At 39.3% G+C, this 124,845-nt stretch overlaps 1 long non-coding RNA gene across 1 annotated transcript; it reads right to left on the bottom strand.

Annotated features, from left to right (window-relative positions):
• Positions 1–8,906: 8,906 nt before the first annotated feature.
• Positions 8,907–112,495, bottom strand: LOC144455213 (uncharacterized). Its single transcript, XR_013483929.1, has 5 exons — positions 112,399–112,495; positions 110,197–110,321; positions 97,108–97,169; positions 19,357–19,428; positions 8,907–8,932 (listed from the first exon to the last, which is right to left on the bottom strand). It is a non-coding gene; the product is annotated as an uncharacterized LOC144455213 (long non-coding RNA).
• Positions 112,496–124,845: the final 12,350 nt, after the last annotated feature.

Here is a 124,845-nt window from a genome sequence, read left to right as displayed (position 1 = left end):
TAGTTATACTAGGTAGCCCCCAAGCACTCTGCTGGCACTAATTTCGATGATGAAGCTTGACCCAACACCAATTATATTCAGAGTTAGATCACTGGCAGCAGAAAGGAGAACATTTACCAGGCTTTCTGAGTAAGCAATTTGCACTTTTTCCTGAATAGAGTCGTGTTAATAAGGTCACACATTAAACATGGCTGGGCCAGACGGAGCAAATGAACAAAACATTAATAGCGCCTGTTTGCCCATATGGTCACAGAGATCATTTCCAGGGTTTGCAGCAAAGCCTGGGACCTTTTCATGAAAGCCATGTGTTGTAGGGAACAGAGAGTTGGACCTGGTGGTAGGAGCTCTGGCTTGAGATCCTGGCTCCAACACTTGCTAGCTATGTGGCCTAAGCTCTCTGGAACCCAGCTGTAAAATGATGGTGGTTGTGAGTGAAAGAAGAGGCAGAAAGACACCATGGTGGCCACAGAGCCAGGAAGGACTGGGCTCAAGTCTTGATTCTGGTACACATAGTGGCTATTTGCCTTTGGGTGAGCCATTTAACTTCTCAGCTACTCTCTAAGACTAAATATGGAACAACATTTACCTGTCTATTCTGTAAGAAAGGGCTTCTTCAATGGGAGTTCTCAACACTAATAATGTCATGGTCTGGTTCCTCCCTTCTCCCATAGTTGAGAGGGTACCCTAGATGAACACTGTCTCTTTCAGGTCAAAAGTCTTGTGTTCTGTGTATTTGGGAAAGTATCCATGTAATCAGCAGGAAAAGGGATTCAACAGCATGAGGATGGTGTAGAAAGTGAAGTCAACTTGGGTTTGAAAGACCTGGCTTAAGACCCTGGCTCTGGATAACTTGTTCAATCTGAGTAGGCTTCCATTTCCTCATTTTTAAGACAGGGAGGATAACACAATATACCTTACAGGGTGATTGTGAAGAAAACCCATTGTAAACAGTTAAGTGCTATTATGTGAGATATTATTTCTAGTTGCCTGGTTGATTTGTATGAAGGCAATGTTCTATGATAATAATAATAATAACAACAACAACAACAACTAACATTTATATAGCACTTACTATGTGCCAGGCACTGTGCTAAATGCTTTACAATAATTATCTCATTTGATCCTCATAACAACCCATTGTTATCCCTATTTTACTGAAGAGGAAACTGAGGCAAACAGAGGTTAAGGGCCTTGCTCAGGGTCAGAGGGCTAGTGTTTCAGTCCTGGCTCAAGTGCTCTCTCTACCCAATGTACCACCTACCTGAATCTAAATGAAAACTGATGCTAACATTCCCTTCCAATGCTAACGTTTTGTTTTTTGTGTTCTTCAACATTCTGTGTGGGAAGGTCCCAGGCCCTGTTCACTTTCAGTGTTTTAAGTTCGTTTCAGCTCTAGCACTGTGTTCTAAGGTTCTCTCCAACTGTGATATTCTCTGTCCTCTGTTCTAAAGTCCCTTCTGATTCTGACATTCTACTTTATGATTATCTTTTCTGCTCTAATATACTGTGTTCTAAGACCTCTCCAGATTGAACATCCTATGTTCTCTGTTTTGTTTTTGTTTTTTGTTTTTGCTTTTTGGTGAGGCAATTGGGGTTAAGTGACTTGCCCAGGGTCACACAGCTAGTAAGTGTCATGTGTCTGAGACTGGATTTGAACTCAGGTCCTCCTGACTTCAAGGCTGGAGCTCTATCCATTGCACCATCTAGCTGCCCCATTCTCTGTTTTAAGGTCCCTTCTCATTCTAATGGTCTATGTTATAAGTATCCTATTTGTCCTAAAATGCTATATTCCAAGGGCCTGTCCAGCTCTAACATTATGTTCTAAGATACCTTCCAGTTCTAACGTTCTGTAATCTGTGTACTTGGGAGATCACCTGTGTCATTTGTCAGGGAAAGGGCACAATCTTGTCAGATTTCTTTTATAGCATTGTTCATTAATCCAAAGAAGACATTATGAAAAATGCAGACCCAGAGATAAAATTTCCTTTAACATCACCTGAACCAACAACAGCATCCTTTGGTACAACATCAGTACCCCAGAGACTTTTCTTTTAAAGGGGAAGTGAAAACTAATGGGTATAATTGAAAGTACAAGGAGAATTGGGCTATAGGCAGAATGTAATTATCTGTCCTGGCATGATGCCAGCAAGCTGGAGCTCACTGCTTCTGGTCCTCCAGGCAGTCACTGGCTCCAATCATGGCCATCAGGGATTATGGCTTGCTGGACATTTCACTTGAAAGATATGAGTGAGATCTACTGCTATGTGGAGACTCCCAGATTTATTTTCACTTGTAAAGATGTATTTGAACTTGGGTCCATGGAGAAGCAAGGTTTGTGCACTACCAAGTGGCCCCATTTAACATGTACTCCAAGTGATTCCATTTTATAGGGTCTAGATAGCTTGGCTAGTCCACAGTGCCACATTACTCTCTAAACTCACTTAGCATAACAATTCAAAAAAAAATTACCAATGGAGAGAGGAAAAAAAATCTCATTAGATTCAGCTGTTGCTTGAGTAGGGGGTAGAAGCAGGAGGTCATGAGGAGGGGTGATTTTTACAGAACTTCCTTATTGTATTAAGGCACAAAACCATTTAACAGAGCCCAAATGATTTAATCGCAATCCAGATGGGATTTCTAGATTGAATAATTTCCATTTTTGCCATCCTTTAGTATTTCAACCAAGCAAGGGTGGTATGATGTGGCAATTTTGGGATCTGGGGATTTTTAAGACATAATTTCATTTATGGAGACATGATTAGAAGAACATTAGACTCGCAAAGAGTTTATATGGTGACATCCAGAGGAGGGTTAGAATTTCAAATCTAGTCATAGCATTTTAAATCTTGCCTTCCCAACACTGGCACCTGATGTTCATAGAATCAAAAGCATCTCAGATGAGAAGGGTACTAGGAGGTTGTCTAGCCCTACCCCTCCCTAAACATAAGTTGTTTCAATTAATTTACATTTACATTCATTAAATGCCTACTAAGTGCAGAGTACTCTGCTAGGCACTGGGAATAAAATGATAAAAATTTTTAAAAATCATCACTGACCTCTAGAAACTTATATTCCTAAACTTACCTATGCAATATGTAAACTGATAAGTAAATATAATTTGAACAGGGAGGGAAGTATGAATAATTAGGGGGACACAGCAAAGTCTTTCCAGAGGAGATAATATCTGAGATGAGCCTTGAAGGAAGCAAAGATTTCTACTGTTCAAAGATGGGAAGGGAGTTTATTCCTGACATGGGGGATAATCTGGGCAAGGCACTTAACATAGAAAATTAGGTTGCCATGTTCTGTGAACAGCAAGTGGCCCATTTGGCTGGAATGTAGAGCTCAAGGAAGGACTGTGAAGTCACAAGACCTTCAGCAAGGGGCCATTCACCTTTTCTTGAAGACCCATTATGTCCAGAGGTGACCCATTCTACTTTGGGATAGCTCAAATCATTAGGAAATTTTCCCGTTGTTTGGTGTTGAAATCTATCGCTACCACTTCAACCTTTTGCTTTTAGATCTGCCCACTAGGGTCAATGTGGATTGCTGATCCACCCAGGATCTTACTCCAAGTTTCTGCCCCTATTCATAAGGTTCTAAGTACAAAGCCTATGACATTTCACTTAACCCACTCAACTGGAATTTAGCTATCCAACTCCCTGCCATCTCTCTTGAACTTTTTTTTTTTTTGTAGAGGAAGAGGAGGTAGGGAGAAAGGAAGGGCCTTCATTTCAGATGAGGAAAACAGAGCCCTGAAGGTCAGAAAAGTGCCCTACTCACAGTCATGGGACAAATTAATAGCAGAATTGAGACTTGATCTCAGATCTCCCAACTTCCAGGCCAGGGCTCTTTAGACTTCCCAGTTTTAATCTGGTAAAAACCCCACAGCTTGCTGGGATGGAGGGCAGAAGCCTGACTTAGACCTCCATGTATAGTCCCTGAAAATTGATAAAAAGAAAACTATCTCTCCCATTAGTAGTGGTTTTGGAGACTGCCTCAATCTGGTATCAGAGGGGTCCATCATGGTGAGGAAGTACAAGATGTTCTTCCCATTCTTTTGGCTGTAAAGAGCTTCCCATCATAGGCTTATGTGCTAAAAACTGCTTTGATTAGGTGGATAAAATATAATGAAGAACCAAATTAGTCAATGTATTTTAGTTCTATTTTCTAAAGCAGGTGCAAACAGGGACTATGGCAGTCTTGAAACTGGGAACTGCATCCTGAGAGGTAGGACAATGTATTTAGCCACCTCCAAAACTCCAGAGGTCTTGGGGCTAATGATTTCAGAATAGAGGAAGCCAGGAGGCAGCACCATGAGGTGGAGGGAGCAGAACAAGGTTCTAGTTCTACTTTTCTCCTAACCAGGTATCTGACCCTAAACCAGTCAGTTCAGTTCTCTGGGCCCCTTACTTTTTCAATCGATAAAGTAGGTCAGTCAACAAACATTTGTTAAGTGCCTATCAGGTGTCAGGCACTGTGCTAGGCTGTGGAGATAATGAGACTGGATTAGAAAATGAGAGGATTGGATTGGATAATCTCTGAATCAGTTAACAAACATTTATTAAGTACCTATCATGTTTCAGGCACTGTGCTAAGCAATAGGGATACCAAAGAAAGAGAAAGGTTTGGACTAGATGATCTCTGAGTCAGTTAATAAACATTTTTAAAACACTTGCTATGTGCCAGGCACTGCTCTATGCTGGGAAGATAAAGAAAAGTGAAGACATCATCCCTGACTTCTAGGAGCTCAAATTTGAATGAGGGGAGAGGACATGCAAATAATTCTGGATATACAGAATATATACAGTGTAAATGGAGGGTACTCTCAGAGGTTCCTTTCAACTCTAACCCACTACATCCTATCACCCTAAGACAGGGTCACTTCCAATGTCCAATTCAGTAACATTTATTAAGCATTGAAAAGCACTGTGTTAGCTACTAGGCGATTTAGGAAGTTAAGATAAGACATGGTCTTTTTTGTTGTTATTGTTGTTGAGTCCTGTCCGACTCTTCATGATCCCGTTTGGGGTCCCCTTGGCAAACATACTGGAGAGGTTTGCCATTTTCCTCTCCAGCTCATTTGCAGATTAGGAAACTATGGCAAACAGGGTTAAGTGACTTGCCCAGAGTCACACAGCTAGTAAGTATCTGAGGCTGGATTGGAACTGGGGTCTTTCTGATTCCCCTTAGGCTTATGAAATTTAGAGTCTGAGGTGGGGGGGAAGTAAGACAGATAGCTATAAAAATGATAATTGCAGTAGATGGGTGTGAAACAAAGTGTTATGTGAGGTCTGAGGAAGGAAAGTCTACTAATGGAGCATCTAAGGTTTCAGGAAGGAGGCAGCATTTGTGTTTAAGAATATAGAATGATAATATTCTATACTCTGTGTCCTAAGTCCACATTCAGCTCTAAAACTCTTTGTTTCACATTCTAATTTCCCTTTCAGCATCCAGATTCATAATTCATTATTCCTGAGTCTATGCTTGAGGTCCATGCATGTGCATATAGCATGATGCCTTCTTCCTCTTTACCACGTTAAGCCGAAATAGAGGTAGTATGTAATAATGGAAGGTATACTAGGCTAGGTGTCAAAAGTCTTTGGTTTTTACCTTTGAAGTCACCACTCATTGACTAGGCCGTTTAGCTTCAGTTATTTTGACTCCAGTTTCTTTATTTAGAAGATGAGAAGGTTGGTCTTGAAGATATCTAAGGTACTTTTTATCTTTAACATTCTAAAATTCTACCATCATGAAATCTGGGAGTGAATATTCCATGTAGACTCTTGTAGGCTTGCTCCCCACCTCCAAATGTCCAGAGGTGAACCAAACCTGATATTTCTGTGACCTTCAGAAAGTTCAGTAAAATGCACTGGAGACATTGCTGTTCTATGTATTGAAAAAGCAGTTTCTAGGGGGACATATTATCCATTTTCTACCTTTAGGCCCTGCCTGGGTCTTACTCAATCATGGTTTCCAACAATTTCTATCATACTTTCTGGCTCACAAAGAACTTTCTTCACCACCATCCTGTGTGATAGCTAGGGCAAGCATTGTTATTCTAATTTTATACATGGGGCAGCTGAGGCTAGGAGAAGAGAAACCATTGATAGAGGTCATAAACCTAGGAAATTGGGTTTGTAGTAACTGTACTACAGTTAGGTACTATAGTAACTGAGGGACAGTTACTACAGGTATAGTGTTCTATTTGCTGCATCACATTGCTTATCTCTAATTATTCCCATAGGGGAATGATTATTTTTTCTTACAAATGTCATTATTGGTGTGAATGGTTTAGCAGTTTAATTTCAATTGCTGTTGTTGGTAGAGTGAAACTGTGTCTTTGGAAGGCATTTACTGAAGATACAATGCAATTTCCTGGTCTGAGCTGCTAATTCAGGGGCTGCAGAACACCATCTGGTCCAGTAGGTGGCATTACATGTCCATACATCACCTACCTGCCATTTTTACATTTGTTCTTAAAACGATTAGTTTGGTTCGGTTAAAGGGGGAAAAATAATAGCTTTCCTTAACAGCAGCAACAATAAAAAAATAAAATGGTCCCAGATGAAATGAGAAGACTTTCTGTTGTTGTTGTTGCTGTTAATAAATCAATATGTACCTTTCTAGACTTTAAAAGGGACCATAAGGTTATAGAGGGCTATATAATGATAAAAAATGATTGGGTACAAGTTTTTCTAAATAGAAGCACCAATTTTGACTCTTCTTTCTTTATCCAAAAGATTGGAAACCCTGTTTTTTTAGTGTTGGAGAAAATTACATCCTGCGCTGGACTCTACAGGAAAAAAACCTTGTATCAAATTCTTTCTCAGTGAAAGCTGAAAATATGTCTCCTGTCTCTGGACACAGTCAGTGTCCTTTCACAGGCCTTTGGACTGGGTCACATCTGCATTTAGTCTGTGATGTTATGACTCTACACAACCATTTTGGAAGGGAGTATCAGTGTATACGGCTACAGCTGTTCAAGGAGTCCATTTTTTAATCTGTCTTTATCTCTACTTTACTTTCCAAACACATGATGTTGCAATGAAAATGTACTACATTTGGAGCCAGCAGACCAGGAATCTCATCTTGATTCTACCACTTATTAGCTACATAACTTTTGGCAAGCCACTTTAATTCTCTGAGCCTCAGTTTCCTCATCTGAAAAATGGAAATAATTACTATACAAACTTCCTCACAAGGTTGATGTGAGGCTCTATTGAAATAATATCCATAAAATACTTTGTAACTATAAAGTATCCCATAAATGCACATTTTTATTACTTCAATGCATCAAAAATACACACTTTTTTTGTAGTTGTGATAAGACTTTCTCCAGTGACCACAATCCCTCAGGTCCTTAGAAGACGGTCTTTGTGAGTTTCTATGGTTGAATAAATAAATTTGTCTTCTGGTGTCCAACTTTATAACGATGACACTTTCTGCACCTAGCTCCATTGGTTCTTGGACACAGCCCATTATAAGGCTCATATTTGAAATCTTTATTCTTTGCTACCACTTGTCAGAAGACCTTATCCTCCATTAGTATAGTGTTGTAGAATCCAGGGTCACCTCCATGCCACAATGAGGTGTCAGAGGAAGACTTTTGGGTAGGGACTATTATTATTAATAATAATTAATATAATTTATAATTTATTGTCCTACATATTTCAATATTATTGATTTATTATTAATAATAATAATTAATTATTACTAATTCCTCAACTACCCATTTCTATTCCCTTTAGAGGAGTTTTATAAATCAGAGTTTCCTTACTCACCATTAGTGAGTCATAGTTATAGCCCACATTATTACACCATCTTTAGTTCTAGATTGGTGACTCATTAGAAAAAATCTGATTGTGGAGGGCCTTCAGCAACATGTGAAAGAGTTTTTATTTTATACTGGAAATAAGAGGTAATGATATCAATAATTATAAGGATAATAAAAATAACCATTGCTAATATTATCATTTCCTTCTACCAGCTTTCTAAGAGTGACCCATCTGGCCCATCTTCTATTTGTGATTTTTCAAGGTAGACTTTTCTAGGAAATTCATTAATTCATTCCTTAAACACAGATTTACCCAGGATATACCAAGGGCATATCTTGTATTTGCTGATGGGGATATGAAGCAAATGTAAAACTCTGCCCCTGTCCTCTAAAAACTTAAGTAACAATATTCAGCATAAAATCATTGGTACATTAAGAAAAGCGGGAAAGGATTTCTGGGAAGAGGGAGATCACCGTGGAGTATTTGAAGGCCTCATGGAAGACATGGGAATCCCCCTGTTTCCACCCAGTTTCCATCCATCCAGTCCAGTTCCCTCCTTTTTTCTCCCATGAGATCAAATATAGGCATTGGTGGTTTTCATTAAAGCAGCTAGGTGGCATAGTGGATGGATTCAGGAAAATACTGAGTTCCAATTCTGCCTCAGATATTTACTAGCAGTATAATGCTGGGCAAGTCACTTAACCTCTGTCTGAGTCAGTTTCCTCATCTGTAAAATATAAATACGTATACAGGTGAGGACCAAGTAAATATATATATGTACAATTATAAATTATGTGTGTGTATATATATATATATATATATGTGTGTGTGTATAATACACACACACATATATATGCGTATTTATCTATATGTACACACATATCTACACACAGTACACATATATTGTACACGCATATATTGTGTATATATATATACATATATAAATACACACATACATATTATCTATCCATCAGTCTATCGAGAGTGCTTTGCAAATATTAAATCACTACATAAAGGTTAGCTATTATTATGAAAGGAAGAAAAGGAGGAGAAAGAAGAGGAAAATGAATGGAAGGAGCGCTTAAGAAAAAACATTGTATGTTAGATGAGAATTCGATTTCCCCTTACCTGCAGCAGAGACGTGGGGCCATGATCTATGGTGTAAAGGAGAACAGGTAAACATCCACTACATAGACTTTATGAACACATTGAATAAAATAAGTTTCATCCAGTTCAAGTCAGCAAGTGTTTTTCAGGCATCTAGCATGAGCTTAGCATGAGCAAAGCATCATACTAGATACTGGAGAGGAAATACATTCCCTTATAAAGTTTTAGCTCTAGAAGGGGGAGGAGAGAACACATATATAAATAAACATAAAACAAAATACAACATGACAAGTCTGTAAGAGTCCTATGAACAAAGTGTTGTCTTGTGGTATGGTAAAAAGGGCACTAGAGTGGGAGGAGGGCCAATTCCAGCTGGGAAGAGCTTTACCTGTCATCTAGTCTAACCCCTCATTTTACAGAGGAGGAAACTGAAGCCCAAAGAGGTCAAGTGACTTGACTAAGGTCCCAACAGCAGGCAAACATAAGATTTGGGATATAAAAACCCGGATAGGAATCCTGCCTTTGCCACTTATTAACTGTGTGATGTTAGAGAAGTCATTTCATTCTTTCAAGCCTCAGTTTCCTAAGAATAATGACACTTGTATGGAGGGAAAGCATGAAGCTGTGACTAGAGGTGCTGGTTGTTCTAGCGGAGATCATATTAAGTCACTAATTATAGCAAAAATTCCAAATTGCCTTAGAAAAGGATGTTTCTACATTGAGGGCTTCTGACACTGATGAAATGTCATGTGCAGACCAAAACAAGAACAATAATTACACTAACTACTTCACAAGGCTAACTGTTCATAGGTTCAGAAGTTTAGAAGTGGAAAGGAGCTTATGGTCATCCAGTTCAGTTCCCTCCCTTTTTTTTCCCCCTCATGAGATCAAATGGGATCATAGATCCGTATTACTTTGTAATTTTGAGCAACCATATAAAGAAATGAATTATTATTCTTAGCACTACCACCACCATTATCATCGATTTCGTTGATCATCATGGGCATTTAAATAGGATAAGCTTTGAGGCAATGGAAAGTTAGCTATCGTTCCTCTTCTGAGCTCGGACTTGTTTGTGCAATGATAATAATCCTGGGCACTTGCATTACACCTTCCTCTGAGGTGCTCTAAGTGCGTCACAAAGAGCAATTAATTAAGCATTACAGAGCACTTGGGGAGTAAATATTATTATGCATCTCGTGGCAATGGGAAGTCAGGCCCAGAGAAGTAAGAAGACTGAGATCTACTAGTTGGTTGGACCTGAGCCTTCAGCCCCAGCTCTTTCCAGTTTTTCTTGTTGGGTCCTAGATACTATTTCTTCTCCTTTAAATTTTTTTTTTAACTGATAAATTTTGTTTTTATTTTGCCTGTATTTCCTCACCTATGTGCCTCTCTCCAACCCCTGCCAGATCTCGGCACCATTTCTAAACAGAATTGATAAAGCAGAAACACTGTAAACAATTATTAGACCATTTCCAGATTGTTCTGGGAAGTTGTAGAAATTCATAGGTAATTGGTCAGTGAGGAATAACTGGAAACTTTCTTTTGATATTTTTAATGGGTGGCCGTTGGCTTAGTGAAGAGTAGCATGGATTGAGAATGAGGACACCTGCATTAGAGCTTCAGTTCTCTCACTAATTAGCTCTGTAATTGTTGGTTATTCAATTCAACCAACATTTATTAGTCATTTTCCTCACTTAAGTCTCAGCTTCCTCACCGATTAAAAATGGATTATTTTTGATCATGTCTCAAGGAATATCTACTAAATTATGAAAGATTTCTGATCTGCCTTGGTGGAAGGAATCGGCACACTGATGAAATCCTTGAAGTCATTTTAATAATAATCGTAACAACAACAATAATAGCTTTATTGAAGATTAAAAATAGATCCTAGATTTCTGCCTCAACAGCTAAAAGAGAAAGCTTTTTCTTCTTCTTCAGTAATTGGTGACAATGAGCTATTGCTGAGTTTAATCCATTTATACTAAATATACAGGGGGCAACATGTCTTATGTAGGATGCAAGCAAGCATGAGGTCAAAACTTTTGAGTGCTAAGCTAAATCTTTTACAAGTCCTGGACAACTGTGGTTTTTCAATGAGTGGACACATCCTGATATAAATTTTACTCTGGTGTGGGTTTCCACCCTGTGTGCCTGTTGGTGAGAGGCACGTATGCAGGAGCCCTTGAAGTGATGATGCTCATTCAGATGTCATCTCCTCTGGGATTCTAAACCCCAGGGTGCCCCACGCATCAGTGTGCACCAAATGAATTAGCAGAGGAAACAGCAGTAGCACTGGGAAAGAGCTTATTATTCCTATTGAGCCGTGCATTGAGAGCTTTAAAGAAGAAGAAAAGAGAAGAGGGGGAAAAGGAAAGACAGGATCAGCCGCCTGGAGCCTGGGGTAGAGGGAACATTGAAAGCAGTACTAGCCACGGCATTGCATTGTAAGAGAAAATGCTGGGCTGGAAGTCAGGAGACCCACATTCACTTCTTGCTCTGACACTAACTTACAGTGGGATATTGAGCAAGGCATATTGCCACCTTGAAACTCGGTTTCTTCATCTGAAAAATGAGGGAATTAGATTAGATGATTTTCTGAAGTGTCTTACAGAGCCAATATTGTGTGCTTTTATCCAGATCTAACAGTTTGGGTTCCAATGACCTACCCAGTGCTAACATGCTATGTTCTAAGGTTCCTTTTACCTATGTCCTTTGAGGTCACCTCCAGCTCAGGCATTCTGTGTTCCAAGGTCCCCTACAGCTCTGGCATTCTATATTCTAAGGTCCCCTGCTGCTCAGACATTCTATGTTCTAAGATCAACTCCACCTTGGACATTCTATGTTCCAAGGTCTCTCTGCCATCTCTGCCATTCTATGTTCTAAGGTCCCCTGCAGCTCTGATATTTTATGATTCAAGGTCCCCTGCAGCTCTGACATTCTATGTTTAAAGAGCCCTTCCAGTTCTGACACTCCATGTTACAAAGCCCTTTCTAGAGCTAATGTTTTAGGACCATTAAGAAGAGGAAAGTGTGACTAGGTGACTGCTTGAGTTTTGTCGCTGCCAACCCACGGGGAACTGAAAAGGCAATTTCTGCAGTGTGTTTATAGGATCGGCCATTTCACAGCCCTGAGCGAGTTATGAAAAATACATTGGCAAACTTCAGGGAAATTGTATTTATTGTGGTGGTGGTGGTGGTGGTTATTGTTTATTTTTTCTCTGTTGGTTAGAAGACATCGTGTATAGGGCTAAATTTCAAGGACGCATCGTGGTTCTGTTGTCATTAACAAATAACTGGACTCCATATGATTTGGCAGCACTGGATGGCATCACAGGTTAGTGGCCCGATTTCTCTTTGTTGAGCTTAGTGAGTCACATCTGAGTTGAAGTGAAATGAAGAGTGCTTCTTTTGCGTTCTCAGACTATGTGCAAATGTCAAGGCGCAGCAGATAATTTTGTGGAAGTTCAAATTGGGATCAACCTCCAGAGAACCATATTTGTTCAGCATATTGCCACCTCCCTCCATTTCCCTTCTCTGTCCACACCTTTGCACTAACTGTCCCCCCAGGCCTGGAATCTTCTCATTCCTCACCTCTGCCTCTTAAAACCCCTGGCTTCTTTGGAGACTCAGTTATGACCTTTGGCCAGAGGCCTTTTCTGGCCTCCCCTCCTGCCCCTCTGGTTGCTAGGGTTCTTTTCTTTACTTACTCTTTAGGGTTCCTTTCATCCACTCTGAATTTATCTTATATGCAGTTATTTATGTATTTATTGTTTCCTCTGTTAGAACATAAGCTCCTTGAAGTCAAGGACTGTTATTTACCTCTCTCTGTCTCCCTACTTGGATACAAAGTGCTCGACACATAGTAAGTGATTTAAAAGTGCTTGATAGCTATATCTTTATTTGCATAGGTATACATATATATTTACATGTGTGTACATAAATACATATTGTACAGTTTTTAAGCCTTTAAACAACTCTATAGATTGAAATCCATTTCCCTTTATAATGAACTGTATTCAAATGTCCTTTTCCTACCTCTGGCAAGCCAAAGATTCATAGTCTGCTTGAATCCTAGTTATTTGTGGGAATTTGCTATTGTGTTATTTTGGATCCCAAAGAGTTACGACTTGGGCCCTGTCTCTGAAGTAAATGGGAACTGGTGAGGTCAGCATCACCCTCAGAGTGATATAATTGCAATGGCTTTTGTGTCTCTTCTGGAGATGACTTCTACAGTGGAATGTCATACTGGGGCCTCATGGGAACTAATCAAGATGACTTTTCTCGATCCTGCCAAGAGTTAACTGATTCAATAACGTATCCAGTTTTTAAATCCTGCTCCTTCATATTATATATTTAAAAGAAAATAATTCCCCAGTAGGAGCACAGAATTTATTAGATTTTGGTTTGGTATTAAGGGAATTGAGGCAATTGAGTGAACCACACTGACGCCATCTTGTGACTCAATTCTGGATCTTGCTCAGTTCTCTTTCAATAGAAACAGACCCAATTCAATAGACTCAATTATGGGTCTAGCCCAATTTCTGTCTTATTCAATTATGGGAATTGTGAGATAGCTTTATTACATTGTTTAAATCTAATCCTGTGCATCTGGGAAATTGGGATTACCTCTCCCTGCTGCTTAAAGACCCTTAACCAAGGATCTAGGTTATGCTGACCAGAAACCCAGTCAGACCCAAAGACTGATGCAGATAGTTTTCTCAGTTCTAAAACTCAAGCAACCCATATACCTTATGTGAAAACTGGCCCCATTTTTGGTTACTCTAATCTTTCCTCCAACTGGAAATCAGATTATCTAATTTTGTTTCCTGGTTTTCTTTTAATTGGTCTTTTTTGACTAATTGTTTTTTAATAAGTAAAACTCTTTCTCCCCTTGTATTCCAGATCCAGTGCCAAGCTGAGGAGGCCTGTCCCAGTTTGTTGAGCAATTGGCATGCATTGCTTAGCAAATCGATATGCTCAGATGTTCTAACCTTTGTTTCCTCAGTCATTTCATCTTTCACCTATCACAGTATGGTATGCCTGCGATGGAAACTCCCTTCACTGATGCAGATTGGCAACTACTTCATAATTTATATTCTTAGAGGGTTTTCTGGGGCATTGGGAGGTCATTAGTTGCACAGTATCACACAGCGAACATATAGGCAGAGGCCAGACTTGAACCCAGGTTTTCCTGGCTCTACTCTGCTAGGACCAATTGGATACTAGTGGGTGTCCTAGGCTGCTTTAGGGCTGCTTTTGTCACTTAGGGAGATCATCAAATCAAAATCTCTGGTTTCATAAATGGGGAAACTGAGGCCCAGTGAAGGGAAATGATTTGTTCCAGGGCATGCAGTTAGTTACCATGCCCCCAGGACTTAAATGCAGGTCTTCTGACTTCAAACCAGTGTTTGTGTGTCTTTTGTGTTATAACATGTTTTATACTCAATTTTTTTTTTTTGGTTAGGCAATTGAGGTTATGTGACTTGCCCAGAGTCACACAGCATGTGAGTGTTATGTATCTTAGGCCAAATTTGAACTCAGTCCTCCTGACTTCAGGGCTGGTGCTCTATTTACAGCGCCATCTAGTTGCCCCTATGGCATGTTTTGAAGAGCACTTTTATTTCCAAGTAATGCCGCTGAGGCAGCTCTTTGAAATTTGGAGTCAGAAATTCCAAGTCCCAGTTCCACCATTTACTTTCTACGTTAAGTATGGGCCAATCTCTTCACCTTCTAAATCCCAGTTACCTCACTTGTCAAAAAAGACTAATAATATCCATACAATCTATTTCACTAAGCTTAACACTGAAGTGGCCTTGCTCTGGCTTCTGCACTGTATTTGGAGCCTTGATTTCTTTGTCTGTAAAATGAAGGGATTGTCCTAGATGACCGTGAGATACCTTCCAGATCTAAATCTATAAACCTACGAGCCTATACCTTTCACATCCATGGGTCTCAATTTTCTTCATCTATAAAATGAAATGGTTGGATGATTCCAAAAGCCCCTTCCAACTCTACAATCAATGAGCTCCCTTCCTGGGCTTTCTGGAAAGCCAGCTTTTACTCATGCTGAAGTGACTAATGTGGATAGTAAATTGACAGCAGAACAGACTATACACATAGATATTCTGAATAATCAAATGGTCTGTTCTTGCTATTTGTGTTCAAAGCTGATCCCCTTGTATTGTTGTTGTCATTTTTCACTCATATCTGACTCTTCATGGCCTTTTTTTTTGGGGGGGGGTTTGGGCAAAGACACTAGAATGGTTTGCCTTTTCCTTCTCCAGCTCATTTTACAGATGAGGAAACTGAGGCAAACTGGGTTAAGTGACTTGCCCAGGGTCACACAGCTGGTACATGTCTGAGGCCAGATTTGAATTCAGGAAGAGGAGTCTTCCTGCCTATCCACTGCAGCAAATGAAGTAACAGCCCCTAATGTATAGTTAATAGAAATTCCAGTTTGGTTCATACATATCCGGTAGTAATTTATACTCTCATTGCACCTTTTGTTATAAAATATGCAGTGACAGAGAGATGTCTGTGTTTATAGAATATATGTATATTTGTGTCCTACTTTATAAATGGTTTGTTATAGATTCCTGTAACATCATCTGTTACTCTTTTTTAATATCACCAGAGCATGCTATGATACATCCTCAAATAATTTGTTTTGGAATAAGCTGATTCTTCTAGTTTCCTTTTTTAATATAATTGGAAATATTGCTTCAGTATATGTTATTGTTTCAGCCATGCCCATTTAAAGGAAGTCTCTTGGTTTCTCTCTCTCTTACAATTCACTTTTTCTCGTGGAAGTTAGAGGCATTATTGAAAGATAATTAATGTTTACTTAAATTAGCCTGAAGACATCCATAATTTTTCAGAAGTGTAGTGGGTTCTTAAAGAACCTTTAGATAGTTGGCCACCACCTAGAAATAATTGCTTCACTTTTCCTGGGGAAAAAGCTTGAACAAACAGGTGATATTTGGCAAGCTGGTCAGTGGTATCTCTCAAAACCTGTAGAGAGAGATCTGTTTCTTGGAGGTGAATGTAGCTGACTCTGACTTGGTCTATGACTTGGCATATCCTGTACTTTCTTAGGATGAGATAGAGATTAGACATAAAAATAGTAATTACACACACACACACACACACACACACACACACACACACACAGAGTAATATAAGTATAGTAATGATGCTTGTGGGCAGCCAGATGTCTAGTGACAGGCCTGGAATTAGGAAGACTTATCTTCTTGAATTCAAATCTGGCCTTAGACAGTTACTAGCTACCCTGGGCAAGTCACTTAACCCTCTTTGCCTCAGTTTCTTGATTTGTAAAATGAGCTGGAGAAGGAAATGGCGAACCACTCCAGTATCTTTGACAAGAAAACCCCAAATGGGGTCACAGACAGTTGGATCCAACTGAAAAAAAAATGACTAAATGACAACAATAATGGTTACAATGTAATTGTAATATTTGCAATAACTACAAAACACTGAGATTTGCAAAGTGATTTCCCTCACATTGTGCCTTACTTCCCAATATAGAAAAAATTATTCAAATGAATTGAGACTAGATCTTTGTAACAGCCTTGTGAATTAGTTGATGTTATCATTCCCATTTTACAGGTGAGAAAATTGACCCTAAGGAAGGTTAAATGACTTGCTTAAGGTCATACAACCAGTAAAAGTCTGAGGCAGAATTCAGAAAGAGGTCTTCCTCACTCCAAATCTAATATTGTATCCACTGTGCCGGTAGGGTCAGGAAAAAGTAAGAGCCATATTCATCTGCAAACCAGTCACACTCTTTCTTCAAAATGGCTTTCATGAAACCAAAGTGTGGTGTATAGTGGATTCATTTTCAATGAATGTATTTGTATATATGAATCTATCTATATATATTTATGCACACATGCACACCTTCAATGAACTTAATACACATATATGATTATATATCTATACAAACAATAAAGTACTTATATATGTAATAGATTCACATATGCATCTATCTATGTATATCATATTTCCTTTTAAAGAGGTCTCATGGAATAATAGAATCTCAGAATTGGAAGGAGAAGCAGAGAGCGCAGTCTACCTTGGCAAGAATAATTTTTACAACATACCCAAGTGGTTTGAAGGCATCTACTTGGGGGAAACCTTGTAGCTTCTAAGGCAACTCATTCTACTTTTGGACAGCCCTAATTATTGAGAAGTTTCTTCATTTCTTTTAAAAATCAAACCTAAATCTACTTCTTTGTCACTTCTACCCATTTTTCCTCATTCTGCCCTCTAGGGACATCTTGTTTTAGAGGGGCACCCTATATTTAGGCTGATGGGAGTCCTGTACATTGGTAGAATAATTCTGTTCTCCAGGATTGTAAGGGGAAAAAAATCCAGTTGCCAACATTGGAAGCCCCACAGAAATTTAGTTTAGTAGGTTATATCTTCCTTCTCCTTGACAGCAAAAAGGTATCAAGCAGAGACATAAAATGAAAATTTAAACCTCTAAGAAGATAAGGAGAGGTTAGGTCACTTGGTCAGTATCACAAAGAGACTAAATAGCAGAGACTTTGGCAAAATGCCTCTACTTAAAACAACAAAAGAGATGGGATTTGCACCCAGGTCCTTTGTCTCAAAGTTCAGCTCTCTTTCCATTATACCACTGTCAAAAAAGAAACACAAGAGCTAATTTCCTTCCTTATTAGGGAACCGATGCTCATCAGTACAGGAGCTGTTTTTAAAAGGCCAAAATGCAGTTGAAAGCATTCAATTGGTTCTCTGGTCTGCCTGCTCAGGCCTGCTAACTCTAATCCCAATTTTGAGTTTCTCACCCTAACTCCATCAGATTCTTAACCCCTAATCTTAACTTTAACTCCACAACACATATAAAGGGACCGTATGGAGGGCTGATTCACTCGAGTGATCTAATCATGTTGCTTTCTTTCTGCCTCTGTGAAAAAAAGACACGTCCAACATCTATCTTGTCTCAATTCAACACATATTTTTAAGGACCTACCAAATGCAAGGCATTGTGCTACCCATTTGGGACATGAAGATGAAAACTGACAGTCACTGCTCTCAAGGGGCTTAAAATCCAATGAGGGCAATAATATATGTTCATAAGAGAGTATGATACAAGATAAAATGTGATAAATACAAAGAGGGCAGTCCAGACAAAGTACTATAAAAAAAATCTGAAGAGAGACAGAGTGAGACAGAGACAGAAAGACAGAAATGGAGAGAGACAAAGGGAGAAAGACACATAGAGAAAAAGAGAAACACATACAAAGAGGGACAGAGACTGATAGAAACAGAGTCAGAAAGAGATAGAGACAGAGAAACACATAGACAGAGGCAGACACAGAATATTCAGCTACAGGCATGAAAAAGGCTTTATGAAGGCGTCATCCTTGAAAGAAGAAAAGAATTTCAATAGGTGGAGACTCAAAAAGAATCCATTGCAAACATGGGGCTGGCCTATGCAAAAGTACAGGGGAAGGAAATTTAAAAGACCATTTGGGCAAGAAATAGACCAGTTTGGTTGGAATATAAAGGGGACAAAAGGAAGTAACAAGAAATAACGGTGGGGAGGTTGGAACCAATTTCTGGAGAATATTAAATATTGGACTAAAGAGTTTCTATTTGTATCCCTTAGGCAAAAGAGAGCCACCAAAAGTGCTTGAGGGCAGGAGTGACATGATCCTGTTTCTATAGCAGTATGATGATTTTGATGGTTGTATGGGTGCACTGGAGAAGTGTTAGAGACAAAGAGAACAGACAGGCTCTGAGTTAGGGGGTCACAGTGTGAGGAGAAAAGATGGGATAGAGGCAAGAGATATTGTGGAAATGGAATAAGAAAGACCAGGGAATTGGTTGTGGATGGGGCAATGAAAGAGAAGAAAGAATAAAAGATGATAGAGGTTTCTTGTCTGGGAGACTAATAAAGTAATAATATAATGATATTATATACAATAATATTTATAAATAATACATAAATAATATAATAAAGTAAAACAATAAAGATTAATAAGCCACAACACAAATTAGGAGATGGGAAGGTTTTGGTTTTTTTTTTTTGGTGGGGGGAGATGATTTCAGTTTTGAACATGTGGAATTTGAAGTACAAATAGGACATCTGGGTGGAGCTGTCCAGCATAAGGTTTGAAATATGGCGCAGGGACTTATGGGGGAGAGATAATTATACAGGTGGATAGTTACATAGATTTTAGAGTAATCTGCATAGAGGTAATTAAAACTGTCAGAATGGGTGAGCTCATTCATGGAGGGAATGTACAGAAAGAAGAGAAATGTGTTGAGGATAACATCTTGGAGACAGAGGGGTAGCAATAAAGAAGAATAAGGAAAGAATATCCAGAAGGAACAGTTAGGCACGAATACAGTGCAGTATAGAGTGTGTGCCTCAGAAGTTAGATTTTCAGTCCTATGTTTAAAAATGAAAAAAGTATTCTGACCTATTTGGGGATAGACCAAGGTTCTGGCTTTTCAAAACGGTTGATCCATCTTTTGTGGTTCTTCTGTTGCCTCTGGGATGAAAGAAATGGGTTGCAGTCAGAAAATAGCAGTAAGCTGAAATAAATTCATTAAATGCATTCATTCATATTGCCAAGTTAGATATAAGTATTTGACTTCTTACAGACCCACCAGAATTTCTTTAAGCATTTGCATTGTGGTTAAAAATTTAGGATTTACAAATCATTTAATTATTTCTTAAATTTAAGAAAAATTAAAAAACTGTAGAAAACACACTTTTACATGCTTATATTTCCATAGATCTATGAACCCATCAATGTGGGTATTCCCTCCATTTGTTTAAGATCTAGACCCATCCATTCCTCTTCTTTGTATGATTTTTTTTCAATGTTCACTTACAGATCTCTCCACAGAGAACCCCGCCCCCCCCAATGTGCTAGATGCCTTCTTCATTTGATTTCTCAGCATTTAAAACTGGTTCTTTAGACATTGTGGTGTTCCAAGATTTGCTTGCCTGTAGTACTCCAAGACACAGCTTGTATAGGAAGGAATTTGTGCTAAAAAATCTTTGCTTTTTTTTTTTTTGCACTAAGGAGCAACTTGGAATCATCATTGAAAAATGCATTTGCAAGCTTTCTCACTTTCTTGGTGCCCAATATATTCATATGCAATGGTGGTTCTAGATACATGTACATATTACACCAATTCAATAGGAGGGCCATCCAATTCCAAATAATAGTTGGGACAACAGATATTTTTCACCTATTTAGTTTTTCCTATACAAATTGTTCTATTGTTCTCTTGTGAATAGTTATGAATCTCATTGAAGAGGCCCTGCCATATTCTGAGTCTTAATGCAATTAGCTCAATATATCCATGTGGATGGTTCAGGTTTGAGACTTTAAAGACGCATAAGGGCTGTCAATTACTTAGAAATCTCACAATAATAGCTAGCATTTTAAAATTAGCAAGGTGCTGTATAGACTATCTTATTTGAGCTTTACAACAACCCTATGAGGTTGGCGCTATTATCTTCCCCATTTAATAGATGAGAAAACTGAGGCCAGGAGAAGTTAAGTTACTTGCTCAGAGTTATATAGCTAGTGTCTGAGGCAGGATTTGAACTCAGGTCTTCCTGACCCAAGCAAGTTTCATGTTCTTACCTACTGTACAACCCAGTTTCCTCTTCCTATATAACATGAATAACTTTTTCCACGGGAGAGCAAGAAGATTGGATATGGTCAGTACCAAACAATATTGTGACAAATTAAAATGACAATATCTAAAAGACTGGATGCAACTGAGTACTGATAAGGGAGACATTTGTGAATCAGCTGTGTGCAACTGGATCATCCAGGTAGAGTAAAGGGCCAAAGCAATATCAAATTAGAAGAAATGTTAAGGATAAGATGACACTGTGACCAATTGCCACAGTTTAAACCTGACCTATTTAAATATGCTGCTAATACATAGTGGAAAAATGAATAACGGAAAAATGGAAAATACTTTCATATAAGGAGTTAGAAAAGATTAAGCAGAAAAAGTTGCTGAAAATGAACCTAACTTACAAACATTGTGTAGATGTGTTGTTATGATTACATTTATCACTAATACTGTCCTATAAACCTCTTCTTTGAGGGACTTCAGTTACACGTCTTTAGAGTACTATTTCTGTTTGACAAGGCTTGGCTGTTGATAAAATAAGCTCAAATATCTGGAAGAGAGGTAACAGTCACTTACCCAGATCCAATGTCATTTTATGAGTGTGGATAAATTTGGACATTTGATTGGATGTAGCGAGAAATGCTACATCTATTGGCAGATGTTTAAAATCAAATAAACAAACCTGAGGCTTTTCAAGCCCTCCCATCCTGCCAATGCAGGACAGCCTTGCCTCTGTTTTCCAATTAAAACCTCTCCCTTAAACCTGAGCCCACATAGATGACAGCCTTGATTTCCTGTGACAAGAATGTATTAATTATGATATATTTTCATATTCTTTGTTTTTATACCTGTAAACACTCACATATTGATACCAGTGATAAAGCCCCTTATTCATGATTCGTCTGTAACTGGTTATTTGATTAACTGGGGCTCTTAACTGAGGCACCCACAGGAGAGAATTGTCAACTCTTTCAAGGACTAAGCTGTCAGCGGATGAATGAAACATACTCTGTCAATGCCCTTTTCCAGATGTTGCTTGGTAAAGCGTAGCTTGATTGCCAATTTAATCCAATCCAATCCAATTCAATTGAAGAAGCATTTATTGAGTACTCACAATCTGTCAAGTACAGTGCCTAGTATGTGCCAGGTACCCCTGGCATATAATAATAATATAGTCTATAACATGCACATACACATATGAAAATAGCATCTTCAGGTTTACAAAGCAATTTACATTATCTCATTTGACCCTCACAGCAACCCTATGAGGTGGGTACTATTATTATCCCAGTTTTACAGATGAGGCAATAGAGGTTGAGAAAAGTTAAGTGACTTGCTCAGGCTGGCACAGATTGTAAGTGTCTATGGCAAGATTTGAATTAAAGTCTTCCTGCTTCCAAGCTGAACATCTCATCCAATGAACTGCCAAAAATAAAATCATTCTTTCCTTTCCCTCCATGGAGTTGATATTTCATTGGAGAGAAACAACACACACACAGATAATTATATCAAAATATGTACAGAGTAAATACAAACTATTTTGGAGATATGGGAGAGCACTAATGACTGGGAGTGGATCAGGAAAGACCTCCTAGAGGAGTTGATATTCATTCATTAATGACTGTATTTTTTGGCCTGGTCAATCATTCTGTCATCTAACTCAAATTTCTCCATTTTCCCATAAGAATAGGATAATGGACTTCATCAAATGGTTTGCTAAAATTGAGTTGAAATATTTCTACAATGAGAGAGGCCATCGGGCATAGTGGATAGAGAACTGGCCTCAGAGTCAGAAAGACCTGGGTTCAAGTTCTGCCTTGCCCCATATACTGGCTGTGTGACTCTGGTCAAGACCTTTTATCTCTCAGTGTTTTGCTCATCTCTCCCAAGCTACAAGTTGCAAAAAAAAGTTTCTGCCAAGCATTGGTAAAGGTAGCTACCTCACACAGGAGATCCCCATAACAATAAAATCACATGGCCGGTTCTTATGACATTACTAGTCTAGTTGTTTGATTGCTTCGATTGTATCTGACTCCTCATGACCCCATTTGGGATTTTCTTGGCAAAAATACTGGAGTAGTTTGCCATTTCCTTCTCCAGCTCATTTTACAGTTGAAGAAACTGAGGCAAACAGGATTAAGTGAATTGCCCAGGGTCATACAGCTAGTAAGTGTCTGGGGACTTGAACTGAGGAAGATGAGTCTTCCTGCTTCCCAGCCCACTGCTCTATGCATTGTTCCACGTAGCTACCCTTTCCTGGTATAGTAACCTTGTTTAATAAAAAAGGAAATCAGATTTTCTATTCTTTATGTTACTGGTAGAATAATAGGCTTCTTGGATTCAAATCCCACCTTAGATACTTAACGGATGTGTTACCTGGGTAAATAATTAAATCTCTATGAACCTCACTTTCCTCATCTGTAAAATGGAGATAATAATAGTTGTAGCACTTACCTCCCAGGATTGTGAAAATCAAATGACATCAGCTACAAAAATTCTTTGGAAACCTTAAAAGGAATAGCTATTTAAAGGTCAGATATTATTATGAAGCCATAGCCATATTGGCTCTATGTGACTGCTGCTTCCCTTTTCTAGATTTACATTCACCAACCCTTAAGTGAATGAATGAATTAAACATGGATTTAAGTGGGGATGATTGATGCACAGTGGCAGGACAGATGGCCAGATGGCCAGGGTAGATAGTTGGATTAGATATGAAACATGGTCTGGTATGGGGCTCACTAGATATAGTTATACAGTTGAGGTTGCCCTCACTCATTAAACAGTTAAGACAGCTCAGTCCCAGGGAAGGAGTTCCAAAGCTGTCTCATTGAACTCTCTTAGGAATTTGGGGCATGTTTCCTGGAGGTCCCACCTGGAAGATGCTGTTAGAGGTAAAGAGAAGTAAGATGGCCCCAGGGCAGCTGGCAAGATGACCTGGATTGGCATCTGGATTTAAAAATGTATTGGTCAGACCTTTGCTTGAGGAAATGACATGGAAAGTAAATAATTATTATATTTATGCATAAATCAAGGATCTCATGTTTATGTTTTAGTCAACGCATAAATATACATGTGTTCATAATATGTTTATATATATATTTACATTTGTGCTATATATAAGACATATTTATGTAGTAATGTTTCCTATCATCAAAATACATTTTTACAAACATGTAAAAATGTATTATAGAGCGACATGTGCTGCCTGTAATCCCTGTTCCCTACACAAAACATTCTATCCCCCATCTTTGGGCCTTTGCACTGGCTGTCCCCCATCACTGGAATGCACTCCTTCCTTATCTCTGCCTCCTGGAATCCCCTCTCTTCCTTCAAGATGCAACACACGCAATACTTCTATATGAGACCCAAACTGACCCCCTCAACTGATAGTGCCTAACCGCTGCCCCTCCCCCAATCTACCTTGAATTTAATGACTTTGTATTTATTTTGAATGTACTTTTACAGGGGTCTTATTAGAAGGTAAAAATCTTGAAATTAGAAATTATTTCATTCTTTTCATTTGTATCCTCAGTGCCTAGAACAGTGCCTGGCACATTGATTTATTACAGAAAAAATTCCTGCCCAAGGTAGAAGATTGGGTTAAATGGACCATCTGATCACTTCCATCTCAGAGATTCTGGTTCTATGACTTGCCCAAAGATGCAGAAAATCCTAATTTGTGACAAAGTCTTGGTGTCCACTCTCTTTCTATTAGGCACTACTACTTGTTATGCATATGGCTGCTGGTGGAGCCACTTAATTGTGATTCCTAGCTGCTCAGGGTCTAAGCTCTATTAGATGAAACTAATGAAGGCACCATAGTCCCCTGGGATAGCTCTTCATCTCCATGACTTCATTATTATTTAATGAAAGCCTTAATGGAGGTAGTTAAATAAATAGCTTGGTACCTGAATAGTGGTTAAAACTTTTTTAAAGTATATACAGAACATTAGAAGGTTTAGAAATGACCAAGCATATTCTATGTTATTGCGATTTATTGAAGTATGGTACTGCCCATTTCCTCCTCTGACAATATCCTTCTTCTGAATCATTTCAGTTCAGAAGGGCCATGAGCATCACAGACATCATTTATAATCATTATACCTTTTTGTACAAGGCTAGGTCAGAGGCTAAGTCTATCACAGTCAGAAGATGTAATTTTAAAAATTAACATATTAATCAGGAGTATGAGTTTTAGGGGAAAAACTGTCTACAATTTCAAGATCATAGAAGATTCAGAAATGGAAAGGACCTTAGATGATATATGGCTCAATCCCATCATTTTACATATGAAGAAACTGAGGCTCTTAGAGTATTCTGATGGTTTCACAGAGCTAGTAAGTAACATCATTGGATTTGAATCCAACTCCATACCACCCCTCTAGACACAAGTAAATCATGGAATCAATGGAATGTAAAAACGGAATGTGACTTAATGGAATCAAGACAGAAAAGACCTTAGAGGTCTGCTAGCATACTATCCTAGGCTAAGAATAAATCCCTTCTTTGTGATCTTTAATAAGAGGTTCTCTGGTCTCTTCTTGAAGACCTTCTGCAACTGTGAATTCATTCAGTTGAATTCAACACGCAGTTATTAAGCACCTGCTACATACCAGGCACTAGGCTAGGTGTTGGTTATACAAAGGCAAAAACAGAAACACTCTTGTCTTCCAGGAGCCCTCACACAGCATGTAAACAGAGTAGTAAATAGAAAGCATATATGAAGTAATGAATGTACATTAATTTCAAGATGAAGAGAATGTTAACAACTGGGGTAATTAATAGCAGTCTCATAATTACTCCCTTTATAAGAAAGCCCCTTCTGTGATTGGACAGCTCTTATTGTCAGATTGCTGAGTCAAAATATGCCTCTCTGCACCACTCATCTACGTGCCCTCTCTCTGCCCTCTGGGACCAAGCAGAACACAACCTTTCCAATATTTTAAGACAGCTAAAATGTCCTTAATTTCTCCCTCTCTTTGTCTCTCTCTCTGTCTTTCTCTCCTCCTCCTCCTCCTCCTCCTCCTCCTCCTTCTTCTTCCACTTCTTCATAGAGTTGGTCCATCAGTACATATGTTTTGTGTAGATAATACAGATAGAACAAAGAATTTCGCCCAGAATTGAATAGGAAGAAGAGAATATACCAGATGTCATTTGGGAAATTGTGCCATGTTTTCAGTACTCTCTCTCTCTCTCTCCTACCAGCTTCACCCTGAAACAAAATCTAATCTTTTCAATACTAATATCCTTCTGATGATGCTCTTTGACTGTAAATCATGGAACACTAAAATCTCAAAGAATAGAATTTCATGTGACCCAACGACAATGGAGAGATATTATGAATGACAACTTTTGAAAAAAGTATCAGTGTCAAAAACATTTTTAAAGAGGTTTACAACTAGGAATGGAGGTGGACAATCATATAGTAAGAGCAAGATGAAGCCTATGGGCAACCCAATTATTGTGCTGTTATTTAGGCAATACATAGAGGCCTATAGGAAGGTCTTTTGGATATTGGGTGAATACTAAGGGGTGGACTGAATGGAAGATACAGAAAAATGTTGCATAGGACAAGAAGGCATGGATAGACTATATTATGCACTATATATTGCTAAAAGGGATACCAACATTGGTGAAATCACAGATCTTTCCAAGGTTTGCATTAAAACAACAATTTCCAGAATTTATTTTTTGACCTGGCATATTTTCTCATTGCCTTTTTTTAGGCAATTGGGGTCAAGTGACTTGCCCAGGGTCACACAACTAGTAAGTGTCAAGTGCTTGGTCTGAGGCCAGATTTGAACTCAGGTCCTCCTGACTTCAGGGCCGGTGCTCTGTCCACTGCACCATCTAGCTGCCCTTCTCATTGCTTTTTTGTCTTTCCTCTCCTACCTTTCCTAGGAGTGTAATAGTAAATGTAGTCTATTTTTCAATGGCAGGACTTTTAAATTCACTTTGGTTTGAGGTTTTGGGGAGATTTCTATGACATCTCCTTATACTTCAGGATCACTTAATCTAAGTCTGTAATTTCAAAAATGAAGAAGCTAATGCCAAAGATCACATAATGAGTGAAGGGTAGTGTTAAGATTCAAACCCAGGCCTTTTGATTCCATAAGCACACTGCTCCTGGTTATGTAGGTAAATCATCTTGAGTGTCCCCTTTGGCCTTGCATTTTCTTCCAGCATTCAAAGGTAAGAAATTTCTTTGCAAATGAGCAATTACTACATATTCATCATTAAATATTATGTAGAACTGATTTCTCAGTTTTCATGGAAAATGATCCCCCAAACCCTAATTGCTAGGAAAAGCAAACCTTCAAGCACAGCATTTCAAATGAAGCAATTGTACATGTTTTGATTATTTTATAACTTTGTCAGCTTTAAATGATTTAAATTTTGTGTCATCTCTAATTAGCATATGAGCTCAAAAGGTTTAAGATGCTAAGTTTTTAGAAGGATTTCAGTCTATAGCTGCTATTTATAGACAAGTTGATTTTTTTCAAAGAATGTACAGAAGAACTTAATAGACTTGATAGTTTGAATCAATTTAATTCAATTTATTCCATTCTATTCGATTAAATTCACATCAACTTAATTAAATTCAACAGACTTTTTTAAAAAAACTATGTTTAGGCCAGCTTGGTGGCTCCATGGATAAAATACCGAATGTAGGGTCAGGAAGACCTGAGCTCAAACCTAGCCTCAGACACTTACTAGCTAAGTGACCTCGGGCAAGTTACTTATACTGTTTTCCCCAGTTTCCACAATTGGTAAATGGGAATAATAATAACACCTGCCTTCCAAGGTTGTTGTGAGGATCAAATGAAATAGTATTTGTAAAGCACTTAGCACAGTGCCTGGCACATAGGAGGCACTATGTAAATGCTGGTCATGATGATGACGATGTTCAGGAGCACCGTGCTAGATACTTGGAGTGATAGAAGGTTTAGAGAAGACATCAGTCTCTGTCCTAAAGGTTCTTATGATCAAATAGGGAGATATGGCACACACAAAGACAAACTATAACACCACCATAGTGATAAACTCATAAAGAAAGTACAAAACAAAATGTTACATGAATGGGAGGGGGAGGAAGGAAAGACAATCACCTTTAATCTTCAGTGGGTCCCCATTGTGTATAGGATAAAATGCAAACTCCTTGCAAAAATAGTCCATGTCTACACATTCATTTTTAAACTTTGATTTGGGAATCGATTTCTCAATTTTCTTGGAAAAATGTCCCTGAAACCCTAATTGCTAAATAAGAATGAATCTTCAAGTATAGCATTTCAAAGAAAGCAGTCAAGACTGTACTATCTAGCTCCTGCCTTCCTGTCTGGCCTTTTTTTCATATTCTGAACCTTTCTGGCCCAACTGTTTGTTAAGCTCCTATCAGCACATCACCCATCAGCACAAGTGGTCTCTCATGTCTAGCATGGCTCCATCTCTGCCTCTCAAATCCTTTTTCTTCTTTTAGGTTTCAATTCAACACTCACTTTCTCCAGTAAGCCTTTGATGATACCTTGCTCTTCCCCAAATGAGTGATATTTCCCTCCTTCATTTTTATTGCCTGACACATTTTTGTAAATGTTATATTCCTAACTTTGGGGGGATAAGGAAGAATTCTCAGGGGGGAAGGTGGCATTTAATCTAGGCCTAGGTGTTTGAAGTCAAAAATTCAAAGGGTCAGTATTTTCTACATGAATTAGTTTTTTGACTTTTCCACTTTTAGCTCTTCTATCTGTTAGACTAGAAGTAATAGTATCATTTACTATATATAGCCTTATAAATAAATACAAAACATTTTATGAGGCCACAAAAATGTGGAACCAGCTGTGTTCTCTGTGAATAAGCTAGCTCGTCCTATCCAGATAATAAAATAAATCACATTGGCTTTTTTTTTTAAACTACTACTCTGCCACAAGTTATTACTGGAGCTGGTTCCATGGAAAAGGAATATTTCACCAGGATGATTTATTATACTGAGACCCTAACATACATTGAGCCATAGATTTCATGGGTTTCTGGGGAAACTGAGGCAATCTCATAGGCTAGAGCATTTTAGGAACAAAGGCTTATTCTCGAGAAATGGCATAAGAGACATCACCAGAGACCAGAGGTGGACTGCCTGGATATGAAGGGAGTTTATGTGATAAGAAGTGGCTAGTCTGCATGTTGTGTTGTTATCCATGAAACAAGAGGAAGATCCCCAGCATGTTAGATGGTTATTTAGCCTCAACAAAATGATCAGGGTGGTTCAGTATAATAAATGAGCAAACATAGCTTCTGTGGGTTCAGCAAATGACATTTAATCATCAAGGAGCCAGCTTGAATCCTACTGTTAAATTTTCAGCGTGGGCATTTACACCTCAGAAATTGTCATAGACAAGCTGAGTGAATGAAATGGGAAGGTTGTAGAGAAGCTACCATTTCCACCAAAGGACCACCAACACCGATGAGATTATCTACTAACTCAAGTATTAAATAAGTTTCAACTTAATTAAAATTTAAATGTTAAGAGGGAATATGTCTAAATATCTATGCCCTATCCGATGCCCACAGCTTTGTGCCCATTTTGAAAGTCAAAAGCGGAGGAGACCAGAATAGGGGAAAGAAGCAAGATGACCTTTGGAATGGAGAAAATGTCATTCTTCGTCTGACCTGCCCTTGCCTGTACTCCATTATTCTAGTTGTGAAGAGCAAGTTGGAAGGAATGGTAAGTCTACTCAGCCAATGAGCAGCAAGACAGGAAGCAATTGAAGAGACAGTTATAGGTTGTGACAGAATTCTCAGTGGAATACAGGTGACATCAAGATCTGGCTATATTTTGCCAGCTTCTCTGCCACACCCCAGTTGAGAAATTGGTCCTATTGGAAAGAGTGAGCCAAAACATCAGTTGGGAGCCAGGAAGCTTTTCTTGTAATCTTTTGTGAGCTGGCAGGAAGAAAGTCCATGAGAAAGAGTAGCACTGGAACAACTGAACTGTCTTTCCTGAGTCTTTTGGGCTTGGGCTATGCCATTGTACTGTTGGCGTGACCCGGGTTTAAGAGAAACAAAAGGCTTGCAACTTGCAATAGAACATGCAGATACATACATTGAGTTGCATCGCATGCTCCATTATTAATTGTTAATTGCTTTTACAGATTCTATGGAGAAAGAGTATCCAAACACACCTATCAGTTCACATTATGCCAAAGTCATGTTGCTAGGGCTCGGTGGAATATGATCAATGTAGGAAGAAAATAGGGTTTCTGCTAGATGGGGGCTCAAGAGCAGGTTCTGACTGGATAAATTCACACCAACTACACACTTTAACACATTTTAGACTAAGGAGAGGAATGCAACCACTACAGGGTTTATCTATGGATATGTCATCCACTCTCCCTCTACTAGATTATCAACTCCATCTAGGCAGAGACCAATGTTTTATCTAAACTTTATTCTCTCCCTGTTGTAGGGAGGTAGAATTAGTTAAAAGGCTGTTCGCTTCCTAGTAAACACGCGACTCCCTGAGCATGCCTCCTCGCTGGGCTGGTGTTGGGTGAATATGGGACTTCATAGGTTTGGATACTTTCTGATAAATGGAATTGACTGGTGATTCAACAACTAGCGTTTGTTAAGTGACTACTATATACAGAGCATTGTGCTAAATGATAAGGTTGATGTAGAGTTTAGACAAAGTATAGCTCCTGTTCTCATGAAGCTTCTGGTGGTTTCCAACCTTTCAAAAAAGAATAACTAGCTGATTTAAGACTTGCAAAGCACTTTGAAAATATTATCTCATTTTGTTCTCATAACACCTCTGAAAGGTAAGTCCTATTATTGTCCCCATTTTACAGATGAGGAAACTGAAGTAAATGAGGCTAAGTGACTTGGTCAGAGTCACACAACTAGTAAATATCTTAGGCTGGATTTGAACTCAGGGTTTCCTGACTATAGGTCCAGTGCTCTAACCACTGAGCAAGCTAGCTACCTCTAAAGAATCCTCTTTTAACTATTAATAATTGGTGCAATCTTGTGTACTATTAGTGTCCTATTTATGGAGAAAAATGTCACTAAAAAGCTCCTATGAATTTATCATCACTTTTAAATTAATTGGCCTTTTATTCATCACAAGAGCGCTCATACTTGTGAAACATAGTCTGTGTGTGTGTCTGTGTGTGATACACAAGGGTGTACTGATAAATGTTTAACAACCTTGCCTCTGGGAAAAAAAATGTATGTATGACACACTTTTAATCTGTGTTATCAATACTTTCTTAAGTCTAGACAGCCAACAAAGCAACAAATTGAGACAATTTCTGAGGTGTAAATGCCCACTCTGAAAATTTAGCAGTAGGATTCAAGCTGGCTCCTTGATGATTAAATGTCATTTGCTGAACCCACAGAAGCGATATTTGCTCATTTATTATACTGAACCACCCTGATCTTTTTGTTGAGGCTAAATTAACATCCCCATGACAATGTTTGGTGTAGCTATGGATCCAAGGACCCCTTGTGAAAATTCCATACCTCTCAGGAGTCCTCAGCCCTTAGGTTGGGAATAATTCATCTAATGCGTAAGAGGCAGCCACCTTCTAGTGCATTTATGAATAATTCCTGACCAAAAATATAGGCGAATGACCCAGTATGACGGTGAAGTAAAAAGCCGTGATGCTTTTTGTCTGTATAGATAGGGTCAGATAGAGGTATATCCTTTTCTTTGGTTGTCGTCAACAGATTAGGATGGCAGTGTGACATAGACGAATGATCGCCTAAGCTGGCTGTGGGAGACCAGAGCACGGCTCTAGTACTGTGTGACCTTGAACGCATCATTCCTATTTGGATTTAATTTTTTCTTATCTGTAGAACATTGTTATTGGACTAGATTAACTAATATCCCTTTATGACATTATATATCCTATGTTGTGGGGCACCTAGGTGGCACAGTGGATAGAGTGCTGGGTCTGGAGTTAGGAAGACTCATCTTCCTCAGTTCAAATCTGGCCTCAGAGACTTACTAGCTATGTGACCATGGGCAAGTCACTTAACCTTGTTTGCCTCAGCTTCCTCATCTATAAAATGAATTGAGGAAGGAAATGTCAAACCACACCAGTATCTTTGCCAAGAAAATCACAACTAGAGTTATGGAGAGTTGGATTTGACTAAAAAAAAAGACTAAGCATATTCTATATTCTAAGGTCCCTTTCATCTGTAACATTCTATATTCTAAAGCTTTGTCTAGCTCTGGTATTCTATATGTTCTAATGTGTTTGCCGGTTCTGGCCTTCTACGTTCTATGTTCTAAGGTCTATTCTAGATCTAAGATTCTGTGTTCTAAGACCCTTTTAGATTCTGACATGCTATGCTTTAAGGTCCCTTCCAGTTGTAACATTCAATATTTTGTGTTATAAGGTCCTTTTGTGCTCTAGAATTCTCTTTTATGTTCTATTTTATGTATTGTAGATCTAACATTCTGCATTCTGAGGCTGTTTTTGGTTCATGCTATTTTCCAGTTGTAACATTTAAAGGTCTGTGTTCTAAGGTCCTTTCTGGCCCTGAAATCCTGTGTTTTATAATCTAGGGTGTATTCTAGATCTAATATCCTATCTTCTAAGACATTTCTGGTTTTTGTATTCTATGTGTTTTAGTCCAAAGCCCCATCCAGCTCTAAAATTCTGTGTTCTGTATTCTAAATTTTCATCACACTCAAATATTTTATGTTCTATGTTCTAGGATTGCTAGAATCACTCCAACTTTATGCCTAGGAATTCTTTTCTGAGAAAATACCTTTACTCAAGTGTCCGAGATTTGGGAGCTGGAATTGAGTAACATTTATTGACCACTCACAATATACACAGCATACCATTTGTCACTTTGGAGGGAAACAAAAGAAACTGTCCTGACCCTTGAGATGTTTACAGTCAAACTGGGGAGACAGAACACTAACAAGCAATCATATTTGGGAAAACATCAGTTATGAAAAAATAAAAGAAAGATACAGAGCAGTAGCAAACTGTAACAACTTTAAACTGGGAAAAGTGGAAGAAAAAACCCACTCCCTTTCAAGGTAAATATAGACACACACCCTTAGGGAACCAAAGCACAAATTATATGAAGTCCCTGACTAAGGTCAATTTCCTAAACCAGATTCTTGCCCTGTTCCTTTGGGATACAAAGACCTAAATAAATTCAAATTAAGTTCAAAATTTTATCATTGTTAGATGATATTTAATAAAAAATAATTACTTTCATATCTGGGAGCTAGAAGGGACCTTAGAGGCCATGCTGTCCAGCCTCTTCATTTTACAGATGAGATATTATGGTTATTAATTATGATACTAACAAAAATTTCATTTATGCTTCTTATTATGAAGAACTCTGAGTCAGTGATCATTAAGTTGTTTTGCCTGGGGTAAGGCGGTCACTACTGGCCCCCTTTTTCCTCTGGGGAGGAAGGAGATGGAAGAGGAGAAATAAAAGAGGAAGAAAAAGGAAAGGAGGAAGGGGAGAAAATAGGAAGAAAGGGAGAAAGAAAGGAAAAAGAAAGAAATGGCTAAAAAAAAGGCCATTGTTGGAGAGCTTAAGAAAAGAAAAATTTGCTGGCTTTGCAAGGTTACTAGCACCATTTTTATGCTGAGGACTGATAAGATTAGAGAAATTAAGGCTGGTTGTATCAAGGAAAGTACCACCCTAGTATGTGACAGGGCACCTTCTTCCCCATTCCCATGACAGGCTCGGTACTCAAACCTGACAATTAAGATACAGTAGGCACTTATATCTCTATACCATAGAGTGACCCTGATCTAGCTTTGCTCTAATGGTTCTAAGCCTCACTATCTTGCACTGGATGAAAGAGATAGAAACTACATTTGCAGAAAAGCCAGAGATGATAAGGCATGATTCAAACAGAACGTTACTCTTGGCAGGGATGGGAATACACTATATGGCCTAGACATTTTAATTCTATGTATAGTAAAGCCTGGAATAGTTGAACCAAGCAAAATGTCCCCCTCATACTTCAACCTCCAGTTTTACGAGAAATAGGCAAAATAAGAAGAAATGAAGTGTGAAACATTTCATGATCATAGAAACAGAACTTTGAGACGATGTTTTTTATTAACTATACATCAGCCCAATCTTATGCACCTTCTACATCTGCATTTATGGTCCTAAACAGCGGACGCTGATCAGAATCAGTCTTCCTCCTCATCAGTCATCTCCTATATAGCATTTTATGCTTTACAAAGCAATTTCTTCAAAACAACCTGGTGAGATAGGTAGTACGAGGTTTATTATTCCCATTTTACAGATGAAGAAGCTTTGGCTGAAAGAGGCAAGTGGTTTACCTAAGGGGACATAGCTAGTAAATATTGAATGCAGGATTTCAATCCAGGTCTCTCTTTACTTGCAGTCCAGCATAGGGTTGTGAAAAGAACATTGGTACCTGGTGTCAGAGGACACATGTTTGAATTTCAACTCTGATGCCTACTATATGTGTAAATAGTAGTCACTTAACTTCTAGTCTCCTCTAAGAAATCTTAAACTAGTCATTTAGTTTCTCAGGGCCTCAGTTTGTGAATCTCTATCGCCTTTGCCAATTCTAAATCTATAATCCTAGGCAGGTAGGTGCCATTGTGGATAGAATGTTGGGTTTGGAATCAGGAAGAAGTGAGTTCAAATCCTGCCTCACACACTTGCCAGCTATGTGACCCTGGGCAAGTCCACTTACCCTTTCCCAGACTCAATTTCCTCACTGATAAAATGAGCATAATAGCACCTACCTCACAAGGCTGTCATATGACATAGCATATGAAAAATACTTTGCAAACCTTAAAACACTTAAGGCTACCTATATTATCATGATCTTTTCAAGGCTTTCCTAAATTAAAGGGGAAAAAATCAATTAGTGACTAAGTTGCTGTTACTGAGGTAGGAAAGAGGATTCACAAATGTGAGAATGATTTTCCACAAACCAGTCTAGCTGGTTGGGCTGTAATCCCCTATGAGTGGAAGAAGTCTTGAGTTCTGTTTCTGGTCTGCCACTAATGATCTGTCTGACCTTGGGCAATTTACTCTTTCTGGGTTTCAGCTGCTTCATCATTAAAATGAAAGGGTTGAAATAAAGTCCCTTCCAGCAATGACATTCTGTGAGTCTACGAAAAGGATTTTCAGACCAACTCTCAATTCACTTGAAAATTAAATTGATCAGAACGCTAAACTCCCTGGGCATTCTGGTTAATCAAAGTTTCACCATAGTATCAAACTAACTTTTGTTCCACCCTCAGTTTTGAATAGATATGATCAAATCTTCTTGAGTCATTGGGGAAAGACAGTGAACAGATTGCACCTCTATTTCCGATCACCACTCCCCAACCCAACCCCAAAGGTCTTCTATGTTAAACCACCTTCTGCCATTTGAGGGAAGAATTGAGATCACCAGTAAATGTCATCAGGGGAAGGGCACAGAGCAGCTTTGACCTCTATTCCCTGTTTATCCCCCCATCCCCAACCTCAAACTTCCTTTATGTCAAACCACCTTCTGTCATGTGAGGGAAGAGTTGAAATCACCTATGTGTGATGGGGAAGGGCAGAGAGCAGGTTTGACCTTTATTCCCTGTTTGTCTTCCCCCACCCCTGCCCCCAACTCCAAACATCCACTTTGTCAAACCTCCTTCTGCCATGTGGAAGAAGAGTTGAAATCACCAATGTGTCACTGGGAGAAGGATAGAGAGCAGGTGTGATGCCTGTTTCCCATTCTTCCCATCAAGTGTTCCCAGATTCTATATCAGTCCCCTATGTGAGGTAAGAATTAAATTCACGAAGTGATTAAATTGAATAATCTTCCCCTCCCCCATTTAAATAACTGCTCCATTTTTCTTCTCAATCCCCTTGAGAAAACACAGAAGATAACCTGTTTTAGAAAACAAGAAAGTAGTCTGAATCTTTTATGGAGGTCCAAAACCCCACAAAACCTTTTCTTTAATCTCTCTCTCTCTCTCTCTCTCTCTCTCTCTTTCTCTTTCCAGAATAAATAAACGGACTGAGAAAAATAGAAACCTTATACATCATTCTTTCAAGTGCTTTCTCTTTTTCTTTATCTATCTTTACTGTCAGGGGATATAGGTTCTAATAGCCCATCAATATATGTAATAAACAAATAAAATAATAGCGATGAATTACCCTTTTTATAGTTTCATAGATTTCTTCATAACCAAATGTAATTTATGGAGGGTCATGCCTGAAAGAATCTGTGTGCTTAATGGAAAACAACGGGGAAAAAAATAAAGCAATATACTTAAAAAAAACCCCCAATAACAACCACCTTCAAATCTGGTAATCAAACACTCAATTAAAAAATTCAATCTGCCAAACAAGGCAGAATATATAAATGTGTGTGTGTGTGTGTGTGTGTGTGTATAACATGTATATATGTCTCTTCCCCTGGAAGTTAAAATAGAATGTTGCTGTAGAATGAAAGCCAGAACTTCTCAAGTAATTGAGTCTCCAAAAAGGAAGATCCCTTCTCCCTTCTGGGGGTGAAGAAGAAGACATGCTTTCCAGTTTAAGCCCCCCAAGTCCTTCAGGTCAAATCATTGAAAATGGATATATGAAGGTCCAACTGTTGCTCAAATGTACCTTTCCCTGTCCTTCCTTGGCTTAGTACTAGAGAAGCAGCCCCAGTGAAGTAAAAAAATGCAGAATTTAGAGTTAGAGGACTTGGGTTCAAATCCCAGCTCTGCCACTAATAAGCTGTGTGACTTTGGATGAGTCACTTTACTAGGCCTCAGTTTCTCTGTTTGTAAAATTGAGTTGGTTGAATTAGATTACTTCTAAAGTCCCTTCCAACTCTAAATCTATGATCCTATGACTGGCATGACCTTGGGCAAATCACTTCTCTGTTGGGACCATATTTGAAAGATTATAGTCACATTCAAGGAGGACCATTGATGAGCGGGAATACAACTGAATGAATAGATGTATTCCAAGGATACTGAGAGGACTCGAAACCCTGTTTTATGCAAAGATCATCTGAAGGAACTAGAGGTGTTTAGGCTAGAGAAGACTGGAGAGGAGCGTGAGCTCTGTATTTAAATACAGAGGGATAGAAGAGGCATGATGCTTATTTTACTTCATCTTAGAGAGAAGTAAGTCCAAGGGGTGGAAGCTGACTTCAGCTCTCTATAAGGATGCACTTTCTAATAGTGATGGTTGTTCAGGAATGGAGTAGACAGATAACCTTGGGAAGTAGTGAGCTCTCCATCCCTGGAGGTGTTCAAGCAGAGTCTTCATGGCCACTTTTCAGGGGATGTTAATAGAAAAGCTTCATGCTTCAGGTAGGAGTCAGACAAGATGACATCTGAGTTCTCTTCCAGCTCTAAAATTCTATCAATGCTTGTAATTTTCTCAGAGAAGCTTTGAGGCAAAGGGAAACTACCTAACCTTGTTATCTTGGCGGGGGTGTGTGTGTTAGATTTTCAAAGTGTACTAAACAAGGCATACAAATAAAAGAAAACTAAGGAATGTAGTAATGATAATAATAATACTAATAAACATTTCCTTTCATCTATGTTTCTAAGATCCTTTTTTCTGATACTATCATTTGTACTGAAAACATTCTTTCCATTTTGTTCGTATAATCTCACCTGATCCTATCTTACTCCTGTTTCTTGTTCTAGATCCTTTATGAAATATTGACTAAGTAGAATTTGGACTGAATTTTCTAGCCTGGGTAGCTGTGTACTCAAACTAAAAATGTTAAGCTGTGTTCCATATACAGTCTGCTTCCAGACACAGCCACATGATAACTAATTCTAAGTATAGCAATAATCGCCTATTGCACCCAGTCCAAAGTGGCTTGCAGACTAAAATGGTATTGCCAAACATTTTATTTTAAGTAGGGAACACTCAATTCTTTGGTGTGTAGGTTGTTTTTTTTTTCATATAACAGAAATTAAGGTAGGTTTGCTTAGAGTGACCCAGAAAAGCTCCATGTTGCTGTTGAATTGTTTTCAGTCATGTCCAACTCTTCATGATTCCATTTGGGGCTTTCTTGGCAAAATGGAGTGGTTTGTCTTTTCCTTCTCTAGTTTATTTTACAAATGAGGAAATTGAGGCAAACAGGGTTAACTGACTTGCTGAGGGTCACACAGCTAGTAAGCATCTGTGGCCAGATTTGAACTCATGTCTTCCTGACTGCAGGCCTGGCTTTCCATCCACTGTTCTATCTAGCCTCCCCAGAAAATTACATGGAGAGATACAGAGACTTTTGATAAAAAAATAGCGGTTTCAGAAAGCTAAATTCATGGTCAAGGGATTATAGATTTGGAGTTGGAAGAAACTATAGAGATCAACTCATCCAGGGATTTTTAGCCTTTTTATATGTGCCATGGACACCTCTAGTTATAGGGTGAAGCCTGCGGACTCCATTATAGAATCATGTTTTTAAATAGATAAAGTCAAATATGTCAGATTACAAAGTACATACAGCTAGTAAAAGTATTAAATAAATTTACTGATTCCTGGTTAAGAACCTTTGATTTAATTCAACCCTCCTCATTTCATAGATAAACTGAAACTGATTTAATGACTTGCCCAGAGTTACACAGGGAGAAAATGAGATTTGAAAATGAGTCTCTGAAATCCAAAATGTCCTTTTTTTTTTTTTGGTAAGGCAATTGGGGTTAAGCGCCCAGGATCACAGAGCTAGTAAGTGTTTAGTGTCTGAGCTGGATTTGAACTCAGGTCCTCATGCCCTCAAATCCAAAATTCAACTACAGCACACTCCTTACTTGTATATGGATGTGAGATCAATTCTACTTTGTTAAGGAATATTAGACATTCAATTCAATAAGACTCAATAATTCAATAAGTTACAAACTAATAATAATTCAATAAGTTATTAATCTCAAATAGCTAACATTTGAGTGAGGAAACTAGGCCTTATATCACAGTGATTTGTATCCATAAAACAATGAGACAGAGGAATAGGAGGGATTCCAACAAAGTGCCATGACAGACTTGAACATGGAACACGTAAAATGCCCACTTCTAGCTGGACATGGTGGGGAGAGGTTAGGAGGGATCGATGAAGGCTGATGTGAGAGATGGACCTTGAAAGAATCCTAGGATTTCAATAGGCTGAAGTTGGAGTAAAGATCAATATAGACATGGGAGTCAGGATGGGGGCAGAAGAGGGAAAGATGAGATTAAGGAATAGTAAGTAGTATAATTTGGCTAGAGGGCAGAATGCATGAAAGGGACTTGTGTGTGATGAACCTATAAAGGGATGTTGGATCTGATTACTTTGAATGGTAGGATAAGGAGTTTATAATTTATAGATAGGCAGTGTGGAGCCACTGGAAGGTTTTTGATCACGGAATATGTGGGAGACATTCCTAAGCAATGAGGTTGATATCACGGTAGACAGTTATGCCTTGATACATGACCCCTGGTACTCCCCTCAGAGACAGAATCCTGGCCTGGATGAATCAAAGGTATGATTCAGTGTTGGAATTCTTCTATTTTTAGATTCTTGCTTCATTTATTCATTTTGTACAATAAATAATTAGCCAGCAACTATTAGGTGCAAAGCCCCAAGTTAGATACTGTAATTTCTATAGAAAGGAATCATATACATTCTTGTACTCTCAAGGAGGTAGTTATCTATCCACTTACTAGCAGGGATAAGACATTGATTTATTCTTTCATTAAGAGGCATGTGAACAAGTTATTCCATTACAAGGCTGAATTTGAAAGTTTCTAAGAAGAATAGAATTGATGGTACATGTTCCATGCAGTGTCTGAACTCCCTGCCTCCCCGATCAAGGTCTGGGATCGTTTAAACTGTTTGTATATAATGGGAGTATAACTCAGTTACTTGTCTAGCTGGTTATCTGCAATTCAGAAACTGTCAGCCAAGTCAATTTTTAGTGTCTTATTGGTTAATTTTTTTTTAAAAGGTGTGAGTTGTGGAGTAGATATTTTTATTTTTAAGGCCTAAGGTTCTAGTAGAGGAAACCTTTGTGGGGATACTTGAAGTGAATGTGTCATTTAGGGAGCTTTCATGGTTGAGATACTACTCGAAAGCAGAAGTAGCATTGTCCCATCCCTCAATGGATTCCCATGAAAATCAATGAATAAACACTCATAATGGCATTATTTTTTATAAAAAGCTTGGCTATAGTGTTTTTTCTAACTAAGGCATGCCATTCACTAGGATAATTAAGCAGCTATATATGAAAGAAAATATTGGGAAGTTGGGGGCACAGTTTAAATGCTTCCTGCTCTATTAAGTCTGCCCTGATGCTGAAAGGCATCATGGTGAGACAGAAACTACAAGGATCTGAAGCCAGAACATCTGGTTTTAAGCCCTAACTCTGAACCTTGTTAACTGAGTGCACTGGGAGAAGTCACTTTATCTTTGTAAGCTTCTATTTCCTCATTTGTAAAATGAGAAGTGTAGACTGAACGATCTCTGAGTTCTATTACTATTCCTGTTTTATGGAAACTGTGCTCCAGCAACACGGATCTGCTCGCTGTTCCAAACATTGTTTCTGCACAAGCCGTCCCTGCTACCTGAAATGGACTCTCTCCTCACCTGTAAGTCTCATATTCTCAAAGAGCCTCAAGCCTGGTGTCACCTACTGTCTGAGGTCTTCACTCATCCCTCCAGTTGCTCATGCCTTATCCCTTCCTGAATTGACTTTCTGCATTTCCTTTGTGTGTATGGTGTATTGACTTATCTGTCTACGTGTTGCTTCCACACTGTACATCATACATACTCCTGGACAGTAGGAACATTTCATTTTTGTTTTTTATATGCCTAGTACTTAGCATAATTTCTGGAAAATAGCATCAATGACAAAAAGGCTACTGGATGAATGAATGATTATTTGATACAGAATGTTTATTGACTTAGGGGCAGCTAGGGAATAGAACGAGAGACCTGAAATCAGGAAGAGTGAGTTCAAATGCAGCCTCAGACACTCACTAGCTGTGTGACCCTGGGCAAGTCACTTAACCCTGTTTGCCTCAGTTTCCTCATCTGTAAAATGAGCTGGAGAAGGAAATGGCAAACCACTCCAGTATCTTTGGCAAGAAAACCCCAAATGGGGTCACAGAGAGTCAGACATGAACAAAAGGACTGAAGCACCACAAAAATGAAGTTTATTCACTTAAATTGCGTTGGGATAATAATGTTTGCTCATGAGAATTTAATTGATATTTGGTTCCATTACTCAGGTCAATGTTTCAAAGCTTAATGCTTTCACATTTTACAGCAATAATGGCACATTTCACTGTTCTGTTGTCTGTAACAGAGGCAAATTGCGGGGGAGGGAGTGGTGGAGAGAAATGGTTTTGTTCTAAGGAATTTATTTACGCTTTCAATTCAATTCAATAAATATTAAGCCAGCATGTACTGTACTGTTGTAGCTGTTGTGTTCATGCGTGCGCACGCACACACACACACACATACACACACACACACACACACACACACACACACACACACACACAGAGCTCGGTGGTGCAGTGGATAAAGTGCTGGGCCTGGGGTCAGGAAGACTCATCTTCGTGAGTTCAAATCCAGCCTCAAACACTTACTAGCCGTGTGACCCTGAAGAAATCACTTAATCCTGTTTGCCTCAGTTTCCTCTTCTGTAAAATGAGCTGCAGAAGGAAATGGTAAACCACTCAGGATCTTTGCCAAGAAAACCCCAAATGGGGTCACAAAGAATTGGACATGACTGAAAACAATTGAACAAAAGCATACACGATATAAAACATATATATATATATGTGTGTGTGTGTGTATATATACATATATACACACATACATTTCTGCATATGTATATATATATTTCCCCTCAGTAGAATATAAGCTCTCAAAAGGTCTGGAATATTGTATTTTGAGCTTTATATCCCCAACATATAGCACAGAGCCTTGTCCATAGTAGGTGCTTCATAAACACTCATCAAATGAATGAGTAAAAATACTGTGCTTGGTGCTAGGGATTCAGAGATGAAGCAAGACATGGTCATAGCCTTCAAGAAACTCACATTCTAATAAGGGGCTAAGACATGTATATGATAAACCACAATCTGAGACAGAAAAGAAAAAGAAAGATCTAGGCAAAGTGGTAAGAGGAATTTGAAGAGAAAAAGATTACTTTAAACCACAGACATCAGGGACTTAGCCCTTATGTTGGGTTTTAAAGGATTTCTTTTTTTTAATATTTTTTTTTTTGGTGAGGCAATTGGGGTTAAGTGACTTGCCTAAGGTCACACAGCTAGTAAGTGTTATGTGCCTGAAGCTGGATTTGAACTCAGGTCCTCTTGAATCCAGGGCTGGCACTCTATCCACTGTGCCACATAGCTGCCTCTAAAGGATTTCAAAAGGCATAGATGTGGGGAGGGTCCATTGCTATCCATTCTAATTGCTGTTTCAAACTGGGATATGCAGTGTATTGGGAGCAGCTCCATTCTGAATGATGATCTAGCTGGGAAGTTCATCTTTTAGGGCAATGGAGAGAAAATGAGAAGTGAGAGGTGTCAGGGAATAGGAAGATTTGGGAAATGATCAAGTTCATGTAATAATAACAATATTTATATAGGTTTGCAAATATTATCTCAAATTATCCTGACCGCAAACCCAAGGTAGGGGCTATTATTGTCTCCATTTTACAGTGAAAGAAACTGAGGCAGTCAATGTGTAAGTAACTTGCCTAGGTTCATATAGCTAGTAAGTATCCGAGGCTAGATTTGAACTTTAGTCCTCCTGATTCCAAGTCCAACACTCTACATACTGTGCCTACCTAGCAAGTCAGGCTCTTGGATAGTATTCAGACCCTAGAGGGAAGGAGGAAAATGTGGGGAGAGTGAGGATGAGACCAGGGCTATGGTAGTGAAGATGCTTTCTTAAAGCTTGCTCAAGGACTGATGAGTCTCCTGCTTTTAAGGCTACTTTCCCATGCATGACTGATGAGCTTTAGCTGTTACCGACAATTCTGGACAAGCGTAACTACATGAATAAGAGCACAATGACAGGTGAGCATTAAGTGAGAATAAGGGATGATGGCAAACAGCACATTTCAGATGGAATATAGAATGTGTAGACAGTGGTAATGTGCAAGAGCACCCTTTATCTTTAGGGTAATGTCATACCTGGAAATTGAGATGATATATATATGTACACACAATATACATATGTGTATATATACATACACACCACACATAGGCTCATATATGAACATACACTCACAACATAACATATGTACACGCAGGCACACGACACACACGTACACAATACAACATGCACATATGTATATGCATTCACAATATATACATGTACACATATGTACATATATACATACACATATATAGATACACATACATGTATCACTTTCTATATAGCCAAACACACATAAATATAAGTACATATTTATATATGTGTATATATATATATTTATATGTGTGTGTATATATATATATATATATATATATATATATATATATATATATATATATATATATATATATATATTAGGAGTAGGCATGGGCAGGAAAAGAAACGATAGCATTTTCTTTTCTTTATCATTTTCTCTGACAGGTTCAAGGAAGCTTGATTTATTTCCAAACATTGAGGTCTTTATGACTATATTTTTTAAAAAATGAAGGCACCCAAAAAGAGACAAATTTGAATATATGCATATATATTTAAAAATCTAACAAAGCTTTTATCTTGCCATTTTCCCTGAGCAAATGCATTAATTATTAATGAAAATCCAAATTTCACACTATTTCTATTGCTGTTAAGCCTGACAAGACCACTGCTTCAATCCTTTTATTCTATAGTTGAATGTTAATAATCTTTTTTTCCTAACCTACGAAATGTGAACTTCTTACCCTAGCCCATTTGCCCCTCTGCTCAGCCCTCTTACTGGTCTGATTATTGAATATCCCAGACATTTTGTTTATGCTGGAGGAAACACTTCAGTGAATGAGTCTGCCCCCACAAATCAAGGTGCATAAATCTGAAAAGACAATCCAGGTCCCAGGAATGCATCAGCTTTGATTTAAGTTTGGTATTCCTGTTTTTCTGTAAGTGACAAAACAGAGTCTATGGCATTGCCCTGGCAGTCTATCACCTCTGCTGAAACTTGAGACCCTGATCATCCACCCCACCCCCAAATCTGCTGCTGCCAGGAGGCACAGACTTGTGAGCCAAGTGCTATAATTTCTTTTAACAGCATCAAGATATCTCTGAAGGCATTCACAAGGGCCTTTTCACGCTAAATTAGAGCCAAGCATAGTAATCGCTTATTAGAAAGATAAAGCAGCCTCCAGCTTCAGGTACTTTGCTTTCATAAAACTCCCAGACACCCTGAGCAGTTGCCAACCAATGAGTAACACCCAATGAAATGGAGACAAAATGAATCTTTCTGATTCAGAGCCCTGTGCGTTTAGCTAATTCTAGGCCTTTCCAATACCTTTCTGGAAATGGGCTTCTTCAAAAGATCCTTGATTTCTTCCATGGGCATACTTCCTCCCCTGATGCACATTGCAGACCCATCACCCCTTAGGACATGATTTTTTCTTTTCTTTTCTTTTTAAAATTTATTTTATTTTCCATTCATGGAACAAAAAAAAGCATTTCCATAACAGTACAATAAAAAGGTGATTGTATACAAAACTGTAAATCTACCACGCACAACTTGCTATTCACTCTAAATATACAACAAAGTTATCATGTAAATTGCTTTTTTTCCTTTTTTTCTTCCCCCTTCCCTGCCCTAGAGATAGCTACTATTAGACACAAATAAGTATATCTATGTAAAATTATTCCATACTTCTATTTATCAGTTCTTTCTCTCAATGGAGATGGCATCTTTCTTCATATGTCTTTTATTTTTAGTTAGGACATAGTTTCACAAAATACTTTGACCAAAAAACTCAGCACCATGTAGCCAACTCAATGATGAATTTCTCCATACATAGTTACCTAGGCTGGTCCTCAAGCAATGAGCAGACAATCTGTCACTAGGAGGAAATGAAAGCTTGCATGACCTATGAGAGTGATAATGTAGAAAGAGGCACTGGTTTTGGTATCAGATGATCTAGATTCAAATCTTGTCTCTGATATTTGTGCTTAAGGGATCATGGGAAAGTTTCTTTTGCTTTTTGTCTTTTTTTTGCCTTTTTGGTGAGGCAATCGGGGTTAAGTGACTTGCCCAAGGTCACACAGCTAGTAAGTGTCAAATGTCTGAGACTGGATTTGAACTCAGGTCCTCCTGACTCCAAGGCTGGAGCTCTATTCACTGTGCCACCTAGCTGCCCCCATGGGCAAGTTTCTTAAGGCTACCTTAGTTTCCTCATCTATAAAATGGGAATATTTTTTACAGGCCCTGCCTCCCTCACAGAAATGTTGATAGGAAAGTGTTTTTTTTTTAACCTTGGACAAATCCTTAGACAAATCATTAAACCTCTCTGGGTTTCAGTTTCCTCATCTATAAAATGAGGGGGTTAAACTAGATTCTATGAACCTAGGGTCATCTTGACACCATGATGAGATGTCAGATTACTAATAAAACAATAATTGCTTATGTCCATATAAACAATGACACAAAACACTTTCCTTCCACTATTTCATTTGATTCCTCAAAACCCATCGTGTGCTTAGTATAGATATACCATTTTGTACATGTGGAAACCAGGGATAAGAGTAATGAGATGACTCGCTCACTATGCAGCTAGCAAGAGATAGAACTAGAATCCCAACCCAGGCTTTATAATTCCAAGCCTAATGCTGTTTCTATTAAACTGGGTAATGAATGGTATATACCATGAGGTTCTGCCTAGCTGCTTAGCCTGGGCCATCTCCATTTTTTTAAAGTAATGACTCCATGGATTGTAAACACAAAATTGTTAAAAGTAACCAAAGAACTTCTCAACAATTGTGGCCAATTCCAGGGGACAGGGGTTATACTTTCTAAACTGGTACCGTAATCTTTTCCAAAAGCAGACTCATGCTGCATTCTTAGAGCTCACTGATTCCTGTCTCTGCCCAGAATTGAATGGAGGAAGCGATTGAGTTGGATCAAATTTGGGAAATTACATAGTGCTTTCAGTGACTCCAAGATGCTCCTGGCTGCAAATGCTTTTTTTTTTAATATTAGTGATGCCATATAGCTGTGCCTCATAAAACCGCATGATCTCAGAATTAAACTTGCATGTGGTTAAAAGGACAAAGGAAAGCTGTATGGTAGGTGTAAGTAGATTATAGATTATCACTAAGGTTGACTTGCATGTGAGAAGTGATGTAAAAAACATCAAGAACTGATATAAGTGGAGACTAAAGTGAGCCAGTCAAATGCCAAGTGCTGCACTGGTACCCCTAGAGAACCATTAATATGTTGGAAAGACATGGAGAAGAAAGATAAGAAGAGCAGGGCATGGAGAGTTGCAATCTGCTTTGGTGGAGATGGTATTTCATTTCTATCATGGATACCATGGTATCCATGCAATCATGGACTCCATGAATTAATTGCTGAAGACATAGGATTTACACCCTCTCAGTTAACAGATGAGGAAACTGAAGGGATCATAAGTGTCACATAAGTGGCACAGCTGGAATTTGAAACCAGTTCTTCTTGGTCTCAATCCAAGCACATTCCCTACTGCAGCCCTTGCTTAGGATGTTAAGTATGTGCAAACATATCAGATCATTCTGTACCATACAGAGACAATTCACATTTCAGGCAGCTGGTAGGCTAGATACACTGTACGCCATCATCCATTTCTTAGATATTGTGGTGCTGATTTCAGATCTAGACCTCTTTCACTAATCCACATTGCAGATGAAAACAATTCAGCATTATTTACAAAAAAGGACCCACCCACTTACAGAGTGAGAGCCTACCCATTTTCTTTGACCTCTTCTATTGTTAAAGCTTCCCACCTGTATCCTGTTGTAAAATGACCAGGCATAGGTACAGCCAGGTAAGAAATAAACATTTCTTTTGGTCACTGAGCATTTCACAAATGATCATGGTAGCTCAGTGCTGAATTAACTTTTTTTTTTGTGATTAAGTTACTAGGAAAATTTGTCCAGTTAAATGGTCCTTGAAATCTCCAGCCTGTTTGAGTAAAGAAGGACTCTGACATTAAAGGGCTGGGCTATAAAATCAAGTGAAATGGGATCCACAATGGGTGCCTAGAGACCAGGAAAAATTCTCTTCAGTTGAGTATGTTGGGTGTCTGTATTTACTCAGGTCCTTAGAACTATAAGATTTTAGATTAAAAGGGACTTTAGAGATTCAATTCCATTCAATGAACATTTCTTTTTTGGGGATTCAGCTGAAAGGAAGGGACATTTAATTCAATCTGGTAAATGTTTATCAAGAGTGTACTGTGTGCAAGATACAAGATGTGCAAGATAAGGCAAGATATGTGCTAGGTATTGAAGCTACAAGAAAGTACATTTTTCTGCTCTCAGAAGTCCTACATTTCTTTGGGAGATGGAGAGCAGGGATGTTTCATCTACACAAATATGTTGAGGGAAATGGTAGGAGAGAGCATTGACAGTGGGGAAGAAGGATCGTAGGTAGAACTTACAAGGCCAGGCTAAAGAGTTCATAGCAGCTAGGTGTCATAGTGTATAGAATGCCCGGCCTGGAGTCAGGAAGACATCTCTTCCTGAATTCAAATCTGGACTCAGACACTCACTAGCTGTGTGACCCTGGGCAAGTCACTTAATTCTGTTTGCCTCAGTTTCCTCATATTTAAAATGAACTGGAGAAGGAAATGGTAAACCACTCCAGTATCTTTGTCAAGAAAACCCAAATGGGGTTGCAAAGAGTTGGACACAACTGAAATGATTAAATGGAAACAGCAAAAAAAGTGTTTACTCTTCATCCCATAGACAAACCTATGAAGACCTTTGAACAGGGGGTTGGCCATGGTCACCATGGCAGTTATAGATTGGAGAAGGGAAAGGCTGGAAGCAAGTATCCTGGCAACTGGGGTTGATATTATTCAAATACTAGGTCACTTGACTAGGGAGATACAAAAGGGAATTCAATGTGATCACTAGAATGTAAATTATTCGTGAGTAATCATTGGTTCAGTTGTTGTCTTTGATACAAAGACAGCAAGTGCCTAGTAGAGTGTCTGGCTCATAGTAGGTGCTTAATAAATATGTGTTGATTAATATAAATGAATGAATAAGTAAATAAATAAGAAAATTCCTGTTCTCAAGTTTCTTAGAGCCAGGTAGTGAGATATGGGAAGGAATAAGACACATACATAAGGAAATATACAAAACAGATAAAAGAAGTATATAAACAAAGTGTCATGAAGACTGACAAGGGGGGTGAATTCGTATGGTGGGAGTGGAAGGGGAGCAGAGAAGGATTGTAAAGTTATTTGATCCAGACATGGGCGAATGGGTAGGGTTTTCAGAGGAGAGATTTAGAGCGAGGCATTTCAGAGAGAAGGAATAGAGCTAGCAAAGGTTAGAGGTGGGAAAGTAGAGCATACCTGTAGGGAAGTAATGGGAACTAAGAATGAAAATGTTGGTTGGGGGTCATAGTATATGGATTCTTGAATACCTGGCCCAAGAGTCTGTTAGGAGAAGGGAAGTGGAAAAAGCCCTGGATTTAGAATTGTAGGCCTTGTAGAAGCCTTGAATTGTATCCCCAAATCTGGTGTCTACTCTTGGTGTGGCTTGGAGCAAATTACTCTCCCTATGGGGGCTTCAGTCTCCTCATCTATAAAATGATGGGTTATACTAGATGTCCTCAAAGGTTATCGCACTCTAAATGTATTATCCCATGATCCTGTGATCTCTGAGGTCCCTTCTAACTCTAACTCCTATAATTCTATAACTTCCTTTAGAAGACAAGGAGTAACTATTGATGCTTTTTCCAGCTAGGGGTGGTGTGATAAGGACTGCCCATTAGCAAAACTACTATGACAACATTCATGGGATGGATCATATGGGACACTGGTTATTTCAGACAAGAGGGAATAAGTGAGGGCCTGAGTTAGGGTCAAGATGGTCAACATGAAAAAAGGAAGTAGCAGACACAAGAAGCATTATGCACATTTCTTAAGCCAGTTTTCTGTGTGTGGTGCTGTGCTGGGGGGTAGGAAAGCCCAGATTATGGAGGAATCTAGATTAGTTGGAGTGTAGGCTTCATGAAAGAGAGTGGCATGAATAAGAAAGGAAAGATAGGATGGTGCCAGATTATGGAGGTCCTTCAATGCCAAGCAATGGAGTTTGAATTTTATTCTTTGGGCAGTAGTCAGTTGCTGAAGTTTTTCTGAGCAGATGAGTGACAGGGTGAGATCTGGGCATAAAGATTAGTCTGGCAGAGATTTGAAAGATAGATCAAAGGGGGAAGAGAATATCGCCAGGTAGGTCCATTAGTAGGTGATTCAGTAATCATCTAATGGGTAGTAATAAGGACAGTGAGAACAGGGAATAAGAGATGAATATGAGAGATGTCTCAGGGATCAAAAGAACAGGATTTAGTAACTGATTGTCTATGAGAGGTGAAGGAGAGGGCTGAAAACCTTCCTTATGGATATGGCTGTAGCCACAAAATACTGCACTTTTATTCCTAAAAATAGCTTTCAGGTTGTCATAATAACATCTCATAGCAAGTAAATGCATAATATGTAAATGACTACTTGCTGATCGACTGACAATTATGCTATGAAAGGGAAATAGCTTTGACTCTGGAGTTAGAGGACCTGGGTTCCAATATTCCCTCTGATGTTTACTACCTATGTAACCATTGACAAATCACAACCTCCCTGGGCCACCATTTCTTCAACTACAAAAAGAAAGAATTGGACTGGCTGGCCTTCCTGCTTTATATCTATGATGTTGTGCTCCTAAGGCAGGTAGTATAAGTATTATTATTTTCATTTTACAGCTGAGGAAACTGAGACCCAGAGAGTTGAAGTATCTTTCCCAGAGTCATACAGTAAGTAAGCTCACATCCAGGAACCTAACCAAAGTCTGTTCTGACTTCAAATCCAATATTCTTTCCAGCAAGTCACATTGCCTCTACAGTTCATTTTGAAAGAAGACAATCTAGCATTTATTAAGCACCTACTATATGTTAGGCACTGTGCTAAGTGATGGGGATACAAAGAAAAGCAAAAGGTAGCTTGCCCTCAAGGAGCTTATAGTCTCTTACTGATATGATATATAGATAAGAACAGGTTATCATTGTTTCACAGTTTCTTCAGTCATACCTTACTCTCTATGACCCGTATTGGGGTTTTCTTGGCAAAGATACTAGAGTGGTTTGCCACTTCCTTCTCCAGCTCATTTTACAGATGAGGAAACTGAGGCACACAGGGTTAAGTTTCTTGCTCATAGTCACATAGCTACTAAGTGTCTGAGGCTGGATTGGAACTCAGAAAAATGAGTCTTCCTGACTTGAGGCCCTGTCCACTATACCACCTAGCTGCCAGCTTATCATCAGCATAGATTTGAAAACAATCTGAAAACAAGCATAACAGTTGGCTTAGTGAATAAATATGGTCCCTGATTCAGAAAGAACCTTGGTTCAAATTCCACCCATGATATATACTACCTGTATGGCTTGTGACGAGTTTCTTAAGTATTTAATAAATGCTTTCCCTCTTTAATTCATTCATAAAATGACTGCTATAGCCCATTCTATTGGAACAAATTATCTGCCAGCACAGCTAGGGAGGCAGTTGGGCTATGGCGGCAGGAAGACAGCAACTACTGTTAATATCCTCTATCAGGGGAACACCCTCTCTCCCATTCTGAGGCTTCCTGCAAGCAGTAGACAAAAGCTGGGAGACCTAGAACATCTGGACTGATATCCCTAAACTGATTCTCAGAGTGAAGTTTCTGAGATGATTGTCTTGATAGGAGGCTGAAAAGGAGAGAGGTAGATGAAACCTCCATGGGTCAAAAAAGAGAAATTCTGGGAAATTTGGGAACTTGGGTCACTTTCCCTGTTTGTCTGTGTTTCCTTGGGCTGAAAGATGATAATTCTGTATCATAGAGCAAACATTTGCCAGCATACCACTGGACTAACACCTCTGCCTTTCACAACCCTTCTGATCTCTTCTCTAGTCTTTGAATCATGCCTGATTCTGAAGGTATGGGGATCTGGTAGTTAGAGGTAAGATCCTTAGATTATCAAGATAAAAACAGTTGAAATCAAACTGGATTCCCATGGCAACAGAATCAGTAGTCTTGATTTTAAAATTTGATTTTGATATTTAGATGTGTGAAGATGGGTGAGTCACTTCATTTGTTATAAGCCTTGGTTTCCTCATCTGTAAAACTGGAGAAAAGATATTAGTACTACCCATCTCACAAGGTTGCTATGATTTGATTATGTTACAGAAGTGTGTTATCACTGTGTTAGAAGGTAGGGGGTTCCATAGCAGGGAAGAAGTCGTCATTTGTCTAACCACATTAGTTGGTGAATGCTGTACAGGTATGAGTAAGATCAGATGCCCCCTGATGGGTCTTATGAGTCAGACCCTGTGATCTTAAGCGGGAAGGGAGAAAAGCAAACAAAGACAAAGATCCAGGTAAGCCAGGAATTTGAGAAAGGAAGGCTGTTCTAATGTTGGATATTTAATTAAGCTCTGCCAGGTAAATAAGTTAAGCCAATGGTGTCTCCCTGGGAAATAGAGCTATTTAGTGAGAAGGCTAGCTTCTATCTAGGGATACCAGCATCAGTTTAAAAGGACTTTATGTCCTGAGGGACCTCAATCTTTGTTCAGATGATCCTGAGTCCCTTCTTTCCTCAACCCTTTCCTTTCTCCTTTGCTTAATAAACTGCGTTGTACTATGAGCTGGTTTTAATGGGGCCTAAGCTCTTGTTTCAGCTGGAAAAAGTCTGACATAAGAGTTCCTATTCTCCCCACCCCCACCTTTCATGTTCAAAAAAGAATTAAGTACACACAGGTGCACAGCTCCGAGGCTACTGCCAACTTGGTGTGTCTTTAAATCAGCAATGGCTGCCTGCCCAGTAGGGTGGTCCTCAAACTGATGAAATTTCTCTCAATTAGAGATTCATTAGAGTTAACCAGCTACTCCTTAATAATACAAATGCCCAAGGGATCTCATCCTCTTAGATCAAGGGAATTTAATAGGCTTTCTTTTCTAGACCAGGTGAGCTATACTAGCCCAACCCAAGGGCATGGGCATTTGAGCTGAAATGAAGAACAGCTTAGAAATCTGAGTTCTTCAGAGGGTGGGAATGTAGGCCTGGCACTACAGGGGATAGCCAGAAGGAAGGTAGGGTAAGGAAAGACTAGGGTTGAATGTATAAAATGATGACGATAAGCATTTCTAGAGTTAGTTCTTGAAGGTTTTCAAAGCACTTTACAAATATCTCATTTGCTCAATCAATATCTCAAAGTCATCTTTCACCCATTTAACAACCCTGGGAATTGTGGGCTATTACTATTCCCATTTTACTGATAAGGGATATTCTACCTATGTTCACTTCCTACTTTAACTCATTTTGCAGTTTCTGTGCCTGGAGCAGGATGTCTCCAGCCATTGGTGGACCTAGATTCCATTCTGTTCAGTTCAACAAATATTAATAGAGTGCCTTCTATGGATAAGTTCCCCTGCACAGCATGTCAACAAAAATAACCTAATACCAGTCTCAGCACTGGAAGATTTTCAACTCCAGCCAGCCACTATTACCAGCAAATTAATTCCCCTTCTCTCCCCCAAGCTGACCTTCCTGCCAATCATGTGTAAGACAACTACCTTTGGAAAAAAACTAAGAAATAAGCCTAATGGGCAACCTGCATGTTTTTGCTGTTTGTCCCAGTTGTTGCTGTCAAAGGAAGGTTTTCAAGTCAGTAAAGGAGCTGATATGAATAGCAGATTGGACAGATGGAAGGAAAGGCATTTTATTTTTATTTCTTAAAGGAGGCTGGGTAAGAAGCAGATCAGCCAATTCAAGGAGGAAAGGAAGAATTCCAGAAATGCAAAAAAAAAAATGAAAACAAAAGAATGCAAGTAAATGGAGAACTAATAGAGGGATGATATTGGTTAATGAACTGAAAAAAAGAAAAAAAAAAGAAAGGAAGGGATAAGAAAATGAGAAAGACAGTAGTAACAGCTGCCATTTGCATAGTGCTTTAAGGTTTGCAAAGCTCTTTCTCCACAGTGGCACTGGGAGGTAAAACAGGAAGCTGTTATCAAGCCCATTTTGAAGGTGTAGAAAGTAAAAGTCAGTAAATTACCTTCCCATAGATATGCCATTAGTGAGTTGTGTAGGTAGGACTTTCTATTATGGGCTACCATTTATAAGAAGGACAATAAACATTTTTAAAGTACTTTACAAAGCCCTTTCACTGATTGAAATCTCATTGAAGATAACAAGAACTGTTCTGCTTGCCTGCTGGTCCTGGCTTTGGGCAAGTTACTTAACTCTCCAGGACTCGGTTTCTTCACTGGTAAAATCATTAGTTTTGAACAAAATTCAAGCCCATGTGTATATATGTATGCCTATATATGCATATATATACATTATATATAATATATATATATGTATGCCTATATATATATATATACACATATACATACATACATATATACATACACACACACACACACACACACACACACACATATATATATATATATATATCTCCAAGTCCAGTACTCTTTCCTCTATTGGACCTGATGATTGGTCCCTTTCAGGTCTTAGAATCTATAAAAGCAGGTATTCAGGAGACTTATTTTTGTGACAGGTCACTGGCCTAACTTACATCATCCCGCGGCAATCCATAGAATCTCGTGATGGGTAAGGTACAGGGGAAAGATCTTTCTTTCCTTATGCAGATCCCAAGTCAGCTGTGCCTTCTTCTCCTGTGTAATTCTTGTCTATTTCTTTTCATAAATCTTCCATGGGAGTTCTAGATCCACAAACATTCCTTTCGTTGCTGTTGTTGCTTAGGCATTTTCAGTTGTGTTGGACCCTTTGTGACCCCATTGGAGGTTTTCTTGGCAAAGATACTGGAGTGGTTTGCTATTTCCTTCTCCAGATCATTTTACAGATGAGGAAACTGAGGCAAACAGGGTTAGGTGACTTGCCCAGGGTCACACAGCTAGTGAGTGTTTGAGTCCAGATTTGAATTCAGGAAGATAAGTCTTCCTGACTCTAGGCCTGGCATTCTATCCACTATGCCACCTAGCTGCTCTGAACTCTTTAGCCTTGCTTTGTAAGTCCTCCCTAAGGTTGGAGGCCAGATTTGAACTCAAGAAGATGAGTCTTCCTGTTTCTAGGCCTAGCACTTATTCTTAAATCTCATAAAATACTTCAAGAATAACACTACATTCACATGTATAATTGATATCGTATTGGTTGCCTTCTCAGTAGGCGAGGGAAAGGTAGGAATGATGGAGAGAATTTTGAACTCAAAATTTAAAAAGAAAAACAGGTTTGAAATAACAAATTTTTAAAAAAGAAACTATTTTGGTAACTGTTTTAAAAAAAGAATAATATTGTATTGGACTTTGGGTTTCCAAATTTGAGGGAAAGATGGCACAATGGGTAGAACAATATCTTTCTTGGAGTTCCAAGACCATGGTGGTAGTCTCAATCCCTTCACTGACTGTATATAAGTCCCTTAACTCTGAGCTCCAGTTACTTCACCTTTAAATGGGCATAGTCATATTCATGCTGACTACCTCATAGGTTTATTGTAGGGCCTGAAGAGAAGATATAAGAACAGTCTTCATAAAGTTTTATATAAATGTTAGCTATTATTATTACAAATAATAGTTACAAATTACTAAACACTTCTTACAAAATAATATTATTAGAAATACTAAGTATTGGGTCCTAAGGGAGTTGCCACTTGGAAACAGAATAGAAGCATGGAATCCAATTGGAGGAAGAAACGGAAAAGAGAAAACACAACCAGTTACAATCAAAAGGGGAGATTTAAGGAAAAGGTGTCAAGATGCCAAGATTGCCCTCAATTTCTTCCCATTTTGATGTTTAAAGGCTCTGTCTAAAGAAAGAAGGAAATGATGCTTTCAATCATTTTAATTATTTTTTACATGTAACGGCCATATGGAGATATCCAAAGATGACACATGACTGGGTCAGGTACCTTCTTCGTTCATTAATAATGTGTACTTGTTTCATTGCTTTTTCGGAGGGAGATCTTGTCAAAGCAGAGTTGGACTGTAATGCTTTAGTGTTTATAAAATGCCTGAGGCCTTTTATATGAAAGACATTTTCCACCTTCAAAATATTATTATGGTTATTAGACAGCTGTGAGGTTAAACTACTGTAATTTATTCTACTCATAGTTACCAAGAAAGACCTGTCACCTCTCATTCTTTCCTCTCTTCCCCTACAAACACACAAAAACTTGTGCTGAGTAAAGTAACCACAAAAGGGTCCTCTGTGATTCAAATGTTGAGACAGAGATAGACAGAGTTGTCCCTTTGCAATCCTTGTCCCATAGATCCCTCTCCCCCCATGTCCCATCTCTCTTCCCAACTTCCCTGTTTCTGTGGAGGGAGCCACCATCCAGCCAGTCACCCGGTTTATCTTAGAAAATCCTTTTTGATTCTTCACCTCCCTCATTCCATAGAGCCAATCATTGACCAGTCTTGTCAAACACCTCTCTCATCCATTCCTTTCTTTCTACTCACACAGTCACTACTTTCACATAGAGCCCTCATCACCTGAGCTATTGCAAGAAGCTCCTAATTGATCTCCCTGCCTCAAGGTTCTTCCCTATTCAATCTATCCCCCATAAAGCCCATAGGTCTAATCATGCCACTCCCAGACTCAATAAACTCTGGAGTCTAACGACTGGATAAAATATGAACTCCTCTGTTTGGCATTTAATGCCCTTGTCTCTGATCTACCTGTCCAGGCTCATTAGTCCTTTTCATGTATTCTGTTATCCAGTCAAACCTGCTTTCTTGCTAATACTCACAGCTGACCTTTCACGTCGCAACTCCTCCATGCCTGGAATGCGCTCCCTCCTTACCCTCACCTTCTAGAATTCCTACTTTCTTTCAAAGCTCAGCTCATGTCACCTCCTACATGAAACTTTTTCTGATAACTCTAGTTGCTAGTGCCTTTTCTCCCCTGCCCTGCCACCCTAACCAAATCGCCTCGTATCTATTCTGTATGCGTTTAATGAGCATCTATCTACTCAAGAGAGTGTTTGGTAAGGGCAAGAACCAGTCTGTTTTGTTTGTTTCCTCACTGCTTAGCACAGTGGCCTGGAAAATAGTAAGGGTTTAATAAATGCTTTCTTTTTGTCTCCCTCTCTCCTTGCCTCCTCCTTCCCCCTCCCTCCGTCTCTGTCTTTTTCTCTCTCTTCCCTCTTCTGTTTCTGTCTCCCCTCTCTATTTCCCTCTCTCTCCTCTTTCTTTCTCCCTCCCTTCCTCCCCCCCCCTTCCTCCTCTCTCTCTCTGTCTCTCCATCTCTTTCCATCTATCCTATCAGTCAGTTATCTATCTAGCTAATAAATGATTTTTGATTGACTTGAGTCACCAAGATGTTGAGGTAGAGCATTGGCCTGAGAACTAGACCAATTAATGTCTGGATTTCAGATTTCCCCTCTTGAACATAATGCAATCTGACAAGCATATATTAAGTACCTACTATTTGCAAGATATTTTATCTCCCTTTTCTAATCCTTTGCATGGGCTATACCCCATGCCTGGCATGCTCTTCCTTCTAGCTTCCAACTCTTATAACTCTGGATCCCTTTAAGACTCATCTCAAGTCCAGGAGGCCTTGCCTGGTCCCTCCCAAGGTACAAGGTCAATCTCTAAAGTTATATTCCATCCATTTTGCATTCATCTTGGATGTACCTATTTATTTACATGGTATCTCTACCACTAGAATATAATGATGGAGGGACTATTTTTTCTTTTTCTTTGAATGTCCAGTGCCTAGAATAGGGCCTGGCACATAGTAAGCACTTAATAAATGCTTATTGATTGATTGATTGTCAAGCACTGGGGATAAAAGACAAAAAAGATCCATAGTCCCTCCTTTCTAGGAACTTACATTTTATTGGAGGAAACAGTAATAATCATAAATCATTGTCATAACACTTTAAGATTTGCAAAGTGCTTTACATATATTATCTCCTTCAACCTCTGCAACAACACTGGTACATAGGTGCTACTTTTATTATCCCCAGTTTTTCAAATAATAAAGTGGTTTAAGTGACTTGCCCAGGGTCACACATCTGGTAAATGTCTGAGGTCAAATCTGAACTCAGGTCTTTTAGAGCTCTCTCTACTATACCACTCAACTGCTTCAATATGGCAAAATATGCACATAATACTATGTAAGGTAATTTCAGAGGGGGAAGCCCTAGAGGCCGAGAGGATCAGAAAGAGTCTCATAGCAAATGTGGCCTTGGGGCTGAAACCTGGAGGAAACCAAGGAGTCCAAGAGGCTTTGGTGAAGAAGGAGGGAGTGCAACCCAGGCACAGGAATGGGGAATTTGTATACTGGGATGGAGACTAGAGAGGGAATGTTATTTTGAAGCAGCATCAAGATAGTTCAGTTTTCTATGTACTCTAGGGATAATATATGGTCCTGTGTGATTTCATTGCTCTGTGTACTATAGACCCTTTACAGATACATGGAAAAGATTTCTCTAGCCAGGGAGTCTGAGCATGGGAGTGGTATTCTACATGATGCTCTTGGTTAGGGAACAGCTTTGCAAATGTGAAACATAGGGGAAAAGCTGTTGTTCAATCGTGTCTGACTCTTTGTGACTCCATTTGGGGTTTTCTTGGCAAAGATACTGGAGTGGTTTGCTATTTCCTTCTTCAGCTCATTTTTACAGATGAGGAAACTGGGACAAACAGGCTGAAGAGACTTGCCCAGGGTCATACAGCTAGTAAGTGTCTGAGGCCAGTTTAAACTCTGGAAGGTGAGTCTTTCTGATTCCAGGCCTGGCCTAGAATCCACTCAATCCACTGAGCCAACTAGCTGCCCATGGAGGGCAGATAATTGTTTATGTGAAAAAATTCTGGGTATTTTAGTGGACTGCAAGATCAGTATAAGTCAATGGTGTAACACAGTAGCCAGAAAACTCAGTTTTCTACAGGAAATCCTTTTATTAAGGGGGTTTATTCTGTAAAGTCTGGGTTCAGTCAAAGGGCTGCACTTGAGGACCTAGAGGGCCACAAGGGGCCTCAAGGCTGCAGGTTCCCCACACCTGATAGACAGTCAAAGGCTTAGGGCATACTTTCCAAAATGACAGAGGAAATAGTCCCTCTGTATAATACTGTGGTCAGATCTCTTCAGCAGTATTGTGTTGTTAGGTACCACATTTTAGGAAGGAACAACTATGCTCACAGATCCAACCGCATCAGTCTTTTACTCAATCAACTCCATTGCCCTCTTATTGACTTTAAGATCAAATAAATTCAAAATCCTCTTTTTGGTGTTCAAAGAAATTCATAAGCTATCTCTGCTTCTCACCACCTGTTCTGTCTTCTTACACTTTATTTCTTACCATGCATCCTTCAATTCAGTTTAACTGGCCTCCTGGACGTCCCTTGAATAAGACACTCTATCTCCCAGTTCCAAGAATTTTTTCTGACTTTCCCTCATGCCTGGAATGTTCTCCTTCTTCATCTCCACCTATTTACTTCCCTAGCTTTCTTCAAGTCTCAGTTAAAATCTCATCTTCTACAGGAAGTCTTTCCAATCCCTCTTAGTTCTAGAGCCTTCTCTCTTTTAATTATTTCCTATTTTCCTGTATATAGCTTGTTTGTATTTATTTGCTTGTTTGTCATCCTTATTAGGTTGTGAACTATTTGAAGGCAGGGACCATATTTTGCCTTTTTTATATCTCTGACACTCAACACAGTTCCTGGCACATAGTGGGTACTTAATAAGTGTTTATTGTCTGACTGACATGAAAAAATAATGTCCAGAGGATGGAGCTGAAGATGGACTGGGGATTATGCCAGGTAATGATTAATTGTAGAAACTAGGTATATTTAGCCTAAGAAAGGAAGACTTAGGGGATGGGGAGAGCAACATTACACTCTTTAAGTATCTGAAGGGTTGCTGCGTGGAAGAGGTATTATACTTGTTCTGTTAGGTCCAAAGGGATTAATGGGTAGAAATTCCAAAGAGTCATATTTCAGTTCAATAAAGGGAAAAAAACCCCTGCCTTACAATTAGAGCTATCCAAAAATGGAAGAGGAAGTAGGGCTTTCCCCATTATTCTATGTCTTTGCATGAAGGCTATGTCCACCTGTTTAGGAGAAGGCTGAATAAATCACATCTGAGCTCCCTTCTAACTTTGAAATGCTGCAATTCTGTGATAGGGCAGTGCAAAGACCCAGTCAGACGTCTAGCCCTCAAGCTTCAAAATTCTAAGTTTCTAATGATTCTACACTTGACTACATCCCTCCAGGCCACATGTGGCCTTGAGGCTGCAGATTCAGTCAAAGGGCCACACTTGAGGACCTAGAGGGCTACATGTGGTTCTTGAAGCTGCAGGTTCCCCACCCCTGTGGCCTAGCCCTTAACACATGGGCAAAATGCAATCTCCCAGGCCTATAAACCAGTTCTCAAATATTTCTAGAATAGCCTGGGACACTGTGTTTTTCCAAAGGGTCAAACTTCCTTATAGTATCACAACTTGGAAATGATCCCATTTCTCTGAAGTTAAAAGAAAATTCTTTGAAGATGGTTCTGCAACTACTTTGGGGTTTTGATTTTTTTAACTGGATGTGGGATAGTGAGATGACAGTTGTTTCTGGGAAGCTCCCTGAATAGCAATTTTCCTTATATGGGACCCATTTTACTGAGTCCTGCAACTTATTGATTATTACAAACTCAAGTGAGTCCTTCATTGTCTCACTGAAATCCAGAGTTATCAGATTTAGAGCTAGAAGAATCCTTTATGATTGTCCCCTCATTTTACAGATGGGGAAACTGAGGCTAAGACATGTGCAGGGGAACTTACTCAAGCCCCGGAAACTAGATTCTAAACCACGCCCTCTGATAACTAAATGCAATATTTTTTTCCATTATATCAAACCACATCCAGTCCAGTAATTTTATCTAATTGTTTCAGAAGTATAAATTTTGCCTCAAGTAGATGCTAAGCTCCTCTGGTATAGGAGCTTGTCAATTCAGCACAGTGTTTGGCACAGAGTAAGGCTCAGTAAATATTTTTTTACAATCATAGGTCATAACTATTGTCTGCTCTGCAGTTTTTACAAAGTGCTTTGCTTATAACATCCTGTGAGGTAGTATTATTATTCCCATTTTACAGAAGAGGAAATTGAGGCCAAGTTGGGAAATAACTTGACAGAGGTAGAGTAGCTAGTGAGAAGTTAAAGCTAGAACCTGAGTGAAATATTCTTATTCTGAGATGAACCCTAGATTATACTCAAATACAGGCGTTAATCCAGAAGAGATTGCTATGCAGTGGAAAGACACCCATATTTTCTATTAGAAGACTTGGGTTCAAATTCTGTCTATGGTGCTTACTGGTTGTGTAACGTTTGCCAAGTTATTTTGCTTTTGCTTTAATTTTTGTTTTCTCATCCGTACAAGGGGGATAATAATACTTGTCCTAATCAATGCATCTAGGATAGCAAGGGAAGCTGTTAATTGATGCATCTTTCTCAATTATCTATGATAAGGGTCTGATATCCAAGATAAAGGAAGAGCCACTTCACAATGAATTAGTGGTCAAAGGATTTGAACAAAAATTTCTCACAAATTGCAAGCTATTAGCAAGTATATAAAAGATTGCTCCACATTACTAACAATAACAGGAATGCAATTCCAAACAGCTATGAGGTTTCAGTTCACTTCCAGCAAATTGTCAAAGATGACAAAAGATGGAAATAGTCAATGTTGGAGGCATTGTGGAAAGCACATTAACATGCTGGTGGAGTTATGAATTGGTCCAACCATTCTGGGAAACAATTTGGAGTTATTTTGATGATTTTCTTAGCATGTCCATACATTTTAACCTAGAGATCTTCACACTAAGTGTATACCCCAAGGAAGCCACGAAAAGAAAGTTACTGTTATTGTTCAGTTGTGACCTCATTTAAGGCTTTCTTGGCAAAGATCCTGGAGCAGTCTTCTCCAGCTTATTTTACAGATGAGGAAATGGAAGCAAATAGGGTTAGGTGACTTGCCCAGGATTCCACAGGTAGTAAATGTCTGAGGTCATATCTGAACTCAGATCTAGGCCTGGTACTCTATCCAGTGTGCCACCTAGCTGCCTGAGAGAAAGTAAGGTACACACAAAAAATACTGCTATGAGTATTTTAGAGAGAAAGTAAGGTACACTAAAATACTCATAGCAGTATTTTTGTCATAGCAAAGAATTGTAAATAAAGTAAATGCCCATTAACTGGTGAATTGCTAAATAAAGTATGGTACATGAATGTAGTGGAATATTATTACTGAATTATAAGAAATGATGAATATGAATAATATAGAGAAGCCTAGAACTTATGCTGAGAAAACAAGCAGAACTAGGAAAATAACCTACGTTAATATAATGTAAATGAAAAGAACCCCACCAAATGAACATGAATGCTGTATAATTATGATCAATCAATGAGCATTTATTAAGTACCTACTGCGCACCAGACTCTGTACCTAGATGCTGGAAGATTGTCCCTTGAGGGATAAGAGAAGATACACACACACACACACACACACACACACACACACACACATACATATATGTATCTATCTATCTATCTATCTATCTATCTATCTATCTATCTATCTATGTCCCCTCCTTTTTTAGAACACTGAATTTATTGTCAGACCTGGTTAATATGTTGGTTACTTTTGCTGAGTTGCTTTTTTTCCTCTTTCTTTCTAAATTCTTTGTTACAAGAGATAGGTTCTCTGGGTAGAAAAAAAGGGGCAGGGATATATTTGGAAATTAATACCATGTAAAGTCAAGAAATATGAATACAAATTAAAAACAAACTAAAACAAAAGACCTTCATTTTTTTTCTGAACTCCATTCTTGACTCTCCAGACTTCTTTGTCCATTATTGTCCAGCATTCTTTCTAGCATGGAAGATCCTCCTTTGTCCCTCTGATTGGTTCCTCCTGGAGCCGTCATTTTAAGAAAAGGGCCTAGATCAGCCATGTTCGCTCCTTCATTCCTCTCTGGGCTCCACTCATGACTCTCTGGACTTCTTTCTTCATCATGCTCCCATGCAGGTACCTTCTCTTCCCATATTCTTTTCAGCCTCCTTTTACATGTCTTCCTCTATTAGAATGTAAGCTCCTTGAGTTCTGGGACTCTTTTTTTGTTTGTTTGTTTGCATTTGTATTCTCAGCATCATTCACAGTGCTCAGCTCATAGTAAGTGCCTAATAAATGTTATTGATTTGTCTTGATTTTACTTCCCCAGGAGTATTTTGAAGATCAAATGAAAATAAAAATAGAGTTTTCTAGCCCACAAAGTACCATGTAGATTTCAATTGCCATCATTATGATCACTGAAGTCCTTTGATATAATTTTAGAGGAAAGCTGAATATGAACATTGCCTGTCCTGGTTAAGCCATGTATTAAATGACTATAATGTAGGAGATATGAGTTCAAATCTTGCCCTTGACTCCAACAACCTGTGTGCAAGTAATTTAACCTCCCTAAATCTTAGTTTCCTTAACTGTAAAATGTAGGCATTGAACTCAATGACTTATGAGTATGAGGTCCTTTCCAGCTCTAGCCCTATGAGCCTATAAATTATTAGCAAAGATAAGACAGAAACAGTCCATGCTGGAAAGCCAGTAGGGACACAGGCACACTAATGCACTATTGGTATAGCTATGAATTAGTCCAAATATTTGGATAACAATTTGGAATTATGAGGGAAAAGTCTACAAAACTGTTCATACAATTTGTTCCAGTTATCGTAACCTATGGAAAATATACTCCATAAATGTTGGTGAAAGGACATGTCCCCCAATATACTAAAATAAGTATGGAAACTTTCTTTTTCATAGCAACAAATGGAAAAAAACAGGTGCTCACTCATTGGGGCATAGCTGAACAAATTGGAGTTTATGAAAGTAATGGAAGATTATTGCTCAAAACAATAAATATTAGGAATTCAGAAACACCCAGCAAGACTTGTATAAAATAATGCAGGAGAAAGCAGAAACCAAGAGGACAATATACATAATTAATAGTTTAATACAGATTAAAAATAACACTAAAAGGCAGCTCAGATGAATATCAAAGAACAATATTGGTCTCAGAGAACAAAATAAAACAGATATCTCTTCTCTGGGTAGAGAGCTGGAAGACTATAGGTGTGGAATGCTACAAAACAGATCTTTGTTTTGCTCAACCATTTTTCTTTTGTTAGAAGGGAGTATTCATTTATGGGTGAGAGAGTATATTGGGAGATGGTGTGATATAAAAAACAAAGGACATTTATAATAGTTTTTTTAAGTCTAAAGTGCCAGCAAGTTTTGAGCCAGACTCTTTCTCTGTCTCCTTTCCTTTCTTCTTTCCTTCTTTTCTTCCTTTCTTCCTTCTTTTCCTTCTCTTTTCTCTCTCTTTTTTCCCTCCCTCCCTTCCTTCCTTCCATCCTTCCTTCCTCCCATCCTCCCTCCCCCCTCTCTTTCTTTCTTTCTTTCTTTCTTTCTTTCTTTCTTTTTCTTTCTTTCTTTCTTTCTTTCTTTCTTTCTTTCTTTCTTTCTTCCCTCCCTCCCTCCCTCCCTCCCTCCCTCCCTCCCTTCCTTCCTTCCTTCCTTCCTTCCTTCCTTCCTTCCTTCCTTCCTTCCTTCTCTCTCTCTTGCTCTCTCTCTCTCTTCCTCCATCCTTTCTTTCCTTTTTTCCCATGATTACTTCAGTGTATGGCACTCCCAAAGAAGAAAATTCCCTTAACCAATGCCTATCAGTAACTACTCGACTCAGTCCTAGAGAGTTGTCTGGGGTACTTGAAGACTAAACAACTTGTTTAGGTTCACACAGTCAGTATGTTCCAGAGGAGGCACCAAACTCAGGTCTTCCTAATTCCCCAAGATGGAGCTCTGTCTACTCTGCTATACTCCATCTTAATAATAATCCCATGATGAGGGGCAAAAACAAGAATATTTTTTAAAATGAGCATGAAGTTTAAGACACATCCATTTCTGTACAGGCAAACAGGGGACCTTTCCTTTTAAACTAGAGGCATTTTTGGATATAGTTATGTCTTTAACATGGCTGGGAAAGTTTGGAACATCATGGACTTGGAACCATCAACATTTTAAGAAGTATAGGCTCCTTGATCTATAGCTGGAAGGGACTCCAGAATCCATCTAGTTCATTCCTTTCATGTTCTAGATGGGGAACCAAGACCTAGAAGGTATGATTTGCCTAAGGTCATATAGTAAGTGGCAGAACTGAGATTTGGACCCAGGTCATCCCCCAACAGAACCAATGCTCTTTTCCACTATATCACACCAAAAGGGCCATGGAAAGATGCATGGTGAGGGTAAGAAGACTGCAGAATATGAACAACAATGAATCACATTCTGGAAGTCATCAAGGCATCAAGAACATATATGTCCAGAGTAGTCCTGTAGTGAAAGTAGAAATGACAGATAGGGGATGGACTCATGTTGATGGCTATTAAAAGGAGCAGAGGAAGGATGGCTCTTCTTGGGAAATAGCCTGGTACAATACAAAGAACATTCAATTTGGAATTGGAAGACTTGGTCCAAATACTAGCTCTGCTACTTATCATGTGACTGGGGCAAAGTCACTTGACCTGTGACAGATGAGGCCTCAATCCATCTATAATATGAAGATGCTTGACTACATGGCTTCTAAAGTCCCTTCCACAGGCCAGTCTATGAGCTGCCAATGACTAGGTAGCTATGAACTGTGGAAAGAAAGAGGAAAATGTACACAAGATGACAACACACGGTTAATTTACAATCTGCATCAATGGGGGACCATTCTCATTGATCAAATCACAGATCCAGGCACATAGGTTTTTTAATGTACTCTTTGTGGGAGGCAAAGATAATTTTTCAGCTCCCTCTCACTTCTACTTTGATTCCTGAAGATGGGTGTAGTTCGGTGATGAGACTCAACAAATAGTCATGAGTTACATGTGCTTGAGAAGCTAGGAAGTAGGCCTTATTAATTTAATATTAATAATATCAATAATTAAGGCTTTAATAATTTACATTATTATGCAAACAATATAACCCCAGGGGACACTGAGTGTGGACACTTGCTTAAAGTCCTTTGATTTGGGAAGCCTCCCACATGGCAGTCACTTTGGCAGTGATTCGAAGTGGAGGGTGGGGGGAGAAGGAGACAAAAAGATAGCCCTAACAGGCAGTGCTGAAAAAAGAGCTATAGCTTGCATAGAACTATATAATTGAGAGCTCAAAGGCACCTAAGTGATCATATGGTCCAACTCCTTTCTTTTATAGGTGAAGAAAACAAGATACAGAGTTGGGAAATGACCTACATGTACAACCAGCCAGTGTTTCCTCCAACCTCTCTCTCTCCACCCCCCTGACAAATAAGTAGTTAAATATTAGAATCCTCATAATGTAATGTGGAAAGTTGAGGCTACAAGAAGTTATTACTTGCTCAGGTCAAATAACTAGTGATGGAAATAAAACTCAGGTCTTCAGACTATCATTGGTCATGTGGTTGCTCATTCTAGCATGCTCAGTTTTTCAAATGAACTGCCGGGATTATGGTTATGTGAAACATGCTGACAAATTTTCAGTGAAAACTTTGTGAATCACTACTGTTCCTATGGAGTTAATCAACAAGCATTATTAGTCTGTTACTATGTGCCAGGAAATATGCTAAATGCCGGTGATACAAAGAAAGGTAAAAACACAGCATTTAAAAAAGACAGGCATTTAAAAACAAAGCAAAACTACCAGAAATCTATTGAGCTGAATTGACTGTATTTAGTTCATGAGCCTCCAGTGCTCTTCCTACCCCATTCCAGTTCTGTGGGTTAATAACACTGGCAGAGCACAAATTGACCACTTCCTCCTGTTGCACCCTCATCTTCCCTCGTGAGATACTTGTGAGATATCACAGGAATGACACATCTCAGGGTCAGTATATAATGCCTCCATTTCCCTCTTGTTTCCACTTTTTTTTTTTGGTCAAAGAAAACCCTTGGACACTATGATAAGGTCACATGTTGGAAAACTATATAGAATGTAAGAAGAGTCTGCATGCCCTCTGTCTGAATCACATTGATTGAAAGGGCCTCAGAGCTGCCCAGAAAATAAATGGACACTCATAAAACCTGAGCTGCTCTGTTGGCCTGCAGTGCCTCCTGGACAGAACACTTTAATTGTCTCCCTTTCTAAGTTTGTTAGACAGAAAGGCAGGGAGCTGGAAGCCATGTATGCCCAGTGGAAGGGATATTGCCTCTGTCCCTGACAAGAAGAGAAGGAAATAAGAAATGAGAAAAGTACATATGAAAGATCAGAATCATTGTGAGCTTGAAATTGTTCAGAACTTTGCCTTGGCTGTCAATACGATTATGATGACTGAAATTTTCTATGCCTTGGCTGGAAACTTGGGGTAAATCAGAAGGTCGTTGTGTAATTCCATCCATCCATCCATCCATCCATCCATCCATCCATCCATCCATCCATCCATCCATCCATCCATCATATTTTTCTTTGCCTTTCTTCCCTTTCCTTTTTCCTTCTCTCTTTCTGTTCCTTCCTATCTTTCATATAGCAAGAACAAAAGTTATAAACACATCCTTCTCCCTCCTAACACCTGAAGGCACACTGCCCCCTCTAACCTCTTGGTTCCATAGGGAGAGTAGGCTCAGACAACTCAGTTTCTACATAGCATCCACCCTACCAAGTTTACCTCCAAATGTGGCATTGCCGATGGATGGGTGATTCATGTCTCTGCTACTGCTGGCCTGGGCCAGGAAGATTGCTCAGGTTGTTATATGGTCCTAACCCTTTCATTCTATCTTTTTTCCCCACCATCTCTAAAGACCTTTTTAATACAACTTTGGTGTCTATTAAGTAAGCAAGTATTTGTTAAGTCCCTGTGAGGTGTCAGACACTAATGTAGGCACTGGGGATACAAAGACAAAAGTGAAAGACCCCTCCTCCCCACCCTACCCCCACCAAACAATTTAAATTGTAAAAGGGGAAAGCATATATACACATGTAGGTATATCCAGGATACATACAAAGTAGATGCAAGCTAACCTTGAAGAAGACGCCATAAGCAGCTGAGAGTCTAGGGAAGACTGCATGCAAAAAGAGATGCTTGAGGTGAGACTCACATCCCATCGAGGTAGTAATAGGGACTTTACGGTTAATTAAATGCTTGTACATTGATTGTTTTTAGAATTTAATTTTTTAGAGCTGAGTAGACTAGCTAGATTATTTAGTCAACTTCTCTCATTTATATCTGAGGAAACTGAGGGTCAGAAAAGGATAAAAAATTTCATTAATAAACACTAGAAAGTGGTTAGTAGCCCAGAGGGTCATTGCCTACAGAGCTTAACTGTCTACTAACCGCCTTTGAGAATGGCTTTAGGTGTAATCTCCAAACAGGTTGCATTGAAAGCTCAAATTGGCTACTTCCTCTAATTATACCCTTTTCTTCTGTTATGAGAGACCTCAAAAATGAGAGATCTCAAGGTCAAGAGGTAAGGCCTCCATCTCCCTCTCCTTCCTCCTTTGTTACTTTTTGAAAGGGCCATGAGGGTTGAAGGGAAGGAAACTATTAAGTACCTGCTATATGCCAGACATTGTGCTAAGTGCTTAACAAATATTATCTTATTTGATTCTCATAACAACCCTGAGAGGTAGGTGTTATTATTATCCCCATTTTACACTTGATGAAACTGAGGCATACAACAGTTAAGTGACTTGACCAGGATCCCACAGCTGGGAAGTATCTGAAGAAGGGATTTGAACTCAGGTCTTCTTGACTCTAGGCCTAGCACTTTATCACTGTATCATATAGCTGAGTTAGAGACAACCCTTGACCTGAGCTTAGGAAAAATGAGATTGGCTAGCTAGCCTGACTTGTTCCTTTCCCTTTTTATTTTCCAAATGTCTGCTCCCACAGCTCTGGGTGGTAAAGCAGATAGTACAAATATTATTTACCTCGACTTAGAGGAAATGAAACTAAGAATTGAAGAAAGTATTTGTCCAAGGTCACAGGGTACAGAATTGGGGCTCGAAATGAAGTCCAGTGTTCCTGCAACTACATCTTGATGTAGATAGTTTTGGTATATGAAGCATTGCAATGAAAATGACACAATTTTAGTATTTTTATGTGGTATGCACCTAATTAGTATATATGTATATATATATATATATATATATATTTATGTGTGTGTGTGTGTGTGTGTATACATATATATGCACTCTTGCAAGATGTTCCTTCATTTGTAATGACGTCATGTTTTCACAGAACCAATAAAGCTAGGCAGGATATGCTTGGCAGTATTAAATGAATGACCTCTATCTCAATGAAAGGACCCTTACCACCACCACCACCACCACCACCACCACACTATAATCTGAGAACAAGACTCTGTGTCTTACTCCTCTTTTTCTTTCTCTGTGCTCTGTACACAGTAGGTATTCAATAAATATTTCTGGAATTGAATGGGATTTTCCCCAAATGGTTTGCTTCTTTAAGTATTCTTGTCTGTTTCTTGGGTGATTGTATTTTATGACATGGATTTCTCTGTTCTTCAGAGAAGGGGATAATGTTTTCTTTGTCCTTTCTTCAGCTACTTTCAGCTAAAAGCCCAGAAAATAGCAAGGATTAATTAATGAGAAAAAGGTCAGAACCAACAACCAGATAACCTTTTAACCGTTTGAAGACAATAATGAGAATTTTTACATCTTCCTCCTTCTCTGAGAAGCAGGATGGTGTTGTGGAAGGATCCAGGGGCCAGTAGACAGGAGTCCTAGGCTAATCCCTTCTAATCCCTTCTCTGGGGCCTCGATTTTCTAATCTGTAAAATAACAGGGTTAGAGAGACAGTTTTCCCAGGTCCCCTGAAGATCTGCTATCCTGTTTTCAGGTACCTTTGTGCTGTGATATTCCACATTCTAAGGTCTTTTCTGGCTCTACCGGTCTATGACTTGTGGCTGTTGGTCTTATTTCTTTACTTTCCTTAAAAGAAGAAAATCAGGGGCAGCTAGGTGGCACAGTGGATAGAGCACTGGCCCTGGAGTAAGGAGGTCCTGAGTTCAAATCTGACCTCAGACACATAACACTCACTAGCTGTGTGAGTTAGGGCAAGTTGTGTAACCCCAATTGTCTCACCGAAAAAAAAAGTCACATAGTATGTAAAGTGGTCTTACATAATTTATAATATATTAAATAAAGACAGAAAATATTTACTGCATAGCTACTCTTCTGCCCAGTGGTGGAGAGGGTATAGAGGGGGAAAACAATGACAACAACAAACTAGATCTAAACTGAGAGGATCTGAGTTCGAATCTCATCTCTGTCAATTACTACTTGTATAATATTGGGCAATAATTAATAATAATAATGATACTCATTTATAGGGCATTGTAAGATTTGCAATTTTTTTTATCTGTTATATTATTTAATAACTTGGAAAATAACTTAACTTCCTGGGCCTCAGTTTCCTTATCTGTGAAATTAGGGTACTGGACTAGATTTTATCTAAGGTCTCTTCCAGCAATGTCTGATCCTATGATCCTTTACTTCAAGGAATTTGTAGCCTAGCTAGAGAGGTAAGAGTGACATGAATTAAATACCAAATGCATGATAATGTGTGGCAAATGTGTGCCCAAGGCAATTATCGATATGGGAGTGTAGAGTACAGGGGAGACTTGTGAAGACTCAATCAATCGACAAGCATTTATTAAGCACTTTCTATGTTCCTAACATTGACTTCCTATTTTTCTTAGGGGCACCACCATCCTCCCAGTCACCCAGATTCACAACCTAGATGTCATACTTGACTCTCACTCTCACCCCGTAAGTGCTTGTTACCAAGCCCTGTTGATTATACCTTTGTCATATCTCTTGTACACATACCCTTCTCTCCTCTGACATTGCCCCCATCTTGGTGCAGGCTCTCGATACCGCACATCTGGACTAATGTCATTGCTTACTGGTTGGTCTCTCTGTCTCAAGCCTTGCCTCACTCTTGTCCATTCTATTTAACTGATCTTTCTAAAATGTAGGTCAGAACATGTCACTCCCCTTCTCCCCATTCCATAGACTCCAGTGGTTCCCTCTTACTTCCAGGATCAAATATAAAACCGTCTGCTTGCTTTTTAAAGCCCTCCATAAGCTGACCCTTTCCTGCTTTTCTAGCTTTCTTATGTCCACATATTTTGCCTCCCAGTGACACTGATCCTCTTGCTGTTCTTCACACAAAACATTCCATCTCCAGACTCCATGCATTTTTAACGGCTGTCTCCGTGCCTGGAATACTCTCCCTCCTCACCTACACGTCTTAGCTTCCTTCAGGTTGCAGCTGAAACCCTGCCTTATACAGGTTTCCCCAACCCCCTTAACGTTAATGCCTTCCATCTGTGACTGTCTCCAATTCACCCTGCATATATTTTTCTCTTCATAGTTGTTTGCATGTTGTCTCTCCCATTAGAGTGTGAGTTTCTTCTTTTTTGGAGGCAATTGGATTAGATGACTTATCACACTGCTAGTGTCTGAGGCTAGATTTGAACTCAGGTCCTACTGACTCTAGGGCAGTGCTCCATCCGCTGTGCCACCTACCTGTCCCTGTGAGCTTCTTTAGAGTAGAGAATCTTTTGTTTGTTCCTCTTCTTTGCATCCCAAGCACTTGGCACATTGCCTGGCAAATAGTAGCTGCCTAAAATATTCTTCTTGACTGATTGATTGTGCTAAGTAAGTGAGTTAACTGTTACAGTTCACAAATGATGAGGAAAGGAATTATGTGTCTCTTCTAAATATTATACCATACCTCTAAAGCATTGGGTTCTTTCTACACACTAGAATCATTGTATTTTAGGCTAGAGGGTCACTAGAACTCGTTAAGCATAAACTCATAAATTTATAAAAGAGGTTCAATGATAAGGGACTTGTCCAAGGTGCTTAATGAAAATTTAATTGAAATATCAAAGAGACTTACTGCAGGTGAGAAGGTAGAAGAGACACTGTACCATAAAGACTCAAAAACATATACCTAGGAAGCTGCCTATCTAAAACTTTCAGCAGAAAGCAGAAATATATATATAAATATATTATAAATAATATATAAACAATATATAAATATGTAAAAAAATTATATATATATGTGTATATGTGTGTGTATATATATATATAGGCCATTTGGAACAATTGTACATTTGTTAATCAAGGGACATAAAGCAGATTTAGGGGAAGCCATTTTTGCCTCTAATACACCTGGAGAGTATCCTCCAATGTTTGTTATCTGGGGAATGAAGTGAGGGTTAATTAAGAGCTATGTTTATCCCATTTGCCTGTCATTTCCTAAGAACATCCTAAGATTTGTGTCTTCTTCTGCAGGCTTGATTTGAGGGGGAAAAAGATTCAGGTGAGATTCAACATCAATAAATGTGTTCTGCTGCAGAAAAATGCGGAGTCAGCTTGAGATTTGTATTTTTACCACTAATTACCATTAAGTCCTTTCCAATTGCCCTCCTGATTCTCAGCACCGCTTCTGAAGTCATATCTTTTAAAAATCCTACTTGAGGTTTTGAAAATATTCTTATTTCCCTCTGACTTCATAAGTTTTCTACTTTCTACCCATATAATTTTTTGGGGGGGAGGAGTATATTTGAGTTCTTTTCCTTGGCAGATTTAAGTAAGATCTGCTTAATTAAAGTCAGAGCCAACTTCAAACCATAGAATGTTAGAACTGGAAAGGACCTTGGAAGACAGAACATCAGCACTGAAGGGGAACATGGTGGTGATCTAAGACCCTTCATTTTACAGGCAAGAAAACTGGGCTGACGCAGAGGAAGAGACTTGCATAAGGTTCCATAGTAAGCCAGTGCTATTTTATTGAATCAATTTGCTTGTTTATTAAACTGAAGATTTGGAGGTAATAAGGTGCTTTATTTGTTTGTTTATTTATTCCAATAGCAAATACATTATTGCCAGAATTGTAATTAGTCATTTTGGCACCCTCTGTTTTCTATTGATAGTACTCTCATCTTTCCAGTCACCCAGGTTTGAAACTTTAAAGTGGTCCTGGAGTGCTCCCATCCCCCACCCCATCCAATCAATTGCCAATTCACATGGATTCTACCTCCCTAACATCTCTCATATCCATCCCTTCTTTTCCCTTAATGGCCAATGCCCCAGTTCAGGTTTTCATCATCTTTTACCTTTAATATTTAAATCCCCTCGTAATCAGCCTATTGGATAACAGCATCTACTTTAACCAGTTTATTCAGAGGTATTGAATCTACAACCCACCATGCAGCCAGAACCAGATTAAAACCTGATTGGGAAATGTTTAACAAAATAAGTAAAACAACAATACAGCATAGATAATGTTAATTTGGGGTTTTCTAAGTTAATATGCAGCCCACAGGGATTTGATTCTATTTGAATTTGATACTACTGATTTATATAACCATCAAAATAACATTACTAAAGTACAAATCTGATCATGTTACTCCCCTCCTCAAAAAACTTCAGTGGCTCCCTATAGCCTATAGGATTTTAAAAAAACAATCTCTTTAGTCTGCTCTTTAAAGCCTTTTACAATCTGGCTCCATTTTCAATTCTAACATCATTCTACCTTGTATTATACTTATTTCAACACTTCGACTCTCTTTTTAGAAGGTAAGTTCCTGAAGGATAGGGACCACGTTGTTTTTCACATTTACATCCCCAGATCCTTATACATGGCAGTTGATCAACAAATGTTTGTAGAACTGAATTACTTTATTTTAAGGCATTGTCTCCTAGAACGAACTAGTACATCGACCTTCTTCCTTCTCTCAAAGAGATTATAGTGTGGTGCTGGTGGTGGTAAGGGTTCTTTCATTGAGACAGAGTTAATTCTGCATTCCAGGGAAGCTTATAGTCTAACGGCAGAGACAGAAACAGGTAATTTCTGATTAGGAGGAGGGAAAATCACTCTAGAAGCAGAATGCCCAGGCACAAGAAAAAAAAAATGCCACAGTTGGGAGGGCAGATCAGCTTATGTCAATGGCGATACAAATGAAAATTATAGCTACATTAACATCAAGATTTCTTTCATGATACCTCATGGGAAGCAGAGAATACAAATGTTATTATCCCCATTTTTCTTTTCATCATGGGACTGAGATGTAAAGAGAGACAGCGTGGTAGAGCAGAAAGAGGAATGACTCTGGAGGTAGAGAACCTGAGTTCAGATCTTGTTTCTTCATACCTAGAACCTCTGTGACCTCTAGTGAGTCCCTTAACATCTATGGGGCTCAGTTTCTTCATCTGTAAAATGAGGGGTTGGGCTGGGGGGCCTCTGAGGTTCTTTTCAGCTCTGTGTCTATGATCCCACGACAAGTCAAGAGACTTATCTAAGGTCCAGTTGTTCAATCAGTCACAGAGCCCGACTCTAACACTGTTTTCTGATGTCAAGTTCAGTCCTTTCTTTCAACACAGAAAGAAGGGAAGGTCCTGGAGGGGGGGAGACAGGCACTGCGAGCAAGCTCCACCAACTGCCTGATTTGGGAGAGTCCCTGGTTGGGCACATTCATGTCATAAAGACAGAATTAAGGCACTTTTAGCAGCAGAGATTCCCAGCCCGCCTTGCTGAAAATGAAAGTCCAGGGCTTTTAGTTTTCCTCATATTTCAATAGTTATTTTTGCTTTAGAGGTCAGTAGATCTGGACTCGAGCTCCCTCCTCCCTACTCCCCACCCTACTACTGATTATGTGACTTTGGGCAAGTCACCTAACGTCTCTAAATTGCCATTGTCTTATCTGTTAAAGGCAAGTAATAGCAATCACAGCCTGGGGCTGTGAAGATCGAATATAAAGCAGAAGCTTTGTGACACAGTGGATAGAGTATCAGACTTGGAGTTAGGAATACCAGAGTTCAAATCCTGCTTCAGACACTTAAGGGTCGGGTGACCCTGGGTCAGTCACTTAAGCTTTTTCAGCCTCAGTTTCCCCATCTATAAAATGCGGAGGATCAAATGAGATAACATAATAACAAGCTCTTTGCAACTCGCAAAGTGCTATCTAAATGCTAACTCCTATTACGAATATAATTATTCATTATAAATGAACGCAGAGCTTAAAGCATTTCATTGACATGAGAAATTCTTCTTGAGACTATAGCACATTTTCTCATCCCTCATATGCTTTGATGAGTTCCATCGCCCCTGAAGATCCTCCCTTGTACAGAAGAAAAAACCATAAGCAGCAACCTGAGATCTACTTACAGCTGGGTGAAGCGAGAGAAAAAACAACCCACAGATGCTTCTTCCTAGCAGGGTTCTCTCGCTTGGGAGCCCAGGCTTTCAGCACTTCAAAGGCAGACCTCTGCCACAGCTGAGACAGAGTCTGTAGCCACAGAGGGGCCTATTTTGGCAGATGCTTGAAGTTCAGGGGCACCCAAGACTGTAAGTCTGTAAGGATATTTTTCTTTTTCATGTTATATTAAAATGAATCAAAACCAATAGTTTATGCCTCAGGAAGCCCCCAGCTATGGGAGAAGAGTGTTCCTTGCCCAACACTGTCTTGGGCATCTTGTTTATTTACAGGCAGAGGGAAGCCCATTTCATGGCCTCTGGAGTGTACCACAGGGGGGATGGAAATGATTTCTTTACCCTGGGTCTACACTGGAAGTCTCCTTGCATGGGAAGAAGGTGGTTGTCATAAGATTTAAAACTGCAACGGATCTTAGAGATTAGCCAGTCCAACCTTCTTTGTTCTACAGTAAAGTACTGAGGCCCTGAAGGGTGTGGTTAGAAAATAGCAGAGGCTGGATTCAGCTCCTGGTGCTTTTACTTCTATGTTGTGTCAAAGAAATTAGAAGTCAGAAGACTTGGGTTCAAATGTTGGCTTTGTCACTTACTAGCTGTATGATCTTAGAAGTAACGTAACATTCCCACTATGGGTCTCAGTTACCTTCTCTGTAAAATGTAAGCCTTGGATTAATTCACTTTTAAGGTGTTTATAACTCTAACATTCCATAATAGGGATAAGTGATAGGAATTGGAACTGTGATTTCATTGACACAGGTAAACTCCCAGGTGAGGATTGGAATAGGTAGTTCTCTTCTACCAATGCAGGCCACCATCTTCCCTACAACTTTTAATGTTAGAGAGTTGTCTAGAGCACAGAGAGGTAAAGATACTTGCCCAGAGTCACAGAATATGTGTCAGAGACAGGACTCGAACCCAGGTCTTTGTGGTTCAATTTTAGCTCCCTATTCACAACACCACTATCCTTCCTGATGTTATAGCAAGTCATAGCTTACCAATTTAAGGCAACCATCCAACATATCATCTCTATTCCCTTTAATCCTTCTCTTGATATTTCTGCACATACTATTTCTCGCTAGAAAACACTCAGTGTCAAATGTGTGACAACACAAATTAAAAAGAATAGAAGGAGCAGATGTTAGAATTAGCCTTCAAGAAGTGACAGGGGTGGCAGAAGGAGAGGAGACAATTAGGTTTATCTGTAAATTCAAATGCCTCACAATTTAAAGGGCATTTTCTGCCTAATAGAAATGAGGCATGTAGTACAAATACTGTTATTCCCATTTTATAGAAGAAGAAACTGGGACCATTATTTCAGGAAAGGTCCCAGGCATATTTTACTTTCCAGACTTCTGGTCCTTACCCTCCATCTACTTACCCTGTAGATGCCTCTGCCCTTTCTAGCTCCTCTCTTATGTACTATCTTTCCTCATTAGAATGGAAACTCATTGAGGGTAGGGACTATATTCACCTTGCATCTGCTGTTCTGCCTGGTTTCAACTCCAAAGACAAAATGCCCTTTCCAGTATAAGCTCATCACTTCTAAACTCACCACCATGTCGCTAACCCAAGCCTTGATTGACTCTACCTCTCTAAGCCTTCTCTCCCTTATGTTTGGAGGACTGGAGGGCAGAGTGCCAACTCCTTTCAGTGCCTTTCTTTACAGAAAGCAGAAACTGGACTCTCAGATCACTATATCTTTATCTGCTACCTTGTCTGATTTTAACTCAATGGAACGAGATGTTCCTATACCAAGCACCTCCTGGTATCCTAACTCCACTTCCTCTTGCTTTCTTATCTCTTTCTGTGTGTTGTCTCTCCCTTTAGATTATAAGCTCACTGAGGACAGGGACTGTCTTTCTTTTTATTGATTGTATAAGATTACCTGGTAGGTCATAGGTACTGAATAAATGTTTATTGGATTGGATTTATTAGATTGGATTGCTTGCCTGTATTTCTATCCCTAGTGCTTAGTAAATGCCTGGTATACAGTAAGATGCACATACATACATATATACATATATATGCCCATATATATGTATATATGTATGTGTATATAAAATGGTACAGCCAAGATTTGAACCTCATTCTCTTGAATTCAAGTTCCAGCAGTCTCTCTGCTTATACCACACTTCCTGAGTCCTGAGAACCGCCAGGGAACTCACAAAGTCTCACTAAGCAGAAAAGTCAAGACTCTTGGTGTTTTGAGGTGGAGTTTAGGGGTCAGCAAAGTTTCACACAGAATAAGGAAGGATGTCCTCCAGCCATGGGCAAGGGTCATTTGCAGGAAATAGGTAAGTCCATAGCCCAGGGTTTAGGGTATTATCTTTCAGATACCTGGACATGAACTCTCTACTATAATGAGTCTTATCTCCCCACCACATCCATTTTCATTGCTGTGCTTTGACTCAACATGAGTCAAACCTGTGATATCACAACCAGGAAATGCGAACATAAGCTTCCATTCTTCAGTTCCAGTTGTGTCAGATTCTTTGTGACCACAATTTTTGGATTTGCTTGGCAAGGATACTGGTATGGTTTGTCATATCCTTCTCCAGCTCATTTTACAGAAGGCAAATCTGAGGCAATGAGGATTAAGTGACTTGCCCAAGGTCATACAGCTAGTAAGTATCTGAGGCCAGATTTGAACTCAGGAAGACGAGTCTTCCTGATTCCAAGCCCAGTGCTCTATCCACTCTGACACCTAACTGCCCATAACACAAGCTTAGGCTGCCTTAACGAAAACAAAGCTAAGAGGGTGATAGTCCAGTTATACCCTACCCTGTCCAGACCACATCTGGAATCCTGTGTGCAGCTTTGGGGACCATCATTTAGGAAGGACATTAAAAACATGAACAAAGAAGGGTGGCCAGGATAGTGAAAGCTCTAGAAACATGTCAGGATGAACAAATTGAAGGTATTTAACCTGGAGAAATGTGATCTAGCCTAGGTGGAGTATGATTGCTGCCTTCAAATATGTGAAGATCAGTCAGGTGGGAAAAGGAGTACATTTGTTCTTTTTCACCCCAGGCGGAAGAACTAGAAGTAAACTAGGAATTCCAGAGAGGCAGATTTCTTCTTAATAAAGAACAATTCTAATAATTAGAGTTGTTCAAAAGTAGAATAGACTGTGTCTTGAGGTTTTGAGCTTTCTCATCATTGGAAGTGTCCATATAGACCACCCTGGTTGGGAATATTGCAAGTAGGATAAATATATTAGTTAGAAGGCTGGACTAGATGACTTTCTCAGATACATCCCTTCCAAGCTTGAGGTATGTGTGTATGGGTATGTATGTGTATAGATATAGTGATATATAATTATATATATAACATATATATATATATACAATTATATAAAGCAATATGCATATATCTATATATATCTTTGTATATGTATAATGTGTATATATATATATATATATGTATATATTGCAAGTAGGATAAATATATTAGTTAGAAGGCTGGACTAGATGACTTTCTTAGATACATCCCTTCCAAGCTTGAGGTATGTGTGTATGGGTATGTGTGTCTATAGATATAGTGATATATAATTATATATAACACACACACACACACACACACACACACATATATATATATATATATAATTATATAAAGCAATATGCATATATATATCTTTGTATATGTATATGTATGTGTATATATATGTGTTATATATATATATATATATATATATATGGTTATACATATGTATGTGTATATATAGTTATGTGTTGTTTCCATCCAACTACTTTATCCTCGCATCTGCCAGTCCCAAACCTATCCATCCTTTAGGGCCATGCTCAAATATTATCTCTTCCATAAAGCCTTCTTTGATTATCCAAGTCTTCATTGGTCTTATTCTTCTCTGAGATCCTATTCCAATGAAAATATCCCCAGCTGCTGTTTCTTAAATGAATTACCTCAGCCAAAATGGAAGCTCCTTGCCAGTTATGATGCATTCATATCCTCCTCTTATATTTCACTCTCTCTATTCCCTCCCTCTCCCTCTCACTGAGCTTAGCATAGCACTTGCCTTGCAGTGGTACCATAGAACATGAGTGTTGGAAGTCATTTAACTTCAAAGACTGCAACATGAATCCAATAATATGCCTGAGGAGTCTACAGCTTTAGCTACTACTTAAGCATCTTCTCTCTTCAAGCAACCCTGTCTACTATTAGGCAATTCTCACATTGAGCTGGAACCTGGCTCACTGTTACTTCTGTCCACTGATTCTAGTTCTTTCTATAGCTACATAGTGAATCTGATAGCTAAGGTTGGAAGGGGACAGCATACAACTACACACACATACACACATATAACTATATATCTATATATATCTATATCTATATCTTCATAACTCCCCCCCCCCAAAGAACAAGGACCTAAATGTCAAGATAGTTCAGGGTATGGTACTATTTGTGAGATATTGGTCAGGTCACTGGATCCCTCCGAGTTTCCTTTTCCTTCCCTTTTTCTTTTTCCTTCTCCTTTTCTCTTCCCTAAGAAGGGGGTTGGAATAGAGCTTTAAGCTCCTGGCTGGTCATAACAATCTATGAGTGTATAGTCCTTCTGCATGACAGGTCTTCAGAAATTTGAAGACAATGATCATGTGACCTCAAATTCTTTTTTTCCTCCCATTGCTAAATATCTTCAATTCCTTCAACCCTAAGCCTAACTCACTGATTGCGTTGCAATCATTCTGCCAGACTGCTCTTCCCTGTTAGTCCCTGAATTGTTGGCTGACCCTGACTATCTCTCTTTCTTTCACCATGCCTTAGGCAGTCCAGCTGTAAAAACTTCAGTCATGCTTGGCTAACTTCAAAGTCACAAAATTATTTAATCTTTTGATTTCCTAACCTTCTTACCTCAGTGGGGAAAATAGTTATAATAACACTGGCTGTTGTTAATGTTGGTGTCCCTTCTGGCTGTATCAACTAAAATTCAAGGTGAGGATGGTGGGTAATTTTTTTCCCTCATTCATTATTAGCTCACTATCTATTTATTTCTGCTTGGTGCCCTGCAAGGATCAATTAAAGAAACTGGGAATATTTAGCCTGGAGAAGAGAAGACTTGGGGTTGAGAGATGATAGGAGACAAATACTGTTTTCCAGTATTTCAAGGTCTTTACATAAGAGAAACTGCATTTGTTTTGCTGAGCTTTAAAGGACAAATGAGAGTAAAGGAATTACGATAATATGGTTTGGGGTTTGTTGAAAGGGGGAAAAATCTAATAATTAGAGCTGAACAAAGTGGAAAGGGGCACTTTGGGATCTAGTGATTTCCTTACCACTGGAGGTATGGAAGGCTCCGTCACTACTTATCAGGGGTGTTGGAAAAGTGGTCCCTTTTCAGGTATGGGTGGCAATGGATGGCCTCCGAGGTCCCTTGCATCTCTCCAACTCTGAGACTCTGTGATTCTCTGAAGAAGGTAGAAATGCATTTACCTCCCTGACAAGCGTGAGAGGCCACTGACTTAATAATCAGGTACTCTGGGATCCCAGGGCAACAGACTAGAGCAGAGCTTTGATTTTTTATGCTTAAGGTTTTCACCCTGTGTCATTTTGGACCTATTCCTTGTCTCTCTCAGTGCCCCCTGATACTGAACTGAGAAATGAATGTAGGCTTCAAAGGCAGGTCTATGCTTGGATCAGCTACCTCTGGTGGGGGAGGGAAGGGACCCTAATGAATGTTTCCTGTATAGGAAGGAATCTTTCTGAAGAAGAATACTAAGAAAGCCACTTTCTGAATATTGCCTCATCAATCATCCCCTCAGGCTTGTGAGTTTGGTGATGGTGAATATGCAAAGGCCTCCCTGAAATTCTTGCAGAGAGCTATAGAATCCCAATCAGAAGGGATTCCAGCAATCATCTTGTCCTGGCTATACTTGAAATGTAATCACTCCTTAGATCACCTTCCACAGTGCTCACCCTGCCTCTTTAGGGAAGAAATCCAGTGATGGGGAACTCATTATCACCTCAGGCAACTACTTTCACTTTTCATCAGCTTTAATGATGAGTAAGTTTTTCTTTATAGAAAGCCAAAATCTGTTTCTTTGCCTCCTTTCCCCCCATTATTCCTAGCTCTGTTCTCTAGGGCCAAAATGAATAAATCTAATCCCTCTGATCTACTGAGAAATTAATGTGTCCACTCAAGGCCACAGAGTCAATTCCTGGGAATAAATTTGTGGTACTTCATTCCCTAGCTAAATTCCACACACTATAATATACAATTTCCAAGTGGGATGTTTATCTATACTGTGCGTGACTTGTTGCTAAAAAGTTATCTGGCCCATTACTAGATTGTTTTCCCCTTTCCAAGAAGCCTTGCATATGGGCCCCAAATAACTCCTCTGATCACATAAACTGCCAGCAACATGGCAGCATTTCAGCTGCTTCACCCAGTGTTGTAAGACTCCATGTAGTAGAAACAGCATCCGTCTTAGTATCAGAGAATCTTGATTCAAATCCCAGCTCCATCGCTTTTGAACTGTGACCTTGGGCAAGTTACTGGACCTCTCTGAGGATGCTTCTTCATTTAGACAGTTGAGATATTGATACTTCCAAGAACTGTTTTGAGAAAAGTGCTGTGTAACGTTAAATGAAATTGTAAGAAAGATGTTAGGGGCTTAGGCTTCCACAGCAGGATAAGAAATTCCAAGATCTTGTGGCTAGTCCCTCAACCAATCAGAAAGTGCTCCAAACTTTATTATAAACAACTAGTTCTTAAGAAAGAGCCCTAGAGGCTAAACCGGTTGCAACTAGCTTGGTTCAAGGAAGGGGCTTCCACAGGGCAAAGGCTTTTCTCCACTGAGCTTGCTTAATAAGCTTATTGAATATGAACTGACACACCCCAGGGGTGGAGATAGCTGCCATTTTTGAACATGGGACCTGTGGAGTAGGCAGAGTTAACAGAACACGGATGAACATGCGATGGGCTGTCCAGGAAGGGTGTAACTCAGATGAACCAGACCAATCACAGCCTTGATGGGTGGAGTATGGATCTTCCTAATGGTTTAAAAGTTGATTCTACCACTGAACCAGTGCCTGTGTGCTACTAAAGTGCGTTGTGCCCGCTTCTCTCATGAGAAGCGTACTAAAGACTTTCCTTCACTCACTCACTGTATTAAGTTTTTGTTTCAGATTTTTCTAACAAAATAAAACATAATTGCTCTTATAAGAGAAGGAGCACTAGGATGGTCATACTGTGGCCAACTACTGGTGTTCTCCCTTCCAAACTACCTGGTAGTGAATTACTTTTTATTTTTATTGACTTTAGATTTATTTCACATATACTGATATATGTTCTTGTCTTGTCCATTAGCATGTAAGGAATTGCTTCTTTGTGTTTGTACTTCTGGTGCCCACTGCATAGTTGTTATTTAATATATACTTATTGAATATCTCTGGACAAGGAGCCAGAAGAGTTGGGTTGAATTCATCTTGTCACTTTCTAGTATTGCCATCTTTATCTGAACAACAGTTCCCTTATTTGTTAGTTGGAGATAATAGTACCGTACTATGTCCCTCATAAGTCGTGATGAGAGGCATTTCTGAAAATTGTCAAACATATAAATGAAAACTATTGCTATTACTTACATTTCGTGAGTAGGTACCTGACCCACTCTTCTCCACAGTGGACTTCTCTGCCATGCCTCACCTGCCTTTTCACACTAGAAGATACCCTCACCCTTGTGGCCTTCCCAGGAAGGCATATCTGCTGGAATAGTGAGGAGTAGTCCTTTAGAATAGTCTTTACTCCTTTATCCTTGGGGTCCCACCCTTTCCATTGGTGAATTCCTTCTAGAAAATTCACTTTGAAGAAGTGTCAAGGTCAACTTATGCTCTCTCCATTCTTCTCCTGGTTCTGCTACTGGTTCTCCAACTTCTCCACTATGTCTGCCACCCCCTGCTTTTCACCTCTCTTTTATGTGTTGTTTTCCACCATGAGAATAGAAGCTCCTTGAGGTCAGGGGCTATCTTTCTTTTTGCTCGGTTTTGTATTAACAGTGCTTAGTAAAGTACCTAGCAAGTCCTTAATAACGCTTTTTGACTTGACTATGTAGCTCAAAATAGTATATGGTGCTATTCCCTCTGAGACGATATGTTCAAAACCCCTTTGGGGTCAGTTAACTTTGTCCTAACAGGGCATGCTATAGACAAAATAAAACTTTTGGCCATTATTCTTATAAAGAATACCAGTTTAAAAAAATAGAGATAACCTGATGTAAGAAGAAAGAGCATAGGACTTAGAGTCCTGAAGACCTGTGTTTCTATCCCAGCTCAGTGACCAATTATTATTTTTAAGATTGAACTACAAAGATGGGAAGCTTTGTCTCTGGCTAAGTCAATCAATAAGCATTTAATTCTTTATCTTTGGCTAAGTCAGTCAATAAGCATTTAATTGGCATTTACCATATCATTTTCTTTCTCCCAGCCTCAGTTTCCTCATCTGTAAAACTGGAATAACAGTATTTGTATTCCCTACTTCAAGGAGTTTTAGTAAGGAAAGTGCTGTAGAGATGTGAATTCCTTCCCTCCCCCCTTTTCTCCTTCCTTCCTCCCTTCATTCTTCCCTTCCTCCCTTCACTCTTTCTCTCCATCCATCCTTTTTCCTTCCTTCCTTCCTTCCTTCCTTCCTTCCTTCCTTCCTTCCTTCCTTCCTTCCTTCCTTCCTGCCTTCCTGCCTTCCTGCCTTCCTGCCTTCCTCCATTCTTTCTTCCCTCCTTCCCTCTCTCCATTCCTTCCTCTCTGACAGCTTTTGATACGAGTAAATACCAACAAATAGAATCGGGACTTGAAGCCCCAAGTCTGTACTGCCATACCGTGAATGTCTCTGGCCCTCTTCCTCACTATTCCAGCAGATATGTCTTCCTGGGAAAGTCAGTTCCTTGAAAATGGAGCATTTTATTACCAGTGAATCAAAACTTCAAACCACAGAGGCCTCAAGAGCAGAAATGTAAAAGACAACTGGGTTGCACAAGCCACCATCCTCCTTGGCTGTAGATTTTCATTTCCTGCTGATTTATTACAGTTGGGCTGCCCATGGTATTATAACTATACCTTCAGGGTAGGCTGCTGGACAGACCTCTGATTGTTTGCTTTTTAAAATGTAAAACTCAGAAGGTGTTTATGAGCAAATAAACCTCCGGGAAACTCTGGGTGCTTAACAATGCTGCATCCAGGAAGTTCCCTCTCCCCAAATGTAAATATCCACATTAAATGCAACAGCTTCCTGAAATAACAAGTCTCCAAAAGCCCAAGTTTTATTCAGAGGCCTCTTTATTGCCCCTGTTTTATTTCCAATGACATAGGTTCAGAAACCTCTGTTAACATCCTCCTCTGACTTAGTGTGGCCAGTAAGTGACCTAAGGTTATCAAAGGACACCCCTGCAGAGTGAAAGTTCTGGGAGGGACTTCCAAGTTGAAATGGCAATTTGAGCTCTAAGTCTGGAGATAGAAGGTTACTCTGGCACCTGAAGACTTTTCTAGGAGCCCACACTTGAGGATGGATGTGATTAAGCTAAAAAGTATCAAGTGCAAGGTGGCAGGGACCAACAGGAGCCTTGAGATTGGGTCAAAAGTAGGAATAGTTAAAGGACCTGAGGGTGTTTGTCCCAGAGAAAAGAAGAAAAGAAAAGAGGACACAGTAGCTGACTTCAAGTATTTGAGGGCTATGTTGTGGGACAGGGGGCAGGCCTGACCTGTTTGGATCCAGAAGGCTTGACTAAGAATAATGGGTGAAAGTGACAGGGAGACAGATTGAGGTTGGATATAAGGAAAAACTTCCTAAGAGTAACCCCCCAGATAGCAAGGCTATCTTTCATGAGAGGTCTTCTATAGGTGGCTGGTAACTACTTTTTGTGTGTGTGTGTGTGAGGCATTTGGAGTTCAGTGATCTGCCCTGAGTCACACAGCTAGTAAGTTTTTATGTGTCTGAGGCCAGATTTGAACTCAGGTCCTCCTGACTCCAGGGCCAATGCTTTATCCACTGTGCATCTAGTTGCCCCCAGTAACTACTTCTTAAGAGCATCCTTGGTCTGGTACAGGCTGTACTGGTTGGCTTCTGAGTTCCTTTTTAACTTTATAATTCTGTGATTAGTCTAATCGAGTACAAAGACTCATCACTCAAAGTTTGGCTACTGGGGGAAAAATGTTTTATTCATAGAAATACCCAAGAACCATCTCCTAAGGTGCCATGGGGATGTGATGGGGTTTTAGTAGACAGGGTAGTCATAGGGATGAAAGTTCTGGCCTTTGGAAGTACAGAAGAAGACTGAGCAAGAGAAAAGTAGGTACCAGACTTAGGTGTTTGTTTGTTTGAATCGGAAGGTTCCTGTGGTTGCCTACCAATTCTATCTTCCTCACATCTTTTAAAGCCCTCCTCATTCTAGCTCTTACCTACCTTTCCTGCCATATTGCTTATAGTTCCTGTTCCAGGTAACTTGTGAGAACTTTATTGTCAAGGGAGTTCAATATGCAAAATTATTGTTATTGTATTTATTACCTGAGAAGAGAGAGACTACTCAAAGGAAAGAACTAGGGAAATTACAGGAAGTTAGATTTTGGTTCTGGGCAAGGAAGAATTTTCTAACAATTAGAATTATCCAAAAATGGAAGGGACAGCCTAAAGAAAAAAAAATTACCCTTCAATGGGGATGTTCAAATATATGATATACCACTAATTGCCGGTGATGTTGCAGAGGGAAATCATGCCTCAGAATGAAGAAATGGGTTGACTCTACATGATCTATCAGATTTCTTCTAACTATAAGCTTCTATGATTCCTCATCCAGAACATTTTCAGTTCAGTTCCTTCATTTTACTTTTCAGGAACCAGAGTCCCATAGAAGTCGAATGACTAGCTTGTTTTTCAATTGCTTTCAGTTGTTTACAACTCTTTGTGACCCCCATTTTGGGGTTTTCTTGGCAAAGTAGTTTGCCATTTTCTTTTCCAGATCATTTTACAGATGAGGAAACTGAGGCAAACAAGGTTAAATGACTTGCCCAGGGTCACACAGCTAATAAGTGTCTGAGGCCAAATTTGAACTCAGGAAGAGGAGTCTGCTTGATCCCAGGTCTGGCTCTCTATCCACCATGCCACCTAGCTACCCAATGTCTTCCTTAAGATGGCACAATAATAAGGAGTAGGTAACCTTCAACCTAGGTCTTCTGACGACAAAGTCAGTACTTGTTCAGTTTGACACACTGAATCCTCCCAGAGTCCAATGACAAAAAGGAAGGCCCCTAATACACTCCATTATTTATATCAAGACTCTTTATAGGATCCAAGAAGTGGAAACAAAATGGATAACCACTAATTGGGGAATGGCTAAGCAGGTATTGTACATCAATGTAATAGAATATTACTGGGCTGTAAGAAACAATGAATATGATAGATATAAAGAGGCATGGGAAGACTTTCATCAACTGTTGCAAAGTGAAGAAAGAACTAGGTAAATGAACTTTGCCATAACTACTGTAATGCAAATGGAAAGAATTACAACAACAAAATAATTGAAGCTGAATGCCCTGAAATTAAGATGAAATTTGACCCCAACAGAAGACACACGACAAGGCTCCTCCCCTGCTTCTTTGTAGAGATGGGGGGGGGAGCAGGGAATATGTGGTATACTGCATATGATGCCATACATTTCCAATATCTTGGCTAGTCTTCCTAACCATCCCCTCTTTTTATTCTTTAGTATAAGGGATACCTCTCTAGAAGGGGAGAAGGGAATTGTGGGAAAGGTGCTAGATTTAGAATCAGAGGACCTAGGTTTCAATCCTGACTCTACTACTTATCACCTGAGTTACCTTAGGCAAGTCATTTAACCCTTTTGACATGAGATTCCTCATTTGTAAAGTTGAGGGTGTTAGCCTTGTTGGCCTCTGGGGTCCTTTCTAGTGCTAATTCTATTATCCAATAATATAAATAAAATGTTATTAAAAAAAATGATACCAAGTTCTCTCCCAGCAAATCAACAGCCACTAGCTTTTATTCAGTCTCTGGTATTACTTTTAGAATTTTATTCATGTACAAAACTATAGAATAAAATTATAGCAGGTCCAGAAAGCCACACTGGAGAGAATGGAGATAGATTCTACCAATCTGGGATTTAGAAAAATCACCCAACGGTAGGCTATTGTCTGTCTTTTGAGTATGTGGCATGGCCACATTTTCTTTTCCTGATATGAAGATTCAGGAAATTAAATTTTTCACTCATAAGAACTCAAAGATTATCTTTCCAATTATTTATAATAAGTTTTAAGCAACAATAATGAAATTATCAGTCAATTTAATGTTACCCTTTGGATTAGATCCCCAAAGAAATTCATATGCTATTGTAATATCTTCTGCAATAGTGATATTAAATCCAAAAGCTTCATGGTCTTGGCAGCTCTGAAAACTTTTTTGATCACCTGCACATATTCTTACTTCCAGGTAAATGTCATTTAGCCCTAACTATTTTAGTAAGTTATGAAGGGATAATAAGACCATATTTGCTATTTCTTTTTCTTAATGATATATCATTAATCTGAATCCCATTATTACTTATCAGAAGGCAGTTTTCTCTAATAACAGTAATAAATGACTTTTCTATGGTGATTTTAGCTTACAAAGCGCTTTCCTCTCAGCCACCCTAAAGAGAAGTATTATAATGTCCATTTTACAGATGAGAGCATTGTAGTCGCAGAGAGATAAAGTGATGTGGCTTCAGTGCACAAGGGTCAGAGCCAGGACTCAGCTCAGATCTTCTTGCTCCATGCCACATGGATTAGTAAGCATTTCATATATCTAGCATCTTCTTTTGGTTTTAATTAGTGCAATCTCTAGGAACATTCAATGCTAGCCTGATTGCTAAACATATTTTCTTTCAATTTTGGCAACTGAGGATTTGATGAATGACATACACTTCCAGCCCTGTGGACAAGATGTAGAAATGTCAGCTGGATGGTTGGATAGCTCTGGGGACTTGTAGTTGCTTGAATGATTAATGGAGCCACATCTCTGGAAGAAGGGTCTTTAATGGCTCAAGGCAATCTCTGTCCTTGGTTCTGTCCTGTTCAACATTTTATCAATGACTTTGATCATAGTATGTTAGAAGTGGAAGGAACTTAGAGTTCATCAAATTCAACCCTTTTATTTTCCAGATGAGGAAAGAGAGGTACAAGGATGTTAAGTTACTTATCACAGGCAGACCTAGGATTTGAACATGGGTCCTCTGACTCCAATCTAGAGCTCCTTCTGCTGCGCTTTGTGGCCTTGTAGATAGCAGGCATGCTTGTTAACTTTTTAGGTGACCCAAAGTTTAAAGGGATAATTGGTACCCTGTATGACCAGAAGGAATCATGAACATGATTTTGATAGACTAGATAAGTGGATCAAATTTAACTGGTTGAAATGAAACTGGGATAAATACAGTTTTGCCTAAGTTAAAAAATATCAATTTTACAAATATGGGATGGGAGAGTTCTGCTTTGTCAAAAGTTTACATGAAGAAGACCTGGTGGTCTTGGCTGAATATAAGTTCACTATTATTTAGCACATTGATGTCATTGCTAAAATTAAAAAAAAAAGACAACGTGATTGTAGGCTATATTAATAACAATAACTGACACATATGTACTTTAAAGTTGTAAAGTGTTTTATACACAGCATTTCATCTGATTCTCACCACAGGTCTATGAGAGAAATTGGACCATATGCAGAACACATTGATGCTCAGAATTGGAGAGACTTTATGGATCATTTAGTTCAGCCTGTGTTTTCTCAGGAGTCTCTCTACAAGAAGCGATGGGTTCAGAGGGCAGATTGAAACACACACATATGCAAACATATATATATATATATATATACATATATATATAATGTATATATATATTATATATATATATATATACACACACACACACATACATATATACATACAAACACACTGCGGCTGTTGTTGGGCTGTGCCTGACTTTTTTGTGACCCCATGGACTATAGCACATCAATATTATTCATGGGGTTTTCTTGGCAAAGATAATAGAGTGGTTTTACATTTCCTTCTCCAGTGGATTAAGGCAAAAGGAAGTTAGGTGACTTGTCCAGGATCACATAGCTGGTGAGAGTTTGAGGATGGATTTGAACTCAGGTCTTCCTGACTCCTAGTCCAGAGCTCTATCCACTGATCCACTTGCCTGTCTTATTATATCTATACATGCGCGCACATGCGCGCACACACACACACACACAGACATACACATACACACACGAGGATCAACTTAAAGTATAAAGTACTTTACAGACAAAGTATTTTATATCAGTTATTTTTGTTGATATAGCCTATAATGATAGCATCTTATTTTTAATTTCAGCAATGACATCAATGTGCTAAATCATAGTGAGCTTATATTGCTAAAACCACCAGGTCTTTTTCATATAAACTTTTGACAAGGCAGAACTTTCCCATACTACACTTGTAAAATTAATTATTTTAATTTATGCAAAACTATATTTATCCCAGTTCCATTTCAATTGGCTAATCAATATCTATGTATTGTATATACTCACAAACATGTATATGTAAAGTAAAAATTATATTTAAATTATGTATGTGTGGGTATATATACACACATACACACAAATATATTTATGCGTGTATACACTGGACATGGTCAATGTGTGAATTTGACTATACATGTTTGTACGAGGGGTTTTGCTTTTCTTTGTTAATGGTAAGGTGTTAGGAGAGAGAAATTGTAGGTTTTCATTGATGGAAAACAATTAATTTTAAGCTATTTTTTCTATATTCAGACTCTATTTGGCTCCAGTGAGGTAGGCCTGGAGTCAGGAAGATCTGAGTTCAAATGTGGCCTTACACACTTACTGGCTATGTGACCCTGGAATATTCACTTAACCTCTGTCTACCTCAGTTTTCTCAACTGTAAATTGGAGATAATAACAGCACCTACCTCCAAGGGCTGGCGTGAGGATTAAATGAGGTCATATTTGTAAAAATCACTTAGCACAGTTCTTGGTACAGAGTAGGCACTCTACTAATACTTATTTCTATCCTCATGAACCTGGCTTCACATACATCCCAGTCTTTCAAATACTATTCAAAGGCATTTATTGAATCTCCTTTGTGTTTTTTCTAAAAAATGTTATTTAAAATGTTTTTGTTATGCATAATGTACCACTATGAATTAGGATGAAATTCTAAAGTTTCATGACTTCCAGAGATAATGCTTTCAGAAGTGTTGTTGGCTGTGTGGCTTATTAGGGAGAGAGAGCCCAGGACTGGGAATTAGGAAACCCGGGCATTAGTGCTTGTCATCTGACCTTGGACACTTACGTTCCCCTCTCTGAATCTCAATTTACTCATTTATAAGATAAATGGGATGTGGGGGGTAGGAGGGAGATAAGGCAGATTTGTGTTGATTGAAAAAAATTTAATTAAAAAATAAGTGAGTTGAGGTAAATAATTTCTAAGATTCCTTTCAGCTCTAAAAGCAAACAAAGAAAATCAGTCCTCCAAACCAAATGGCCATTCTGTCACTGGGTCAATATTTACTCAGAATCACTCCGAATATTTAAAAATTTTAACTCTTAGAAAGCAGAATACATAATTGTGAGTCACAAACTTGACGCAAAATTTAAATCATTAGCAGAAAGAGCGCTAGACCTGGAATCTGGAGACAGAGGTTTGAGCTCTGGATCTCCAGCTTCTTAGGTGTATGACCTAGGGCAAGTCATCTGATTTCTCAGCATCTTAGTTTCTTCATTTGTTCAAATGAAGAGGTTGAACTGAATGGTCCTTAAACTCCCATAAACTCAATTAGTTTATGGATCTGAGTCCTAGCTCTACTACTAGCTTGCTATGGTCTTGGACACAATCTCCATCGGTAAAATGGGAATGATGGAAACTCACATTAATAAAGCACTTATGTTCTTAATAAATGTCTCCTTCATAACAATCCTGGGATAGGTAGTGCAAGATATTCCTCAGTTTACAGAGGAGGAAAGAGTGTCTCCAAGAGGGTTCTTGCCCAAGAAACACAATGGCTAGCTGGGGCTAGAACCCAGAACCTCTGATTATTAACCTAGTAATCATGGCACAGCAAATTCTTACCCTATCTACCTCACACAGTTGTAAGGATCAAATTAGCTGTAGTAGAGCAATCACTTTATAAGCATAAAGCACTATGTCATCCCCTCCCCCATTTTTGCTATTTGAAGCTGGGGTGTTCTCATTTTGAATTTCAAAGATTACTAAATGTAAATCCTATGAATGCCATTTGGGAATGAGTTGCTAGAGCCCTAAGTCAAATAGAGAGGTCCATAGGTCCTTTTTGTTACCTAGAAGTAATTATAAATCTACTTTCAGGCAAGTCAGGTTCTTACTGGTGAGCTCTCAAAGGCAGACCACAGGATTTTTAAACTGGGTGGTAATTTAAAAGTAACAAGCAGAGAAGAGGCCTGAGTAAAACGTAGGGAAGAGTTCTGTGCATGCTTTCAGTTGGGCCCAGAATAAGTTTTTCACTGTGTTAACACTGGTGGTGAAAATCACCAGAGACAGGTGGTGTGGAGAATGAAGGGGATGGAGCAGAGCAGTTTCATTAAGAAGGCAACCCCAGGGGGAAACTCAGGTACAGCTGTTTCAAAGACAATCACCAATCAGTGGGAGAAAGGGCAAACAAGATGCCAATCTACCCACAGGGGATCAACCAAGGGAACGCAGAACAGAGCCAGCTGTCCCTTGGGGAGATGCCAAAGGAAGGAGTGGACAGAGCAGCAGTAACTCAGACAAGGTTGAACTTTTATAAATTCAGGGGGAGGTGGAAAGTGTGGAGGAGGGATGGATAAAATTTTTGGCAGAAGCACAGAGGTCTTTGGGGAATTCCTGGTACAATTATCCTCCCAATCAAAAGCAACCACAAGAGAAAGAAGAAAAAAAAACCATAACATTTCTCTCAAATGCCTGGAATTTCAGGTGAAGAGAAAGCTGGTCCAATGGAGAAATAATAATCTGCCCACATATAGACTGCTTTTCAAACAACCAATTATTTGTTTCTAGTGATGTTATTATTTTTCTTTCCCTCACTCTTCACTACCATCTTTTCCCAATTCTGAGTGACCCGAGAGTAGTTTAAAAAAACAATTTTCAAAATAACATTTTAAAATATGATTTCATATTTTTGCTGAAAATAGGTAGTACAGTGAGTAAGAGTGTGGGACTCAGAATAAGGAAGACCTGAGTTCAAGCCAATCTTAGACTGTGTGACCCAGGGCAAGTCACTTAACCTCCCTCTGCCTTAGTTTCCTTATTTGTAAAAATAGCATTTACCTGAAGATTGAAGGAGATAACACATATACAGTGCTTTGCAAGCCTTAAAGTACCATGGAAGTGTTAGCTATTATTATGCAGTAGAAAAAAAGAAAAAAAAGTAGGAAAAAAAAAGAATTTGTGGATTTGGGTTCAAGTTCCAGCTCTGACATTATTAACCATGAGAACCTGGACAAATCACTTATCCTCTATAAACCTCAGTTTTCTCATCATGAAATGATAATATCATACTCATGTTACTTGGCTCACTGTAAATCTTTTAAGTATTATAGAGCCGTGAGTTATTACTGTCATGACATTACAAAATGACACAGGTTGGCATGGGAGAAAATTGTGCCATACTGGAAATCAGGCTTATATTCTATCCAGTAGGAAATGAAGGAAGGAAACAAGCATTTATTAAGCACCTACTGTGTGCTGAGTGCTTTTAAAATGTGAACTCATTTGATCCTCACAACAACCTAAAAGGTAAGTGCTATTATTATCATCCCTATTGTATAGTTTTGGGGCAACTAGGTGGCTCAGTGAATAGAGTGCTGGGCCTGGAGTTGGGAAGATTCATCTTCCTGAGTTCAAATCTGTCCTCAGACACTTAGTAGCTGTGTGACCCTGGGGCAAGTCACTTAATGCTTTTTCCTTATCTGTAAAATGAGCTGGAGAAGGAAATGGTAAAACACTCTAGTATCTTTGTCAAGAAGATCCTGGGGGCAGCTGGGTGGAGTAGTGGGTAGTGCTCCAGCCTCGGAGTCAGGAGGACCTGAGTTCAGATCTGATCTCAGACACTTGACACTTACTAGCTGTGTGACCCTGTGCAAGTCACTTAACTCCATTGCCTAGCCAAAAAAAGAAAAGAAAAGAAAAGAAAAGAAAAGAAAAGAAAAGAAGAGAAAAGAAAAGAAAATCTTTGGGGCAGCTAGGTGGTACAGTGGATACAGCACTGGCCCTGGAGTCAGAAGGACCTGAGTTCAAATCTGATCTCAGACCAGGCACTTGACACTAACTAGCTGTGTGACCCTGGGCAAGTCACTTAACCCTAATTGCCTTGAAAAAAAAAAAGAAGATCCCAAAGGGGGTCATAAAGAGTTAGACACAATTAAATTGACTGAAATTTTAAAATTGATGAAACTGAGCCAGATGAAGGTTAAGTGACTTGCCTGGGTCACACAGCTAGGTCTCTAGACTCTAGGTCTGGAACTCTATCTACTGCACTACTTAGCTGCCACTAGGGTTAAGAGAGACTTGCCCATTTTTGTTCTGGGGATAGGATCTGAACCCAGGTCTGCTTTGACTTTAGGTACCCAGCTTCTTTTTTGTATACCCATACACATTATTCTATAAATTTTATTTTAGTCCTTAACCTTCTATTAACTTATTGTGTGATTTTGGGCAAACCACTACCTATCTTTGGGATTCAGTTTCAATGTATAAAATGAGGACCCTTAAGGACCCTTATAATACTGTGATTTTTCATGAACTTATCAAAGAAAAGTGTCAATAGTTTACTTTTAGATGTTTGTTTCTCTGTATTAGAGGACTTAGGAGGAATATATGTGTTCAGGAAATTGTTTTGCTTAGCGAGGCATAGGCCAAATCTTACCCAAAACTTTATGTGCTCTCTGTTGGGTGTCTAGTAGGAAAATAAAGTTGCAGAGGGGAAAAAGTGCTTCATTAAAAGCGTAGGAAATTATAGAAGAAGAATCACAAAATGTTGAACTGAAATGCACCTTTGAATATTAGAGGTAAAAGGGATCTTAAACCCTCATTTTGCAGAAGAGGAAACTGAGGCCAGTGATGTGAAATGATTTTGTCCAAAGGCACAGAGTGTCAGGGGGAGAGTTAGAATGCAAGTGTAAGGTTATTTTTAGAAAACTTAACTTATTAAGAAAGTAACAGTTTAAGCATCTCATATAATCTACCCTTGCTGCATGGCTGAAACACTGAGATAACGTGGGTACATTATGAGATCCTACGAGTCAGCAAATTATGCAACAGAGATTATGCTTTAAAAAATAAGCAAGGTTGAATGAATAGCTGCATAATAGGAGTCATATTGGATGAGAAATCAGGAGACTGATTTCAAGGCCTGGCCTTGGGAAAATTGGCCTCAGCCTCCATTTCTTTTGTTTCTAGGGGACAGGTAGAATTCCCAAGGGAAAGGCCAATAACTACTCTCACTTCTAAAAGTTTATCAAGTACAGACAGGTCAGGATAATTGTGAAATAGGCATCTGGTCATTTGATTTTCCTTCCCCCTCTGGGGAATCTTGTTCTTTCCTCTAAACCAAAGCTTAGAGCCCTTGTATTCTCCATCGACAGGCAAACCTCCTCTCTGCCACGAGAGACAAATTGATAGAGTTAACACAAAGAGATGGGGGTTCTGGGTCTGGCTGGACCATTTGCTAAATGTATGACCTTGGACAAGTCTATTAACTTTTGCTAGCCTCAGTTCCTGTTGGATAGGGACTGAACCGATGATTTCGTTGGTATGGGGAATACCCATGTGAAGAAACTGCCTTTACTAAAGTAGCTCATCTCCTTCCCTGCAGCCTATAGTATAAGAGGGTTGCCTAGATTACTTAAAGGCTAGTGACTTGCTCAGGGTCACACTGACAGTGTGTATCAGAGGTGGGATTTGAACAGAGATCTCCAGAGTGGAGGCTCCAAGGCTGCCTCTTTATCTTCTAGGCCACACTACTTCCCTAATTACTTGAAAGTTGACTTCTTTTGAGGGTCCTTATCCACAGCAGTTTCTCCTAGCATCATTGGCCCCTTGAGAGGACAAAAACCGAATTATGCGTTGGAAATCATATTTCTGCTTAACTGGGGTGGGAGGCAGCAATGTTTAAATTCCAACTCGTTCAGTGGCCCACCTGTACCATATGTCAAGAGTTAAGCTATCACAATATTACCTCCATATTAATCTTCCTAAGAAAATTTTTTTCACTATGTCCCTTCCTAGCTCAAGACACCACAGGGCCTCCTTTTGACCTGTCAGATCAAAATCACTCCTCCACCTCCACAATTGAGCCCTACTTACTTATTCAGGTGCATCTCCCTATTTCCTGACTGAATTCTTTCCTGCAGCTATTCAGTTAAACACACACACACACACACACACACACACACACACACACACACACACACGAGTCTGGGTAGTCTTCCTTTGATGCTTTTCTATCTATGGAATTGTGAAAAAGTCACTTATCCACTTAACTTTCCTAGGCTTCACTCTTCCTCTTTTGTAAAATAAAGGAGTTGAACTGATTGATTGGAGTTATGGTCATACTAAGAAATGATGAGCTGGTTGATTTTAGAAAAGCATGGAAAGACTTGCATGAAATAATGAAGAGTGAAATGAGCAGAACCAAGAGAACATCATATACAGTGACAGCAATGTTGTTCAAAGAATAACTGTGAATGACTAAGCTATTCTGAGTATTATAAATATTCAAATCAACTACAAAGGACCCATGATGGAAGATACTATCCACCTACAGAGAAAGAACTGGTAAATAGAAGTATGTATAGTATGGTTTTCTATATCTACGTATAGATATAGACAGCTAGATATACATATGTGTGTGCATATAGGTATAAATATATACACACATACACACATGCATAGGGAGACAGCTCAGAACTTAAAATGTAACAAAAAATTAAAATTAAAAAAGAAAATATAGTCATGGGAATTTAAAAGTTATAAACTGGCCATAGAATCTTAGATTAGCAAGGGAAGGACCTTGGAAGTCATCTAGACCATTTTCCTACCTGAAAGATGAATTCCCTATAGGACATCTCTGACAAGTGCTTATCTAGCCACCATTTATTTATTGGGTGCTCAATATGCCCTTTAAAGCAATTTGTTACCCTTTTGGACAGTTCTAATTGTTAGGAATTTTTTTTTCCCATGTATAGATTCAAAATTTATCCCATAGCTTTCACGCATTACTCCTGGGACTGCCCTGTGGCGACAAGCAGTACATACACGCCTGACTCTATTCCCCTATGACAGGGCTTCAAATACATGAATAGAACCATCAGACTCACCCTCCCCTCCAGATCTTTTTCAGGTACCAAACCCTCAGTTCCTTCAAACCATCCTCATCTAGCATGATTTTAAGCCTCCTCATTATCTTGCTAATTTTAACAGCTAGCGTTCATATAGCCCTTTAAGGTTTGTAAAGTGTTTTACAAATATTTTCTCATTTGATCCTCACAATAACACTGGGAGGTAGGTACTGTTATTATCCCCATTTTACACATGAAGGGACTAAGAAAGATGGAGGTTAAATGACTTGTTCAGGGTCACACAGTACATTTTTGAGGCTACATTTGCACTTAGATCTTTCTGACTCTGATGTCAGGGCTTTATCTGTTGTGCCAGCTGGATGTCTTAATCCTCATTCTCCTTCTCTGGATGTGCCCAGGATTGTCAATAAGTGATCTGACCAGAGCAGAGGAGAATTAAACTACTGGGTCCTTAACTTTCACTTCTCCTTCTTCCAACCTTCATCCCCAGTTTTGTCTCATCTTTAATCCATAGTTTATTTTTGAGTTTATCGACTCCCTGGGACTTGCTCCATACAGCTTTTTACAATTGGTCCTGAACCTTCTGGCATTCGATCCTCAATATAGAGCTAGATGTAGCGAATTCAGAGGCAGCCTGGTCTAATGCCCCTCTTTCCCAGTTGAGGTCCAGAGAGGTGACTCGTTTGTTTAGCATCACACAGAGCCAAAACACAGGCATTCTGACTCCAAACCTAGCACACTTTCCACCGTCCCAGGCAAACTCCCAGACTGACTCCTCAAACAGACAGAAACTTCCTGGTATGACAGAAGAGAGGAATGAGGGATGGCCCTGGGGTTAAGAAACCTGAGATTAAACCTGACTGCTCCTTTCTACCCATGGGACCTTCATAGAGTCACTTTAATCCCCCAAGCTTCAGTTTCTTCCTCTACAAGACATAAGTATGATTCTTAACACTTGAGACGATTTATGTGAGGGGGGCATCCATGAGAAAGCCTTACCTATTTCCCTAAATGGGTTAGGAGGGAAAGCAGTTAATCTACAGAAGAAATAATCCTCCAGTGTTTTAGATCCTAGCCTCTCTCTCCTCCCTCGCTTCATCTTTGATTTTTGCAGCTGGAAGCTCCACTTCCTTGTCTTCTCTGGGGACCCTCCTCTTTCTCCCTCTTCATCTCTTATACCTCTAGTAACTAAAGCAAGAAGAGTTGGTCCTTAAACAAAAGATTTGCATGAATGTAAACATAAACAAAGGCTTAAACATTTTAATTTCAACGAGAATGAAGAGCCTTCCCCCACAAATGCACTTGGGGAGAAGGGCTGGCTACCCCATGCTAGTTTTGTTACTAGAACGAGGCAGTGAGACCAGATAACCCACAATGCCCCTTCTATCTCTGGTCCTAAGTACTTCTTATTTTGACCTATGCTCCCAGTATTATGACAAACAAATCGAGATTATCATTTGGTGGTTTCCTCATTGTTAGCTCGTACTCCTGTCCCCAGAGCAGGACAGAATAAGGTTGGCGCATCCTTCAGTCTCTCTGAGATAAATATGGAAAACCTCTTTGCTCTCCTTTGAAAGTGATGCACTGACCACATCGCCCCAAAGGAGGCCTCTGACTGTGGCTTCAAGTGGGACATCTATTTGCCCTTCCCAGTTATTTATGTGAGTAGCATGTCCATTCCTGGGGCTGCTCATGCATTCATTATCTACATGGTAGGGGAATGGGGTATACTTACTGCCTGTTCATGGTCCCAGGGGCCAGAGAACTCATTTGGAGTCAATAAATCTTCAAAAGGGCCTGTAGAAATAAGAGGAAATTGGTAAAGCCTATCTGAAATATTGTATTCTAATCCTTCTTTAATTGTAACAGTTGCATTTTGTTAGAAAGGAACACAGCAGGAGAGATTGGAGTAATTGATAGAGCAGAGATCAATCAAGATTCATAATTGGCTTATTCAGAGAGCACTGGGTGACTTTTTTTTTTCAGCTGTCCTCTTTCTGTCGGTGTTAATGCCGTTTGCCGCAGGGACTTCACAAACACGTATTGAGCCTGGTTTTCCCTTGTGTGCAATTGTGGGCTCCCCCTGGGCGCTAGGGACAGGTTGGGTCAGGTATTGCCTACTCAGAAAAATCCACAGGGCTTTCTGAGCGGAGAGCTGGAGTCAGGCCTTTTGTTTTAAAATGCAACTTTGCTCCTTGCTAAACTTTATGTTTTTGTAGCAGTTTTTTCCCCCCATGAGATACCAAGATTGAGAGCTGGACCTGACCATATGGGACCAATTCCTCCCACCCCCATGCCCATGAGGAAATTGTCGCTGAGACAGAGCATGTGACTTGTTAGGGGAAGTAGGGTATAGTAGAGTGAGCTTATAGTCAGGCTCAGCTAAATTCAAATTCCTCTTCTAACACTAGTATGTAAAAGAGTTAGTCATTCAACTTGTATGTATCTGAAGACACAGTTGTTGTTCAGCTGCATCCAACTCTTTGTGACCCCATCTGGGGTTTTCTTGGCGAAGACACTGGAGTAGTTTGCCATTTCCTTCTCAAGCTCATTTTGCAGATGAGGAAACTGAGGCAAACAGGCTTATATGACTTGCCCAGGGTCACATAGTTAGTGTCTGAGGCCAGACTTGAACTCAGAAAGATGAGTCTTTCTGACTTTAAGCCTGGCACTATCTGCCATTCCACCTAGCTGTCCTGTACCAGTGAAATAATAAGTCTCAGCACCCCCTTTCACTCCTCTCCCTCCCTCCCTCCAAATTACAGATGAGCAAACAGGCTCAGAGTAATTAAATGAGTTATCGAAGATCTCATAGCTAGGCTGAGGTCGTATTTGAACTCTGGAAGATGAGTCTTCTTGACTCCATCCACTGAAGCCAATAGACCCTCTGAATTAACTCCCGAGTTATAGACTGATTGAGACTTGTTACTTCACTAGCGTAGGTCAGCTGGGCAGCGCGGTGGAAAGTGCCAGGCCTGAAGTCCAAAAGACTCATCTTCCTGGTGCTTTGACATGAGATAGAGTGCTACGAGAGATCCCACGTGGGAAGGTTCTTTTCTGATGCGAAAAATCAGGGCAGGATTCATAGAGGATGCGGTAGCATTTTAACGGGTGGTACTGGAAAGATGGCATCCTAGAGCTTGGGAACAGTATGAGCAAAGCACTTAGATGGAAAAATCGTGGGATGGGGTCCAGAAATAAGGAGGAGTACAGGTTAGTCATGTGAAAAAGACTATGAACCCCAGTTCAAAAGATTGGTTGGAGCCAGATGGCAGGCCTTGAGTGGCAACCTAGGGCATTTGCATTTTATCTTCCTAGGTATTAGATATCTTCCTGAGTTCCAATCGGGCCTCAGACACTTACTAGCTGTAGGATTCTGGGCAAGTCACTTAACCCTGTTTGCCTCAGTTTCCTCATTTATAGAATAACCCAGAGAAAGAAATGCCAAACCATTCCACAATCTTTGCCAAGAAAATCCCAAATGGAGTCACAAAGAGTTGGAAGTGACTGAAATGGCTGAACAATAACAAATTAGGAGGTTGGGTTTTTGTTTTAGAGAGGAACTTGGGGTAGTTAAAAGTTTTGGGTTACTAGGAATGTGACATTAACAGGAAATAGTCTCTGTACTCAGAAATGGCTAGATGTTTCTGTCCAATGTTTTGTGTTCTTGCATTTTATAAAGGAGGTGGTGAAAACTGGACAGGGAATGAGAAAGAATGATCAAAAATGCCCATAAAGCAAACGATAGTGTAGCAAATACTGGGGACATTTTACTCAATTTGGTGGAGGAACCCACTAGTGAGAAGAAAAATGACCCAGCTCCTCTCCTATGGCAAAGATAGTAAGGCTCTTTTAAAGTAGAAGATGAATAAAGTGAAGAAGAGGACCAAGACAATTAAAAACACAACACCATGAAGAGATTGAAACAGCTGACATACTAGAAGTGATGCAGGTGGAAAAGGGACTTACTACCTTGGTTGGAGGAGTGGTGATTGGGGAGCCTATTGTAAGACAAACTGGGCCGCTCTCCTTAGGTGAACATATTTAGTGGAAAGGGTGGGTCAGAGCCAGTGCTGGACTGGAAAAATCATAGTCCATGAGCAGCATAGGATAATGGAAAAACACTGGGCTTGGAGTCAAGGTTTGGGTAAGTAAATTATGGGATGTCAGAACCTGAGAGACATAGAATAGAGAATATTCAAGTTAGAAAGAACCTTAGATCATATAGTCCAGTCATTCATTATACAAAGAAATCAAATGGGGGCAGCTAGGTGGCGCAGTGGATAGAGCACCGGCCCTGAAGTCAGGAGGACCTGAGTTCAAATCCAGCCTCAGACCAAACCCTTGACATTTACTAGCTGTGTGACCCTGGGCAAGTCACTTAACCCCAATTGCCTAAAAAAAAAAAAAGAAAAGAAAAAGAAAGAAAATGAGGCCCAGAGATGGGATGCGTTCATTAAAGAAGAGTGCTTTGCGCAATTGTCAATGCCTAATAAAATGCTTCATTCACTCACTCATCTCAAAATCAGGCCTCCTGAATCAATGGCTACAAAGCTTCCTGCTAATAAAACCCCAGATCAGCTAGAAACTGATGATAAAATTCAGGTTTTGTAGCTTAAAGACTGACAATTGTTTCTATAGCCATAGGGATAGGTTTCCATGCTTGCAGATGGTTATGCTTTTTATCACTAACTCAGCCCCCGACTTTCCATCTGCTTTTCTTCTCTTTTGAATGGTCCCCTTCTCTCCCGGCCTCTTGTTCAGTCATTTTTCAGTTGTGTCTGATTTTTTGTGACCCCATTTGAGTTTTTTTTTTTTTGGCAAAGTTACTGGAGTGGTTTGCCATTTCCTTCTCTGGCTCATTTTACAAATGAGGAGACTGAAGCAAACAGGGTGAAATGACTTGCCCAGGGTCACACAGCTAGTAAATGTCTGAGGCCAGATTTGAATTCAGGAATATGAGTCTTCCTGAATCCAAGCCTGGCACTCTATCTACTGGGCCATCTAACTGCCCTTATTCTGAGCCTGTACCTTATTGGTACTTATGGAATGTCCTATATTATTGGCTTAATAGACTGTTAGATGACAACTTTACTTGTTGCCTCAGCCCATCTCCTGAGTAGAGGAACCACCAGGTCTCCCTTTGTCACCCACCCTTTCTACCTTCTTATTCACTCAATTGTTAAGGCAAGTGCTGACGAGGCCAAGGTCATGGGTTTCATAACTTTATGAGCCAATTAGCTTCAGTTAGAGGAAAAACTCCAGGAACTCAAGGAGATATCTTAAGCTCCACATCCACAGTGTTGAAGGGAGGTTGGCTTCATTGGTTAGGGTCACAAAGCAAGGGGGCAAAGGTCATTGGATTTAGTCCCACGTGGCCAGTTAATCTAGACCTGTTCCACAGCTGCAGGCTGCTTTCTTAATGTGGGACTGATTGGTCACTTCTATTCAGTTAGCCTCTATTTTTCAAATAGGAAAATTATGACCCCAAGATGGGATTTGGCTTGTCCAATTTCACATAGGTAGTTAGGTTAAAAACCAGAAAGTCCAACCATTTTTAAATATAAGAAATAAAATACACATGGCTGTAGAACCTGTCATGAATTTACTGATTATGAACATTAAGAGACAATTAAACTGTCCCCATTCCTGACCCTATCCCCATCCCCAAACCCCTACAAGAACATATTTCTTTCCTTGGGCACGGTTACTGGCCTTGTAGATCAAGAGAATGGCACAGATTCGATTCTTCATTTGACAGCTACCCTTGTAGACAAGATGGAAAGATCTAGACCATATGATAAATTAGTTAGATGGATTTGAAGTGGGCAAGGAGTAAGTCATAGCGCTGGGCTGACTGGGTGTATTACAAGTTCATGCTATTTAATTTCACCTGGGTCCTAACTTCTGTACATCAGAGCCATTATTCTCTTTTCACTGATTCCATTGTCCTTGTCTTAGTGGCTATTGCAGGCCTTCTCCTTTCTCCTCAAGCTCTTCTCTCTTACAGCAGATGTCCTTGCTGCCTGAGAACACGGAAGCCATCTGCTGTGAATTTCCTTTTCTCTTCTGCTCCAAACCTTAAAATGGCTCCACAGGCTCACTCTCTTTCCTTTTTCACTCCTGTCTGTGAGGAAGAGGTGAGCCCCTCTCCTTGCCAAGGCTAACTCCTCCACTCGTGCCATGGATTTCAATCTCTCTTTTCTCCTCTAAGTTACTTTGCCACTGGATCATTCCCACCTCCTCTTATTTCCAGTCTCTCTCTATCCATTGGCTTTTTCCCTATAGCCTATAAACACACTCAGGCCTACCCTATATTTAAAAAAAAATTTAAAAAAGTCTTTATTCTGCTATTCCCTTAAGCTGTTGTCCTATATCTCTCTTTACATTGCCAAACACCTAGAAATAATCAGCTACCTTCACTGCATCTATTTCCACTTACTTTTCAACCCCTTTCAGTCTGGCTTCTGATCCTGCCATTAATGGAATCTCATTTTTCCAGGTCACCAATTTGTTTTAATTGATAAATCTGAGGATCGTTACCCATTTTTCATTGCCTTTGACTAATCTCGCAGCAGTTTTTAAAGTTGATGAACATTCCTTCCTCCTGGCTTCCATGAAGCAGTGGTGTCTTGGGTCTCCTGCTTCTCCTCAGTCTCCTTTGTTGGATCATTAAGACAGATGTTCACGAGTCCTCTCTCCCAGAGCCTGTTCTCCTCTGTCTTCATATTTCCTCTCTTGAAGAATTCATCAGCTTTCATGGGTTTAAGCATTACCTCTAAATCTATATATTCATCCCAATTGTCTTTCCTGAATTCCAGTTATATGGTATCTCCTGCCTATTGGATATCCCATGTTGTTGTTCAGTCATTTTTCAATCATGTCCAACTCTTTGTAACCCCTTGTGGGGTTTTTTTGCAAAGATACTGGAGTGGTTTGCCATTTCCTTCTCCAGTGTGTTACCATTTTACAGATGAGGGACTGAGGGTTACGTGACTTGCCCAGGGTCAGTCATATGGCTAGTAAGTGTCTGAGGCCAGATTTGAACTCAGACCTTCCTAACTCTATGCCTGGCACTCTATCCATTGTGCCATCTAGTTGCCCTTAACACATATCCCATAGACCTCTTAAACTCAACATGTCCTGAATAATACACCGTAGCTTCCTTTCTTCCTAAACCTGCTTCTCTTTCAAACTCTTCTATCTCTGTTGAGGACATCACTGTTCTTCTAGTGATCTAAGTTCGTAACCTTGGAGGTATTCTTTACTCTTCCTTCTCCCTTGCTCCCCATATCAAAATAGTCCATTCTACTTCTCTAAGATCTTTTACGTTTGTCTTTCTCTTTATCCTTGTTCCTCATCCAAGTACAAGGCTTTACCATCTCTCACCTGGACTACTATAACAGTCTAGTAACTGTCTTCTCTACTTCTGATTTTTCTCCTTTCCAATCCATTTTCTGCAAAATATCTTTGTAAGGGATAATACATCTGATTAAGGTACAGAGAAAGTAAGTGACTTTCTCACAGTCACACAGTTAACAAGTGTCTGAGGCTAGATCTGAACTTAGGTCTCTCTGACCCGAAGTGTAAAGGTTTGGGTTCTAGTTATTCTTTGGATTTTCCTTGGGTTTCTACTTCTATAAAGTGTGGAGATGGGTGATTCCCAATAGGAAATTAAATTTTAAAAAATTCTGAATTTTTTCCAAGTATTTTCTCCCTACCAAAAGAGTATTTCCGTGTACGAAGTAGAATAGAAAAAGAGGATTATTTGTGAAACCGTGACTGAAATGGGCAACATTTTACAGGACTTCAAATCTTATATTACCAAAAGTTCTTAGTTTTGAAACCTATAAACTCAAAACATTGGCTTCTTCCCCTTCCACCCTTGTCTTATCCTGCCTTCGCTCCTTCCTTCTCTCTGGTTTCCAGTCCCTGCCCTCTGAGTCATGGAGGATGAAGTAATCTGTGGCAGATGATACTGATATTTACTAATCATATTTTTCTTGGTCCAGACCTGTGAATTTTGTGATTTTATTGAGTGTAGAGTTCTGGTGGTACTCAGAGTATAGAAAATCTCTTCACTCTCTCCTGTAACTTTTAGTCTTAAGACAGTTGCTTTGGGACACTGAAAAGTCAAGTGTCTTGCCCATAGTCACAGAACTAGAGTTAAAACTAAAACAGAGAGCTTCCTGACTCCAAGGCTGGTTTCCTATCTACAGTGCCATGGCTAGTCTCAGTTTACATTGCATTTTGCAGATAATTGACTAGGTGACTTCCATGCTTCCTTCCAATTCTAAGTTCTGTAATTATGGAATCTAAACAGCAGTTATTTCTCGCCCTAGATTTGTGATTTGTGATTTGTGATGCCCCTAATGCTTCTTCAATATCTTAAAAATAGGTCACAAAATTCTCAACAAATTTTCAGAAGAAATTGTGGTACCATTTGCTTGAACTTTAAAAGTAAAAACATGGCTCTCTTGAAGGATGGAAGGGGATGGCTCTTCTAAAATTTGAGAATATGTAACTTCCCTTTTCACCCACCCGCCTCACTCATTGGTGTGAATCTTTTACTCCATTCACATTCACATTTTCCTAGACTATCCACCAAAATAGAAAGAACTTCTCATTGTACTGGCAATTTGTCTTATGTACTATTTTAATGTAATTTGGAAGCACATTTAGTGTCCTGGATCTAGACATTCTGTATGTTCACTTAAGCTTGATTTTTAAGTGATGGCATCTTTAAAATGTCTAGTTGAATTTTTCAAGTGTAATCTGGGTTTATAGTCCACCCTGGAATATTTTTCATAAGACTTTCCTAATTGGTGGAGAGAATACCTGCAGAAAGGGCATAGTTGACGCAGCAGGTTTGGAGAGGAGAGACAATCTTCTTTCCTTTTTTTAGAGAGGACACTCATAGTTCCAGGTTCTCTTGAAGACTGACTCAAGACCCATGGAGAGACAGACAGACAGACTTTGGAAGACAGATGTGTAGGTGAAGCTGTCACATGAATATGTCCCTGATTTTCAGCCTGCTTCTTTAGAGACTTTAGGGAATTGTCTTTTGGGGGAGAACAGGTCTCGTCTCTTGTTTGAGCCAAGATCTCATGTCACTCTCAGATTCTTAGGGTCTCAAGGCTATAACAGTCCTGTGTGGTCCAATTAACTTGGCTCTGATCCTTGGGCAAAAGTTGCATCGATCCTAGACAGTCCACTGGATTAAATATTATGGCAGCTTTATGATGAGGAGAGAGAAAAATGGCTGTTTTGACATCTCAGTTATCTAGTGCAACAAATGAGAAACTCTGAGAGACAGAATTTCTGGGTAATTAATAATCAAATTATTAATTAAGCCAGCTAATAATCAATAAATTGATGATCAGTGGTTTCTCTTGGTAACCAAAGACAAAAGACATGGAGAGCCTAAAAGCTTTAAATAATGCTTGAAAGGGAGTCAACCAGATCAGTGGACATTTAATGAGGAGGTGGCCTAGAAGCCTTCAGCTCCTCCAGCTGAGAACATAGCTTGATCATGAGACTCAGCTACCTCCAACAATTTGGACAAGGGAATTCATCTCTATCCACACCACTCTGTTTGTTTTTCTCTTTCATGAGCTGGGTCACCCTAAACTCTAATGGAGAGGTGTAAGGACAGGGGTTTATTTCCTTCGGGGTAAGAACTTGCCTAGAGTGGATTTTATTTGTACTCTAAACAGACGCAAGGTCTCCTAATTGTGTAGAATCTGGCCTAAGATGGAAGAGCATGTTCCCCGAGGGTTAGGGACATCTCATCAATCAGTCATGTCCTTCAGAGACTGGCTTTTTACAGGGGCTGTTTTTTAAATGAAGAAATAAGAAAAACCTGGATTTTAATTTAATAATTGGTTACTAATATAATAGTAAAATAACAATTTCTCTCACTAGAATACTCTTTTTCTGGTAATGATTGAAATCATTGTCTTTTGTTAGCCTATTTTTTATTTTTTCAAATGAGCTGAAGAAAGACAATACTATAAACCAAATTGTGTTTAATATTCCCCGGAAAACACAGATGTCAGTTCAGGATGGTAAGGCCAGAATACCCTCTATGTAGGCTGGTAAATCTTCCAGAAACACACACACATACAGACACACACACAGACACACAGACACACAGACACACACACACCATCTAGTTTGTAAGTGAAAGCATCTATTTGGAAATGGATTAGGTTTGGGTGCCAGACTTAATCCAGAAATAATTAATACCCACGTGATAACAGAAGCAAGTTTACAAAAGTGAACACTCACAAGCCTACAAATCAGGCTTCCTTCCTATCCTGGAAAATGCTCATTATCCAGGGGGAATCCCTTTGTCTTTCTGGGTTGTGCTATAAAAAAAATACATTTTTTCATAAATATTTCTGCTGGATTTAACCTTACCCTAAATGAATATTTCATGAAGAAAAAAAAAATAAACCAAGTATTTGAAGGAGGGGGTGGGGTAGGGAAAGTGAATGCTATTTAGAAAAAAGATCTACTCTTCAAATATAGAAAAATAGTAGTCTGGATCTGGTATGTTTTTAAAATTTTTAAATAATATAACAATGATAATGTGCTTAAGGAGGCACAGAGAGTGACCAGATGCAGAAGGAGAAATTATTCAAGTATTGGCTTGGGAGTGGGGGTTGGAGGAGGGAATGACAATTTTAGAGATTCAGGTCAATATTCATACATTGAATTCCTACTGTGCTTAGAGCACAGTATAAAGCACTAACAATAGCAGCTAGAAGTTATATAGAGTTTTAAGGTTTGCAAAGTGCTTTACAAATATCATCTCATTTGATCCTTACAACAGCCCTGGAGGCACGTGCTTTTATTATCCCCATTTTACAGATGGGGAAGCTTTGGTGGACAGACATGAAGTGACTTGACCAGGGTCACACAGCTACTATGTATCTGAGACTGTATTTGACTTGAAATCTTCCTTGATTCCAAGTCTAACACTCTACTCACACTCTTTGGCTGCCTGCAGAGGTTACAGAGATTACATCAGAAATATGGTTAAACCTTTTACATTGCAGGGGTTAGGGGTGTGGTGCCTCTGCAATCTAGAAAATCAGTGTAAAATCTTTTGGCCCTCCCTTCGTACCAGAGGAAAAAGTCTGAATTGTGATGGTATTCAAAGATATTAGGTATATAAGCTATTAAAAGATAAAATATGTTGATATTATACAATACTATACATACATTTTATGCATTTCTGAGTTTCTAAACTTTTTCTGTGTCATCTGCCGGGCCTTCGCGTGGCATCTGTTCTCAAAGAAAACTCTCAAAAAATTCCCATTTAATTTTTTATGTTGACCCATGATATATTGAAATTGCAGTGGGGAAAGTTGTGATGTGGAAGGGATAGCTATAGTCTCTATTCTGATGGGCCCTGGAGTAAGAAGATAAGATACAAGGATGTGGGAAAGAGAAGAGGATGTATGATTTTACTGAATACTGGTGAGGGGCCTCTATGTACAAATGCAGGTTGGCCTCTTTCCTGTAATTAATATTCTTATAGAGTTTCCTAAAGCACTGAGATATTAAGTGACTTGCCCAATGACACAAATTTAGTATGTGTGAGAGGAGGATTTAACCCTGGTCTTTGTGGCTCTGAGGCTAGATCCCTATCTACTATGTGTCATAGAGATTCCGAGGTAAATATGATACTCTATATACCATTATAAAGTCATGGGAGAGTTACAAGTAAAGTGTCACATGGGTCTCCAAGAGGAGAGGCTCATTATTAACAGGGTCCCCTCATTAAGTAGAGGTAAGGTTAATACACCAACATGGAGAGCTGTAATACACAAAATTACCTGAGAAATGCAGTAAAGAATTCAATGTGTCAGGTTCTTGAAGGGGAGAGTTGTTACTGTCCGAAGAGAATGGGGAGGGGGGGGTTCCTGGAGGAGGTGATATTTGAGGTGGCCTTCAAGCTGAGTGAAATTCAACAGGCAAGGATGGGAGTGGGAAGAATTCCCAGCAGAAGAAACGGCCCAAATAAATCTAAAGATGCAAAAAAGGTGGTCAGGGGACAGAAAGATGGTTTGAAGGAAGGATATTGAGCAAGGCTGGCAGCAAAGGCCTCTATGGGCACTCTTGGTTCTTTATTTTCCAAGTTAAAATGTGCCACATTTCACTGTTGCTAAGGACAACACATTCGATTCTTCAGATTTCACAGAATCATTTCAGCCCTGTCCAAAATGATGTATGTGTTGGAGAAAAAAAACCAAAAAACCCATCTTTTTTACTATAAGCAAGAAGTTTGAAATCAACTTTGCTCAGATCTGAAGAGTTGTTTATTTGGTAATGATTCAGAGAAAGGTCCTTTTTCTTTTTCTCTTTTAGAGAGGGAGAAATACATTTCAGTGATATGTATACAAGAGAGGAAATATGTGCTGAGTAGATTAAAAAAAAATTCCACCCTGTACTCAAGCAAATCAGCTCAATTTAATTAAATGTTACATTTAATCTTATTTGCTTTCCAACAAATGGAGAGATTTGAAGTCAAATGGATACTTAGGAAAGATTTTTTTTTCAAAGAACAAAACAGACTACACTCTTAGTTTTTCTGCTATTAAGGATAAAACATTTGTAGATGATTTTTATAACTATCTTAGCTAAGGAGTTACTCCCACTAAGGGTCTCAGGGCAATGTGCTTTTGTGTCTATTTTTTCAAATTTTATTTTAAAAGATCTTTAATAAAATCTGAAATGACTTTATCTAATCAATAGTTTCTAAATTTTTCTTCTGCAGTGCCTCTGGTGTTTTCTTTTGCTTGTTTTTTGAGTCATCTTCTCCTGATATTTCCATTGCCACTGACCATAATTAGCATTAAAGAGAATTTGAGAAAAAAAGCAATGAGCTGATATATCAGCCACTGAAGGGGGTGACTTTCTTTCTTTGTGTATCTCTGTCTCTGCCTGCTCTTTAAAACTGCATTTGCCTCTTTATTTGTCTTCTTTCTCTCTCTCTGTCTCTCTCTCATCTGCAGTTGTCATTTTCTTTTTCAGCTCATTTTTTTTTTAGAAAATAGTGTAGTGAAAGACAATGGTTTCAGGAGTGACAACATTTAGACTATAAATGAGGTTAATGTGGAAACATCATTTTCTTTGGACCAAAAAGTTGATGAATATTCAGATTTTAGAATTGGAGGACATCTTTAGAGGTGATTGTTAGCCCCTTTCTAAAGCATGAAACATTTCTGTACATTCTCTACAAATAGTCTTCTAGTCTATTTGGCCCCTCAAATGGTCATCTGGATTCCACTTGAATCTCTCCAATGACAAGGACTCTCACGGCATAGTGGGCAGCTCTGTTTGTTAGGAAGCCCCTTAATATGGAGCCCCAAATGTCTCCCAAAAACTTATGCCCATTGACCCTACTTCTGCCTTCAGAAGTCAGAGAAATCAAGACCACACCTTTTATATGAATGTCCTTGACCTCTCTGAAGACAATGACCACATGTAGCAGCACACTGCTAGGCATGGATCATTCAATTCATTTTACTAAGAAAACAAAACAGCAAAAACAATATACATGTTGTCAGGCTAAGACATTGGAAGGTCATTTCTAGTCAATAAAAGTTTTGAATGAGGTATTTTAAATGAACACACTATTGAAAACAATGAGCCAAGCTCACATAAGCATTTTGTTATCATTTGCAGTGCATCTGGGAGTCACAAACCATCACAGAAATTCAATTGTGAGAGCAAAACCGTGACCATATTTCTTCAAGTGCAAAGATTGGACTGTGGCATGTTGCAAATGGTAAGGCCTTGGACTTGGGATTGGAAGACCTGGGTTGGCACTGTATTTGCCCCACTTTTGGTGGAAAGCTCTCCTACTGATATTGCACATGACCTTCTGCAAATGAATTCACCTTTCCTAGCTTTTCTTAAGTGCATCTGTAAAATGAACACAAGATTATCTCTGAGACCCATTCCATTTCCAATGTTCTATTCTTAAAGATTCTGTCTAGCTCTTTCTTTTTATATCTGTTGTTCTGTGTTATGTGGTCTCTTTTAGCTCTGAAATCCTATGTTCTAACGACCCATCCAGTATGAACATCCTATATTTTATATTTTAAAATTCCATGATTCCGTGACATATTCGCTATTTCATTTTGGTCATAGATTTCTGTATCTGCAAAATGAGGTTAATGCAAAGGGTTGTAATGAAGATCAGATTATAGAATGTATGTGAAAATGCTTTCAAACCATTTGATATTATACCAGTAAGAAAAATAATTTTGACAATGGTCCCCAAAGGACCATTGTCCAGAACAAAATACAAAAACTTAGGAAATGAATAAAAAAAGTAAGGGAAAAAAAGAAAACATTAACACATTGTTGATGCTTATTCTGACACATTTTTTACTCCTAGACGAAGAAGACTAAGTAGTTAGCTCTCCATATGCTCAGTGTTTTATTTCTCTCTGTTGTGATTTCTAATCAGAACTAATTTCAATTCAGGTTTTCATTTCCCTTTGTTGATGACTTAACCCTTTCAAGCATCAGAGGCTAAGAAGTTGATGAGATGGGAAATTGCATGTCATGGTTAGTTTAGAAAAAAAAAGGAAATAGCACGTGCTGAACATGCTGTGGAAACTGTGTTGTGTTTCACAACAAAGGCCTGGTCTCAATCTCACACTGCAGCATTCACTACTTGTTTTCCCCTGTATAAATCACTTTCTATTTCTTGACCTAAATTTTTTTATCTGTAAGATAAAATGCTGGGATCAGATGATCTTTAAGGTCTTCTTCTGCTCTAAATCTATTAAAGAACCCGTACCTTGTTATGGTTATTGATGGTGATGATGATGATGATGATGATGTTGCTTTCTTCAATACTTTAATGATCCATGATTCTGTTGGTGTGGATGTTCTCGTCATGGATATAGATCTCAACCTCTATAACTGAGTGGAAGGATTCATGAGTTTCAGTGACCAAACAATACACAATAAAAATCTTATCTGAATTTATTAAGATAAAACTAAACAAAAAGCGAAACATCTTTTCTGAACTTATCAAGGCCCATCCTTGGACAACAGATAGAAAATTTACCAACAGGCCTGTACTAGAAGCTTTTGCAGCTTGGTAGGGTGTGCTCAAATTTACACTTCATTGCCATAGCCTTTAAGAATCTAGGGTCACCTCTAGGCTGGGATGAGGAATCACAGAAGGACTGTAGGGAAAGAATAACAATGAAAGCATATGTAATGCTTTCTAGTTCACAAAGTGCTTTACATAGATTATCTCATTTGATCCTCCAAACAGCCCTGTGAGACAAATAGGGAAATGTCACCTGATCAGCACAGGAACACTTCTCCAAGATGATTATCTTCTTTTAAAAAGACGTTTAAATTAATCTTTATTAATTTTATATATGGTAGTTAGCAACTCACAGTCACATAGAGCTTATTGCTTTAGAAAGTTTAGAAAGAGATTTCTTCATAACATCCCAGTGAGGTAGAAAATGTAAATATTTTCATCCTTCTCTTATAGAGGAGGCAACTTAGGTCTGAGGAGTTTCAGTGACTGCCCCAAGGTGATTTAATGCCAGAAATGAGACATGAGCTGACGTCTTCTGAATAGATTTCACGGGGGAGTCCATGAATTTGGATACAAAACCAAACTGTACATCTTTATTTTCATTAAACTCAACCTAAAAATTATTATTTTCTTCAATGGTTAAAAAATATTCTGAGAAGGGGTCCACAGACTTCACCAGATTGGCAAAGGAGTCTGTGGTCCCAAAAGTTTAAGAACCCCTGAGCTAGTTTCTCTGCCCCTCTCCCTCTGTCATTTAATAGATGAGGAAAGTGAGGCCTAGAAAAGGTCACACAAATAGTAAATGGCAGAATTGGATTTGAATCCTGGTCTTCTAACCCACAATCTAGTGTTCTGAACCCAAGTTCTCTATGATCCTTTAGCTTCTGCTTGAAGGCAGAATCAGGTGGAACTCACTAACTCCAGAAGAGGCTTTTTCCAATTTTATGTAACTACCATACTTCTCTCTCCCCACCCCTCTCTCCATACCTCCCTGTCTCTCTGTCAAAAGAGTGATACACACACACACATAACACACACGTATATGTATATACATATATTACTTTTAGCATATCAGTGTACAAAAAACCCAGTCATCTTTCAGAAACAATTTCTTTTTTGCTGAAACAATAAAGGGCGGACAATCAGACTAAGTAGCCAAAATGCTTTTGACACCTTTGGCATTGTTCAAAGACCACCGACCAAGAGTGGGCTCCCTTTGGCTCAAAAGAAGCCAAGAAGAGGAAGTAGAAGGTGTTTGCTGGTTAGCCCACCTTTTGGGCAGTGGTCTTTGAACAATGACAAAGATGTTGACACTTTTAGGAAATTAGAGTGGGCCAATATATTTCTTTACCCAGTACTCCTTATTCTTCCCTAAGAAGTCAAGGAGAACAAGCCCGATATTTCTTCTGATGACACCCATTCTTAATAGATGTAAGATTAGCAAAAAAAAGAGTTATATTAAGAAATGACAAAAACCAAACACCATAGAGACAGCTGATAGTTTAAAAAGAAAAATACAATTTTTCTCCAGGCCATGAGATCTAACTCTCCTTTAATTCAAAACACAGAGCAGTCTGCATGTAGAGCTCTTTTCCTTTCACGCAATCTTAGGGGAAAAAAAAGCAGCATGGAAAGGCAGATGCTGACATGATCTACTTTAACTTAACCAGAGACCTTAGCCCATCTACTGAAAAAAGTTACTGTTGAAAAGATCTAGTTTTTCAATAAATTACAAGTAGTTGTATTGATTTCCCCCCCTTTGCAGAAAGAGGAATTCTTTAAAAATTGAGTTAAAAGAGTAGATTTGCTCTTCAGCCTTCAGATGTTCTATGCAAGGTCTTTTCTGTAGATTCTTGTAAAAAAATACCCTCTTTGAGACCTGGACATGGGCATGGCTGGACAGCTGGGAGACTGGGACAGAGTGAAACCCTTCAGCTTTACCTGGATGTAGAACTTGGAGCTTCTGGAATCCAATGGTTCCTGGGGATCCTTCTCAAATGCATGCCAGAGAATGAGAAACAGCCCTTGATGAAGACCTTCTCAGGCCCTGCTTTGGGGCTGGTTTCCTGTAAAGCCAGCCACAGGCTTAGAGGGCTGACCAGCAGAAACCTTCCACTTCCTCTTCTTGACTTTTATTGAGCCAAAGGAAGCCCCATCTTGGCCTGTGGTTCTAGAACAGTGTCAAAGGTGTTAAGGGCATTTGGGCTGTCTAGTGTGATTTTGTGCACCCTTTTGTTTCAGCAAAAAGAAATTGTTTCTGAAAGATGGTTGAGGTTTTGTATATTAATATACTGTATATATGTACATATATGTAATTCTATATATGTAACACTTTTGAGACAGAAGGAGGAAGGGAAGGACTGAAGGAGAGAGAGAGAGAGAGCACATAGTAGAGATGAAATGTTTACCAAATCTTAAGGCCTTTTTCAACCTTTGCCCAGGGAGGGAAGTATGGTGTGATGGACAGAACATTGGGTTTGGGGTCATAGAATCTAGGTTTGAATCCTTGTTCTCCTGCTTACTTTCTGTCTGTCCTTGGCAAGTCACTTTGCCTCTATACTTTTGCCTTTGGCAAAGTCACCTCAATTTCTTCATCTGTAGTGGCCCATTAGGATGATATTTAAGGTTATTTCTAGCCAGGGACATACTGGTAAATGCTGAACCAATGATTCACTGAAAAAAAAAGTATGCATGACACAGTAAGTTCAATCTGTATTATTAATATTTTCTGTATCACTTTTGTTAAATCTAGATAATTAAAAAACAACAAATCAAACCCTGACGTATACCATTTGATCACACTGAAAATTTAATGATCACCTCTCATGAGCTAGAACAGGGTTGCTCTAGAAGACCCCTGCTTTTAGCTCAAACCCTATGGTCAACTCAGAAGACATTACCCTAGCAAAGAATTAGAAACAAAGTAGATGCCCATCAATTGGGAGAGTAGCTAAACAAATCATGGTACATGAATTTAATGGAATGTTACTGTGCTGTAAGAAATGTATGTGATGAATACAGAAAACTTGGAAAGACCTATGTGAACCGATGCAGAGTAAAGTAAGCAGAGGCAAGAAAATAACACATACGACCCTCACAATGTAAAGAACAACCACAAAAAAAAAAAAGAAATGTGAATGTGAGAAAATTGTAGAGAATAAGCACGGCTCAAAAGAAGAGAGATGAGAAAACACTTTTACTACATCCCTTTGCAGAGGTACATGCGTACATCACGCATGTTTTCAGACTTTTTTCATGTATTGACCAGTTAAGCTGATTTTTCTCTTTTTCTTTCTCTCCTCTCCTCTCTCCTCCTCTTCCCTCCTCTCTTCCCTTGCCCTCCCATCCCCTCCTCCCTTTCCCTCTCCTCCTTCCCCTCCCCTGCACTAATCTCCCCTCCCCTCTCCTCTCCTTTTTTTTTTTTTTTAAATTTTGTGTGTGTATCTTTAAAAATGACTGCTGTATAGGATGGTTCTCTAGGAGGAGAAGAAGGGGATAGTGGGGAAAACTATGGTGATGTTAAAAAAAGGAAAATAAAAACATTTTTTGAAAAAAAGACATCCACAGTCTTAGAGCTGTCTAGGTTGTCTGTCTCACTTTAAATTCAAGCCAAATGATGTTGAAGTTTATCTAACATACATTGACCTAGCCATTGTTGAAAATATAATCAACACCTTCCAAGAGCCTCTGACTACGTGACTTCCAGAGCATGCAGCCTAACACACCTGTCTAGGAGAAGCAAATGACACTGTTTTCCTGTCTTTGGAAACTGGCTTTGGTAGCAGAAGAAGTGAATATCATTGGTGTCAATGGAAATATCATTGCTTGCTTGGAATGCTTTTCTCTCTTTTCCACCTTTTCAAAGTCTCCACATCCTTTAAGGCTTAGCTCAAACCTCATCTCTTCTAGGAAGATCTCTTCCTGCTCTAACTATTTGCATCCCTTTTCCCCAAACCCTGGCAGCACTGGTAGTCTGTAACATTTTTTTTCAGACTGAGTAATATAATAAAGTTCTATAAAATAAACTAGGTTCATATCATTTTGGGGTGAGTACATTAGAGGTCATCTGGTCTGTTTGCTCATTTGACAGAGATGTAAAGTAATGGAGAGAGAGACAGAGACAGGCAAAGACAGAGAGGAAGAGGCAGAGGGAAACACACACAGAGATACAGAAACAAAGACAGACACAGAAAAACAGTGAGAGACAGAGAAGGGGTGAGTGGTTTGTTCTACCCAGGTAGAAACTGGCTGAAAGGGCTCCAATATAAGTATTCTGAATCCTAGCACATACAGTAAGCTTTCCTTTCTATCTGATCAAGTCCACACATCTGTTGCTAACAGCAGAATCTTTCTGTGTGTGGCTTTTTGTAGCTGAAAATACATTTGCAGTCCCCTGGATTTACATTAGAAAACCTAGGTTCAATCCCTCTCTTGAGGTCTGTGTGACCTTGGACAAGTCATTTAGTTTTTACAATCTTATCTGTAAAAGGAATGTTTAGAACTAGATAAAAAAGACAGCATGGTGTAACGGATAAGCACAAGACTTGGAGTTGGGAGGGCTTAGGCTCAAATTCTGCCATGAACCTGGACAAAATTGGGGGAGGGGAGGTTGGACACAGTGGCCGGTAATGTCCCTTCCAGATCTAAATCTATACGGTTTCTGAGATTCCTTCCAGTTCTAAATTTAGTCAGTCAACAGGCGTCTACTAAGTGTTTGCTATATGCCAGGCACTGTGCTAAGTGCTAGTGACACAAAGAAAGGTAAAAGACAGTCCCTGCTCTCAAGGACTCCAAAGTATATTATTATATACTCCAAGTATATTTTATGTACTTTGTATATTATTATACTCAAAGAATAAGGGTGGGGGGGACTATGCCATGAAAACAGCTAAGTACAATCAAGAAAAATAGAGGATAAATTGGAGATAATCAATAGAGGGAAAGCATTAACATTAAGTGTTTAAAAAGGTTTGTTGGGATTTTAGTTATGACCTGAAGGGAACCAGGAAAGCTAGGGGATGGAGAGGAGAGTAAAAGAATTCCAGGCATGAGAGAGCCAGGGAAAATGAACAAAGATGAATGGGTCAATGAGGTATTTTGTGTAAGGCACCTCAAGGAGGCCAGTGTCACTGGACCCCAGAGTAACTGGAGGTAAGTATAAGGAGATTGTAAAGGAAGGAGGGGGCCTAGCTGTGAACGGTTTGCATGCCAAGCAGAAGATTTTCTATTTGATCCTTGAGGCCATGAGGAGCCACTGGAATTTATTGATTTGGATGGGGGTGGGGAGGGTGATGTGATCAGATGTGTACTTTAGGAAGATCACTTTGATAGCTAAGTGGAGGATAGATTGGAGTGGGAGAAACTTGTGGCAGGCAGACCAACCTGTAGGTTACTGCAATAATCCAGGGGTAGGATGATAAGGGCCTGAACCAGGCTGGTGTTGGTATCAGAGGAGTGAATGGGGGCAGGTACAAGAGATGTTACGGAGGTAAAATCGATAAGCCTTGGCCACAGATTGGATATGAGTAGTGAGAGAATATAATGCTGGGTGACTGGTGATTCTCTTGAGAGTAATCAGGAAGTTGAGAAGGGGTTAGATTTTGGGGGAAGATAATGAGTTCAGTTTGACACAGTTGTGAGACATCCAGTTCAAAATGTCCAATAAACAGTTGGAGCTGTAAATCTAGAGGATAAGGAGAGGTTAGGCTAGATAAATAGACCTGAGAATCTGCACAAAAATGATCATTGAAACCATGGGAAGTGATGTGATCACCAAGTGAAATACTATAGTGGGAGAAGAGAAGAGCTCAGGACAATCCATGAAGGACACCCACCCTTAGTAGGCAACACTTGGATGAGGATTCAGCAAAGGAAACTGAGAAATATCAGTCTGACAGGCAAGAAGAAAACCAGGATAGAGAGCTATTGTGAAAACCTAGAGGGATCAAAGCATCAAAGAGAAGAGGGTGATCAACAGTGACAAACACTTCAGAGAGATCAATGAGGAGAATTGAGAAAGGCCACCAGATTTGGCAACTAAGATCTCATTGGCAACTCTGGAGGAGAAAGTTTGTTTGAATGATGATGTTATAAGCCAAACTGCAGAAAGTTCAAAAGAGAGTCAAAGGAAAGGACATAGAGGCACTTTTTGTAAAAGACCTTCTCAAGGACTTTCATCATGAAAGGGAGGAGAGATAAAGGATTCTAGCCACCAGGAATGGGAAGGTGAAATGAGGGGTTTTTTGAGGATGGGGAAGAAATTAACAAGTTTGTAAGCAGTAGGGAATCTGCTAGTATATGGGGAGAGGTTGAATGAGAGAGCGAGGATGGTGGGGAGAGGGCAATCTGCTGAAGAAGACAGGATGTAATGAGATCACTTGTTCAGGTAGAGGGATTTGCCTTGGTAAGGGGAAGGGCCATCTCTTCAAGTGAGACAGGAGTGAAGGAAGAGAGTGACAGAAGGCATCTGAGAGATGTGAGAAGAGGGAGCTCCAGGCAAATGGACTCATTTTTTTTTCCAGTGAAATATGAGGCAACACTTTTAGCTGAGAGGGTGACAGTCAGGGGAACCACGGAAGGTTTGAGGAGGAGAGATGAAAAAATTTAGATGTGATGAGGTGGAGAGTGAGTGAGGGAGATAAACAAGGATGGCCTTGCCCAGTTAAAATGATGATACGTTTGTAGAGGACCCAGTCAGCAATGTCCTATGATTTTCTCTGGTTTCATTCAGTAAGGTGTGAGTAGGAATGAGGGCAGTGAATGATGGGAGTAATCCAAAGCTGAGATTTATCAGGGCAAGATGGTTAGGAATAATGACAAGGATAAGATAGGATAAGGGGCAAGGAACTTGAGAGAAGAGTAGAGATGAACAGGTTCACCAAGGGATCAAGATGGGGAAGGGAAATGAACATAGCTAGCGCAGGGGTGATGGCCTGGGAAAGAACTGGGAGGGGATCATGAGGTTAGAGGCCACAATGAAGATAATGAACAGGTTTTAGGGCTGTAAGGTAGAGGGAGAAGTGGAATGACAACCGATTGTGATAAGATAAAGGAATTTCAGAGTTCATGAAAATGCAAGTGGCATATTTGGAATTATGTCAAGATCTAGGGTTTGGCTATATCAGTGTGTAGCCAAGTTGGGGTGGAGCAGCAGGTCATGGGAAATGAGTTAGATGAGTAATTCATTGTCCTAAGTGGCTAAAAGTGAATACATGAAATACAAACAATAGAACAATCAAGTCACACACAATCCTGGCCAGAGGTATGGATGCTAGGGTAATTAGGTGATGACATCTAATTGGAGAAGATAAATCTGATACAGAGGAATGTCTTTTTATATATGGATCTGCCAGAGTTTATAAGACAATGTCTGTCTTTATGAAGATAAATCAGTAGAGAAAAAGGAGGAGCATTGGTCTGGAGGCAAAGAATTTGGGTTCAAATATTATTATTTTGTTTTCCTATTTGTAACTCCATTTGAGGTTTTCTTGGCAAAGATGTTAGAGTGGTTTGCCATTTCCTTCTTCCTTTCCTTCTCCTCATTTTACAGTTGAGGAAATTGAGGCAAACAGGGTTAAGTGACTTGCCCAGGGTCACACAGCTAATAAGTGTCCAAGGCCGGATTTGAATTCAGGAATATGAGTGTTTCTGTGCTGCCTTGACCAACACTAAGGGAGATATAAAATTTATATGTTGTAGTCCTTGTTCTTATGGACTTCACAGTATAATAGAGATATGAAATACAATCAGAGATAAATGCAGTACACTATAATGTATAATAGTGAATAACAAGAGATGTGAGCAAAGTTCTCTGTAAAGTCTGAGAAAAAAAAAGCCTTTTCCAAGGGGAACATCAAACACTTTTTCCTGTAGAAAGTGACATTCGAGTTGGATTTTAAAGCACTAGTAAGGGTATTCAACCAGCTGGGGATTGCCTAGGAGTCTGGGGCATCTGTTGTCACCTAACTTCATTCACTTATGACTGATACATTCGAATCTCATTTATTGGTGTCCATTCTGTTTATTTACTCATATGTATGTATACATGCATATATACATATATATATATATGTGTATGTATATGTGTGTGTGTGTGTACATATATATATATGTATATATATATATATATATGTATGTATGTACACACACACACACACACACACACATACACTCAGCTAGGGTGACTGGGGTTTTGTCTGAGGGTGCTGATGCTTAGAAAGTGTCAGTACTTTCCCAGGGTTTACTCCCTCTTCTTGTTGTAACTACAACTGACTAGAGTATCCCTCTTCATATCTCCCCAGCACAGGCCAGTCTTTTCTCAACAGCAAAATCTCATGATATCCTAAGTCACACTTCTCGTAATAGCTACAACTCAAGTAAGATTCTCTTGCCCCTCATCCCTGCCTTCCCATCCTTCCCTTCCTTCTGGTTTATAATTACATCTATGTCTTTACTATTGCTTTATTGGCAGCTTCGGAAGGGTAGAGTCTTTTCTTTGTTTTTTCTCTGCAATCCAGTGCCCTGAGTTCCATGTGAAGCAATACTGTTTCCAGGATATGGATGGTAGATGGACTTCAGTTCATATAAGAGAATCATGTGCATAGGGAAGCTGGCCATGAAGTTCTAGGGATTTTTTCCCTTAGATAAAATATGTGTACACATAGAAAAATTCACATGTCAAAAATGAAAGCATTCAGGGAACAGTTCTCAGCTTGCTCAGAAAGAAAGCCCTCTTTGAAGTTCATGGGCATTCAATTCAAGTAGAATTAGCCTTGCTAGACTCACATGAACTTTGTAGTCTGCCTTTTGTATACTACCTGGCTAATGCTACAATGACTGCCGATAATAACTCGTCTTTTTATAGTAATAATTAACATCTAAATAGCACTTTCAAGTTTGCAAATTATTTTGCATACATTAACTTATTTGAACCTCACAGTAACCTAGAGATATAGTGAGGACAGGTGTTAGTTTTTTTTTCTCCTCCATTTTACAGATGAGAGTACTTTGACTCAGAAAAATTAAATGACTTACCCATTATGAAGTAAGAGACAAAGATAGGTCTTCTTGACTCCATGTCCAGCATTCTGCCTACTAGATCCCAATGCCTCTAAAGTGCTGCTTTCCTCAGAGTAAAATATTACTACATCTGTTACCTAATTTGGGGCTGTTCTTCAAAAAATATTCATTTTCTGATGAGGACACAAATGCTGCTATAGACACAAGTAGACATCAAAATATTTTGTCCTCCCTTTCAATAAACTTATTGTCTTTGTTACTCTCATTAAGTAAATTCCCTATGTACCTTTCGTCTCAATTTATAAACATAGTGAAAAATCTTCTTCTCCCCATGGATCACAGTTACAATAATCTGGGGGTCTCAGGAGATCTTCTCAGGGACTTCAAGCCTCTTCAGCAATATAGATATGAGGCTATCTTCCTGTGGTGACAGGGAAGAAATCTATAGTGAGACATAGTCTCTCACATATAAGGCAAGAAAAGAGTGGGAACCTAAGGCAGCTGTGGATATGAAAATTGTCCTTGGCTTTTGATCTGGTCCCAACCTGTTGTGGCCTTCCTGTACCCAAATGCAACCCGATGACATTACAAAACACTTTGTATTTCCCAGAACATTGGAGCTGGTCTAGATAATCCCCAGCACATATAAATCCTGTCATTCTTTTTGTAGGACTTTTTCAGCTCCATCCATGAACCTCACACTTCCATCATGCTACAGCAGCTCTGTACTGAGAGATGCTTTTTAAATATAAGGTTAGTTAGCTCCATTTGATCTATTTACCTGAACTCACTAATTGTGTAGTTCTGTGTCTTTGAAGCCGATATATTAACTATCATTTGTGGAGCATATATAGAGAATTAAATAATCTCTGCGATCAAGGAGTCAAGAGGAGGGATCCTCAAGGACAGGAATACAGGGAATAGGTCAAGGTCTAGTACAGAACAGGCAGGATGGGATCAGGTTATAGAGAATGCTGAGAAATAATTTTGAATAAAGAGCCCCCAAAGGCCCAGGAAACTTTTGACAACCTTGCCTTACCCTCCAAGTGCCACCTACTCCCTAAACCAGTACTCTTGACAGCCTCTAATGCCTGACCATGATTAGACAATAGCAAATTAGTCAATCCACTCATTTGTGTAGGGCTCAATGAAGTAAGGAGAAGATCTAGGAGAAGCAGCTGACCTTTGCTTCCTGGTGATGATGTAGAGCCCTGGAGAAGCTCATGAATTCATCATGCTTAAAATTGTTATTTCTGCCTCCTTGGCCAATTCCCTCCAGCTTAGAAAGGCATTTCATATTGTTAGAGGAAACAAGGAGAGCATGGTTTCTGGCATCTTTGCAAGCTATAGGATAGGGGTCAGAAGCAGGGCATGTCTCCATGGGCAACAGAACGATCAATGGGTTAAGGGTCTGAAACAGGGAACTAGATGAAAGTAGCCTCCAATGTATGCTTCTGACATGATCTAAGATTTATTTGCATTTCAAAAAGGATTTGCTGTCAACAGTCATCATAACAGTCTCCTACTATGGAGCAGGTACATGGAACATATGAGAAATTTACATTTCATCCTGGGGGTATACTCCTCTACCTAATAGAAGCTCCATTGTTTTGAGTTAATAGAAGCAGTGGATGGAAAAAAAACATTTTTATTTGGTCACTACCATGGATTCAACATTATTCTGGATTATAAATGAAGAGAAAAGACCCTTTTTCAGAAACAGATTTTTCAAAACATTCTCCAGTGGGGCCACGTTTTTGTTTTCTCTCTCAGTTTTGATGGTGGATGAATACTTCATTTGGAGTCAGAAGACCTGGGTTCTAATTGTATATGACCTTGGGAAAATTACTGAACCTCTTGAAGTATCCTTTTCCTCATTTGTAAAGAAAGAGAATAATCTCTTCCTTGCCTACTTAAGACAGCTCTTATGGGGAAGCAAATGAGTTAATATACCGAAAGCATTTTGTTGCTATGAAACTGTTGTCTAAATGCCCAACCTCTTGACCAGTACCACTTCCTCTGCTCAGTAATGTACAGTAGTTCCTTAGTACCCTACTAAGTCTAAACCTCTATGTGTGGCTTACAAAGTCTCCATAGTCCAGACTTGCATTATTTAGTCACAATTATTTTCCATCACTTTTCAATTCAAATGTTCCAGGGTCAGACTTGGGTTTTCTGTGAACCTCCCATGGTCTTTCCCAATTTTGTGCCCTCACTCCTGCAATTCTACTCTTTCCATTACTTCTCTAAATTGTCCTCATCCATCAAAGTTCAATTTAAGTCTCACCTCCTCCACAAAGCTTTCTCTGACTATTCCATACCAAAGTGATATCTTTATCTCTTTCTCTTTTCAGCTTATATAGTCAGAACCATCCAATATAATTTCATTTCTTGTGTGTAAAAAATGATATTTTTCAATTAGATTTTGTAAACACAATGGTGAGGGAAGGAGATGAAGCTAGGAGGAGGTCAACTGTACAGCTGATAATTTTACCACCATTAGCAGCATGTAGGACAAGTGTATAACTGGGATGTTAATGGAGGAGGAAGGATAGTGACTGCCGTTGGTGGCTTCCTTGATTTGTCATAGCTTTGGAGTAAATTAGGCTGTTCTTGGAGTGAGATTCTTACAGGAAGAAACCTCTAAATCTCAGGAAGATTTGTTTCATTGTCTGGGCTTCCCTGGGAATTTCTCATACCTATGTTTTGTTTGCGCCTGTTTCCCCAGTGTGCCAACCCACAAGAAGGCAGTCAAGAGAGAAAGTATGTTGCATTTGTATCTTAGACACTCTTCTGAGTGTCTTGGGTAATGTGCCTGAAGTGTGCTTGGTAACTTCCCTGGAGGTAGGGATGAATTTACTGGTGTCTGGAGCTTGAGATTCTGAAGATAAAGGAGAAACAGCTGGGACCTGGAGGTGGGTATCTGAGATTTCACAACCTACTTAGGAGTGCCAAGAGTTGGTCTCAGGGCAGGTTGTTTGGTTGAATGAAGAGGTTAAGAGATTGTTCTGAGATAAATGATTAAGGAAGCATGGAAGGAATATATGTTGTAATGAGATTGGAAAGTGAAAGAACAATCTGCAACTGGGGAAGAAGTCTATGGTCAGAGAGTTTCAAAGCTTGTGTGTAGGAGAGTAGAAGAGAATCAGGGTAATAACAGAACATGTTGCTCCAAGAAGCTGTAGCATGTGCAGTGGCTACGTTCTGCTAAACCATCTTGGCAGATAGCTTAAACCACATTGAGGTTAACTAACAGGGCTCAAAGCCTTGGGTGAGTTAGGGGGATGTTTACTCAAGGGTGAAGATTTCCCCTAGCAAAATTGGCAGATGAGAACAATTTGTTCCAATGGCCAGAAAGGCATCTGAAGCCTAGGGTATGAAGAGCTTAGAGCTTGGTTAGGCATCTAAGATGCCAAGTTCATCCACTTCATCCTGGGTCATCACCAGTTGTCTTGACTTTTGCCTTGCTACTGGATTTCGATGGTTCAGGAAGAGAGAGTAAAGTTGATGGCTTTGTGCAACTCTGCCTCACTGGAATCCAACTCACTCATGAGTCAAGACATGACCCATGATAGGATTGGTCCTCTTTGAAAATGGAGGACACAACAACTACAAGATCTGGTGCTCTATAGAGCAGTGGGGTCCAACTCAAGTAGAAATGAGGGCCATGAAACTCTACATAAGGATCCCTCCAGGCTGCATGTTGACCTAGAAAGCCACATATTAATACTATGTGTGTTAGTATTTTTATTTATTTTGTTAAATATTCCTCAATTACATTTCAATCTGGTTTGGGCTACACTTAGGAGTGTTGCCATGGCTGCTTATGTGATACTTCTGCTCTAGAGAGCCCGTGTGTAGACCTGGACAGTGGCCTGGTTGGGTCTTGGGACTGCCTCCCAACTCTGGTTCCCTGTCAATCAGTTAGTCAGTGGAGTCATTCTGTATTTAAGCACTTAATATGTTTCAGGTAGTGTGGTAAGTGCAGGAAATAAAATACAAGCAGAAAGAAAGACAGTTCCTGCCTTCAAGGAGCTTACATTCTAATGGGGGAACACAACACATAAAAGGAAGCTGAAAAGGGAGAGAAAAAAAAGGAGGAGGAGGAGGAGGCATGATAGGGAAAGTCTAGTGAGTCGGAGTGTGGCCTGGAGAGAAATGAAGACATAGCTGGCCTTCCTGTTCTCCTAAAATGGAGATTTTGGGAGGAGCTAGTCAAGAAAGGAAGAGGCTTCAGTGGTAGAAGGTATTTCCAGTGTGAGAAGCATAGGGGTGGAGTAAAGAAGTTTTTATAGCATTTGAGATAGAGAAGTTTGGAAAGCCAGTAGTACAACATGGACTGGAATGAAGACATGCCCATCTTGCTTGTCCTCCTAAAAATGGAGCTTCTGAAAGGAACCAACCAATACCCATGAAATGGCACAGTAGGCAAAATCATATGCTGTCTTACATGGTACATTTGGATTTTGGGTTTCTGAGGTCTTTCTAATTCTGATCTGACAGAGATAGACAGGGATGGGAGTTGGGGGACAATATGACCTAAGGCATACCACATATATGGCAGCTAGGTGGTATAATGTTGGTTTTGGAGTCAGGAAGACCTAAGTTCAAAGCATGGCTCAGGCATTACTGGCTGGGTGATGGTGGGCAGGTCATTTAACCTCTTATCCTCAGTTTCTTCATCTATAAAAAGGAATGGGATAATAATATGCATATAATGGCATAGCAAAAGAGAATATATAGATGTATCTATGTATATGTATATAAGTATATGTGTATGTGTGTGTGTGTGTGTATATGTATATATATGTATGTATGTATATGTAGTACTTTGCCAGCCAGCACATTTAAATGCTAGGTATTATTATTATTATTTTTATTATATGATGGTAGTATGACAACCAGAAAGGTGAGTCTATTGTGATGGATAAGATTATTCAGGTACTGTCCTGGAATAATATGATAAAACAAGTGTTCTGAGAAATTGTCCCCTAACATGCTCGAGTTCTTTGAAATCAAGGAACATTTTGTTTTTGTCTGTCTATCCCCAGGGCCCAACATAGTGCTTGGCACACAGTAGACATTTAATAAATACTTGTGGATGCCTGATATTTCTTTTCTGTTATCTACCAAGTAGGTAGGAATAATCTAATCATCTAATACTTTTTAATTCATCAATTGTTTGGGCCTGAGCTAGACCAGACTCCATGACTCTAAAGGCCATATAAATTGCTCCATCAGTAGCCATTCAGCCTTGAGCATTTTCTCTTCAAACTAAATGAGTAGGATTCTTTTCAGTGGCTTCTGTCAGTTAGCTTTGCCCCAATGACAGAAGGGCTAATTTACCTCAGTCCCACAATTAAGTCCTCT

This window comes from Phascolarctos cinereus, unplaced genomic scaffold (assembly GCF_003287225.1).
Source record: "Phascolarctos cinereus isolate Bilbo 61053 unplaced genomic scaffold, phaCin_HiC Scaffold_9;HRSCAF=440, whole genome shotgun sequence".
Classification (NCBI taxonomy): Eukaryota; Metazoa; Chordata; class Mammalia; order Diprotodontia; family Phascolarctidae; genus Phascolarctos; species Phascolarctos cinereus.
This window is presented reverse-complemented; position numbering and strand designations above follow the sequence as displayed.